General features: G+C 37.4%; 1 protein-coding gene across 1 annotated transcript; it reads left to right on the top strand.

Moving 5' to 3' along the window:
- Positions 1 to 5101: 5101 nt before the first annotated feature.
- Positions 5102 to 99593, top strand: LOC145715174 (uncharacterized). Its single transcript, XM_081794832.1, has 7 exons — positions 5102 to 5120; positions 90939 to 91043; positions 95602 to 95706; positions 96526 to 96579; positions 97694 to 97798; positions 98469 to 98522; positions 99427 to 99593. Exons 1-7 carry the CDS (start codon positions 5102 to 5104, stop codon positions 99591 to 99593), a joined length of 609 nt encoding a protein of 202 aa, XP_081650958.1.
- Positions 99594 to 109210: the final 9617 nt, after the last annotated feature.

The raw sequence follows: 109210 nt of genomic DNA, 5'->3' as shown, positions 1-109210 counted from the left end.
GAAGATTAACTATTGAAACATGTAGGAATATGTTGAAACATACAAGCTTCCTCCATATTTTGTAAGAGGTATTCTTCTCATTATTCCACTGCCTTAGCCATGAGGCATTGAATGTAATCTGGTTTTAATGTGTTCATTTAATTGACATCTCCAACTGTGAGATATCTGTGATATCTGTGGAACTTCTGGGTCTCCTTGGAGCCTTTGTTCTTGAGATTAATTGAAATGGCTTCATTTCCTCTAAATTTTAATTCCCGAGATTGAAACTGAACAAAATTCAGAAGGCCTAATTTAGGTAGCTACAAAAATGAAATTATTCCCTAGATTGTAGGTGTTTAGGATGTAACCAAAATGGTATGTTTTTTCAACTGACAAAATATTTTGTCCTTAATCTCTGGTTTTCTGAATGGGATCTATAAAACTCTCCTAGGTATGTTGTTTATCAGCAAATCTCTTACAGGATTAATGTTTATGATATGATAGTGTTTATCATAATACATTTAAAATTTGTTTTCTTACTTGAACAATTGAACCATGATACTTTCAGAAATGAATGTTACCTTTTTTTTGGTATTGATAGCAGTGCTGATCCTTCCATTATTTGGGGGACTTTTTGTATGTATGTGTTGGATATATCCAAGTATCCATTGAATGAAAAAAATTAAGAATAGTCACATCAAACTATGGCTGGTTATCTAATTTTTGGCAAGAGAATTGCTAGAATTACTTTTATGCTTAGTTATCCTAGCTTTAATGGAATTCCCAGCCTCTGATATGCCAGAGATGAGTATAAGCGGATGTCCTGAGATTCCTTTATATGTAATCATTCCTCAATCTCAAATTAAATATATACAATGCCCTGTTTAGCCTAGCGCCTAAACGTTCTATGAAATCAGATAGCCTGCACTTCACACTTGGCTTTACATTTAATAACTGTGTATGCTTAGACAGACTAGCCTCTCTAAGGCTAGGTTTCCTTATCTGTTAAATAAGGGAAATATTGGTAACAACCTCACAGAATCTTTGTATTAAAATGGGATGGTGGAGGGGTGCCTGGGTGGCTCAGTCAGTTAAGCATCCGACTTCAGCTCAGGTCATGATCTCGCGGTCTGTGGGTTCAAGCCCCGCCTAGCGCTCTGTGCTGACAGCTCAGGGCCTGGAGCCTGCTTTAGATTCTGCGTCTCCTTCTTTCTCAGCCCCTCCCCCACTCTCACTCTGTCTCTGTCTCTCTCAAAAGTAAATAAACATTCTAAAATTTTTTTTAAGTGATAAAATGGGATGGTGTGTATAAAGCACTTAGCATAGTGCTTAGCAAGCACTAAGCTGAATACTTAATAAGTGGTAGAAGTAGCAGTAGTAGTACTACTAGTAGTAATTATTGTCACTCAGGACCCACTGAATATTACATATTTTTTAACTTCGTATATTGCATATTTTTTTGAATATAGAAAAAGAAGGCCCCTTGAAAACTTTGGCCGCCATTAGGAAAAATGAGGTCACTCCTGATGATCTAGACTCCATGATGAAAAATATAGGAGTTCCATTATCCCAAGATGCGATTCAAAGATCCCTGAAGAATGTGGCTATCACGGGTGAGCATTTAACATTTCTAGGTATCCTTTATCTTAGCTGACATGCATGTGTTTGAACTTTTCAAGAATCCTTAAAGGGTTTATCCACTTCATGGATTATCCGAGCTCTTTTCTACCAACTACCCACTTGGGTTCTACTTATTTTAAGTAGCATCATACAGAGGAGGATCTATACGGTAGGAGGGTATGTGTCTGAATGATACGCATGAGTCTGTCTTTTTGATGGAATCTACAAAATATCAAACGTTTTTCAGTATAGCAATTACAGTTGCCAATCTCTGTTCATATTCCTTGTTCTCTGACATGCATTTTTTCTTTCAGAAGATGGGAAAGTGAATTTAGAAGGGTTCATTGGCAATTTAGTCAATTCAGGATTTTCATTTCTACCTGAAAGTAAGAATTTTCAGTTGAATGGAGATAGCTAATGATATGTAGGTTATAGATCTCTTGGGAAAACCCTAGCTAGATTTTGAGATGGTCTTAAACTGATTTACCACTGGCATAATTGTCTAGTATGTTTACTCCACACATGTCAAATGTGTATGTAGCACATGAGAACATGCCCTTTAGAGAGCTCTAGTTACCTCTTCTGCCTAGTCTGAGACCAGAGTCTTAACTGCAGTTATCTTTCCACTGAGGACCTTGTGAAGAAAAAAATCACATTAATTAAAATGACTAAACCAGCACTTAGAATTACACTGTTTGCAAGTTACTCTACTTTAACTCAAGTGTAATTGTGTGAGACATATTAAAATGATAAATAGTGGGTTCCTGATATTGATTTACAATAATTCTTCTTTAAGAAATGAGTGAAAATCTTTGTTACTGTTAGGAAAATTTTTCTTCAGGTTTGTTTTTTTTCTTTTGTTATTTCTTTTTTTTCTCTCTCTTTTTTTTTTTAACGTTTATTTATTTTTGAGACAGAGAGAGACAGAGCATGAACGGGGGAGGATCAGAGAGAGAGGGAGACACAGAATCTGAAACAGGCTCCAGGCTCTGAGCGGTCAGCACAGAGCCCGATGCGGGGCTCGAGCTCACAGACCGCGAGATCATGACCTGAGCTGAAGTCAGCCGCTTAACCCACTGAGCCACCCAGGCGCCCCATCTTTTGTTATTTCAACGTTGTTTTCTTTGGTTATTTCTTTGTATGGGCTCCATGTTTTTGCCCCTAGTTTCTCTTTATACACTAATTCAAAGTTTAATTTTAGCACAATGTTTGTCAATTATAATGTTAAGGACCCTTTTCTTCTTTGGGTTTGCATAGTATTTCTGTAACCTTAGGCCTCTGAATTCTCTGATAAGCTGCCCTTTCTTGCCACGATGGTGCTGAAAAGGAAGGAATGATTTACATTTTGCACGTGTAAGTGAGAAGAATATCTCTGACACCAAGCCAAAATTATACACACATTCAAACCACTTCATATCGTCCATTTTTAAGTGCCCTCTATGGTTGCAGAAATTCAAGGTTTACTTCTTTGACCATGTCCACCTACTTTTGGATAAGCACATATATGTAGCTTTGATAAGCAAAAAAATATTTATGAAGAGATGTTTTGTAGAGATGCCTGGGATCCAGACCTGAGCTGAGATCAAGAGTCGGATGCTTAATTGATTGAGCCACTCTGGCGTCCCTAGAAATGCCTTTTTTGAGACAACTTCCTAATAGTATATATCAACTGCTTTTGGGAACTGGTGTTAAAAATGGCCATATCAAGGGGCGCCTGGGTGGCGCAGTCGGTTGAGCGTCCGACTTCAGCCAGGTCACGATCTCGCGGTCCGTGAGTTCGAGCCCCACGTCAGGCTCTGGGCTGATGGCTCGGAGCCTGGAGCCTGTTTCCGATTCTGTGTCTCCCTCTCTCTCTGCCCCTCCCCCGTTCATGCTCTGTCTCACTCTGTCCCAAAAATAAATAAAAAACGTTGAAAAAAAAAAAATTAAAAAAAAAATGGCCATATCAAGAGTGTCACTATATCTTCAGAAGATGTTGCCCATTAGATTATTTAGTGATGAAAAGTGTCTTGAAATTTAGATGATTGATTGATTTTTTAGAGAGAGACAGGGCAGGTGTGCTCACCAGCAGGGGAGGGGCTGAGGGAGAGGGAGAAAGAATCTTAAGTAGGCTCCATCGTGAAGCCTGATGTGGCTCTCCATCCCACAATTTACCATGAGATCCTGAGCTGAGCTGAAATCAAGAGCTGGATGCTTAACTGACTGAGACACCCAGGCACTCCTTGAAATTTAATATCAGAAAAAAAAAAAAATCTCTCTTCCAAAGACCAGTGTGCTTCTTTGTGTAGGTAATAACCCGAGTTCCCCTTTATGCCTTAGCTTCCAAAAAGTTTCAGATCTAAACTTAATATTTAAGCACTATTAACCATGTTGGCCTTGTTTGTTATTTACTACCTTTTTCTCATGTGTTTTTGATGCTCACATTTCTAATTATGATTGTTATATTTTCTATTTCTCCATGAAATTTTGTCAGTTCTGTTATATACTTTTTAGACTCTCTAATTTTGCTCATCTGCATTTATGATTGTTATATCTTCCTGATGAATTGGCTGGCAGAGAATACCGAATGTATCATTTTGGAAGAGAAATCACTTTTTCCTCTGAGTACAAGCTGAAAATTGATTCCCCATTCTATGGCTACATGACTCCTTATTTACCACATTTTTTTAATGTTTATTTATTTTTTTGAGACAGAGAGAGACAGAGCATGAACGGGGGAGGGTCAGAGAGACAGGGAGACACAGAATCCGAAGCGTGCTCCAGGCTCTGAGCTGTCAGCACAGAGCCCGACACAGGGCTCGAACTTACAGACTGTGAGATCATGGCCTGAGCCGAAGTCGGACCCTCAACCGACTGAGCCACCCAGGTGCCCCTACCACAGTTTACATAGTGGCTCCTAACTGTTCCCTCAACATCAGCCAGTAACACTTCTTGTCTAATATCATATGGGCTGTACTGGGTTAAATGTTCCTGTGCTTATAGCCATATTCTCTTTAAAATGATCAAAAGAACATGTTTCTATTTCTTTTTTTTTTTTTTTTTTTTTTTTTTTTTTTTAATTTTTTTTTTTCAACGTTTTTTATTTTATTTTTGGGACAGAGAGAGACAGAGCATGAATGGGGGAGGGGCAGAGAGAGAGGGAGACACAGAATCGGAAACAGGCTCCAGGCTCCGAGCCATCAGCCCAGAGCCTGACGCGGGGCTCGAACTCACAGACCGCGAGATCGTGACCTGGCTGAAGTCGGACGCTTAACCGACTGCGCCACCCAGGCGCCCCCATGTTTCTATTTCTGATAGAAGAACTGAAAGTGTGCATCTGAATACATGTCAAAAGACTCTTCTTTTCACACTGAAATGGAATATAGCGATGTGAAGATAATAGGAAGTATTTTTCTGAAATTGAAAATTATTAGCATTTCCCATTCTCGTAGCTTTTACCGCTTCTATTTTTCTCCTAGGAAGTAAGGTTGATGACAGCAACTTAGACACTTTTCTAGGAAACATGAAGATGGAGATGTCAGGTAAAGAATTTTGTAAGATTCTGAAGCACCTGTCAGTTGAAGGTGACATTTACATAGACATCGTTCACATGGTTCTATGTTGTGAGAAGTCTTTTTATTAATGTAAACTTCTTAGATATAAAATTCTTATAGAAAGAACCATAGAAAATGATAAAAAATAATAAAAAATTACCTTAAGTGTTATGCTTTAGGCTCTCTTCCTTGAGAATAAATTTTATGGTTTCCAAAAGTTCCATTTGGGAGGTGTGGAAGAAAGATGGAAATGTATTTGTTTTGTTAGTACTTTAGATCCAAACTTACGTTTCTAGGAATACTTTGGCAACCTTTCCTCTGTATCACTGATTCAAAAAGCATCATTAAGATCCCACAATATTCTTTTTATTATTTAAAAAAAATGTTAATGTTTTCTATTTTTGAGAGACAGAGAGACAGAGCATGAACAGGGAAGGAGCAGAAAGAGAGGGAGACACAGAATCCAAAGCAGGCTCCAGGCTCTGAGCTGTCAGCACCGAGCCCGACGAAGGGCTCGAACTTTGGGAGCGGGGTAGCACCCTAAACTGCCACCGTTACCATGTATACCCAGTCCAATCCACCAAGAAAGGCCTGGCACACAACATTCTGTTCTTTAAACTTTTTTTTTTTCAATTTTTCCTCCTTTCTCCTTTTAAAATGCTATTCTGCACTTTGAAAACAGAATCAAGACATGATGAAGAATCAGCTTCTGAAGAAAAGGATTACTATAGAATAAATACAGCTGTATTACACTGCTATTAAATAGCTCAATGCAGGAAAAAATTTACAAGATACAAGTTTGTTTGTGTTTTTTACAATATTAAAAGGCAGGAGTTTCAACTTTATAAATCTAAGAACATTTTATGCATAGGGTAACGTGCATTACTGTTATTTAAGGAAACACTGACAAATCCTTTAACTTGCAAATCTGATTAAAAAATATCAAAATGTTGAAAGTTGTGGAACAACCTACCCATTAAGCAATTTATCTACTATTTTTATATGATTACAAAATGTGAGGGGCACCTGCGTGGCTCAGCCGGTTTAGTGTCTGACTTCAGCTCAGTTCATGACCTGGCGGTCGGTGAGTTTGAGCCCCGCTTCGGGCTCTGTGCTGACAGCTCAGAGCCTGGAGCCTGCTTCAGATTCTGTGTCTCCCTCTCTCTCTGCCCCTCCCCCTCTCACGCTCTGTCTCTCTGTCTCTCAAAAATGAATAAATGTTAAAAAAAATCAAAATGTGATAAAAAGCCCTTATCTTGCCTCCCCCCTTTTGGTGATATGATCATACCTGGGACAGTCATAAGATTGGCCAAGGAGGGTGATGAGCGAGCAATGGGAACCACAGCTAGGACCAGACAGGGCTCCACAGGCAAGGGGAGCATGAAAGAGGAAGGGCCTAACTGATATCGACAGGGAACTGGATGTGAAGGAAACAGGACTAAATGAATCAGTCTGTAAAAATAGAATTATACAGGGAAGATGACTGCTCATGTCCTAGACCCCCTAGTTTGCAGAGAAGTGGGAATAGAGGTGAAGTAGTCCTAACATGGACTTTATAGACCAGGGCAGGTAATAAAAGCATTCTGAATGGAAATACTGGTGTGTGGGGTTATGTACCTGGTGGGGTGGAGCACAGAAAAGAATATGAAGGCATGGGCGGGGGTGGGGGGGAGAGAAATACAGTTGTAGTAAAAATCATGGGAAATTGTTGATTTCTTATGCTGTTTCACAGTTAAGAATTTCATGTGTTTGAACCTCATTATGATCTCTGTAATTTGTACCTCATTTTACAGCTGATGGAAGAGTTGAACCTAATAAACTAATGAATAAAGCTGAAGCTGTTACAGGTAAGAAGTTGATATAAAACTGAGAGAGCGATGCTTTAAACTTTTTTTAATGTTTTATTGATTTGCGAGGGGGGGAGGGGCAGAGAGATGGGGAGACACAGAATCAGAAGCAGGCTCCAAGCTCTGAGCTGTTAGCACAGAGCCAGATGCAGGGCTCACACCCACGAACCATGAGATCATGACCTTAGCTGAAGTCAGACACTTAACCAACTGAGCCACCCAGGCGCACCTGAGATAGTAATGCTTTTAAAACATATTTTTGCAAGAGTATTCTCAGCAATATTTTTTAAAGTATTGAAGTATAGTTGACATACAACGTTATACTAGTTTCAGGTGTGCAATGTAGTGGTTCAATAATTATCTACTTAACTAACTGCTCACCATGGTAAATGTCGTTACCATCTGTCATCATGCAACGTTATTATGATATTACTGACTATATTCCCTATGCTGTACTTTTCATCTTTGTGACTCTGTTCACCTATTTCATGTATCCCCCCCACTCCCCTTTCCTCTGACAACCAACAGTTTGTTCTCTGTATTTATGAATCTATGGTTTAAGAAAGTGCAACTGGGGGGAGAAATAGAGATAAAGATCTCTCTCTCTCTCTCTCTCTCTCTCTCTCTCTCTCAAAAGAAGGTTCAAGTGTTCTTGCTGCCTGCTGCACACCCCCATCATCTCTACCCTCAACCCTTCTTTCTAATCAAACCCTGATAGGAGGTAAGATAGAAGAAAAACTCTAGATGTGTTGATGGGATGGGAGTGAGGGTATAGAAAAAACCAAGGAGACCTTTTGTCGTGCTTCCTATTTGGAACTCTGGGATGTCACCACCTCACTGAGTGTCCAGACAGGATGCCATTTTCACCAGAATAGATATTGCGGTATGGTGTTCTTAGGCAGAGGGAGGGCTGGAAACAGGCCACCGCTTTGCCCCCTTTGGCTTTGTGTGGTATGAAGGATATCCAGTTTTCCCACGTACTCCCAGTAAGCAATGTAGAAGGTTTCTCAGAGATGGGGGTCAGTGGGTCTGCCATGGGACACCAAGTCAAAGGGAGAGGTGATCCCTCCAGAGGCTATGGAGTAGACAGTATGGTCTGGGGACTAACAGAATACTTGACTGAGACACAGAGGACCTCATCACCAGTGAATGCTAGGGCTTAGCCAACCAAGTTAGTGAAGGAAGGACCAAAGAACCTTGACTTTGCTAAAAAACAAAACAACAATGACACAGACCACAACGACACAGACCACAAGTTTCTCAGGCCATCAGCTTCAGCAGGAGATGTCAGGACTCATGAAATGTGGATTTTGTTGAAGAGGCTATCGAGAATCCAGAGGGCAACCCAAGGTCTGGCCGCCCTCCTTCACGGGCAGCAGGACCCCCAAGCTTTCCCTGATACTACGAGGAGGCCTCTCAGAGCGGAAGTGCGGAAAGGTTTGAAAAACTGAGAATTTCCCAAAATAAACTAGGTCAACCAAAAAGGAACTTTTTATTTTAAACCGGAAGAAACTAGGTTAACTCTATTTTTTAAGTTTTTGTTTAAATTCCAGTTAGTTAACATACAGTGTGATACCAGTTTCAGATGTGAAACTGTTTCTCCTCCATCACCTGTTTCTCCTCCCCTCACCCACTCCCTTCAGGTAGTTAACGGACTTTTCCCCTCCTCTTCTTACCAAACAGGCTATGGGAAGAAGGAGGAAAGGGAGCTTCCTTGTGTCATTTTTTTTTTCCCTTTCAACCCTCTGGTTCACAGTAAAATGAAATGTTAGATTTTCAGGTTTGCTTTATAAAAAGTAGCTTTTGAAAATTAAAAACAAAAAAACCCTCTTTCCTCTGAGTTATATAAATTCTATGGCTGAATAGAAAAGTTTTATGGAAGAAAAGGAATATGAAAAAGAAAAATACATGAGTACAATTTACGATGTCATACCTGTACCACATGTTTCAACATGGCAGGATGTCACTCACAGCTGCTTCAAGGGGAAAAGATTTTGACCTAGCTTTTATATTATTATGGAGATAGGTATTCGAGATGTATAAGCCAAATCAGAAAAGTGCTTCTTTATGAAACTTAAGCAGTTTCATGAATTCCATTTCTCTTTCTCTGTGATTTGAATTTTGCCTTGTCTTTAGCTAACAAGAAGCTGTATCATTATGAAATCTTACCTTTCCAAGGTGAGACTGATGATGAATCAACAAACCACTCGCAATGTATCACTTATTGTCTTATTTCCTAATCATGTGATAAAGAATCCTGATACTCTCCAACATATGGATTCAATATAATTGAAATTATTTTATCTTGGTAGGTTGTTTTCTTTGGGGCTTTTATATTGATCTTATTGATATGAATTTTAACAAATTTTCCAAGAGACAGAATTTATTATTGCAGGTTAATTGTGAAACGCAGAATAAGAATGTAATTATTCTGTGATTTTGGTTAGCACAGGCAATGATCTAGTTAGAGCTAAAAAAAAAAAAAAAAAAAAAAAGGAAGCCAATGCTACTTTGGCTTAGATGTAGTTATTAAAATGTATCACGTGGGGCGCCTGGGTGGCTCAGTTGGTTAGGTGACCGACTTCAGCTCAGGTCATGATCTCCCTGTTCGTGGGTTCGAGCCCCACGTTGGGCTCTGTGCTGAATGCTTGCCTGCTTCAGATTCTGTGTCTCCTTCGCTCTCTGCCCCTCCCCCACTTTGCTCTGTCTCGCTCTGTCTCTAAAAAATAAATATATGTAAAAAAAAAAAAATTAAAACAAAACGTATCAAACGTCTGCTACATACCTGACAGAGTTCTAGATCTTTTCATAAGTGTTATTTTATCTTCACAGAAGCTCTGAGAGATAGTCTCATCTTTGTTTCATACAACAGAAAACTAGGACTCAAAGTTAGGTTATTTACCTAAGTTCCAGTAGATAATATATAGTAGAGAACAATATTCAACCCTTGTGTTCTTACTCCAACCATGGTGATTTTCTCATTTCACTGGAACTGCCTATTTATTTTTCTTAAAAATTTTTAACATTTAGTTTCTTTTGAGAGACAGAGACAGAGCATGAGTGGGGGAGGGACAGAGAGAGAGAGAGAGAGAGAGAGAGAGAGAGAGAGAGACATACAGACAGACAGAATCTGAAGCAGGCTCCAGGCTCTGAGCCGTCAGCACAGAACTAGATGTGGGGCTTGAACCCAGGAACTGTGGGATCATGACCTGAGCTGAAGTCGGACACAACTGACGGAGCCACCCAGGCGCCCCCTGCCTGTTTCTATCATAAAAATTATACACTGGAAAGTAATTCTGTTCCTTTAGAAGTTTATGGGGTATATGGTTATTTTTCCAAAAAGGTTTAAGAGAAGTGAGCTTAATTCTAACCATATTGAAGCTCTGCCTTAAACTGAAACATGTTCCATGGATCTTGCATATTTCTGCCAAGTCTATAATGAATGGGTAAAATATATGGAACATTTCAGCATTAGTAGGCATTTTCATATTTTTTTCTCTTTCCCTAAGGAGAGACAGTAGCTGTCAGAGACCTGGACAAGATACTAGGGAACATGGGCTTTGAACTCACCAAAGAAGATTCTGGAGAGATGAAAAGAAAACTTCCACTTTATGGTGACTCATTTTAGATATAAAAAGTCTTTCAGGAAAATTTGGTCTCGAGGGTCTATGTAAGAGTTATTCTGAAACCAGATTAATTTTGTGATGTAAAATCTTAGGGAAAAATGTAGTTCTAGAACAAGAACTAATCCTGTCTTCCATTTTCTGAATGTATATAGAATACAAAGCACTTGACTAGACTGATTCCAAGACCATCTTTCACATCTGGGAATGTTGAGGAAACACAGTTAAACGACGGAAAAGGAAATAAATGCAAGCCCACTGTGTACCCTTCTCACATTCCCCATCATTCCTCTCTTCTGACACAGCCCCATAATACTACTGAAAGTTCTCTCTGGGCACCAGTAACCTGCCATTTGCTAGTTGCATTAGACATTATTGACTTTTTATTGGAGCTTTCTACTGTCTTTTGTATCAGTGATAATTCTCACCTTCTTGAAATTATTCTCCTTTGGCTTCTGTGTTTTTTTCCTCCTAACCTGGATCTTCTCATTTTTTGATTTTCATTTTGCATACTCTACCTGGGTAATCTCATCACTGTCTTTTGTTCAACCTATCATCTACATGCTTATGACTGTAAATCTGTGTTTCTATACAGCTTCAAACTGGTGTATCCAAATGCCTGCTACACATTTCTACTTGGATATTCCGTGGGACGCTTCTTTTTCTCAACTGAACTGAATTTAGAATTTAGAACTGAATTCAGTATTTTCCTGTCCAGTCTCCTAGTCCTGTATTCTCAATCTCATTTGTGCTCTCCCTATCCATCTATTCACCTAAGCTAGATATATGGAATTCATTTTTGATTCCCCCAATTCCTGTCAACCACGATCTGGATTATCTGCCACCTAATTTTGTAAGTTTTACCTTTATATAAACCTAAATTTAAAAATTGCTGCACACAGATGGGTAGATGGATGGATATGTGACAAGCCAAGTATAGTAAAATGTTAAATAGTAGAATCAGATGGTGGGCATATGGGTGTTTATTGCACAGTTCCTTCAACTTTGCTATATGTTGACAAATTTTCATAATAAACCATTGGAAAAAATCCCATATGTAAATCCATCAGTTTCTCTCACTCCCTGCTACCACTGCCCTATTTTAGGTCCTTTCATTCCTGACTTCAGCTACTACAAGGGCTTCCACAAAATATTAGACATTAGAGTGATCCATATAAGATGCAAATCTGATGACATTCTGCACCAATTTAAAATCCTTTAATGGCTTTCAGTTTGGTACTTGGGAATGTCTCAAGTCCTTTTTATGGCAAACAAGTTCTTTCATTATCTGGGTTGGCCTTATCTGTCCAATCTAGTATTTTACCCTCACTAACATTGAACTTTTATTCCAAGCATACATATATCATGCTTTTTGTCGCATCTTTGTTTTGCTTATACTTTCCCCGCTATTCAGAGAGTTTCCCCTTCCCCTTTGTTTGACCTACTCCTCACCATTGCTTATTAGAGTTGAGGGCACTTTTTCTAGTAAGTTCTTTAAATACCCAGGCTCCATTAGATGTCTCTTCTCTGTGTTTCCACAATAACTGCATACATTTTTCATTATAATTGCCACATTGTGTAAATGTATGCTTCTTTGCCTGTCTTGTCACTTTAATGTGACCTTAGAATAGAAAAGGGTATTCTGTATCTAGTACCTAGCAGAGTGTCTGGCCTATAAGTAAGCACCCTATAAATGTTGAGTGAGAGATGATAGAGTAAATGAGCGAAAAAGTGAATGATTCCTAAGGAAAACAAAAACTGCCTTTGGTCGGGCCACTAATACTTACTTCTAATACATTGTACATTGTAATCATTTGCAGCAATTCTGAGCAACAGGGAGAATCAGAGTATATTAGCAGTAAACCAGAGATGAAAATAGACTTTTCTTCACTAGAGACTCATACTTAAGAGTCATAGCATTACCAGAATCGAGGGCCTTTAGAGAATTAACTTGCATGGATGGTATTTTCTATCCTGTTTATAAGGACTAAAATAGCTGAGTAAAAGCATATTTTTCCATGGGCCAGACTTTATGGTTCAAGGGTCAAAGGCCAGCTTACTAAAATAGAATCAATGTCTTGGGGCACCTGGGTGGCTCAGTCGGTTAAGCGTCCGACTTCAGCTCAGGTCATGATCTCACAGTCCGTGAGTTCAAGCCCTGCGTCAGGCTCTGTGCTGACAGCTCAGAACCTGGAGCCTGCTTCGGATTCTGTGTCTCCCTCTCTCTCTCTACCCCTCCCCTGCTCACACTCTGTCTCTCTCTGTCTCAAAGAAAAATAAATTAAGACATTAAAAAAAATTTTAAAAAGTAACATAGAATCAATGTCATAAAACTAAGAATTAAGCAGTTCAAGTGAGCCCAAATGGTGATGTGGAATAATGAAATTCAGCTTATTTCTGGTTTCTTATTTTATAATTTTTTAAAGAACCTGCTTTGTATCTCCATTATGTCTTATTTTTTAGCTAAAGGGAAGACTGATCTAAAAACATTGATAGATTCAGTACAAGTTATTACAGGTCAGTGAGAAATTACTATAAATATGAGATCCCAAGTCTACACTAAATTATATTTTTTCCTGTGATAAATATTTTACTGAAGTATGAAACACGTAATTACTACATTGTATAGTGTGTCCAGCTTAAGAATTATTACAAAGTGGACATACATATTTATCTATCACCTGGATGAAGAAATACATTATCAGTAATACAGAAGATCCACTGTACCACTTCACAGTCATGTCCTCTGGACTCTCTGGAGGTAACTGCATCCTGTATTCTAGGACCACAGATTAGTTTCACCCGCTTTTGGAATTTGTATAAATGCAGTCATCTGATCTGTGTTCCATGATGTCTGACTTCTTTCACGTAACATTGTATTACATCTTATTCTCTGAGATTTGTCCACATTGTTGCATGTAGCGGCAGTTTGTTAGTTTTCATTGCTGCATATTGTACAGTCTACCAAATTACAGTCAAGGAGATCTTTAGAGAATGTGCGGTAGTAGGTAAAATGATTTCTGACTAGCTCGTTGTACCTGAATTGCCGTGCGATATTCCACTGCATCAGTATACCACAAGATATGTATCCAGTCTACCGTCACAGGACATTTCTAGTTTGGAGCAGTTATGAAGAACATATTGCTATGAATATTCTTGTATATGCCTTTTGGTGAACATATGTGCACAATTCTAGGCCATCCACCTAGAAATGAAATTTCTTTGTTGTTAGATGGGATTGTGTGTACTTGATTAGATGTTGTCAATCCATTTTCTAAAGCAGTTGTACCATTTGACACATCAACCATTGCTTTACATCCTTGCTAATACTTGGTATTATCTCTCTTCTCCGTTGTAGCCATTCTGGTGAGCATGCTGTGGTATACCACTGTTATTTTTGGATTTCCCTAATGATTAATGATGTTGAGCATCCATGTTTACTGGTTATTTGGATACCTCTACGATAAAGCTCCTTTCATGTCTGTTGCCTATTTGCTTGGATGTCTGTGTTCTACATACTGAATTTTTAAAACATTTTTTATTTGTTTTTTAAATTCAAGTATATTTATCATAAGGTGTTATATTAGTTTCAGGTGTACATTCTAGTGACAGCTATACATTATTCAACAGCTCTATACATTACTCAGTCCTCATCAGCTAAGTGTACTCTTCAATCCTCATTACCTACTTCACTCATCCCCCAACCCACCCACCCATCTGCCTCCTGGTAACCATCGGTGTGTTCTCTGTACTTCAGAGTCTGTTCCTTAGTTTCTCTCACTCTTTTTTTTTCTCTTTGTTTGTTTTTTTCTTAAATTCCACATATGAGTGAAATCCTTTGATATTTGGCTTTCTCTGATTGACTTATTTCACTTAGCATTATAGTCTCTAGCTCCATCCATGTTGTTGCAAATGGCAAGATTTCATTCTTTTTATGGCTGAATAATATTCCATTACATATATATTCCATTATATATATATTCCATTATATATATTCCATTACATATATATTCCATTATATATATATTCCATTATATATATAGTCCATTATATATATATGTATATGTATATATATATACCATATATCCATTATATATATATATATATACACATATGTATGTGTATGTATGTGTATATATATATATGTATGTGTGTGTGTATGTGTACATATATACACACACACACACACATACATACACACACACACACACACACACACACACACACACACACACACTACATCTTCTTTATCCATTCATCAGCTGATGGACACTTGGGCTGCTTCTATAGTATGGTTATTGTAAATAATGCTGCAATAAACATAGAGGTGCACATATCCTTCTGAATTAGTGTTTTTGTATTCTTTGGATAAATACCCAGTAATGTGATTACTGGATCATAGGATAGTCTATTTTTAGTTTTTTTGAGGACTCTCCATAATGTCTTCCACAGTGGCTGCACCACTTTGCATTCCCACCAACAGTGCACGAGAGTTCCTTTTTTTCCACATCCTCACCAACACTTGTTGTTTCTTGTGTTTTTGATTTTAGCTATCCTGACCGGTGTGAGGTGATATCTCATTGTAGTTTTGATTTGTGTATCCCTGATGATAGGTGATATTGAGCTTGTTTTCACATGTCTGTTGGTCATCTGTATGTCTTCTTTGGAGAAATGTCTGCTTGTGTCTTCTGCCCATTTTTTAATTGGTTTATTTGGGGTTTTGTTGATGTTGACTTGGTGTAAGTTCTTTATACATTTTGATACTAACTCTTTATCAGATACATCATTTGCAAATACCTTCTCCCATTCAATAGGTTGTCTTCTAATTTTGTTGATTATTTCCTTTGCTATGCAGAAGTTTTTATTTTGATGGCATCCCAATAGTTTATTTTTGCTTTTATTCCCCTTGCCTCAGGAGACATATCTAGAAAAAATGTTGCTACAGCCGATGTCAGAGAAATTACTGCCTGTGCTCTTTTCTAGATTTTTATAGTATTAAGTCTCCTATTTAGGTCTTTAATCCGTTTTAGTATACCTTGGTGTGGGGTGTAAAGTGGTCCAGTTTCATTCTGTTATATGTAGCTGTCCAGTTTTCCCGGCACCATTTGTTGAAGAGATTGTCTTTTTTTCCCATTGTATAATCTTTTGTCAAAGATTGATTGACCATATAATTGTGGATTATATGCCTAAATATGCTTTACATGCTTTCTACCCTTTTCTATTGATCTATATGTCTACTTTTATACCAGTACTATATTGTTTTGATTTGTACCGCTTTGTAGTATAACTTGAAATCTGGAATTGTGATACCACCTGCTTTGTTCTTCTTTTTCAAGATTGTTTTGGCTGTTTGGGGTTTCTGAGGTTCCGTATAAATTTTAGGACTATTTGTTATAGTTGTTACTGGTATTTTGATAGAGAATTCATTAAATCTGTAGATTGCTTTGCATACTATGGACATTTTAACAATATTTGTTCTTCTACTTCATGAGCATGGAATATCTTTCCATTTGTTTATGTCATCTTCAAATGTTTTCATCAATATTTTATAGTTTTCAATGAGTGGGTCTTTCACCTCTGTGGTTGAATTTACTCCTAAATATTTTATTATTTTTAGTGCAGTTGAAAATGGGATTGTTTTCTTAATTTCTCTTTCTTCTACTTCATTATTAACGTGTAGAAATGCAACAGATTTCTGTATATTGATTTTGTACCCTGTAACTTGGCTGATTTCATTTATCGGTTCTAGTAGCTTTTGGGGGCTTTTGTAGTTCTTCTTTGTTCCTTTCTTCTCTTGCTTTCTTCCGTTGTGGTTTGATGGCCTTTAGTGATATGCTTCAATATCTTTTTCTTTTGTTTTTTGCATATCTATTACACGTTTTTTTATTTGTGGTTGCCATCAGGTTTATATATAATATCCTATGCGTATAGCAGCCTATATTAGGTACTGGTTGCTTAAGTTTGAACCCATTTTAAAAGCACTAAATTTCACCCCCCCACACACACACATTTTATATGTATGATTTCATATTTTACTTCCTTTTATTTTGTGAATTCCTTGACTGATTTCTATAGCTATAATTGATTTTACTGCTTTTATGCTTTAGCTTCCATACTGGTTTTATAAGTGATTGATCTACCACTTTGGTTATGTTTGTATGCCCCCGTGAATTTTTTTCCTTTCCTAATTTGCTTGCTCCTGATTATGGCCTTTCCTTTCCAAAGAATTCCTCTTAACATTTCTTGTAAGACTGGTTTAATGGTGAGGAATGCCTTTTACTTTTGTTTGTCTATCTCTCCTTCTATTCTGAATGATAGCCTTGCTGGATAGAGTATTCTTGGTTGCAGGTTTTTTTCTTTCAGCACTTTGAATATATCATACCACTCCCTTCTGGACTGCAGAGTTTCTTCTGAAAAATCAGCGGATAGACTTAAGGAGTTTCCCTTGCATATAACTTTTTTCTCTTGCTGCTTTTAAAGTTCTCTCTTTACCACTATTTTTTGCCATTTTAATTATTATGTGTCTTGGTGTAGACTTCCTTGGGTTTATTTTGTTGGGGACTCAGAGTCTTCTGAATCTTGATTTGTCTCCTTCTCCACATTAGGGAATTTTTCAGCTATTATTTCTTCTAACAAATTTTTCTGGCTGCTTTTCTCTCTCTTCTCCTTCTGGGATCCCTATAATGCTAATGTTATTACATTTGATGGTGTCACTGAGTTCTCTCTTCTCATTTTATATTGTTCTTTTACTCTTTCCTTTTCAGCTTAGTTGCTTTCCATTACTGTTCTTTCAGTAATGATCTGTTCTTTTGCTTCCTCTAGTCCACTATTTATTCACTCTAGTGTGTTTTTAATTTTAGTTAATGAGTTCTTCATCTCTGGTTCTTTTTTTATATTTTCTAATATCTTTGTTGAATTTCTCACTATGATCCTCTACTCTTTTCTCACATCCAGTAAGTATGTTCATGACCATTACTTTGAATTCTCTATTGGGTATATTGCTTATCTCTGTTTCATTTAGCTCTTTTGCTGTGCTTTTGACCTGTTCTTTCATTTGGGACATAAGCCGCAGTTTCATTTTGTCTAACTCCCTGTGTCTGTTTCTATGTATTGGGAAAGTCAGCTATGTCCCTGATCTTGAAAAAAGTGGTCTTATGAAGAAGAGGCCCTGTAGTGTCCTGTTGTGTAATGTCCCCTGTTCACCAAAAACTAGCATTTCAGGTGTCTTCTCTGGGTGTTGCATGCCCTAGGGCTGTGATTGTTGAGTCATGTTTGCCATCAGTTGTCATCTGCAATGGCCTTCTTTGCCTGTTGTGGACAAGGTTTGGTCCCTGTGATGTTAAAGGGCCAGTCTGGGGCCACCTTGGGCTTGAGTTGGGTCAGACCAGATGCCTGGCCTCACCCCATTTGCCAGAACTGTGGTTGTACCAAACTTCAGGGTGCTCACTTTCTGCTGCCCGCTGTGAGATCATCGTTGGTGGGTAGAGCTGGCAGTCAGAGGTCTGTACCCATCCCAGAGCTGGGAATATAGTCAAACTGATGTGTGTGATTATATTCCCTCTCCCAGGGCAAGAGTCACTTGGGAGTGGTCCTGGACAGTGTTGGAGCTGCCTGCTGCTTACAAGATGAGAGGCATCTAGTGCTGCTTTGGATGGACTCCTGCCCAGTGGGGATGGTTGGAGGGGGCAGCCTGCAGGAGAATGCAGGAGTGGGTGAAGCGGTGTTAGCAAGCTACATGGCAAGTGTTCCAGCTGGTTCCTGCAGCTGTCTGGGTATCTGGATTAGGGTGGGGGTAGGGGAGAGAAATGGTGCCTGCCAGGTCTTTTATTCTTGGAGAAGTCTCCTAAAAATCCCTGCCCTTCCAGGAGAAGTTCTGAGATTAGTAAATAAATCTCCTTTCTCAATATCCCAGCCACTTTTCAAACTGCCACTTCTATGCTGTATCCCTGCAGGGCTGTTTGTTATGCTGTCTCTTTAAGGATGGAGACTGTTTCCTCTTGCCCTCCAGCTCTCCCAGAGCCAAGCCAAGTGATTTTTAAAATTCTAGGTGTTAAGCTCCAGTGATTGTAAAAGTTAAAAAAAAAAAAAAAAAAAAGTTAAGCCCCTCTGTCTTTCAAAGACAAATATTACGGGGGTTTGTCTTTACAGTGCAGGTCACCCATGTCTGGGGTGCCTGGCAGGAGATCTCTTCCTCTCCCTTTTCCGTGCTTGTGGCATCCCTCACATTTGTGGTTGGTTTTCCTGGGGGTCTGGTTCTAACCACATCTCCATTATTCCTCCCATTCTTTTCATTGTGGCCTCTTCTCTTCAATTAACTGTGGAGGGTCTGTTCTGACCGTCTTCAGGTTGTTTTCTGGGTTGGTTACACTGATACGGGTGTATCGAGGGGTATCCATGAGACAAATGAGCTTAGGATCCTCCTACTTTGCCATCTTTCCCAGAAATTCATATTGCATTTTTCATTTATCTTTTACCTGTTTGTTTTTTTTAATGTACTCTAGATACAAGTCCCTTGCAGGTTATATAAATTATAAATATCTTACTGTATAGTTTAACTTTTCACTTATATTTTATCTTCTTTTTTTTTGATAGGGAAAAATGTTTTTTAATTACACACTCAATCCATTGGATGTATTTCAAAATACCCCCCAAAACACTTTTCTTCATTTATCAGTGAAAGAAGTTAGAAAGTAATGTCAAAAAAATAGCATATGGCAATCAAATTTCCCTGAAAGTCACAGTCACGTATAGAGTACATCCTAGAAAAGAGGAGGGGCCAGACAGGTTCTCCCTACTTTCAGGAATTTCATCAAGTACTGGACCTACTCATGGGTGGAGAGAAAAGGCAACTTTTAACTATGAGTATGTTATTAAATGAGGCGTTTACTATACTCCTTCCTAAGAGTACCAGGTGGGGGACAAGTGTTCTAAACTTGATCTAGGAAATGGAATGTGGAGTCAGTCCATCCTCTTCCCTCTAAGAGCTGTCCAGTGGCTAATGAATTTAAAAAACATGACTAAATAAAAACAAATGCCCCACATACTCTCTCCTCCCCCCCCCCCCCAATAAAGGTAAAAGAAAAAACCTGGATTTCCCAGATTATTCTCCAGAATAATAGTTGCTTTATATATTTGGTATAAGTGGGATGTTAAAGTCCTTTACTGTTAGTTCATTGCTATCAATTTCTTCCTTTACATATCTATTAATAGTTGCTTTATGTATTTGGCTGCTTTCATGTTGGGTACATAAATATTTGCAACTCGAGAGTGGATGGAGCCTGGGAGTAGCTTTAACAACCCAAATTCGTCGATTACAGAGTCATCACAAGCATGCCTTGCTTTTAAACAACAAAAAAAATATTTTTGAAACAACAAGATAAAAACCTAGTACTAATCACTTTCTGACAATACACAATTACTGAATTAACTAATATTGAGAAGGGGAAGGGAATCATACCTATGGGCCTTGTCTCACACAAGTGCATGTTTGTAGGTGCAAGGCACTTGTCATTATTGCAGAAATGAATTTTAATTTTTCATCTTTAGTTTAACATTGCTTTTAGTACAATGCTGACACCAGCAGTGCAGAAAGGACTCTGGAGAGTTGTTCATAGCAGCAGCTCTCCTTTGGTTCTGGAGGCTCCAGGCCAGCCAATATTGCCTCGTCACATACATTCTTTAGGCCTTTCTGTGAGTGCAGAACCCGCCACATATTTGACCACCTTCAGGTCATGGGCCAGCTTTTCACATCATTTCAGCAGTCTCCGGAGGGATAGACTTCTCTTTGTTCTTGGTTTCTCAATCGTAGAGGAGTCATCTTTAAGATCAATTTGGGTCCCAACAAGCAAGAAAGTCTTGGGACAGTGGTAAGTTATCTCAGGCACCCACATTTCCTTCACATTTTCGAGTGAGGAGGCAGAGATCACTGAATAACAGACTGGAATACATTTGTAGAAATGTATTCGTAAATACGTTGAAATACGTTTGTAGAATAACTTGGCAGTTGTAATCTGTCATAGTCCTCTTGCCCCGCAGTATCAGAAAGTCCAAGAGCGTATGGCCCCCTATCGATCATAATGGTGACTGCATAGTTGTCACCAAGAGTCGGTACATATTCAGAAATGTGTTTGTTGTGTAGGATATCAGGAGACACGTTTTACCAACAGCACCGTCACCCACAGCAACGCACTTAATTGTCTGCATTACTGAAACAATTTTGTATCCACTTTAAATATTTCAAATTCGGTGGTGATCTCAGCTTCTCCGCAGGGGCATTGGCAGTGCCGTGTGGTGTCTCCTCTTGTATTTTATCTTCTGATGAACAAAAGTTTCTCTTTGACACGTAGTTGAATTAGTCAACCTTTTTTCTTTTATAGTTAGAATGTTTGGGAGCCTGTTGAAGAAATCCTTCCATACACCGCGGTCATGAAAACGTCTCCTATTTAACTTCTGGGAGCTTTATTATTTTCCTTTCACATTTAGATCTATAATCCACTTAATTGATTTTTCTATATGATGTGGGATAAGGGTCCCTTTTTCTTCTAAATGGATATTCACCATTTATTGACAAGGTGATCCTTTCCCTACTTTAATGTAAGGCTAGCTTTTTCATAAATGAAAGATAATAAATGTGTTGCTATATCTGGACTTTTTATTCTTTTTGTTCTTTGTTCTATTTGCTGGTCCTTGCACCAGTATACCTACTATTTTAATGTAGATTTAATATGTCTTGATATCTGAAGCATAAATCCTCCCAATTTTATTTACTTCTTTAAACTCTTCTTGGCTATTCTTAGTAATGTCCTTTTTGTCATTAGAAATATTTATTCTTTGTGCTTTCTCTCTTTTTTTCCTTTGTCAGTCTTAGTGCAGGTATGTATCACTTTTGTTGGTCTTTCCAAAACCCAACATTTGGTTGTATTGATTTTATTTAAAGTTTGCTTTTCATTTCAGTAGTTTCTGCTTTTGTCCTTAGAACTTTTCTTCTCCTTTTGAGGGGTTTAATTTGCTGTTCTTTCCTAACTTTTTAAGATAGAACCTTGGGTTATTGATCTTTTCATCTTTTCTATTACATGCATTTAAGGCTGTGAATTTCCCTCAGCACGACCTTACCATATCCTACAAGTTTTAATATGTAATATTATTATTTTTACTCAATTCAAAATATTCTAACTTCCAGTATGGTTTATTTTTTTGACACATGATTTATTTAGAGAGGCATTCTTTAGTTTCCAAAGTTAGGGGAGTTTCCTAGTAGCTTTTGCTATTGATTTCTAGCTTAATTTCCATACCCTATGTTAAGTTATTTGTACCGATCATCTTTATTATTCTAATAATTTTTAAATTATATGAACCTTATTCAATTGTGAAATATTACTTTATAACCATTATTATGGGAGCATCTCTTTTACCAGTGTTAAAGAAACACTGTTCATTTTGTGTCTGTAACTGACTGCTTATTTTTTAGCAGGTATCATTATGCTTTATTTCTCTTTAATAATTGGAAATTATGCTATTTTTTAAAATGTCATCTTTCTCTACTTCTTTTGTTCTGCAGGAGGAGAAGTTGACCTCAGTGACCTGGAAAATGTCTTGCAAAATACGGGGATAGAGTCCTCACCAGAGCATTCGGAGCTAAAGAAATTACTTCCAATTAATGGTGGGCATTTCAAATATCAGAATAGTCTTCAAGAGAGTTAATATAGTCATTCAGGGAGTTGTTCAGCCATTGCAAGTATCAGGTAGAATCTTGAGGGAATTAGAATTATAGCCTACAATTTTTTTATAATCCAAATCTCCATGTTTATTCTAGATCACTTAGAAGTTAGAGTTAAAAATATCCATAATTCTAAAGGTAATTATTTTTAATATTTAGGAACACATAAATTACCATTTAAAAATATGTCTAAATCAAGAGGCTCATCAATCATCAGTCTTGCCATTTGGACTAAGGAATATTGATAGTTATTTTTCCTTCCATTGAGATGCCTTGGGTTGGAGAGGAGGACGAGGAGAGATGTAGAACTATACTTACTAGTAGAGGGGGTAAAATGTGGACTCAGAAAAAATACAACATAAGGAAGTGTTTTTTCTTTGGCCTGGTAAATATTAATAATTGTCTCAGGTGCTAAAGAATTGATTTACCATATTAAGAATTTCGTTTACATTTTTTGTTTTATTATTTCTAGAAGATACTAGGTAAATTTTAGGAGCAAATTATTTTATGCTGTATATTTCTGAACTTGGATATTTGATATTGTTTTAGCATGTCTAGATGTTTTCTCTATGACCTAAATTATGTGTTTCTTGCAGCTACAGCTAGTAGAAGAATATATAAGACTAGTTTGCTGAATTGTGCAGATGTAAAAGGTGAGTGAGATTCAAATAAAGATGTCAGATTGAGACTCTTGTGTTTTGCTTTTTTTCTTATTAAATATTGCCCCCTGCCATTCTCATATATATTTCCACGATTAGTTTTAATACACACATATGTTCATACTGATTAAATAATTTTGTCTTGTTTTTAAAAGGTGTTCTAAATATTTAGGTTTACCTAGATTTTTGATGTGGAAATAATAAAATTTAGGCCCAGCTATAAAAATTTAAGATAGTATATCTTGAAATACAGTGACCAAACTGAATCTCCTTGTATAAATGTTTATATAAAAAAAACTATTATGTTTGCAGTTTTGCTGCTAAAATTAACCTGAGTGGTGTCTCAGCCTTATTCTGATGTATTGTGTTATGTAAGCTTATCTTCAGTGTAGGATATTTTGGGTATAAATGAATAGATAATTTTAGTCCATTAGTATTTCTCTTTAAAAATTTAAATGTCCTTAGCCTCTTTTTTTATGATGAAATTGATACCACCATACATTAGGAATTTATATTATATTTTGATTTTTATTTTAATGTCCTCATATCTTTCTCTTTTGTTGGGTTGCAAGATGATGACCATGACCTTGACTCTATTCTTGAAAACATGGCAATCAGACTTACAGCTGAGGAACTTAATGATGTACCAGTTGCTTCAGATGCTTCAGATGTACCAGTTGATGGTGAATGATTTAGATATCATTATGCCTTCATGAAAATTTGGGTTTTGCAGCTGACATTTTTTATAGGACTTATGTAGCTGAAATAAGAATTATTTTTTCTCTCAATATATTAATCTAAAGTTGATACTTATTCGTTTATTTAACAAACATTTACTGAGCACTATATATCATGTATTCTGCTCAGTGCCAGAAATACAGTGACCACGAAATACAGACATAGTCCTTGACCCAAGGAACGTAATGTCTAGTGTATCACAATTCTTAGTATTCTAGTAGAGGCTGAGAATGTTGCTGGGGCCTCAGTCAGGTTAGTAGTTTTCACAGGAACAAGGGCTTTGGTTTCAGCCAATATGAATGACATTTTTGCTACTTCTATGTAGGTATGGATCATCATATCCTTGGACCAGACTTCACGATTCAAGGTCAGTATTGTATGTATTAAATAAAATATAAGGATTGAAGTGTGATGTATCACAAAGTAATCCCCACTTTAAATAAACCAAAAAAGAATATATTTAGCTGAGCACAATCCACTGAGGTCAAGCAATATCACCTAGAAACATTTTACTGAATACTGCCTCTTACCTGGAAAAATATTTTTTTTCACTTGATTCATATACTATTTAGTTATGTCTTTGCCATGGGTTTTATACCCTTCTGATAGGGTGAGTTTTTTTTTCCCCAAAAGATATTTTTATTAAATCATTCCTTAATTTTCAAGTACTACTGTGTACCAATGAAAAACATGTAGTTAGTTTTTTATTTGCTTATTTTCTTTATGCTTTTAAGTTTCCCTGGGACATCTGGAAAAAATAATGAAGTGGGACTATCAACAATTGCCAGAGGTTATTTTTAGCTTCAGAAACTCACTTGTCGATGTCAGATAAAAGGCAGAATAGGAGCCACCGAAAAACTCTCTCCTCCATAAGAGCAATGAGCAAACTGGCAAAAATTGTCAAAATTAACATTTTCAGAACTGGAAATTAACCAAAGGTTTGCTGCAATCTGGGGAGGATTTAAGAGAAAAAAGACTGAATCTCAGTAAGAATAGTGAGCTTTGTGATATTTTAATTTGCCCTATTCCCATCCTCTGTCTCACAGCTCCATAATAGCCTTGAAAAATAACATTTTCTATTTGCAGTGAAAACTAGTAGCCTGGAAACCACTGGAGGGAGCAGAGGGGAACTGGAGCTCTTTCAAAGCCTTATTGCCAAAGAACTGTCATTATTTGGTCTGTTTGGTGGTTCCTTGGAGTGAGGCTTTATATCTGTCTCCCTTTATGTATGAATTGATAAATGAATAATCCATGAGTATGGAAAGATGAATCAACTGAAAAGAGCAGAAAAGAATAAGAAAAAATAATAATTGTTTGGAGTCATAAAGAACTAATAGCAATTACTGCAGTGGTAGAGTAATAATTAGTCAGCAGCCATACTGAAATGGACGCAGTGATTAGAAAGAAGAGGAGAAAGTATGTTAGTAAAAGACATGAGATGAGAATTATGGCCTTTACTTCTTTTACTCTTGGTACCTGCATGAGTCTTGTCCCTGCCAGAACAAAGATGAACACAGAGAGCATGAACTGTCCTGTAGAGTTTATGAACTAGTGTGGCATCATAAAATGTTTTTCCTAGACTCCGAGTCCATTTTGCAAATACAAATTGAACCCCAGAAAGCCTGAAATTAAAAATTAAAAATGGACTCAAATAAAATAGTGGAAATACTGGACTCTGCCTTAAGTTTTTTTACAGTATGGGTACTTTATGTTTTCATTCTAAAGCTCTATCATTTTCTGGATCCCAACTAAGTCTTTTTTTTTTTTTTTTTTTTAACAACTAATGGGAACTTTGATGTTGGTATCTTAATGGATGGAATGGGTGGAATAAAAGCCAAAACAGGTAATAGAATAACAACTAAGAGTAAGATGCTACTAGAAATCTAAGAACCAAATTATTTCCACTAAATTACAATATAATGCTCTTTCCACATCATGATTGCATGGACTTTTAAAATCTGTCTTACACATCTTATAAAAATGTTTATGTATAAATGCCTACAGTTAGATAATAGATTATCAGAACTCTTAGCAATAAAACTTCAGTGCTCTTTGTTGTTTCCCAAGTCATTATCTGAAATCTCTGCCAATAATTAGCATACCTTCTTTTATGGCGGAAAGCTAAATTCCAGTTTAACACAGTAAAAAGTGAAGGAAAGTTTTGGTAAAGTTAGAGGCGATCTCAAAGCAATAAAGGTGCTGATAAAACTATTTAGATCAGCAATCTGTATCATTCTAATGTACTGCAAAGTTTATACTCAAATCGCATGCCCTGTTGCCCTGCCTATCATTCAGAGATTATGCTAGAAATAACGAGAAACCTTCTCTGTAGGCCCAAAGGCCTATTTTTTTAGGCTGGGTCTCTTTTCATTCAGCAGTTAGCTGTAATGCTACAAAGGCAATTTTTTTTTTTTAATTGTGTGGAATCACGACATCATTCACAATAATACCAGAAGTCTCCCTTCTTTTGCTTTGAAGGAGAGGTTGAGGTCAATGACATGAAAAAAGTTCCAGGAAACATGGGGATAGAACTCAAAGATAAGAAACAGGGAGAGTTGGTGAACAATCTGCCAGTCGATGGTGAGAATTTCTCTAATAATTCTATTTCATATCTAAGTGAAAAAGATTGTCCAAAAAAATCTTTTACAAGGTAATGACTGTTTTCTCTTACGAAGAAATACCAACGGTGTCATCTCATTCTTAGTTGGGAATGAGGTGGCTTTAGTCAGAAATCCTGCGACCATGGTTGAGAAATCCTGGCTATTATTCTTGAATACACTGTGATTCTGAAATTTTAAAATGAGAAGAGGAAAAGGAAGGCATTGAAAAGTATGAAATGGAAATAAATGAGAAATTACAAAGAATAAATGGATGGGAGGGGTTCTGCCTGTTAGAGGGCCAGCAATAACTGCCTTAGGTGCCAATGAATGAAGAGTGGCCTTATTTTCTCCATTTCATATATTTTTAAAAATTATTGAGAGTATATTTGTACTGTATGGAAATGTAAAATCTGACTTTGTGAAATGATGGCTTCTCTGTTGCTTAATAACGAATTTTGGTGAGATTTTGATTTGTATGCTTCTTAAAGCTGATACATCTGTCAGGATAGGCTGATGGTTGGCACGGAGGCCTTTTTCATTAATTTATTCTAAACCAAAGGATAACTGACATATAACATTAGTTTCGTGTGTACAACATAGTGATTCAACAATTACACACATTATGAAACACCATGGGAAGTGTAGTTGCCTTCTGTTGTCATAGTTATTACATTATTGACTCTGTTCCCTATGCTATACTTTTCATCCCTCTGACTTATTTTCTTTATAACTAGAAGTTTGCACCTCTTAATCTTCTATTTCACCTAATCCCCCACCCACCTCTACTTTGGCAACCACCTGTTCTCTCTATTTATGAGTCTGTTGTTTGTTTGTTTTACTTTTTAGATTCCACAAGTAAGCAAAATCATACGATATTTGTATTTCTCTGTCTCACTTACTTCATTTATCATAATAGCCTCCAGGTCCATCCATGTTGTCATTAATGGCAAGATTTCATTCTTTTTTACGGCCGAGTAGTATTCCATTATGTGTATGTGCACCACATCTTCTTTATATCCATTCATCTGTTAATGGACACCTAGGTTGCTTCCCCATCTTGGCTATTGTAAGTAATGCTGCAGCAAACAAAATGGCATAGTATCTTGCCAAATTAGCGTTTCCATTTGTTTCTTGTAAATACCCAGAAGTGGAATTACTAGACCACATGGTACTTCTATTTTTAGTTTTTGGAGGAACCTCCCTACTATTTTCCAGAGTGGCTGCACCAATTTACATTCCCACCAATAGTGCACAAGGGCTCCCTTTTCTCCTCACCTTCACCAAGACTTATTATTTATCTTTTTGATACTACCCATTCTGATTGGTGTGAAGTGATATCTCATTGGGTTTTGATTTGCATTTTCCTGATGATTAGTGATACTGAGCATCTTTTCATGTGTCTGTGGGCCATCTACATGTCTTCTTTGGAAAAGTCTATTCATGTGCTCTGCCCATTTTTAAATTGGATTATTTGTCATTTTTCGGTGTTCAGTCATATGAGTTCTTTGCATATTTTGGATTTTAACCCCTTACTGGATATATCATTTGCAAATATCTTCTCCCATTCAGTAGTTGCCTTTTTGTTTTGTTGATGGTTTCCTTTGCTGTGCAATGAAGGCCTTTAAAGATGAAAATATACATAAGATGTTAAATTTTGATACTTGCCACTTTTCAGATATTTTGATAAGATATTTATGCTTCTTTTAATCCGCCCGTGCTTTTGCAGACAATGTATGTTCTATCCTGGGGGATAGAGTTCCATAATTTATTGAAAAGTTTACAATTTGTGGCAAAGAAGAACATAAGTCTAGTCTGAAAAGTGATTATAATAAACAAAAAAATTAGTAATGGTTAAGGAAATTTACTCAGAAAAATAAATTTTTCTCTGGGTATCATCAACAAAAAAATCATGCTTATTGGATGGAAGGATGAAATTTGTTATCCCCACTGGTGTATTTCACTGAGAAGCTCACCGATTACCTTTAAAGCTTTCTGCTCTATGGACTGACCAAAGGAAGATATTTTACTCTAACTCTATTATTGAACATATTTTAAATATTTGAACAATGTATTTAGCTATGTTTTTTGTGCTAGAACTTGTAACTGTATATTATACACGAGTTAATAGTTTTGGTCACATTTAAGAGTGACTACATTTTGGTGTTATTTCTTTCAGTTTCCTAGGGGTGAGGATGATTGATATCAACAATCATGTTGATATAACAACAATCACTGTTCTGGAAAACATGAGGTTGAATCTTACAGAAAAGGAACCTAAAAATATGAGACAGAATCTACAAATTAATGCTGAGCATTTAATATAGCATTGAACCACTTGGGAAGTCTTGGGCGTATGAAGTGATGGAAAGACTCTCGAAAGCCACTAATTTGGCACTAAGAAGACATTTTAAAAACTCACAGAACACATCTCTAAATAGAAATGAATGCTATCCTAAAAACTTATATTAAGTTTATTATATCAACAACTTCTTTCACTGTGAATCATAAGTAATGCTGAGGTTTCCACAGGCCACAAAAGGCCAGAGAAGAGTCAGGGGGACAGGGAGCATGGAAATAAGATGAAAAAAAATCTTAAATTGGAAAATCAAATCTAGGTCTATACCGCAGACACTGAAGTGAAGGACTGGCAATTGTTCAGTGGAAGTGACCTGGGAGTTCAGGAAAATGAGAATGGCTCCTGTTCTTGTCTGCAGCAATGAGATCTGTGGTCTAATAGCCCTAAGGTGCTAAAATATACCTTAGCACCTTTTGCTGTCTCAAGCTGTCCCAAGATAAGGTGAAAGGAGACAGGTTCTGGTTTTACCCATCCTATTAAATTTTTCCAGATAATTAGAAAAGTCAAATGAGTCTTGGTACTACTATTTAAAATGTTAAATGATAATATGAAGACATAAATTACACTTTCTCTCTTTTTTCATATCATTAGCACGGGCTGATTAAGTTAATAATACACAGAAACGAATGCATTTTTAATATTGTGGAAACATTCCATTTTTCTTATTTCCCATCCCTATTGCTTTCCTAAGGTGGGAAGGTTAATGTGAGTAACTTGGACAGCATTCTGGGGGAAATGAGGATTAAGCCCCCAGGAAAGGAACAGAAAAAACTGACAGAAAACCTGCTACTTAATGGTGAGGATTTTAGAAATAACTGTGTCTTTGAAGGGAGTTAGCGCTTGTGAACATGCATACCAGAATTTCTAAAGCACTCAGAAGATATTTGCAGATCTTAAGGAGGGATTAATTCCTAATGTAAAAGTCCTATTTCTTCATTTTTATAAACTCCAGGGAGCAGAATGAAGTTCTGTTTGTAGTTCATTGTTTCATTTAACACTCTCTGAAAAAACTTCCTTTCTCCCATCATCCCTATATCCTCAAAATATTTAGATTTATATCTTCAGATCAATTTTCTCACTCAAATATTGTGTGTTATAAGTTTTATAGGACACTTCTTTCTTTTTAAAGTTTATTTTGAGAGACAGAGACAGAGAGAGTGGGGGAGGGTCAGAGAGCGAGGAGAGAGAGAGAATCCCAAGCAGGCTCTGCACTGTCAGCACAGAGCCCAACGCAGGACTGAATTCCACGAACCATGAGATCATGACCTGAGCTGAGATCAAGAGTCAGACACTTAACCAACCGAGCCACCCAGGTGCTGCGTAGGACATTTCTATGACTGTCCTTCAGACATCATAGATTTTGTCAGAAACTGAATTCATAGTTTTCATTGTGGTATTTGACCAAAGCAGCTACATGGGGCTTTTAGAAATATGTTGGGGGAATATCTGGTTGTTACAAACTGTTGTCACCAAGTGATTGTAAAAGTGGATGCTCTTAGCATCATATTCCCTGAGCGTCAAGGATACTCAGTGCTGTGCAATTCATCGGGCTTTTCAACACAATGAAGAATTATTCCTCAGGAAGATGCCAGTGGCTCTTCCAGTAGCTGAGAAAACTCTGTTTTTATACTCTTTTACAATTGTGGTACTATCGTTATTACCCTAGTAATATAAGCTAAAACACTGAGAGACCTTTCCTCACCTCACTCTGACTTAACTAGTTGTATTACAAATGAGTACCACTCTTGCCTTTTATAAAACGTGAGCTTCTTTTGTCAGAGACCCTGCCTGATCCTTCATTGTAAATCTTTCTCCCCCGACCCAGCAAAGTATCTTTTACATATTCGCTATGTAATAAATATTTGATTAATGAATAGAATAAATGAAAGGAGTTTCTTCCCCAAATGAGAGCAACAAATAAAAAGAATGGCAATCCTAGCGAGTGATAGTACAATATTAACAGATGCCTCAAATATTTGCTGACTTTTGTACTTGAATAAACCCTTTGTAGTAATCTTATACCAACTGTTCTTTGGTACCGAGACGCTCTCCTGGTTATCCCACACAGAATCAATTGTCTTCTGACATTATAAGAAGTACTGCTATTTTGTTTGTGTTTGGGAACTTGTATTCTGAGGGAAGCTTGTTTATTTATTTTGTATTTATTTATTTGGATAGAGAGAGACCGAGCATGCGGGGGAGGGGCAGAGAAAGAGGGAGGGAGAGAACCCCAAGCAGGTTCCACACTGTCAGCCCACAGCCTAACGTGGAGCTCGATCCCACAACCCTGAGATCATGACCTGAGCCAAAATCGAGTCAGATGCTTAAGTGACTGAGCTACCCACGTGCTCCGCTCAAGGAACCTTGTAACCTATTGCAGTCTCTTCAATTCTCAATGACATGGTAAAAAGGTGGTTTCATAGACAATACAGAGATAGAGACCGAAACTTCTCTTCTTATTTTCTTCCAATTTCTTCTTTGTCATCTCCCCATTCTACCCCATGTCCTTCTAGTCTGAGTCACTGAATGTCCCTTTTTGGGTTATCATTTACTTTATTGGGACTAATTACAATTTCATTATAGTTAGTAGCTTTATCAAAGGACTTTGTGAATACCCAGAACACCCCAAAAGGAAACCCTATATCCTTTAGCTATCACCCTTTTATTCTCTCCCCACCACCCTACAAGCCCTAGGCAACTTACTAATCTATTTTCTGTCCCTATAGATTTACCTATTCTGGACATTTCATATAAGTGGGATAGTATGTAGTCTTTATGATTAGCTTCTTTCACTTAGTATGATGGTTTCAGGTTCATCTATATTGTAGCATGTATCAATATTCGATTCTTCCTTTTTTCCAATTTATTTATGGTGGTAAAAGGCACATAACATAAAGTTTATTACCTTAACCATTTTTAAGTGTCCAGTTCAGTGTTATTAAGCACCTTCACATTTTTTGTGCAATGACTACCACCATCCGTCTCCAGAATTCTTTTCATTTTGTAAAATTAAAACTCTGTATCCATTAGGGATGCCTGGGTGGCTTGGTCAGTTAGGCGTCCGACTTCGGCTCAGGTCATGATCTCACGGTCCGTGAGTTCGAGCCCCGCGTCGGGCTTTGTGCTGACAGCTCAGAGCCTGGAGCCTGTTTCAGATTCTGTGTCTCCCTCTCTCTCTGCCCCTCCCCTGTTCATGCTTTGTCTCTCTCTGTCTCAAAAATCAATAAACGTTAAAAAAAATTAAAAAAAAAAAAACCTCTATATCCATTAAACAAACACTTCCCATTCTCCCCTACCACGAGCCCCTGACAAGCACCATTCTACTTTCTGTCTGTATGGTTTTGACTAATCTAAATACTTTATATAAGTGGAATCATGCAGTGTCTATTTTCGTGACTAGTTTATTTTACTTACCCTAATGTCCTCATGTTTCATCCAGGTTGTAACATATGTCAAAATTTCCTTCCTTCTTAAGACTGAATAATATTCTACTATATGTATATATGTTCATTCATCCATCAGTGGATACTTGAGTTGGTTCCACATTTTAGTGATTGTGAATATGTTCTGTGAACATGGGTATACAATTTCATTCCTTTTTGTTGCCTAATAACACATTCTGTTGTATGTGTATATGTTTTGTTTATTCACTCATCCTTTGATGGGCATCTGGGTTCTTTCTGCCTTTTGGCTATAATGAGCATTTCCAAATGTATACAAAGTAGGAAGAATAATATAATGAATGATAAAGAATAAAGAATAATAGAATGAACCTAGATTCAACAGTTATGAAGATTCATCTCACTTGCTTCTTATTTATTTATTTATTTTTTAAATTTTAACGTTTATTCATTTTTGAGAGACAGACAGAGACAGAGCATGAGCGGGGAAGGGGCAGAGAGAAGCAGACACAGAATCCAAAGCAGGCTCCAGGCTCTGAGCTGTCAGCACAGAGCCTGACGTGGGGCTTGAATTCACAAACCGCGAGATCCTGACCTGAGCCGAAGTCCAATGCTCAACTGACTGAGCCACCCAGGCTCCCCTCTGATTTATTTTTTATATTTCTGACTGAAATATTTCAAAGCAAATTTTCATTTAGTCCTTATATACTTCAGTATACATCTTCTTAAAAGTATGGATTTTTTTACATGACTGCAATACCATTATACAGCTTATTTTTAAATTTCCCTTCTTTAAAATATTTTTTACAGTGAGCTTATTCAAATAAAGAACCAAACAAGCTTTACACACTGCATCTATTATGACACTTAAATCTCATGTACTCTACAGCTATTCCTCTACCTTCTTCGTCTTTTCTTTTTAGGCACTGATTTTTTTTTAAGAAACTGGGTTGCCAATTGTCTTGTAGCATTTCTATATACTAAAAAAAGAAAAATTTCCCATATACTAAATTTACCCGTTTTTGTCTGTTTTCTCATCTCTCTTGTTTCTCTGTTGTCCGTATTCCTCATAAACCAGGAGTCAGCTCTGATGGCTTAGTTATTTTCATCTTCAACATTTTTTCACAAGAATACTTCATAAGTAATACCGTTTATTTCACATTGCATTCCATCGGGAAATACAGATCTAGTTTATCTTTTTGAAAACGGCTCTACAGTTGTCCCAAATCATTTATTTAAAAGTCTGTCACCACATCCTTGAATTTGAGATGCCATCCTAACTATATACTTGATTTCCACGTGCACTTGTCTATTTTGAGAATTTCCATTCTGTTCTATTGGTCTGCTTATTCATGCTCTAAATTGTGTTGAGTATAACAGCTTTATAATCTTTTGCTATGAGTAGATCTAACCCCTCACTCCTCAGCCCTTGTACGCACACACACACACGCACACACACACGCTCCCTTGTCCACCCCGCCCAGTTCTGGCTGTTCTTTATAGAAACATCTTTTTTGTGTGACTTTTAGTAGGAGTGTATTTGTCTTGGTTTTTTTTCTTTCATTTTCCACTTGCTGTGTGACATATTTCCTGGTGAGAAGATTGATTTCTTAGGGTTTGAAAACCACTTATATTATGAGAGGACTTATCACATGTACGTGTTTACTGTTGTGCCAAGTTTAAATCCCAACATAGGGGCGCCTGGGTGGCTCAGTCGGTTGAGCGCCGACTTCGGCTCAGGTCACGATCTCGCGGTCTGTGAGTTCGAGCCCCGCATCGGGCCCCTGTGCTGACAGCTCAGAGCCCGGAGCCTGTTTCAATTCTGTGTCTCCCTCTCTCTGACCCTCCCCCATTCATGCTCTGTCTCTCTCTGTCTCAAAAATAAATAAACGTTAAAAAAAAAAATTAAAAAAAATAAAAAAATAAATCCCAACATAATGAAGAAATATGAAAGCATATCATGCACCCTTATTTCTTGTTTTCTGTGGTATAGAAATACTGACTAGCCTTTCAACTTTAACATCGAAATCTTCCACATTCAATACAGATCCGCGTTATTGTGAGTCAAGATTTAACCACGTGGTGATGTACCCACTTGGCTGTAGCTCCGGCCTCCATGGGTGCAGACAATGCCATATGCACGGTGTGCACCAGTAAGAGTGCCCCGTAGACACCGTGAGCTGCCCACTAGGAAGCTCGGGAAAGACACACCACCTCTACTTGGCACTAAACCGAGGATTGTCCCAAAGGACTTTCCCACAGCCCTAGATTCACTAGTGGGTAGAGGATGAGTTCCACGTGGTTCAAGGTCCCCTTCATGTTCCCATACAGCTGTCTTGTTTCCTTCCTCCCTCCTTCCTCCTCTTTCCCCCTTCTTTTCATTTCTAAACATTTTTTTTTCTCTTTTTCGGCTATCCTGGGTCATTTTGTATTGTTTCCTATCTCCTGCAGATGCAGATACTTTTAGCTTGTTTTCCATTGCTTTACACATAGGAAGCACAATAGTTTTGTAATTTGTGCCTGATAACTTCTAAATCTAAAGTTTTTATGAGCATGTTGCTGCTGCCCGTTATTTCTGCTTATTGTCTCTCAGGTAACTTGTTTCGTTCTGTGTTTGGTTCTTTTGAGTGTGAGCTATTTTCCTTGGAAAATTATAGAAAGAAACCTTTGAGGCTAAGGATGGAAGCATGTTCCTAAGGAATACTTGCCTTTGCTGCTGCTGGGCACTTGGACAGAATCACCCACACTCCATGAGGTCATCAACATGACAGTTCAAAGCCAGATGGAGCAAGTATCATTAGAACAGAAACAGTAACAGGGCTCTGCTTACCTCCCTAGGTTCCTACTTTTGATGAGACTTTGCACTAGTAACTTACTCTCTTATCAGCTCTTTAGTACTTTTGAGGAGATGCTTTTTACATTTTATCCAAGATTTCAGTTTCCAGAGGAAGGTTGGTCTGAATAACATCGTCCTCCACATAAATGGAAACAGAACTTGATTATAGATTTTTGTCGGGAGTTGAGGCATCTAATCTGGGAGTTCAGGAAAAAAAAAAAAAAAACCCTCATTGTCAGCCACAGTTTGATTTTACCATTTGCTGTGAAAGATTTGAAAATTGCTCATTCACCTGGAAGATTTCTATTCGAAGTCTAACATCCTTATTGACCCCCTTGATATATGTGAATAGACTATATTACATCTTGTTTTCCTCATGAGACTGATAATCATTAATGCACTGTGAGTAATGCGAGTGGTCACATTTTGGAATCAGTGAGTTTTCCCCATATTCTTTACTTTTTCACAAGGAGAGATTATTGATGTCGATAAAATGGATTCTCCTTTGCAAACTATGGGGATGAACCTTTCAGAAGAGGAAATTAATGATCTGACACGTGATCTACCAGCTGACGGTGAGTATTTAAGATATGTTTGAATTGGTTAGAATTGGTTAATCTGAGCTTCTATAAAAGAATCTCTGAAAACTCTACTTTGGCATTAAGAAGACGGAAAACATGAAAGATGACTCAGACTGAAAGTAAACATGTTTTGCCCCTTGACATTTTCAATAACTTCATTTCCACTTGGAGTATGGCCAAGGCCAAGGCCACTATTAGAACTGAACAAAATTAGAGAGAGACCCTGCTGTGGAGGGAAGGGAGTGGGGTGCATTAAATAGAAGAAGCTTTAACACAGAAAAAATTTTTAAAAATTATAGAGAAAAGAGAGCAGAGCCCAAAGTGGGAAATTATTTTTAATTTCTTTTAAGTAAGCTCTAGGCCCAGGGTGGAGCTCAGTTCACAACCTGAGATCAAGAGTTGCATGCTTTACCACCTGAGCCAGCCAGGTACCCCTAAGTGGGAGGTTATTAAAATAGCATTTCTGTCTTCGCCTCACCATTTTCAAGGACATGTAGAAAGCCAGAATAAGGGCGTTTGGGTGGTTCAGTCTGTTGAGCGTCCAACTCTTGATTTCGGCCCATGTCATGGTCCCAGGGATGTGGGATCGAGCCCTGCATCCAACTCTGTGCAGAGTGTGGCCTGCTTTGGACTGTCTCTCTCTCTCTCTCTCTCTCTCTCTCTCTGTCTCTCTCGTGCACACGCGCGCTCACTCTCTCTCTCTTAAAAGAAAAAAAAAAGCGTGATAAAGGAGGAATATGAAGTGTAGGACCTATTTCCTGCACCAAAGGAATAGGACCAAGTTTTCCAGATACCCTTGAGGGGAAAAGGAACAGTAACCACTCAGGCCTGAATGTGTGGAATGCCTGAATGCTCAGTGGCCCCCACCTATGCCTCTGCTTACATCCCCTCATTCTGAGCTGGATTCCATGGTTCAAGGACTGACTGTTCCCAAAGCTCTAATCTCCCTTGATGGGCTAGAGACAAAGTCTAAAGTTTAGTACATTCTGAATTGGGGCTAAAAGAATTCTCAAGCTAAATAAGCAAATGTTAAATATCAGCCTGAGAACGTTATAGTAGGGCTAAGAAGTATCTGTCTGGAACATTCCTTAACTATCATATAACCTTAGATGAATCAATACTTGCTCATCTTATTAAGGCGCATTTATTCACATCATTGTGTAAGATAAGCACTGTACCCTTAAAAATATTTTTGTTAATTCATTTAATTTATTCTCTAATTTTTACCACTAGTAGTATACAAGAAGGACCATGCAAGTGGTCTTCATTGTCTTGTTTTCTTTGCTTGCAATGGTGTATCCATGAATGAGACTAGATATGGAACAATCAGCTTTCATAATAGAAAACTATTTTTTGTCTATTTGAGATTATGGTGGAATTTTTTTTAATATTGCTAAAAAAAGCAGAATTATGGGTGGAAATATAGCTATTATTTGAAACTATCCTCTGGTATTGCCATTGATTTCTGTTCCTTATTTTAAAATAATAATTTCAGATCAACCAACATAATGAAAATCATTGTGAGATTAAAAAGTACACATGAAATAAAATGGACATGTGGAATGATTAATCCTTTTTTCTTTAAGTCAGAGTTAGAATTTTTTTAAAGTTAATTTATTTATTTTGAAAGACACGAAGAGAGCGTAAGCGGGGGCTGGGACAAAGAGGGGGGTGGACAGAGGATCCAAAGTGGGCTCTGTGCTGACAGCAGCAAGCCTGATGCAGGCTTGAACTCATGAACCGTGAGATTATGACCTGAACTGAAGTCAGATGCGTAACCGACCGAGCCACCCAGGCACCCCCAGAGTTAAAATTTTTAAGTTATTGCTTATTGGTGATCTGCTCATCTGAAGAGTTACCATCAGTATTGAGCTTAAAAAGAAGTTTTGTGAAAGATTAAGGCTCAAGCATAGAGCCCCAATTATATCATTTGGGACAGAAAGACCCCATTTAGGGCAAAGCTTTTCTCATACTGTGTCTGTCAGGACGGAGATATGAATTTACTGGAGAGGGCAAGATTCAGTTGAAGTAGGACCCAAGTTAAATAGCAAGTTTTACACCCAATAGGTGTTATCATCTTTGTTTCTGAGAATTTCCAGTGGCCCCATAAAACTGACATGTATCTTCATGCTTTCCTGACCTCACTAAATGGTTTTACTACAGAAATAACTTTTGGAGTATTCTGCCTCAAAAGATCCAGAAGAAAAACAAGGAAGATTCTCGTTAGCCTAGATTTAGCAACCAATGAATACATGTATATTTATCCTGCTCCCTGTTCTAATACTTGTTATTGTGTACATGTAAGTGTCACACAGCTTCTGCTAAGAGTCACTGTGTACTTCTAATACTTCAGTAAATATTTTTGAGTTATCCAGGACCTTCATTTGTAAATTTTCCACCGTATAGGGGTTTTTAGATATTGTATACTATAATTTATTACTTACAATCTAAAATCAGGAATTTTTCAAGTAACTTACCAACAGTGACAGTTTTTTAGGTCGTTTTTCTTTCTTGGCAAAATATAGATCTCAAAAATCATCTATTTGTGAGATATTTCTGTTCTTTAACATATTAATGTCTTTTTAAATATTAATTTGTATGAAATTCAATTGGGTGTCTACTATGAAAACTATGCACATCATTAGAGTTGGGAAGTTAAGCTCAAAATGAATATTGCCCTCAAGCAAATCATACGTCATGCAAATCAAGAGTAAACTGGTCTGCCTGGGTCAGTGAACATGAAAGGAAATAGTAATTAGAATCTCAGTAAAGAAAGAGATAATTTCAAAAGTCCAGTTGAAACAGTGGTGAATAAGATCCCAGTTTTAAATTTTGTTTTCCCTGGTGTGGCCCAAATCATCTTTGGTTTTCCAAAGTCTAAAGCTAAAAATAAAGTCTGATGAGAAAAGGTGACTTTTGAATCTCACACCTTTAGAGTTTTGCCATATGACAATGGATGAAAGCAGTTGTTAAAACAGGCACCTTTGTAACAAGTAGAATGATTATTTTCCATGTCCTTTTGTGCTCCTTGGGATAGGTGGGGGATAAAATTCAGTAGCCAATGAATGCCATTGTGCTTCCTGTTTTGCATTTCTCCGTGAATACCACTGTGTATTTGATTTCCATTTTCTTACAGTTCATGGGAAGGTTGAAATGAGAACGCATATGGATGGAATGAAACCTTTTACAGGTAAATAAGAGACTGTCACTTTTGTCCTGGAAAATATTTTGCTCACAGGGATGGATGATCAAAAACAGTTTGGGGAAGGGGGTCAAAATGCCACAAAGCTCTCTTACTATAAGTCACCTTTTTCTCAATTCTGCTTTCACTTGGTTGATGTACCAAACTTGGACTCTTTTCCAGAGTTCTAATCAGTTCTAATCAGTTCCAGAATCAACTGATTCTGGTAGTTCTTTCTCACTCATTTAGTGTTTCGGTGGAAGGATAGTTTCATGAAGCAACCCACTCACTGCTCAGCTGTTTTTGCCAATGTCGCTCAATCTTTCAATAAGAAATTACTTTTAAGTAGATCTAGAGGGTACAATGCTAAGTGAAATAAATCAGTCAGAAAAAGACAAATGCCGTTTGATTTCACTCATGTGGAATTTAAGAAACAAACGAATGGGGCGCCTGGGTGGCTCAGTCAATTAAGCATCCGACTTCGACTCAGGTCATGATCTCATGGTTCGTGAGTTTGAGCCCCTCATTGGGCTCTGTGCTGACAGCTCTGAGCCTGGAGCTGCTTCAGCTTCTGTGTCTCCCTCTCTTTCTCTGCCCCTCCCCCACTCACGCTTTGTATTTCTCTCTTTCTACACAAATGAATAAACATTAAAAAAAAATTTAAAAAAACAAAACAAAACAAAACAGAAACACAAGCCAAAAAAAAAACTAGACTCTTAACTATAGAGACCACATTGTTGCCAGAAGGGAGGCGGTGAGGGGATGAGTGAAATAAGTTGATGGGATTAAGAGTTCATTTGTTATCATGAGCACCGATTAATGTCTAGAGTTGTGGAATCATTATATTGTGCATTGTACACTTATTCCAGTTACACTGTAAAGCTTTGACAGGATCAAATTATTGTCATTATGTAGAAAAAAGCCACATTATTCAGAGACAAGAATAAATACAATAAATGATAGCTGAATTTATATGTTTTCCATCTAGTATCTTAATTTGCTGGCCAATTGTAAAACAAATTTGTTCTCAGCAGGGCAGACTTGTTCCCAGAAATAAAAGACCTTCCTTTTGTAAACACTAAGGGGTTATGTTCTATTATGTGACTTCCCCATAATTCTGTGTAAACGTGTTTCCTTTTCCCCTTCCATTTCCTCAGATGGGGGGGATGCATTATAATGAGAATGAATTTTTCACCATTTCATGGAATGATTATTCTCAGACATTAATGTTCTTGTATTTTCAAAGGAAAAATGTCAGTTCATGTCAGTGATCTGGAGAAAGTTCTGGGAAGCATGGGGATCGAGCTCACAGCTGAGGAGCTTAAAAAGCTGCAGGAAACTCTGCCAATGGATGGTGAGCTATACAGAAGCCACAAAGACTTTCCAGGGAACTTGGTTTTGTGGCCCGTGTGAACAATTTAAAATTTTTACCTGTCGAGGGCTTTCTGAAAAATCCTGAAATTGATTAGGAAAAGGCATTGTCATTTGGATTTAGTCTGCAGTTTACCAAACCCTTCAGCCATAGCTTTGCCATCTGAGTGTCAGGTAGTTGATCAGCCTATATCCTAAGGAAGAAAAGGAAGGAAACTGGAGGGGACTAGGAAAAGAAATAAAAGGGGAAGTCAACCGAAAAAGGAAAGATGTGTGATTGTTCCAACATAATAGTGTTTCCCTCAGCTGTCAGTCGCCTACTTGCCAGAAAATACATATATTTGTCACACTGAGACAGTTTTCTTTTCCATAACTTCTTTTTAAATTTAATACCGAGACAGAACACATTTCCCACTCAATTACAGTTGTTTTACTGAAGTTGTAAGTAAGTGAATGTTCATACCATTTCCCTTCTGACATGAATTGTTCCTTTTCCTCTAGCTGCTGGAAACGTATTTCAGAATGCAATGTTGGATGGGGTGAAATCCACTAAGGGTAGGTTAAAAGCCTGATAAGAAAGGCAGAGACATCTGAAATCTTCAAGGTTCACATTTATCATTTAGATGCGAGTCCCGTCTAGCTTCCTATGTATAGATTACTTAGTTACTTTCTTTTATTTTAAGTTTATTTATTTACTTTGAGAGAGAAAGATAGTAAGTGGGGGAGTGCAGAGAGAAAGAGAGAGAAGGGGAATCCCAAGCAGGCCCTGCACTGACAGTGCAGAGCCAGACGCAGGGCTTGAACTCACCATCCCTGAGATCATGACCTGAGCTGAAATCAAGAGTCAGATGCTTAACTGACTGAGCCACCTAGGCACCCCAGTTACTTAGTTACTTTCATCATCATAATATTTTATGCTATAATGTCTCAATACATCTTTCTAGGAATCCATACTCACAACCCAAAAAATCTAATCATACACAGCAAATTATGAAGAAAAGGATTACCAAATTTTTAGGGAGTTGTGTAAGGAAAACTTGTTATGAAGGAAGATCGAAGGCAAATCCATAGAAACAAAAAGTAGATTAGGGTTGCGGGGGGCTGGGTGGAGAGGGAAGTAGGGAGTGACTACTTAATATGTATGGGCTCTCCTTTGGGGATGATGAAAATGTTTTGGAACTAGAAGTGATATCTGTACAACATTGTGACTATGTACCAAATTCCACTAAAGTGTTCACTTTAAAATGATTAATTTTATCTAAAAAAGTGCTAAGATTCTGCTTGTTTTTAAGGTTACCTTATGATCTTCACTCTGTTTTAATATTAGCTAGTTAATAAATTAATGAGGTCCTATCATCAAAGCTCATTCCTATTCTCTCTAATATTGGTTATAATCAAATCATGTAGCCTATCCCTTCATGAGCTGTTTATAATACAGGCTTCTATTCAAGGTTTAAAGGAAGAATTACTAATTCTGATTTTTCTGTTGATTATTTAATGCTCTTAGACATGTTAAATGGGAGTTCATACAGAAAAGTAATAATCACATAAGTACATTTTCTCTTTTGTTTTTTATTGTAATAATGACAAAGTCTATATATTCAGATAACAATTCACATTCAAAAATATATTTCTAATATTTTAAACTCATTTTTTTTCATGTTTCATTCCTGTATGTTTCCTAAGGAGGCAAAGTCAAGGTGAATAACCTGGACACTGTCCTGGAAAACTTGGGAATCAAGCTCACACAAAAGGAACACGAAGATGTGACAGAAAATCTACCACTTACCGGTGCGTGTTTCACATACTACTGTATCTTACAGGAGACTTTCTGCACTTGTACATGAGTGTGTCCATAATTAGTTTTACCTAGTATCGAAATGACATTTTTGCAAAGCTTAGAGAAGAAACTAGCCTTCTCTTCATTTCTATAAGCCCCATATCTTTAACCTCTTCTCTTTTGGATTCCAAGCATCACACACAGAACTATTATAACTACTTTCTGACCCAGTAATGAATTTACAAGAAGCAAAATGAATCTCATAGGCTATAGAATAGAAAGGAAGGAAGAAAAATATGACTAATTTCCCTATTATTAGTATCCCTCAAATAGTTGTGTCCTAAGCCCCATTAATCACTCTAACTTTTACAATTCCGTGTTACAATTTTCAGTGGACAGTATTATCCACACTCCTATTTCCAACTGTCATTATATGCTGAAAACTTCTAGATGTTTTTCTGCAGCCCAAATTCCTCCCCAAATATGGGTTGGGTAAAACCACATCCAGATTCCTGTTGGGTTGTATCTGCCAAATTCATTCTTGCTCAGCAAAGCCTCAGATCTTAAATTCACTATATTTAAAAATACCTACCAAAAACTATCTCCTAATTATACATTCCCTTTCTCAGCTGGTGGCACCATCATGTTCTCAGTAAAACAAATTTAAAAATTGACATTTTTCAGGGCACCTGGGTGGCTCAGTCGGTTAAGCCTCCAACTTTGGTTTAGGTCATGATCTCGCTGTCCATGAGTTCGAGTCCCGTGCTGGGCTCTGTGCTGACAGCTCAGAGCCTACAGCCTGCTTCAGATTCTGTGTGTGTGTCTCTCTCTGCCCCTCCCCCAATTGTTCGTTTTCTCTTTCTCTCTCTCTCTCTCTCTCTCTCTCTCTCTCTCTCAAAAAATAAATAAATATTTTTTAGAAAACCCGAATTGGTATTTTTCACTGCAACTTTTTCTTAGTGCCACATCTCATTGAATACCAAGTCCTACCAATTAGGAGTGCTGACTATTTCATACGTCTGTGATCTGACCCTTGCTTTCCTTTTAGCTTTATCTTATATTATTTCCTGCTTCCACATTGCCCTATAACACCTCAGTGTCTGAACCATAGTATTGGATATAGGCAGGGTTCGAGATTCTTATATAGTCGGCTCTCCACCCTGTTGCAAAGCAGTAGCTATAAATGGATGAATTTTAGCGGGAGCATCTCCTGATTTTATCATTTGCTGTACGTCAACCCAACTGCTCTATTACAGTATGTTTACTTGTCCGTCTCACCCCAGAAACTGACTTGTTCAGAAATTATATTAAATTTATTATTAAATATATTTTAATTTTTAGTGCCTCATATGGTGCCTGAAATTTAGTAGATAATTCATGAAATTTTCTTCAGTTAATATACAGATCTTCTTTGTTATTTAATGCTTGTACCATGGCATCTGATTTGATTATCCAATTGTCCTTTTCCACATACTCTCCAACTCCTAGAACAAAAATACTTAGGCATATTTCACCAGGCCAATTCTTGTCTATAAAATTAATCTCAAAGTTTACCTTTTCCAGAGCTCCCTGATCCCTGGAATTCACTTTATTTACTCTTCCTCTTAGTTTAAAATTCATCCTATTCACACATATATTATTATATACTCAGCATATTGTATAAAAAGTGAGTGTCTTTATGTCACTCTTCTTTGTTTATGAACTGTGATTTTCTTGTAAGTAGAAACCATACCTACATCATTTTATATTTAGAGGCAATAAATATTGAAGAATGAATGGAATGATGGAATAATTAGACTAAACAAATGAAAAACAGTGAAAAATACAAATAATTCAAAGTGACAGAAAGTCTTCAAGAGGAACGTCAAATATAGGCTGGCCTTCTAACACTTCATTTGAGCAGTACATAACCAAAGGGCTCCAAATCATTGGTATAAATGTTATCAAAGCAAAAAGACAATTGCCTAATCATCAGTCATGCAGTTTTCTGCTTTCCAAAGAAGGTTTGGCAGAAATTATACTCATTTTGAAACAACCAGCAACATCCTGGCCAATTTCATTGGTATACAAGGGAATACTTGTTCATACTTAGCACACGGGTGCAAACTTGGCCTTCTCTTGAAACCCCCCCTCAGAACCATCCTACTTCCAAGTTATTACCAATAAGGCATAATATTCTTCTAAAGTTTATTGCTTTTTTTATGACTCATGACCCTTTTTTAAAAAAAAAATAATTACTAGTGTTACACAAGGACTTCATGAAGCCTTAGGACATAGGAGAGCAAGTCTGCACATTCGACTCATCACGTAGAATTTTTATTAACCCATTAGCTTTCAGTGAACTGTTGAATCCCCTTTGTAACTAGTTATTATGTTACCACAAGTCCTTTCAGTTTGGAGACTCTCTGAAATATCTACCCATCTTTTAGGGTTAAAGAGAAATACATACGTATCTTTACACACAAGTGTATATAGTGTTAATCGAAGAAACAGGTCACCAATTTATGTGATCAAAAATCCCAAGACAGTTGTGATAGACAAAGAAACTAGAGAAAGACAAATTGGGAAAAGGTAAGAAGACAAGAAAGGTGGTCCCCAAAGACTCCTCTGACAAATGTGGCTGAACCAAAGCTGATAAATTGCTACACAGCCAAATAAGTCACTGGGACCTCTCACCCTGCCAGTAAGATGGAGAGCAGCCTTCAAATTCAAGAGGTTCATTCAAGACTCCATTTTGTCCAAGAGATAAAGACTCTCCCTCAACTAATGTGGAGTTAATTCTTTAAATCCAGGGTTTATATCCTTATAGTTGAGTCAGATAAAGCAGTGGAGCTAATGAACTTCGATCTCTTATTTCCCAATTTACCCTATTTTTTGTCTGTTTATATATGGCTCTCTGGCCTTATTACCTTATTTTGGCTTTCCTTGTAGCTAATGGGAAGGTTGAGCTCAGCACATTGATGGATGCAGTGGCCACTGTTACAGGTTAGTGAACAATTACTGTGACTCTAAGCTCCTAATTCGTACATTAAGTTATATTTTAATGCTCTATTCCAACTCTCCCTCACTACCTTTTTACTCTGCCATTTTACCATTTTATTGGGGAAGTGTTTCTACTTTAATTGTCTAAACTACGGGTTGGCAAACTCTGACCCTTGGGCCAAATCTGCTTCCGTTTGTGTAAACAATTTCATTGGAACACATCCAGCCCATTAGTTTGTGCATTATTTATGGCTGCTTTTACCATACAAAGGTGGAGCTGAGTAGTTGTGACAGAGATCATAAGTCCTACAAAACCTAGAATATTTCCTATTGTTTATAAACTTTTATAGAAAAGTTGGCTGACTCCTAGCCTAGAGTTTAACTTCAGAGTGATCTTACATCCTCGATTGTTATGGTTTACCACGGAGGGAGATTAATTTTAACGAATTATTTTTAATACCCTCTTTTACTCCAAGTAGTCCTTGTATATGTGATAAATTGTATGGAATTTTAACTTTTGATATTTACACTATATACTGAAGTGCAATGCTTGATAAAAAATTCTTTATCCTCTGAGGTTTCTTCCAAACAGTACTTCGATATGCATAATCTGAGTGTCATGAAGGGAAACTGACTTTCTGCAAACGTAGCCTCAAAGTACTAGCCCAGAGTGCGCAGGACAGAAAGGCTCATGGACCCAGTTAAAATGTTTGAGTCACACAGTATTACATCATTTAAAAACACACAGCAAAACAAAACAAAACAAAATAAAATAAAAACACACAGCAAAAATGGGGCAGAAATATGGAATACATTAACAAATTCAGGGTAGAGTGAATGGAAGGACTACACTACTTGAATCTAAGGTGTGTGATGTGCATAATAAGTTTTGTGTCTCTCTCTGTTCAGCAGCATTAGTTTTCCCTGCTGCTGATGTGGTTATAAGGACCAGAATTGAGATTCAAGCAGATGGACCACAGATGGAAAGTGCTCTAGCCTGTGACACAAACTCTTTCAGAAAGACTCAGGGTTAGGGGCACCTGGGTGGCTCAGTCAGTTGAGCATCTGACTCTTGACTTTGTATCAGGTCATGATCTCACAGTTCGTGAGATCAAGCCCCATGTCAGGCTCTGCACTGACAGCACAGAGCCTGCATTATGGGATATTCTCTCTCTCTCTCTCTCTCTCTCTCTCTCTCAATCTCTCTGCCCCTCTCCCCACTCTATCTCAAAGTAAATAAACTTAAAAAAAAAACAAAAACAAAAAAAGAAAGACACAAGGACAAGTACCTGTAGCTAATAGTTGTAGCTTGCCATTAAGGCCATCAAAGAGCCATAGGTTTTGTGTTCCTTGAGCAGAGGACACAGAAGACCTAAAAATGGTGTCACCAATGGATTGCCAAATTAGAGTCATTTGAACAAGTGTCATAAATATTTTCCACATCTTGAATATTTGGTGCCTCAAGCAATTTTAGAGTATCGCAAATATTTAACGCTTCTTATACATTTAGCCTAGCATATATTTAGTGAACAGGTTCTCCATGTGCATGTAATGCCTCGTGAGTATTAAATATTGCTCAGTTCTTTCATTCCCTTCTATCTCACTTACATACCCTTTACTTAACTACTTGTCTGTACTGCAAAACATCTTAAAAGATGTAGCCCGTGTTTTGTAAACTACAAACTTGAACTAATGTACTTACTTCACTTGTGTAATAGAATTAAATGTTCTCAAAGGCAAATGCACATTATGCTGAATTAACATATTAAGTAGTGAAGTAAAACCAGACACAACACTCATAATTAAGGTAATAACAGAGACACTGAATTTTAAATATCTGTGATATTTTAAATAACTTGGAATCCCCCAAGCCACTTATATCTTGCTTAAATTGCTTTACTCAAAAAAAATTGCTTTACTCCATAATTATAGATATTGAATTTTTTGAGTAAAGGGAACAATTCTGTTTCCATGATGTCTGATGGCGCAAAGGTCTCATGCTACTTTGTTCATAGCTGTTGCATGATCTGCTAAATAGATAAATGACTTCTTTTTTTCATATTTTGGAGATTTTAGGTCATATCCAAACTTTTCATCTACTTACATTTCTTTCTTTGAAGGAGGAGAAGTTAATGTCAGTGATATTCAAAGTATTCTGGAAAAAATGGGGATAGAGCTCACAGATAAGGAGTGCTCAAAACTAAAGAAATATCTGCCAGTCAATGGTGAGTATTTAAAAAAAAACAATGTAGCCTTTAAGGAACTTAGACTTGTGTTTATTTTTTGAGAAGTTCTAGAATTATTTCCATTTGATAAGAACAGGATTTAGAAGGAATTATGCAGTTCCAGTTTAAGAAGTAACCCCAGCAGTGCCACTTTATTTATAGAATCATTGGCCCCTTCAGTCACTAACCTGGTATTAAGTCAAGGAAGTGTCTATTCTAACTTTTGATTCTAGTCAGAAGGCATCCTCAAGAATAAACAGGGACATACAGGAAAGTAAAAAGAGTGAGAAAATACCAGAAAGGGAAAATGGGGAAATTAAAGGGAGGCCTAGGGAATTAAGATGTGTGTGTTTCAGCATAGTAGAGTGCCCATAATAACTCCCTCAGAAGCCAGGGAGCCATATTGAAAATTTTTTCTACTTGTTAATTGTTTTCTTGGTTATTTACAATTAAATTAGGCCTTTTCTGGGGGTAAATTATGATGTCTGTCTTTCCTAAATGCCTAACTTAATCTCTCATGGGTGTGGTCTGATTTCTTTCTTTCTTACAGCTGTTGGAAAGGTGTACCAAAATAGGTTGATGGATGGTGTAAAAACCCTTAAAGGTGAGTGACAGGTATAGCAAAAAAGCAGATGAATCTGAATCTGAAAAGCAGATGAGAAGCCTTTACCACTGTGTGTGTATGTGTGTGTAAAACTACATTCATGTTTTTTCCAAAGATCTTTTCTGTATTTATTTTACGAAATGGCCTCCTGTACCATTCTTTTACCTTAAGATGGAAGCAAAAATCCACATAAAAGTAGAACTCTTGAATAACTTCACCCTTAAGGAAATGGTAAACTAGAAAAATGTCTAATCAGCACAAGTAGGTAAAAGGAAGTTTATGTGTATAGTCATGGATTCTAAGATCATGAAGAAATGTCTTCTTTGAAAATTCATGACTATGGACCTATGTTCATGTTGGTTCCAATTCATATCTGCACTCCCTGCATGGCCCAGGAACTCACAAAAATTTAACAAAAAGTGAGGCACCTGGGTGGCTCTGTCAGTTGAGTGTGTGACTTTGGCTCAGGTCATGATCTCATGGTTTGTGGGTTTGAGCCCCATGATACGCTCTGTGCTGAGAGTGCAGAGCCTGCTTTGGGTTCTCTGTCTCAGTCTCTCTCCGCACCTCCCCCACTCACATGCACGTGCGTTCTCTCTCTCTCTCAACAGAAATAAATATTAAAAGAAAATTTTTTTAAAGTTTGCACCAGCATTGTAGTAACTCTAGTATTCAAGAAATTCATCCTCACATCATGGTCAGAAGAATTTTCCCTATAAAACTTTTCTTAAAATGAACTTGAAACAGAAAATTACAAAAGATGAAAAAATTTTGCCAAAAGGGAATTAAAAGCAAAAATGAACTATTGGGACCTCATCAAGATAAAAGGCTTCTGCACTACAAAGGAAACAATCAACAAAACTAAAAGGCAACCGTCGGAATGGGAGAAGATATTTGCAAACGACATATTGGATAAAGGGCTAGTATCCGAAACCTATAAAGAACTCGCAAACTCCACACCTGAAAAACAAATAACCCCGTGAAGAAATGGGCAGAAGACACGAACAGGCACTTTTCCAAAGAAGACATCCAGATGGCCAACAGACACATGAAACGATGCTCAACATCCCTCATCATCAGGGAAATACAAATCAAAGCCACACTGAGATACCACCTCACGCTGAGTGGTCAGAGTGGCTAAAATGAACAAATCAGGTGATTATAGATGCTGGCCAGGATGTGAAGAAATGGGAACCCTCTTGCACTGTTGGTGGGAATGCAAACTGGTAGAGCTGCTCTGGAAAACAGTGTGGAGGTTCCTCAAAAAATTAAAAATAGATCTACCCTATGACCCAGCAATAGCACTGTTAGGAATTTACCCAAGGGATACAGGAGTGCTGATGCATTGGGGCACATGTACCCCAATGTTGATAGCAGTGCTTTCAACAATAGCCAAATTATGGAAAGAGCCTAACTGTCCATCAACTGATGAATGGATAAAGAAGATGTGGTTTATATATGCAATGGAATACTACATTGGCAATGAGAAAGAATGAAATCTGGCCTTTTGTAGCAACGTGGGTGGAACTGGAGGGTATTATGCTAAGTGAAATAAGTCAGGCAGAGAAAGACAGATACCATATGCTTTCACTCTTATGTGGATCCTGAGAAACTTAACAGAAGACCATGGGGGAGAGGAAGAGGAAAAAAAAAAGTTAGAGAGGGAAGGAGGCAAACCAGAAGAGACTCTTAAAAACTGAGAACAAACTGAGGGTTGATGGGCGTTGGGGGAGAGGGGAAAGTGGGTGATGGGCAGTGAGGAGGGCACTTGTTGGGATGAGCACCGGGTGTTGTATGGAAACAAATTTGACAATAAAGTATATTTAAAAAAAATTTGCCAATATATACGATAAAAAATGGAACCCCCAAAGACTTCATATGATACAAATATTTTAGATAGTCCATAAAATAAGTATGCTTTAAATGACTAAATTCACAAAAGGAAAATGGAAATACTCTTAAAAACTAGCACAGGAAAAAATGGATTTGAAAGGAGTCAAAATTTCTAGAAATGAAACGTCTAGCCTGAAAAATTTAAAAACATAATGGTTTTATTAGCAGATGTAAATGAAGAATTAATTGGATTACTGGAATAGAACTCTGAAAAAATTACCAAGATTCCAGCATAGAGACAAAAACGTTACAAACAGGAAGGAGGAGTAAGAGGCCTGAGGGTCAGAGTGAAAAATCTGCCAATTTATCCAACAGCATACAAAAGAGCTAACAGAGACAAAGAAAGAAAATGCTAATTTGAAGACCTAACAGTTGGTAATTTTTTGTGATTGTTCAAAGACATGGGTCCTAAAACACAGGGCACGTAATGAGTCCTAAAATGTTGCTTAAGAGGTCTCTGGTTAATCATATCGTAAGGAAGTCACAGAACACCAAAACAGAACAAAACAAAAAACCCTACGGGCAACCACAGTGCATTCTGACTACCTACAAATGAACAATTAGACTTATAGTGGACTACAATGAGATGCCACCTTACACCCCATAGGATGGCGATTTTATAAAAAGGGACAGAAGCGCCTGCATGGCTCAGTCAGTCAGTTAAGCATCCAACTTCAGCTCAGGTCATGATCTCACAGTTCGTGAGTTTGAGACCCACATCACGCTGTGCTTTGGATCCTCTATCCTTGCTCTGCCCCCCCCCACTACACCCCGCTCATGCTTTCTCCACTCCCCCCACTCAAAAATAAACATTTAAAAAAATAAAATTTTTCAAAAAGGAACAGAAAATAACAAGTGTTGGTGAGAATGTGGAGAAGTTGGAACACTTGTGCGCTGGTGGTGGAAGCGTGAAATGGTGCAGCCACTATGAAAACCAGTATGGCAGTTCCTCAAAAACTTAAAATTACTACATGATTCAGCAATTCCATTTCTGGGCATGTGTCTTAGTTCATTCAGGCTGCTATAATAAATTTCCAGGGACTGGATGGCTTATAAACAACAGAAGTTCATTTCTCACAGTTCTGGGGACTAGAGTCCAAGATCAGGATGCCAGCATGGGCCCTCCTTTGGGTTGTATTTGTACAGTGACTTCGCATTGTATCATTTCAAGGTGGGAGGGGCAAGGGATCTCTGCAGGTTATCCTTTATAAAGACACTAATCTCATTCATAAGGGCTCTGCCCTCATGACCTAATAACCTCCCAAAGGACCCATCTCTTTTTTTTTTTTTTTAATTTTTTTTTTTTTTAACATTTATTTATTTTTGAGACAGAGAGAGACAGAGCATGAACGGGGGAGGGTCAGAGAGAGGGGGAGACACAGAATCGGAAGCAGGCTCCAGGCTCTGAGCTGTCAGCACAGAGCCCGACGCGGGGCTCGAACCCACAGACCGGGAGATCATGACCTGAGCCGAAGTCGGCCGCTTAACCGACTGAGCCACCCAGGCGCCCCTAGGACCCATCTCTTAATACCATCAATTTGAGAATTAGGCTTTCAATATATGAATGGCAGGGGGTAGGGGGGCACACAGACATTCAGACTTTTGTAGTACGTATCCAAATTTGTATATCCAGCACTATTCAAAGAGCCAAGAGATGGGCTCAGTCTGTGTGTTCATCAACCTTAAAATGGAAAGAAATTGTGACACAGGCTACAACATGGTGAACATTGAAGACATTTTGCTAAGTGAAATAAGCCAATCACAAAAAGACAGATACTGTATGATTCTATTAACGTAAGATAACCTGGAGCAGTCAGATTCGTAGAGACAGAGGCTGGGTGTAGGGAGGAATGAGGAGTATTGTTTGAGGAGTACGGACTTTTAATTTGGGAAGGTAAAAGCTTCTGGGATGGATAGTGGGTGATGGTTCTAAAACAAGGTGAGTATATTCCATGCCACTGAACTCTATCCTGAAAAATGGTTAAAATGGTAAATGTATGTCATGCATATTCTACTATATATATATTTCAGTCTCACAAAATGAGAGAAATTATTAGACATTTTTGGGAAAATTTATTCAGAGGAAAGAACCATGTAAACTGTTCAGCAAACAAAAATAATACTTTCCTACTGGCAGAAGCATATGAATTTTGTTTTCTGTATTTCTGTAAATCATCTTGAAGTTCTGCCACAGTCTTTAAAAGCTAATTATATGAATGGATTCCCACAATTACTCATTGGAGGAAATTCTAATTCCACCTTTATTACTGACACTCTTAGATACAACCGAATATACATTCGACCTTTTTCTTTAAGGTGAAACCAATATCTATAACACACAGTAATTCATAGCTATTGTCACATTCTAAGGTTATTCAATGTTGCTTACATTCTTCTCTTTCTTCCAAGGAGGGATTGTTGATGTTGCTAACCTAGACACTGCTTTGCAAAACATGGGAATGAATCTCACAGGAATGGAAAATAGCGATTTGATAAAGAACCTACCTGTTGATGGTGAGTAAGCATATAAATTTTTGCATCACTGAATATAACTTGAGTTGTGAGCTTCTATAAAATCATCTCTGAAGAAGTTTGTTTGCCAGTAAGAAGATATTTGTAAAAACTTAAAAATGAGCTCAGAAAGAAAATAAAGTAATATTCTTTCTTGTCATTTTATTAACATATTTCATCAATCTTTTTAATTCTGGATCCAAAGGAATGCTAAAAACATAGTTGTTTGATTAGGACTACAAAAAGTGAGGGAATAGATAAATAATTAGGGGTGAAAATAACATGAAAAACGGTCTAGAGGAGATACAGAAAAAAATAGGAAAATAAAAGAGAAAATGTGGGAGATTAAACATGAGAGGCACATTCCAAAGCCGTATGATAGCACTCATTCATTTTCTCAGAGCGGTCTGCAAACACTCAGGCTATAACATACGGAATTTTGCCTTTTTCTGAAGCTACATAATATCCCACTCCTATTTCAAATTCCATGATCTAAATAAAGGCCACATTCTCAGGCAGCTCCCTTGGAGAACTAGAAACACTGAAATACAATTGAAGCTGAATTAGGGCTGAAATGCAGTGGTTCAATGAAAATATTATGCTAAGTGAAAGAAGCCAGTCACAAAAGAGCGCGTATTGTATGATTCCATTTATAGGAAATGTCCAGAATAAGCAGATCTGTATGTACTACATATTAATGTTTCCATTTGGATTTTTAGAAATCTTTTCCTCATATAATATACTGACACTTAGTCCTGACACTTTCCCTGACACAGATAGATTAGTGATTGTCTAGGACTGCGGTTGGGGCTATAGATGGGAACTGCAAATTAATGGTATGAGGTTTCTTTTTTGATAATGAGGTTTCTTTTGTGGAATATGAAAATGTTCCAAAATTAGATTACAGTGATAGTTGCAGAATTCAGTCTATATCCTAAAACTGTTCACTTGTATACTTGAAATGGATGAATTTGTTTGGTATGCAAATTATATCTCAATAAATTGTTTAAAAATGAGTATTGGCCTGCTCTGTACTTTTAGAGCCAGAAGATAATAAAGAACAAAAATGACATGAAGCTTCTATTTACATATTTGTCATCTACAAATTAGACAAAAAATAATAATTTGTGCAAATGCAATGTCTTAGTTGTTTTTGGTCTAGTAAGGAAAAATGAATCTGAGATCCTATAGAATCCCAAATTTCTATCTTTGTAATATGCTTTCATGTTAATGTCTTTAAATATTGATTTAAAAATATACAGAATCTCTCCTTTTAAAATTATCTCAAGCCAATCACTGAAGTGATCATTAATTTACTCATAGGGAATAAAGGAGTAAGAAACTCTGTGTCAAAAAAAAAAAAAACAAAAAAGTCAGGAACTACTAAGTACCAGCCTATTACATAAGGAGATCAATTGTAAGAGCCAGATACAAACATTAATATGTAGCACACAAAAATTGTAAATTCTGTTCCTTGTGCATGATGTAAACAGTGGAGAGTTTCCCAACGTATAGGAGTCATGAAGCAGACTCTGTGGGAAACGGTGACTTAATTTTATATCTCATCCTTAACTACCAGAGGTTTAATTTTCTGTAGTTCAATGACTCAAAGCTCTAGTAATATTTTAGAACTTCTGGCTCAAGATGAATATAGGATAAAATATTAGAGTATACATATATTGCTTTCTTTTTTAAATTCCATATTGCTAATGAGTGCCGGTGTTATATTTGTATTTGATTTACATGGCTCTCTTAACAGATAATGGGAAGGTTAAAGTGAAAAAGTTAATGGATGCATTGAAAATGTTTTCTGGTGAGTGGCAAGTTACTATAAAATTGTACTATTTTTAAAATATCTCCTCGACTTCCCCAAACTGTTTATATGTCTTTATATTATGTCTCATTGAATACTTGTTTTCAGAATCTTATGCTGTATTTATTTGTACAACTTAAATTTTAAAAATACAATGAAAATTCTGTGTCTTGGTAAGAAATCTGGCCCAAATGTTTTTAATAAAGCAATAATATCACTTACCTCACTAATATTCAAATAATCCCATACCTTGATAGGCATATATGAAGAGAAAAATCACATAATTTAGGATCTCCCCAGAATTCTAAGTTCCCCTGCCAAAATTATAAATTTCCATGATTTCCATCATTCTAATTTGCTGGCCAATCTTAAAAGCAAATCTACCCTCTGCTGCATTAGATGCACACAGATCCATCACTAAGAGAGTATGCCTTTTAGGAGATTAAGGACCTGTGTTCTATTTGTGGCCTCCCTGTGATTCTGTGTAGTTGTATGTGTTTCCTTTTACTCGCTCGCTACTTCCGAGCTGAAGGTGATCATTTTTTCATTATCTGGAATCATTAGATTCCAAATTGTCACGCACTGATGTTCCTGTCTTTTGAAAGGAAAAAAGATTGATGCCAACGATCTGCTAAAGGTCCTGGGAGCCCTGGGGATCGAGCTCCCTGAAAAGGAACTAGTGAGGCTGAGACAGACGGTGCCTATCGACGGTGAGCCATATAAGTCTCAGAACAGCCTTTCCGGGGACATTGGTTTTGGGGGTCATTGTCAGCAGTTCTAAATTGTTGTCTCTTTGTATCTCCTAAAAAGTACTGAAAATAATTTTTAAAACAAATTAAGTTTGCTGACGTACAGATTCAACCTGTCAACCCAGCTCTTTAACCATAACCATATTGCCATCAGAGTTGATGCAGGTTGTAATAACACTACCCAGTCACGCCCCTGAGAGGCCTGCATGATAGGAAGGAAACTGAGGGAAGTGAGACACAGGTTAAAAAAAAAAGGGGGGAGGGGACATAAAGAAGTAGTGATTTTTTTTTTTTTCCTGCACAGTATAGTCTTCCCAGCAGTCTTCTTTGTTGCTGAACACTGGGTACATTTTTGTCACAATTTTTTTCCTAAAATAATTTTTATTTGATGAGGAGATAGAACAGATTTCCTAGGGAAAGAGTAAAAAAGATTGCTCCTAGAATTACCCAGTTGCCCAAAAACTGTGTGTCCATGTTCTTTTCCTTTGGATATAAATTATGGTTTTTCTTTTTTAATAGCTACTGGAAAGGTGTATAAGAACAGATTGTTGGATGGTGTGAAGTCTGTAAAAGGTATTTAAGAACCATGATTAGCAGAAAAGTCTGCTAAATGTCAACACAAATATCAACACAAACATCTTACCCCCAGGTTTTGAGTCATGTCTACATTCCTGTATTTAGATTTTTTTTATTTCATTATGTTAAGTACTTTTGCATAATCACCCATGGTATAGTATTGCAAGGGATCCATTCACTCTTGGAGAATATTTCTAAATAGCACCCCCAAAGAATCATTTGAAATCTAATTTATACAACACATAATATACAGAATATCATAGGCAGTTTTTCTGAGTGTTTGCCCAACAACAATACAAAGGATTTTGGAGTGATCTTTAATAATTTTATGGCACAAATCAAGTTATTTTATTTTTTATTTTTTTAATTTATTTTTTTATTTTATTTATTTTTAAGGCAAAGAGAGACAGAGCATGAGTGGGGATGGGGCAGAGAGAGAGAGGGAGACACAGAACTGGAAGCAGGCTCCAGGCTCTGAGCTGTGAGCACAGAGCCCGACGCGGGGCTCGAACTCACAAACTGTGAGATCATGACCTGAGCCGAAGTCGGACGCCCAACCAACTGAGCCACCCAGGCGCCCCTCAAGTTATTTTCTATAAAACATTCTTTCCTAAAGACCAGTTAACAACAATAGCAGCAACAGCAAATGTGGAAAAGAAGCATGGTATTGTGGCCAAAATGCTTTTTTACTTCCTCTTCCTGTAGGTCCTTAGAAAAAGAGACCAGAAGGGGAAGTAGGAAGGGAAAGAGGAAAAGGGTAGAAGGTTTGCTGCTATTTAATGAGAGAAGCCTCTTGCAGGTGGCAGTTGGCCTCCTGACATGCCAGATACTTGGAATAATTCCAGTCAGCAACATTCCTTGGAGAATTTTGTGGTGAATGTGTTATTCGTGACACTTCTCTTTGAGAGCATTGAGTCCATTTTTATAGTCTTTTCATCTTTAATATACTTTTTGTATATTGCAATAGCAGAACATTGATGATCTGAATCTTGAACTATCCCTCTCAGCTGATACCTTGGCTTTGTTTTGGGGACAGACCTGCACAGTATTCTCTCTGTATTCCCCATGGGGACAGTCCTATCATTGCTATTCTTTTGGCCCCTCTTTTAACAGATGAGTATTACTTAATACTACAAATAGTAACTTTAAACACATAATCACAGCCTGTCACCCAGTAATGCTTCAACCTCAGAATATTTTTTAAGTAGGCTAAATGCCCAATGTGGGGCCTGAACTCACGACGCCAAGATCAAGAGTCACACATTCTACTGACTAAGCCAGCCAGGCACCCCCAACCTCAGAACATTTTATCTAAGTTGTTCTTGACATCATTTTAGGTGATTTACTGAGTCAACCTTATATGCCTGTTCACTAATACAAATAAATTGTACCTTTTCCTTTGTTTTTTTTATCATACTAAAATGCATGTGAGAAAAAAAATTATATATAATCTTTGGAAATCACGTAATATTTTTTTTTATGATTACTTCCTGTTTGTTTCTTAGGAATGGTTAAAGCCAATAACCTAGACAATGTTCTGGAAAATCTGGGAATTGAACTCACTGAAAAGGAACGTGAAGCTCTGGCAGAAAATCTGCCACTTAGTGGTAAGCATTGTAGATAATAATGAGCCTTAGGAGTTTACATTTATGGGCTTGTGTAAGAGAATGTATATTAACTAGTGATATTTGGTATACCAAAAGAAATTAGAAGCATTTGCAAAGATAGGGATGAACAGTCTTCATTTAAGAACAGATCACGTATTATTTAGGGTAAACTACATTTTTATTTAAAAACAAACCTGAAATTATGTCCCGGTTAAATGCAGCAGAAGTTAAATTCTTTCCCCCGTGAAAGTCCAAGGCGAGAGTATCTTTGGGTAACGGACAGTGGCTCTTCTCCATTCAGCGATACAGGGATCCAGGTTCCTTGCCTGTTGGATTCCTTTTTAAGGCCTTGTCATCGTTTCTATCGAATAATGGAATGGAAAGGAGAGCATGAAGGAGAGAGAGTGCACACGTTATTTCCTTAGCCATCCCTTTGTGGAGAACCGGTCACGTGGCTGCACCTAAATAAATGTGAGGCGGAGGTGGGGCGGTAGAGATGTAGTATCTGTCTGGGCATCCACTTCCATTTATGATTCTACGCTCTGAGAGGAAATCAGAGTATCGGTAGGTAGTTGGCTGCTTTTTGTGTTTTGTTTTGTATTCATTGACAGTTGCCTCAAATATACATGCACCATGTGATTTGAAGCCCAGGAGGCCTTCCCTAAAAAGTCTCCGTGAGACTAGAACTGAAGAAGATAAAATAAAACTAAATCAAATCAAAATAAATCAATAAAGGAACACTGTTTCCTAGTCATCTTCATTGAGGTTAACAGTATATATTTCCAGGTAACAAGCCCAACACCAGATTGCAGCAGATAGTTTTGCTTTGTCCCCAGCTGAGGACTGTTAATGCCTAAAGGAGCCTGCAACCAACCACAACTTAGACAAGCCTTAAGTTCCGCAATGGGGAAACTGGCTCATTAATAGAAAAAAGGTGTAGTCGGGGCGCCTGGGTGGCGCAGTCGGTTAAGCGTCCGACTTCAGCCAGGTCACGATCTCACGGTCCGTGAGTTCGAGCCCCGCGTCGGGCTCTGGGCTGATGGCTCGGAGCCTGGAGCCTGTTTCCGATTCTGTGTCTCCCTCTCTCTCTGTCCCTCCCCCGTTCATGCTCTGTCTCTCTCTGTCCCAAAAATAAAAAAATAAACGTTGAAAAAAAAAATTTTAAAAAAAAAAAAAAAAGAAAAGAAAAAAGGTGTAGTCTTAGGCTTCTTTGCTTCTCTTGCACACGCTTGGCTTCTCTGTCACCTGCCCATTCCAGCTTCATGTTCTTCAAGTCGAATCACTTACCTTCTCATTATGCTTTAAAACATCACTCAGAAATGTTAGAAAGACCTAAGGAACAGGGGTTATGGTTTATGCAGTCAGCTATCCTCTTGAGGCTTTTGGTTTATAGATTTGTGAAATTGTAGGCCTTCCTTTATTTTGCTTTGAGGAATGGTGGTGTGCAACCAGTGAGGTTAGTTGGACAGAGCCGTGATCTCAAGAGTGCCATGCTTGGGGTTTAGTGCTCTGATTTGGCCATCAAGAGAGTCTTCATAATTTGCTTTTAAATTTTTTAATGTTTATTTATTTTGGAGACTGAGAGAGAGCGTGAGCAGGGGAGGGGCAGAGAGAGAGGGAGACCCAGAATCTGAAGTAGGCTCCAGGCTCCGAGCTGTCAGCACAGAGCCCGACGCGGGGCTCGAACCCACGGGTGGTGAGATCGTGACCTGAGCCGAAGTCGGCCGCCCAACCGACTGAGCTGCCCAAGTGCCACAAGAGAGTCTTCACAATTTTATCTTTGAATTTGTGTTTCCTAATTGAAGTCTGATGGGAAACTAGAGCATGGCTGGGGCTTGGCACCCTGGTTCAGGCATGTTACTGCCCCTGCCATTTAGTCCCCAGGATGTATTCTGGATCAACCACTCCACAGCCTCTGGTATGGCCAACCTCCCTTTCACCACCATGCCTGGCAACATCTGCATCCCGTGACCCCAGCAGGGACCTGGGCATGGTTGCAGGGAGGGCTGGCATTGGCAACCTGTACCTGAAGGCATCTTGTGACAAGACATGGCAGCAGCAGTCCCCACTCTGGGCTGGCAGGGTCAAGCCTGTTCCTCATCCCCTTCCAGGTATCTAGTGTGTCCCCATGTCAAGGCTGCATTACTCTTGGGAGTCGCCTGTCCATAGTGAGTTGAGGCAACCAGTGCATAGGAAAGTGAGACACGTGACTCAATTTTCAGATGTGTGGTTCTGGCGGCAGGAGGAAGGAAGGAAGTCTGCTGCTAGTGAGCCTCGTGCGTGCTGAGTAATGGGACCACCCAGGGTGCCTGTGAGGTTCTGCACTCAACCCTAGAAGATGCCATGCCTGTGACAGTGCAACATTTACCAGCTGACTTATAAACAAAAACTAAAACAAAAACACCACCATGACAGTTTGGGAACAAGACTGTGGAAGAAAAAAAAAAAGCAAAGCTTTTTTTCCTGATTTTTGAACAAGGGGTCCCACGTTTTCATTTTGTACTTGGCCCAGTAAATAAAGTAGCTGGTCTTAGGGGGTTGATCAATCCTTCCTGATATTGGAACAATGCCATATTGCTATAACTCTCTAGCTTTAGCTAATGATTTCTTTTTTCCCAAACATAGAAAGGTAGAAACATTTACCCAAACTTTATGCATGTGCTGGTAACAAAAGATTGAGAACACATAACCAGCCATTCCAAGTTAATAGTTGAAATAACTAAAGAAAAGTATTAGTAAAAGATAGAACATGAAAAATGTTTTCAACATCAACCATGGGAAGAAGCTTGCGTTTGCATCAGAAGGGCTATCAGAGACCAAACAACATACTTAGCCTACTGTAACATTCCTGCAAGCATAAGACAGAGAAAGCTTTCTTGGGTTAACCCTCTATCTACCATAGAATGAATTCTTTGCAATCAATCCATTGCATAGAAGTTTTTGGCTGGTGAGATTAAATTGTGGGGAGAATCTCTATTTCTTAATTTAGCTCCTTTATCTTTTTATAATATTGCCAAATTATGATATTTCTTACAGCTAATGGGAAGACGGAGCTCAAAAAATTGATGGAAGCAGTGGAAACTATTACAGGTTAATTAGAAGTTTCTATAAATCTAATGTCTTTATTCTTTAGCTAATTTATATTTTTATAGAGAACCATCATTTTCACATTCCCTTTTTTATTCTATTCTACCCATTTTTCTTCTATATTGATGAATATCTGCATACAGTTGCCCAGAATTACACATTAGAACATTTGCATTTTAGCACTAATTTTTCAGTGTGAATTTATAGTAGCAAATTTCTTAGTTTCTGGAATATTTGCCAAGAATAGTCACTATTCTTGATTTTGAAAGCCTAAATTTGAATTAGCATAGCTAATGATACAGCAAACTTTCACAGAGATAAAATTCCGTTATCGTTAAGAGATTAGGGGAGAGATGATATCCTTACAAAATAAATGGATCTTATGCCTACAGTGTCCTAATTTGTATTATATAAACTGCATCAGTATGTCTATTACTTTACTAAGCGTAAGAGAGAAATTCTATTTCTACCCCCAATTAATGACAGTGGCGAACAGTTAACATATTGTGTGTGTTTGCTCATTCAGCTATTGTAGCTGAAGCTGCAAAGGGTCAACAGGTTTGGGGGGGGCTGTGGTTAGGCCCTTCTCTCTACTAATCTGTGACCATTTTGTTATGTTGAAGGGGGAGAGGTTGATGTCAGTGATGTAGGAGATGTTCTGGAAAACATGGGAGTAACTGTCACAGATAAGGAATGTGTAGAGCTCGTAAAAAACCTGCCAGTTAATGGTAAGCATTTAAAATATTAATATGGTCTTGAAGGAAGCACGCATTTCTTATTTTGTTTATGGGAACTTCTATATACTTTCTGATAGCATAGAAAAAATGCTTTCAAAAACTACTTAGTATGAATGATTTCACTCATGTAATTATGTATCTTCACATACTGATAGATAATATGTAGGTATATTCTAGGTTGTTAACATGAATCATCTAGGGACTTGTGGCTGCACCATAGACTCCGAAGGAAGAAATAGAAAAAGGCACTTAAACAAAAACAAAGACCGAAAAAGTACAGCCATTGTGATATGGTTCAATTTATACACTTATGTACGCAAATAATTTTTTTAAAAAAATGAATGGTACGTTTTCACCTTAAAAGGATGCTATCTAATGGTAGAACATCAGTAACTGTAAGCTGAGTGTATGTGGGGATTCATTGTTTCTATTCTACTTTTGTATATATTTAAAATTCTTTACAATAAAAACATTTCAAGAGAAGATTTTTAAGAAGGAATTCCATTAATTTTTAGTTGGAAATCAGTTGCTGCTTTATTCACAACCTGCCATCAGGGCTAAGAAGTACCTTTTGTAGTTGTGGTTCTATAGATGGGGAATTGTAAAAGTTATACTGGGTACTAACTAGGTGAGAGAACAGAAAAGGACATTAGAGAGCTGAAAAGGAATTTTAAAAAAAAGCACTAAGATTACAAGATTAACATGCTTAAGTGTCAATAATTGAATAGAGTGGATACATTGGTGGCTATATCATTTTTAAAAATTTGAAAGTAAATTGGAAATTTTCTAGAGAAAATTACAAATCCTCCTTACATTAAATAATGACTTGCTGCCTTGGTGAATCTCCACATCACTTACTTGTGTATGACCTGATTTATGTTTCCACGTAGCTAAAGGAAAAGTCTACAAGAATAGGTTACTGGATGGTTTGAAGTCTCTTAATGGTAAGTGAGAAGCATAATACAAAGCCAGTTGATTCTAAGAGACACATTATACCATGTCCTAGATATCCAATTGTGAACTTCACTAACCTCCTTAAATACTGATATCATTCCTAGCTTCTGATATAGACCTGTGAGCAAATCATCTCCATATAGAAATTTAAATAATATTTTACATAAGAGAAAATAAAGTCTGTGTCAGAACAGTAAAATTAAAGGGAAAATATTTGGGGAATTTGGTTAGGCGTTGAGACAATCAATAAAATAAACAAAAATGAGCCCACTTATTAGTGAGAAGATAAAATAATGTTTTTCATTACTATGAATTATTAAATAGTAATGCAGGCCCTTTTAAAGCTTATGCTTTGTAAACCTGTCCCCATGATCCCACTAAAGAAAGAGGTTCTTTTTAAAGAGCTATTATCTATTATTATCTATTATTGACCCTCTTTGTACTATAGACACTTGATGTTCCTGCTGAAAATAACATTAGTATATGTCAACAATTTGATGTATTTGTTAAAACAAGTCAACTGTCATGCTATATATGAGCCTATTTAAGTTATTTAAATCCAAAAACTATACAGCATGCTAATTGACTATAATAAAATGCATTCTGGACAATTAGTTCAAGATTTCAGTTTTGTTTTTTTTTTTTTCTGCAGACGGAAATTTCTAAGAACTAAAATCCCCCAAACAAAAATTTTAGAAAAAGATCCCTTGCCTGCAAAAGAAAAATATTTCTGACAGGGGACACCCTTTATATTTCCACCTACACTACAGCCATGTGGGCCCATAGGTTATTTAAATATAGAAACTGTATTTTTCTTTCCTTTGGCTATTTCTTGACCATTTTGCTTTTCTAAGGAGGGATTGTTAATGCCAATAAACTTGATTCAGTTTTGAAAACCATGGGATGGAAACTCACAGAAGATGAAATTAAGGATCTCAAATGCAACCTGCCCACTGATGGTGAGCATTGAAAATATTTTTAAGTTCTTTGGGAAAAATCTTACCATGATGATTAGATTCCCAGCTCATTGTTCTCTATGGATCTTGGTTATGGGATTGAAGAAGTTCTACCCTTTTCCATTATTCTTCTTCTCACATCTGAAGAAGGCATTGAAGAATAACCCCTTCTTGGGGGCTGGGGCAACTTTCTTAGTGTACTTCCTATTTGTAGAGGGCAGGAACCCCACTTTAAGTCATGAACAGAGTACCTTTTAGTTTAAGTTTTACACTAAAATAGGGTTGACTTTTTATCTGATTGATTACGACTTGCTTAATGTGCCAGTAGTTACATCTACAATTCTTTTTGAGATGTGCTTCTCATTAGATTTAATTGTAGACCCCTTGAGTTTTATCAGACCACCCTGAGGAGAAGCACAACCTAAGATGCTTGTTCCTGAATTATTTTTTCAAATTTGGAGGATTTACTAGGCACCATGTTAATCAAATCAGAGGTTTCAACAAAAGGAATGATGATCACACTCTTCATATTGTCTTTGCCAGAAGCCTTAGTTTTGAATGCCCTTGGTCACTAAAAGAAATTCCAGGTGTTATCTTCTACTTGTAGAAGATGAGAACTAGTTCATTTTTTGTGCCATGTCACACCCAGACTCTCTGGATTCTCTCTGTTCTCCTTTATCCTTGCTTGCTAGCCAGCCAGTTGTTTTCTGGGTTCATTTCTTTTTGTAGTAACTTGTCCGTTGCTGCCAATATCAACCAGATACTCTAGTAACACTGTATTTCCTAGCTTCTTCTTCTTTTTTTTAAAGTTTATTTATTTATTTTTGAGAGAAAGAGAGAGAGGGAGTGGAGGAGGGATGCAGAGAGGGGGAGAGAAAGAGAGAATCCCAAGCAGGCTTCAGCATGGAGCCCGATGTGGGGCTCGAACCCACAAACTGTGCGATCATGACCTGAGCCAAAACCAAGAATTGGAGGCTTACATGACTGAGTTACTCAGGCGCCCCACCCAGCTTCTTCTTTTAAAGTACAAGCATATTCAGTACATTATCTGCCTTCTAAGTTGTTGAAATTGATAAACTCACCAACACCATTGCAAGGCATGGGTTCATTCCAGGCTCCAGTAACAATTTCTTCACCAAACACTTCCAGGACCAGAGCCAATGCCACATAGTTTTGGTGTTTTTGCTACTACTTTTGTTGTTGCTAAGACAGCAACACACTTGTGGTTCCAGTTCCTTTTTTTTAAGTTTCTTTATTTTGAGAGAGACAGAGATGGCCTAAGCAGGGGAGGGGCAGAGTAAGAGGGAGAGAGAGAGAGACAGAGAAACCCAAGGAGGCTCCTCAGTGTCAGTGCAGAGCCCAGCATTGTGCTCGAACTCATGAACTGTGAGATCATGACCTGAGCTGAAACCAAGAGTCAGACGCTCAACCGACTGAGCCACCCAGGCGCCCTGTGGTTCCAGTTCCTATTATCAGCTAGCTATGCCGCAGTAGCAACAAACAACCCCCAAATCTCAGTGGCAACAGAGTTTTTTTGCATGACACTCAATATTAGATACTGCCCATAGGTTGGCTGTCCATCTGTTCTCTACTATAGGGCATAGGATGCAAGAACAGTCCCTGTCTGGACAGTGTCACTTTTGTAACAGGAAAAAGAGAGATGATGGAGCCATGTGATAGTTCTTAAAGTTTCTACTCAGAAGAGACTCAAATATTTCATTTGACAAAGCAAATTGCATGGTATCATTGGGAACAGAAATATAATCCTCCCATAAGACAGACTTGATACAGAGGGGAAGAGAATATTTGAACAAACAAGATATATTCTCTTAAAACAATGGTATCTGAAAATGCAAGGAAAAGCAATTTATACCCATTTTGATGCATTTTAAAATTGATTCCATAATTACAGAACATCTAGTCAATTTAATATATGGAGCCATCAAAAGAACCAGTCAGCTCTATTCTTATATACAAACATATGCATAGAATATCTCTAAAAAAGATACACAAAAAATGTCAATGTTTGTTCCTTAGAAGGAAGAGAATTCTGACAATGGAGATGTTTATAAAGGAGATATATTTTTCACTGTATTCTTATTGGTAACATTTGAGTTATGTAATTTATGCTTATGCTGCCTAGTAAGAATACATTGATTTAGAAACATATTATGCGAAAAGCATGATTCACAAAAGGAAAAAATTGATAAATTGTACTTCATTAAAATTAAAAGCTTTCACTCTGGAAAGCTGTGTGGAGATGGTGGAAGACAACCTACAGTCTGGGAGAAAATATTTGCAAATGATACATCTGACAAAGAAGCAGCATCTATGGCAAAACTCAGCAATATAGGGGCATCTGGTGGTTCAGTCAGTTGAGCGTCTGACTTTGGCTGAGCCTCGTCTTGGGCTCTATGCTGACAGCTCAGAGCCCGGAGCCTGCTTCAGATTCTGTGTCTTCCTCTCTCTCTGCCCCTCCCCCTCTCGTGCTCTGTCTTTCTCTCTCTCTCTCAAAAATAAATAAACATTAAAAGGGTTTTTTTTTTTTTGATTTGAGAAAACCTCAGCAATATAAAATACAGACAAACCAATAAGAAGATGGGGAAAATATATGAAACTATATGAATGAAAATACATTGCACCAAAGAGGATATACAGGTATCAGATAAACACATGAAGAGATGCTTGACGTCATTAGGTATTAAGGAAGTGCAATTTGAAACTGCAGTGAGATATCACTGCATACCTATCAGAATAGCTAAAATAAAAAATAATGACAACACCAAATGTTGATGAGGATGCTAGAGAAACCGGACCACTCATACTTGGTAGTGGGGATGTAGTGATACAATCACTATAGAAAAAGTACCAGTTTCTTACAAAACTAAGCATAGAGCTACCGTAGCAATTACACATTTGAAACTTATGTTCGCACAAAATCTGTACATGAACGTAAGAGCCAAAAACTGGAATCAGCCCAAGTCTCCTTCAACAGGTAAATGACTAAACAAACTTGTGGTACATACATATTATGGAATACTATTATTCATCAGTAAAAGTACACTATCTGATTCATGCAACATCTTGGACAAATTTCCAGATAATTATCCAGAGCTAAAAAAAGCCAACCTCAGAGCTTACATACTGTAAGATCTTTACATATCATTTTTGAAATAACAAAATTTTAGAAATGGAGGACAGATTAGAGCTTGCCTGGATTTAGAGATAGGGGATTGGTGGAGGCAGAAGGAGGTGGATGTGGTTATAATAGGGTCCTTGTGGGACTGGAACTGTTCAGTATCTTGACTGTGGCAGTGCATACATGAACCTACACAGGTAATAAAATTGTCTGGAATTTAATAATACAGAGACATACACATGAGTACAAGTAACACTAACGAAATCTAAATAACATCGGTGGATTGTCTCAATGCCAGTATTCTGTTTTTGGTATTATTCTATGGCTTTGTAAGTCTTATCATTAAGGGAAGCTGGGCAAAAATGTACAAGGCATCTCTCTCTATTTTTTTCTACTAACTTCATATGCATCTACAATTACCCAAATAAAATTTTCAAAAAAAATATTAAATTGGAAATAAAATCTGTTAGTCTATCAGTGTGATAACTGCCCCCCCCCCCAATTGCTAATATAAAGGATTTGTCTTCAAAGTGCTTAATAATTTATCTTGTAATCCAAATGGAGGAAATAAATCTTTCTGGGTCTGTTAAAACATCAGGGAATATTGAATGAGAACACATTACCTGAGAAAATCACTGCTGAAACCCAAGTTTAAACATTTTTGAATAGCATGTACCAAACATAAACCCGTTGTCATGGCCTGATAGAAATAAGAAAGTTCTTCAAAGTCTTAGAGCTAAAAAGTAGACCCTGGACAGCAAATGGCTTTTGAATCTTATCCCTTGACTATTGTAGGTTTGATTTTTTATAGAAGGATTAAGTCATAGTTGTACTGTTGACGTTATATTTTTCATATTCAACTTCTTTACACTCATTCTCAAGAAGAGGGTAAAAGTAGAGAATATTGTTAGTACGGAAGTGTTGCTGGAATATTTTCCTCTCCTATTACTTGTGTGTTTCACTGTCTCTTCTTATTATTTGCATTTCTTCTTACAGTATATGGGAGAGCTACAATGAAAAAGTTGTGTAGTGGATTAAACGCTTTTACAGGTCAGTGGGAAGTTATATAAAACCAAGATCTGCAGACTTTATATAGTAGTATAGTTTTAAATCATATTTTTTACCATTCTATTGCTGGTTTGTAAATTGTAGCTTTCAACCTTTTCTAATGAAACATTTGCTCCTAATGTCCCCCAGTTTACCTTTATATATAGTAATTAAAAGCCTATAATTTACTAATAACTTCTGAACTTTCTGGAGTTTTTATACTAATAATACTCACTTCAACATTATTAATAGATTCCCAAGTCAGAGTATATCAAGCAACAGCAAAATAAAGCTTTTTTTTCCCATTCTTGGAACTGGAAAGAATTATGCTGAGTGAAATAAGTCAGAGGAGGACAGATATCATATGTTTTCACTCATATGTGGATCTTGAGAAATTGAACAGAAGATGATGGAGGGAGGGAAGGGAAGAAAATAGTTACAAACAGAGAGAGAGGGAGGCAAACCACAAGAGCCTCTTAAATACAGAGAGCAAACTAAGGGTGGATGGAGGGGTGGGGGAGAGGGGAAAATGGGTGATGGGCATTGAGGAGGGCACTTGTTGGGATGAGCACTGGGTGTTGTATGTAAGCCAATTTGACAATAGATTATATTCATTTAAAAAAGCTTATTTGTTGTCAGTATCAAGAGCAAATAACATATTTCAGAAAAAAAAATTTAAATATATAGTATTCTCTGGTAAGATGTATAAATGAATTGATGTTGATATTTCATTAATCAGACAGTTATTTAGGTAAAATCTATTCTCTTCGACTTTGACTTCTTGTCAGATTAAGAAATCATACTTTTCAGTATTTTTAAGCAAATTTGATATATGACCCTTCTCAATTCTGTATGGATGTATATATCTTATTATATCTTTGAACTTCCTCAAGTTAGGAAGAAACATGCTTAACAGTATTAAATTATTACTTGAAATAATTCTATAAAATTCTTGAATGATCACGTTTCATATTTTCAAAGGAAAAAACATTAATGTGCAACATCTATCAGATTTTGTGAGGAACATGGGTATTGAGCTAACAGATAAAGAACAAAAGAGGCTGCTAAAGAAGCTTCCAGTTGATGGTGAGCCATAAAGATACTTTAGTAGCTTTCTAGAATACTTAGCTTTATGATACCATGGGAGAAGTTTTAAAAGTTCTCTTTTAGGGGCGCCTGGGTGGCTCAGTCGGTTGAGCGTCCAACTCTCGATTTTGGCTCAGGTCATGATCTCACAGTTCGTGAGACTGAGCCCTGCTCCAGGCTCTGTGCTGGCAGCATGGAGCCTGCTTGAGATTCTTTCTCTCTTTCTCCCTAGCTCTCTCCGCCCATCTCCCACTCACTCTCTCTCTCTCTAAATATATAAACTTAATTTTTTTTTATTTCTCTTTTAGCATTTAAAAATATATATATATATTTAAAGTAATTAGAAAAGGCAGATTTTAAGTTATATCTATCAATCTATATATCTCTATCTCTCTATATAACCCAGGCCACCAGGGGCAAAATAAATGCTGTCATGCCATGCCCTCTAGCCAATGACAAAACTATAAGAAAAAAAATGAAGGAATGTGATTAGGGGAGAGAATTTTAGAAGAATTGGACAAGAGAAATCAAAGGATAAAGAAACCAGCATAGGGAGACTGTCAAGTGTTCTGTCAGGGGTTTAGAATGGCATAATTGTCACTATTGTATCCCGTCTCATTTTTTTGTTGTTATTAGAGGATGAATAAGAACATATTTACTCAGTAAATGAAAACCCTCCCTGAAATTCTGAAGTATATGTATTATGTTTCTGAGCATCTATATAATGCTTTGTCTGACATAGAGTGTGATTTGCATTGTAGCTTCTGGGAAGATCTATCAAAATAGATTGTTGGATGGTCTGAAGTCTTTCAAAGGTGAGTTAATGAGCAGTTTGAGATTTAACATTTTAATTTATATCATTAGAGCTTTACCCAAGCCATCCTTTTATGAGCTGATTTTTAAATGTAGTTTCTTTATTTTAAAAGAGGTATTTTGTGATGAGTTTTTTTAAATCTTTGTAGGTCCCACATTTTCTTGTATTTTTCATAACTTAATCTTGAAAGTGTAAATTGAATTCTAGGTAGATAAAACAAAACATGAAGAGAATGGTAGGTAGTCTGAAAATTAGTTAAGCAAAGAAAATAAAAATAGTTTCTATTGTTAGAAATATTGGACATTGTTTCCTGATAGAATCCAAATCATAAATTAATGTTCATTATAATTCCCCTAAAAAGAATGTGTTTTTAGTGTGAGATTCAGTTAAGACAAAAAAAAAAAATGTAGGCAAAGGTACCAACTTGTGCCTAGGATTTGTTTTGGTTTTGCTTTCCCTCCTAGTGCTTAGTCCAAAAGAAGAGAAGAACATAAAGAGAATGAAGAAATGACTTAAAAGCTCTGCCACTTGGTACCTATTGAGAGGAGTCACCTGTCAAAAGAAGAGTGCCTCTTTGCACTCCTAGGCCCTCCAGAAGAGTGGGAGCAGGATTATTTTTTAATTTAATGTGGAAGTTGTCCACCATGCTGCCCATTTGATAGCATCTTGCTATGTGTCTTTATCAACTAAATCGTCACCTTAACAATGAGACAATGATAGCCAGATACTTGTCGGCCTCCCTGTAGTTCTCTTTCCCTATCTATCTAGTTTTTCTAGTCTCTAGGCCTCCTGTTTTACAATTTTAATAATAAATTTTCCTTTCCATGCACTCTGAGCCTCAGCTCCTGCTTCAGCTTCAGAACATTTTTAACTAAATTTTTAACATTTTAACTAAAGCCCTCTGTAAACTACCATGCTAGGTAGTTTACAAGATAATTATCTATTCTTTTTAACTAATACAAATAGTTTTCTATCTTAAAATATTCACCAAAAACTCGGTGTTCATAAACTGTTTCACAGTATGGATAAACCAGGCATAAAGTAATTGTCAGGTTCCAGTGGAAAGCAGTACAAGTTTTTTGGCAACTGAGAGTTTTTTTTCAAAATCCTTCTCTACTGCAAATTCAATTAGTTGTCTTTAGCTTAAGTTGCAAAATCCCTTCATAAATTATTTCTTGTCCATAGTTTCATCAAGGTAAAGCTTAAGGCTCTTTAACACAATGTTAAAATAGAGTTTGGTACTCATGTTTCAAAGCAATATTAATAGTACTGAAAAGGATTCTATTTTTCCTTATTCCTAGTTTTTTCATATTAATAGTAAAAACATTTTCAATATAATAGTAACAGAGCACTGATAGATTTCTAGTATTTAATGTTCTTTCATATTTTAATATTTTTTGTCATTCTTTGTGTCTCTTTCCTAAGGAGGGAAGGTTGAAAGAAGTAAGGTCAATACTGTTCTAGAAAACATGGGAATCGTGCTCACAGGAGAGGAGCTTCAAAGTCTAACAGATAACCTACCAGTTAACGGTAAGCACTGTGGTTATTACTCTGTGTTTCTGCAGAGCTTTGCCTGTGAATGTGCATATGAGAATTTTTGAAATTAGGATTATTTGATGCTGAAAGGAAATGTATCTTAGAGTAGAACCCATTCTAAAGTAAAAAGAAATCCTGCCTCATTTTTAAAATGTAAAGTTATCAACATGTTTTCATATAGAAACCAGAGAAGCCAGAATGTTTATCTGAGGAATAGTCAGAATGTAGAATAAAACTTCTACGGATTAAATTTAAAAGTGATCATACGCTTGCTAACGCTTCATTTCTTAGTTCTTCCAATCTGAACCATTTGCTTTTTTGCTTTATGTGTTCTCCCTGAGTGATTTTATGAACCCCTACTTTTAACCATCTGTTTGAACCATCAGTTATATTCTTTCCAGTCTTCTCCCCAGTCTTCAAACTATTTTATTCTAAATCTTCTGAGACATTTCTATTTAGTCCACCCCAAATAGCTGTTCAAGGATAAAATTCGTAATCTAATATATTCCATATCTTTTTAAACTGATCATCCTTTTTTCTCCTTCACTGACCCTGCCAGAAATCTCTGTCCACTTAATTACTTGCTGCTGCCTATTTAAACTCCTAAATATTTTTAAAATCCATTCCTACTCTTTAGCCCTGTATCACTACCCTTATTTCTATTTCTTTTTATCTCTTCTTAGACTGCTAGATAACTCTCTCTCTCTCTGCCTATAATTTTGTTACTTTTAAATCCACTCTACACACAGTGGGCAGAATGATCCATTTCTATGAAACTAGTTGGGGTTTTTTTCTCCCCATCTTATCTTCCCCTCTTCTACTTTTCTGTACCTTCTTTCAAAACGTTGAAATAACTCAAGGCTCTGATGGGTTCTCTAAGTGATCTTACCTACTTTTTGAGCTCTGAATTCTATCTGTATGGTAATGAATCACTGATAGATATTCCTAACCTAAAACACTCCTTGGATCTCTATTTGGCTTATTTACTACCTATTTGCAATCTCCACTTGGATAGCTCAAATAACTTGTAACTTAACTTGTCTTAGTCTGAGCTCTTGATTTTTCTACTAAAACTCATTCCTTCCCAGTATCATTACAAGGCATCACCACTGGAGTTTGTCTTGTGATGTCTTTGTCTAGCTTTCATATTAAGGTAGCACTAGCCTCATAGAATGAATTGGTGTTTTTTCCCACTTCTGTTTTCTGAAATAATTTATGTAGGACTGATATTATTTCTTTAATTATTTGTAATAATTTACCAAAGAAGCCATCTGGACATAGTCCCTTCTCTCTGAGAAAATTTCCAATGCTTAATTTTCTTGTGTGTTACAACACTATTCAGATTTTCTGTTTCTTTTTTATTCCATTTTGGCAGCTTGTGTCCATTTTGGAATCTATTTCATGTAAGTTGTTTAATTTCTGGCATAAAGTTGTTCACAGTATTCCCTCTTTAGCCTTTAAATTACTGTTAAGTTCAATAGGTTAATCCTTTCTTTCATTACTAATTTTAGTCATCTGTGTCCTCTCTCTTTTTTTCTTGGCTAGTCAATTTTGATGATGTTTTCGAAGACTAAATGTTTGGTTGCATTGAGTTTCTCTGTCATTGTTCTCATATCCACTCTAATCTTCATTATTTTCTTCCTTCTGCTTGTCTTTGGTTTGGCTTGCTCTTACTTCCCTAGATGAAGATAAAGACTTAATTATGGATTTGAGATCTCTCTTCTTCTCTAACATAGTTATTTAAGGCTATAAATTTTACTTTAAGCGCCACCTTCACTGTGTCTCATGTATTTAATTTTTATTCAGATAAAAATACATTCTAATTTCTCTTGTAATTTCTTCTTTGACTCATGGATTACTTTGAAATGTGTTGTTTGATTTCAAAATATTTGAATTTCTCGGATTTCCTTTGGTTGTTCATTTCTAATTTAACTCTGTTGTGGTCAGCGAGCATACTTTGCATGATTTCAGTACTTTGAATTTTGTTAACACTTGTTTTACGATTTAGCATACAAGACAATCAGACGCTCTTTGGAGTCTCCAAAAACTTCTAACAGCGTAAAGGGATTCTGTGACCAAAATATTTGTTTTAGAGCCTTTTTTTTTTTTTTTTTTTTTTGATAATTCTAACACTTGAGTCATCCAAGGATTGGCATGTGTTGATTGCCTTTTCACTTGATAATTGATCTCATTTTCCTAACTTTTTGTATGTTAAATAATTCTGAATTGTATCCTCAACTTTGTCAACTATTTTGTTGTGTAGACTCTGGGTCCTTTTAAAATTCATTGAACAATGCTGGTGGGTTTTGTTTTAGCAGGTAATCAACTCTGAGATTCAGAACACAAATTCCATCTCCCATTTCTCTGGATGGTTCCAGTCTCAGTTCATTCTACAAAGCTTTGTTTTACTGCTGTGGGTCTGTCTGCATGTGCCACTTGGGTTAGTCTGAGACTTGGGCCCTGGTTTAAATCTTAATTCAGTTCTCAAAGCCGTTGCAAGAATGCTTTCTTTGTATCTGTCTCATGCATGCACAACTCAAAAGTGAGCCCAAGACTTTTACAGATTCATACACAGAATTAGGGGATCCCTTTCTCCATTGTTCTCTCCTCTCTGGAATTACGCCATATTTTCCAACCTGAAGGGGCCTCTTTTCCAGGTTTCCCTGGTCAAAGAGATGGAGTTTTTATCAATCTTAGCTTCCTGCTCTGCCTCGCAGTTCTGTGATTGGGGCCCCACCCTCAGGACAAAGACATTAGGGAAAAGAGAAAACAAAAACAGAAGGCTCACTCCCCTTGCCAGTCACTTCTGCAAGTTTTGGTTCTCTTCTACAGTCTAGTGTTGTTGCTTTTTGTGTTTTCTTTAGACTTTTAGTCTAATCATCAGGAAAAATAGATTGTAGAGAGCTGATACGGCCATGGCAGAATCAGAATCAGCCTCATATTTCATTATTTAAAAAATATATATTCTTTAAAATTAAAAAAAATTAAAAAATATATATATGTAAATAATACTTTCACATTTTAGCATGTGAATCAGGATGCATCTTATAATTGTTACCAATCACATAGTAGAGTTATTACATTCTTGTCATTGAGTCTGCATTTGTGAATTTGGTTTTAGCCTGTCACTGTGGCACGTTACCACTTTAAGTTGTGTATTGTTGGTACCCCATGTGTTGAGTTTAATTGCTGTTTAAAAACTTCTCCAAAAAAATTGCGCTGTCATTAAGAATTGAAGGGAAAGTTGTGTCTACAGGAAAAGCATGGAAACAGTGGCAAAGTATAAATTTATGATTAGTGAAGAAAACATCTCACCATTGGAGGAAAGACCACAATTCTGTTTTTCAAAATTTTATTGCAAAGCTACAACAAAATGCTTTTTGGACCTAAGAAAGAAAGAAACCCACAAGTAGAAAATCTATACTACCTGTTGTTAATGATGCATACACAAAAGAATTGCCTATGATACACCATACAGTGTAAGTGAAGGCAAAAGAAACTGCCAAATCCCTCACAAAGGTAAAATAAAGTTCAAAGCAATGAGGATGGACATCAGACATCAACTTGTCAAAATTTCTTGTTAACTTTAATTGCACCAAAAAGAATGAAATGGGAATAAATTTAACCAAAGAGGGAAAAAAATCTGTGCTCTGAAAACTATAACACATTGGTGAAAGAATTTGAAGATGACACAACAAACAAATAGAAAGATATTCCATGCTTAGGGATTGGAAGAACAAATATTGTTAAAATGCCCATACTATCCAAAGCAACCTACAATTCAGTGCAATTTACCAAAAGCGCGTTCTACAAAACTAGAAAAAATAATCCTAAAATTTGTTTGGAACTGCAAAAGACCCCAAATAGCCAAAGTAATCTTGAGAAAGAAAAACAAAGTTGGAGATATCACAATTCCATATTTCAAGATCTACTTCAAAGCCATACTAATCAAAACAGTATGATGCTGGCATAAAAATAGACACATGGATCAAAGGAACAGAATAGAGAGCCCAGAAATAAACCCGTGATGACATGGTCAATTAATCTATGACAAAAGAGGCAAGAATATACAATAGAGAATAGACAGTTTCTTCAACAAATGGTATTGTTGGACCATTTGTCCGGAAAACTAGACAGCTACATATAAAATAATGAAACTGGACCACTCTTTAATACCATACACAAAAATAAATTCAAAATGTATTAAAAACCTAAATGTGAGACCTGAAACCATAAAAGTCCTAGAAGAGAACACAAGCAGTAATTTCTTTGATATCAGCTGTAGCAACATTTTTCTAGATATGTCTTCTAACACAAGGGAAACAAAAGCAAAAGTAAACTATTGGGACTACCTCAAAATAAAAGTCTTTTTGCACAGTGGTGGAAACTATCAACAAAACAAAAAGGCAACCTACTGAATGGGAGAAGATATTTGCAAATGATATATCCAATAAGGGGTTAATATCCAAAAAATATAAAGAACTTATACAACTCAACACCAAAAACAAAATCTGATTTTTAAAATGAGCATAGGATCTGAATAGACACTTTTCCAAAGAAGTCATACAGATGGCCAAAAGACACATGAAAAGATGCTCAGTATCGCTCATTATCAGAGAAGTGCAAATAAAAACCACAATGAGATATCAACTCAGACCTGTCAGACTGGCTAAAATCAAAACAATGAGAATAATAAGTGTTGGTGAGGATAACAATTGTTGGTGAGGATGTAGAGGAAAAGAACTCTTGTGCACTACTGATGGGAATGTAAATTGGTACAGCTACTATGGAAAACAGTATGGAGGTTCCTCAAGAAATTAAAACTAGAAATACCATATAATCCAATAATTCCACTACTGAGTATTTACCCAAAGAAAACAAAAATACTGATTCAAAAAGATAGATGCACTCTATGTTTATTGCAGCATTATTTATAATAGCCACAATATGGAAGCATCCTAAGTGCCTATCAATAGATGAATGGACAAAGAAGACACACACACTGGAATATTACTCAGCCATATTTGTCAAGAAAGATGAAATCTTGCCATTTGGGACAACACGGATGGACCTAGAGGGTATTATGCTAAGTGAAGTAAGTCAGAGAAAGACAAATATATCAATTCACTCACACGTAGAATCTAAAAAAAAGTCAATAAACGAACAAAAAAACAATCAGACCTGTAAATACAGAGAACAAACTGATTGCCAGAGAGGTGGGGATGTGAGTATTAGCAAAATGGATGCAGAGGAGTAGGAGATACAGGCTTCCAGTAATGGAATGAATAAGTCGTGGGAATAAAAGACACTGTATAAGGAATATAGCCAATGATATTGTAATAGCGTTGTATGGTGACAGATGGTAGCTAGACCTGTGGTGCTATGGCATCACGTGTAAAAACCTATCAGATGACTGCGTTGTACACCTAAAACCAATGTAGCCTTATGTGTCAACTACTCTCAAAAAACATTTTTAATTTCTTGTTAGCTTTAAATAAAAAACTCTAGTGGAGCCCTCATCTAAGAAATGCTGTGTCACCAGTGCTGTTGATAGCACACTGGACAATATTTTGGAGACAAAAGCAGACACCAGTGATTCTGAGTTGAAGAGCTGAATGGCAATTTAAAAGAATTAGATTCTAAATATGAAATTATAGTAATTGCAAGTTTATCTCGCATATTTTTATGTTTACATAAGCATGACATTTTAATTTTTTTTAATTTTTAATTTTTTTTAATGTTTCTTATTTATTTTTGAGAGAGAGAGAGAGACTACAAGGAGGGAAGGGGCAGAGAGAGAGGGAGACACAGAATCGGAAGCAGGCTCCAGGCTCTGAGCCGTCAGCATAGAGCCCGAGGTGGGGGGCTTGACCTCACAGACTGCGAGATCATGACCTGAGCCGAAGTCGGACGCTCAACCAACTGAGCCACCCAGGCGCCCCTGCATAAGAGTGATATTTTAAAAATCGGTTTAACTCTTGGGGCGCCTGGGTGGCTCAGCCGGTTAAGCGTCCGACTTCAGCTCAGGTCATGATCTCGCGGTCCGTGAGTTCGAGCCCCGCGTCGGGCTCTGGGCTGATGGCTCAGAGCCTGGAGCCTGCTTCCGATTCTGTGTCTCCCTCTCTCTCTCTCTGCCCCTGCCCCGTTCATGCTCTGTCTCTCTCTGTCTCAAAAATAAATAAAACGTTAAAAAAAAAAATTAAAAAAAAAATCGGTTTAACTCTAAACATTCAATGATATAAAATAAATATTCTAAATTATAAGGAAAAAAAAGCAAGTTAGCCGATTTCCAGGCCTAGATGATTTTCATATTCTTCTTACAGTTTGTAATCTATCTTTTACAATAGGACATATGTATATTTAAAATACTTTCCTTAAAGGCAACAACCTCTTTGACCTCAGCCACAGCAATTTCTTGCTCGACACCTCTCCAAAGGCAAGGAAATTAAAAGCAAAAATGAACTATTGGGACCTCATCAAGTTAAAAAGCTTCTGCACTACAAAGGAAACAATCAACAAAACTAAAAGGCAACCGATGGAACGGAACGGGAGAAGATATTTGCAAATGACACATCGGATAAAGGGCTAGTATCCAAAATCTATAAAGAACTTGCAAACTCCACACCTGAAAAACAAATAATCCAGTGAAGAAATGGGCAGAAGACATGAATAGACACTTTTCCAAAGAAGACATCCAGATGGCCAATGGACACATGAAACGATGCTCGATATCACTCATCATCAGGGAAATACAAATCAAAGCCACACTCACGCTGAGATACCATGTCACACCAAGTGATCAGAGTGGTCAGAGTGGCTAAAATGAACAAATCAGGTGATTATAGATGCTGGCCAGGATGTGAAGAAATGGGAACCCTCTTGCACTGTTGGTGGGAATGCAAACTGGTAGAGCCGCTCTGGAAAACAATGTGGAGGTTCCTCAGAAAACTAAAAATAGAACTATCCTCTGACCCAGCAATAGCACTGCTAGGAATTTACCCAAGGGATACAGGAGTGCTGATGCATAGGGGCTCATGTACCCCAATATTTATAGCAGCACTTTCAACAATAGCCAAATTATGGAAAGAGCCAAAATGTCCATCAACTGATGAATGGATAGAGCAAATATGGTTTATATATACAATGGAATACTACTTGGCAATGAGAAAGAATAAAATCATGCCATTTGCAGCAACGTGGATGGAACCAGAAGGTATTATGCTAAGTGAAATAAGTAAGTCAGAGAAAGACAGATACATGTTTTTACTCATGTGGATCTTGAGAAACTTAACAGAAGACCATGGGAGATGGGAAGGGGAAAAAAAAGAAATAGTTAAAAACAGAGAGGGAGGGAGGCAAACCACAACAGATACTTAAATACAGAGAACAAACTGAGGGTTGATGGAGGGTGGGGGAGAGGGGAAAGAGGGTGATGGGCATTGAGGAGGGCACTTGTTGGGATGAGTATTGAGTGTTGTATGTAAGCCAATTTGACAGTATATTATATTAAAAATATATATAAATAAATAAAATACTTGGCTCGACAATAATAGATAATAATCTCCTAATTTAACTTGTTATTTATGGAAAAGGAAAATTACTATGTGGTGTATATGGGAAAATTTCAGGCAATTTGATCAGAGTCTTCCATAAAAGTACACTATCTCTGAATTTTGTTTACTCAGCATACCAGTTTTTCCAAACTCCGAAGTCCTTGAAAGTAGAAAGTGTACTTTAATTATCTTTGTACCCTTAAGACCTAGCATATTTCAAATATTAGATATGTAATTTGAGGGAAATGGTTCTTCTCTAACAACTTTGCACATCTCCACCTAGGCCACATAAATATATCTTGACCACAGTCTTACCAAAGTCTTTCTTGAAAGCGTCACAGTTCCTCCTGGAACAAGGGGAAGTAGACAGCCTTGTGAAGAGCTGCCACCAAGCAGTATCTCCATCTGTTTCCCTATCTACAGGAGACGGTCACAGGGTCATTTCTCATTCATCTCCCTAGTTTCAGTTGAACACAACTTTCCGCCTCCCTCCCTTAGGATACAGCTGCAGATTTCTGTATAAGTCTATAAAACTTGCTGCGTACCATTTGAGTGAGCTCCCCAGCAGCAGAACAACTCATCGTATGTCCCACCAGTCCACTGTCCAGCTGGTTCCGTGTTGTACTCTGGGACTAAAGTGGCAGAGATCCAACACCATGCTGATCTTACTTCTTGGGTATAAGTAATAAACTATCTTAATCCATTTGGGCTCATTGTCTCATTACCATCAAAATCTGTGGAAATGTGACGAGCCAACCTAGCAGTTTGAGTGGCAATCTTTGTGATCCTGTTAAATACCATACCTCTTCTTAGGAACTTCTTGACCACTTGTCAGTAACTAATGTATGATGACTAAGTAAATAAAAGTAGTGGAAAATAGAAAAAAAAAAGGGAAATTTGCCTATAATGAGATGAATGAAGTTTTTTAACAATTGCTTCAAAAATACACCGGTCATATGTCACTAGCCATTCCATGATTATCATAGTAATTGAAAAGGCTTTTTAAAAAAATTATATTGGGAATATATGAAAGATTACTTCATTTTTCCTTTTATTATACAATGATAGGTAGGCTTTATGGATATACCATAATTGAGCAGGGTCATAGAACATGGCCAACATCAATAATAGTTTCTTCCAGGTTTATAAAGTAGGGTGAATCTAAACAATTCAGGAGTATAAATTGCCTCTGAGTGGACTCTATCTTCTAGGGCAGGGTCAGCAATGTTTCTATAAAGGGCAAATAATAAATATTTCAGGCTTTGTGGATGATGTCATACTTCTCAATTATGTTGTTGTAGTACAAAAGCAGCTATAAACAATGTGTAAACAAATCAGTGTGGCTGTGTTCCAATAAAATTTTATTTATGGACACTAAAATTTTAAATTTGTGTAAGTTTTATGTGTCACAAATAATATCCTTTTGGGTTTTACAATCATTTGAAAATGTAAAAATGATTCTTAGCTCATGGGCCATATAAAAATAGGTGGTGAAAAAATAAAAAGATACGTGGCAGTGGGCTGGATTTGGCCAATGGACGATAGTTGGCTCACCTCTGACAGGGAATAGGGCACGTCTTCTATCATAGAATTTCTGAAGAAATGGATTTATAAGTTGAGGATTGACATAGAGCACAACGAAGAGAAGTCGACTTTCACAATATAAGGTTTTCATACTCTGTTTTTCTGAGTCTGCATCATTTTATTATTTTTATCTTTACCTTTTTTTTTATAGATAATGGGAAGGTTGATCTTGATAAATTGATGGATGGAGTGAAAACTCTTACAGGTGAGAAGTTAATATAATCTAAGAATATAAGTTTTACTCAAATTTATATTTCAAAGACTTTTATTTCTTTGCTTATTCTACCATTTTATCCTTCATTTGATAGATCGCTTTTTATCTAATTTCTTAGAGTTAGACTTTTAAATCTCTACATGTTAGTAATAAAATTTAAATTCTGGGGTGCCTGGGTGGCTCAGTTGGTTAACCAGCCGACTTTTGATTTTGCCTCGGGTCATGGTCTGAGGTTCATGAGATCAAGCACCACATGGGGCTCTGCCCTGAAAACATGGAGCCTGCTTGGGATTTCTGTCCCTCTCTTTATCTCTGCCCCTCCCTCACTCATTCTCTCTCTCTCTCTCTCTCTGTCTCTCTTTCTCTTTCAAAATAATAAATAAGAATAAATAATTTCAATTCTGTGTCTTGGTAGCAAATTCTTTTTTTTTTAATTTGACATTAATGTATGACACCTCTTCTATGTTGGGGAAAAATATTCTGTATTAAATCAGTGAATAGTAGAGTTAGGACGGAGAGGAAGATGGCGGTGTAGGAGGATGCTGGGCTCACCGTGTCCTGCTGATCACTTAGATTCCACCTACACCTGCCTAAATAACCCAGAAAACTGCCAGAAGACTAGCAGAATGGAGTCTCCGGAGCCAAGCGCAGACGAGAGGCCCACAGAAGAGGGTAGGAAGGGCAGAGAGGCGGTGCGTGCTACGGACTGGCGGGAGGGAGTCGGGGCGGAGGGGCAGCCCGCCGGCCACGCAGAGCCCCCCCCCCGAGTCTGGCTGGCAGAAGCGGAAGGGCCAGACGGAGTGTGTTCCGACAGCAAGCGGGACTTGACATCTGGAAGGTTATAAGCTAACAGCTCTGCTCAGAGAGTGGGAGGGCTGGAGGACAATGGGAGGGAGAGTTGCTGAGCCCCGGAACGACAGAGCTCAGTTTGGCAGGGAAGAAAGGCACTCGCCAGCGCCATCTCCCTCGCCCACCCCCCAGCCAAAATCCCAAAGGGAACCAGTTCCTGCCAGGGAACTTGCTTGCACCACGCAAACACCCAACGCTGTGCTTCTGCGGACCCACACCTCCGGCGGCGCACCTGACTCCCTCCAGCTGCCGCAGGGCCCCTCCCAAAGCGGATCACAGAAGGAGAAGCGAGCTAAGCCTGCCCCTCCCGCCCCCATGCACCTTGCCTATCTACCCCAGCTAATAAGCCAGATCCCCAGCACCACAAGCCAGGCAGTGTGCAAGTAGCCCAGACGGGCCACGCCACCCCACAGTGAATCCTGCCCCTAGGAGAGCGAAAGAGAAGGCACACACCAGTCTGACTGTGGGCTGGGGGCAGACATCAGGTCTGACTGCAGCCCCACCCGCCAACGCGAGTTATTCAAGACAGCACAGGGGAAGTGCCCTGCAGTTCCGCACCACTCCAGGAACTATCCAAAATGACCAAACGGAAGAATTCCCCTCAAAAGAATCTCCAGGAAATAACGACAGCTAACGAACTGATCAAAAAGGTTTAAACTGATCATTTAAACAATATAACAGAAAGTGAATTTACAATAATAGTCATAAAATTAATCGCTGGGCTTGAAAACAGTATAGAGTACAGCAGAGAATCTATTGCTACAGAGATCAAGGGACTAAGGAATAGTCAGGAGGAGCTAAAAAATGCGATAAATCAGCTGCAAAATAAAATGGAAATGACCATGCTTCAGATTGAAGAGGCAGAGAAGAGAATAGGTGAACTACAAGATAAAATTATGGAAAAAGAAGAAACTGAGAAAAAGATAAAAAAAATCCAGGAGTATGAGGGAAAAATTAGAGAACTAAGTGATGCACTAAAGAGAAATAATCTACGCATAATTGGTATTCCAGAGGAGGAAGAGAGAGGGAAAGGTGCTGAAGGTGTACTTGAATAAATCATAGCTGAGAACTTCCCTGATCTGGGGAAGGAAAAAGGCATAGAAATCCAAGAGGCACAGAAAACTCCCTTCAGACGTAACTTGAATCGATCTTCTGCATGACATATCATAGTGAAACTGGCAAAATACAAGAATAAAGAGAAAATTCTGAAAGCAGCGAGGGATAAACATGCTCTAACATATAGAGGGAGACCTATAAGACTCGTGATCGATCTCTCTTCTGAAACTTGGCAGGCCAGAAAGGAATGGCAGGATATCTTCAATGTGATGAACAGGAAAAATATGCAGCCGAGAATTCTTTATCCAGCAAGTCTGTCATTTAGAATAGAAGGAGAGATAAAGGTCTTCCCAAACAAACAAAAACTGAAGGAATTCGTCACCACTAAACCAGCCCTACAAGAGATCCTAAGGGGGATCCTGTGAGACAAAGTACCAGAGACATCGCTACAAGCATGAAACCTACAGACATCACAATGACTCTAAACCCATATCTTTCTATAATAACACTGAATGTAAATGGACTAAATGTGCCAACCAAAAGACATAGGGTATCAGAATGGATAAAAAAAACAAGACCCATCTATTTGCTGTCTACAAGAGACTCATTTTAGACCTGAGGACACCTTCAGATTGAGAGTGAGGGGATGGAGAACTATTTATCATGCTACTGGAAGCCAAAAGAAAGCTGGAGTAGCCATACTTATATCAGACAAACTAGACTGTAAATTAAAGGCTGTAACAAGAGATGAAGAAGGGCATGATATAATAATTACAGGGTCTATCCATCAGGAAGAGCTAACAATTATAAATGTCTATGCGCTGAATACAGGAGCCCCCAAATATATAAAACAAATACTCACAAACATAAGCAACCTTATTGATAAGAATGTGGTAATTGCAGGGGACTTTAACACTCCACTCACAGAAATGGATAGATCTTCTAGACACACGCACGGTCAATAAAGAAACAAGGGTCCTGAATGACACATTGGATCAGATGGACTTGACAGATATATTTAGAACTCTGCATCCCAAAGCAACAGAATATACTTTCTTCTCGAGTGCACATGGAACATTCTCCAAGATAGATCACACACTGGGTCACAAAACAGCCCTTCATAAGTTTACAAGAATTGAAATCATACCATGCATACTTTCAGACCACAATGCTATGAAGCTTGAAATCAGCCACAGGAAAAAGTCTGGAAAACCTCCAAAAGCATGCAGGTTAAAGAACACCCTACTAAAGAATGAATGGGTCAACCAGGCAATTAGAGAAGAAATTAAAAAATATATGGAAACAAACGAAAATGAAAATACAACAATCCAAACGCTTTGGGATGCAGCGAAGGCAGTCCTGAGAGGAAAATACATTGCAATCCAGGCCTATCTCAAGAAACAAGAAAAATCCCAAATACAAAATCTAACAGCACACCTAAAGGAAATAGAAGCAGAACAGCAAAGACAGCCTAAACCCAGCAGAAGAAGAGAAATAATTAAGATCAGAGCAGACAGTCGGTTAAGCGTCCGACTTCGGCTCAGGTCACGATCTTGCGGTCCGTGAGTTCGAGCCCCGCGTCAGGCTCTGGGCAGATGGCTCAGAGCCTGGAGCCTGTTTCCAATTCTGTGTCTCCCTCTCTCTCTGCCCCTCCCCCGTTCATGCTCTGTCTCTCTCTGTCTCAAAAATAAATGTTAAAAAAATTAAAAAAAAAAAAGATCAGAGCAGAAATAAACAATATAGAATCTAAAAAAAACTGTAGAGCAGATCAACGAAACCAAGAGTTGGTTTTTTGAAAAAATAAACAAAATTGATAAACCTCTAGCCAGGCTTCTCAAAAAGAAAAGGGAGAGGACCCAAATAGATAAAATCATGAATGAAAATGGAATTATTACAACCAATCCCTCAGAGATACAAGCAATTATCAGGGAATACTATGAAAAATTATATGCCAGCAAACTGGACAACCTGGAAGAAATGGACAAATTCCTAAACACCCACACGCTTCCAAAACTCATTCCCATTGTATACATACCCCATATATACCCTCATATCCCATTGTATATATACCCCACATTTTCTTTATGTATTCCTCCATCAATGGATGCTTAGGTTTTTTCCATGTCTTTGCTATTATAAATTATGCTATAATGGATGTGAAGATGCAGTTATCTCTTCAAGACATAGATTTTGTTTACTTTGGATATATACCCAAGTCATAATTTCTGGATCATATGTAGTTCCATTTTTAATTTTTTGAGGAACCTTCATACTCTTCACGTTGGCTGCACCAATTTACACCTTCACCAGCAGTGCACGAGGCTTCCCTTTCCCCCACATCCTTACCAGTACTTTCTATCTCTTGTCTTTTTGATGATAGCCATTCTAACAGGTGTGGGGTGATACCTCATTGTGGTTTTGATTTACATTTCCCTGATGATTAGTGAGGATAGGCCACCTTTTAATGGACCTGTTGGCCATTTGAATATCTTCTTTGGAAAAATGTCTTTTCAGATATTTCACCCATTTTTAAATTGTGTTATTTGGTTTCTTTGTTATTGAGGTATATGAGTTCCTTATATAGTTTGGATATTAACCTCTTATAAGATATATGGTTTGTAAATATTTTCTTCCATTACATAGGCTGTCTTTTCATTTTGTTGATTCTTTTTTTAGTTATTATTATTCTCAAGTTAGTTAACATACAGTGTAGTCTTACCTTCAAGAGTAGAACCCAGAGATTCATCTCTTACATATGACACCCAGTGCTCATCCTGAAAAGTGCCCTCCTTAGTGCCTGTCACCCATTTACCTCCCCTCCAAACCTCATCAACCTCAGTTTGTTCTCTGTGTTTAAGGGTCTCTTATGGTTATTTTGCCATGCAGAGAAGCTTTTCAGTTTGATGTAGCCCTACTTATTTGTTTATTTTTTATGTTGTTGCTTGTGCTTTATAGGAGTCACATCCAAAAAATCATTGCCAAGAGCAACATCAAAGAGCTTTTTTCTACGTTTCCCTTGAGAGTTTTATGTATGATTTCAGGCCTTACATTTAATTCTTTAATTCATTTTGAGTTGATTTTTTGTGAACAGTATAAGACAGTGGTCTAATCTCACTCTTTGTCATGTAAATATCCAATTTTCCTAACACCATTTAATGAAGACACTCTTTTCTCCATTGAGTATTCTAGGCTTGCTTGAATATTGTTGGCTTCTGTGTCAAATAGAAGTTGGCCATATATGTATGAGTTTGTATCTAAGCCCTTGATTCTCTTTCATTGGTCCAAGTGTGTGTTTTTATGCCAGTGCCATACTGTTTTGATTACTATAGCTTTATAATATAGTTTGAAGTAAAAAATTGTGATCGTCCAGCTTTACCCTTCTTTTGAGGATTGGTTTAGCTTTTGTGGTTCCAAATGAATTTTAGGATTATATTTTATGCATGTGTAAAAAATGCCATTGGAATCTTAAGAATTACATTGAATCTATAGATGGCATTGCCTTAGTGTGGACATTTTAATGTTAATAATTCTTCTAATCTATGAACACAGGATATCTTTCTATTTGTGTCTCTTCCAAATTTACTCCTAAGTACTTTATAGTTTGTGATGCTGTTGTAAGTGAGATTATTTTCTTCATTTCTTTTTCTGATAATTCATTGTTAGTATATAGAAACACCATTGATTTTTGTATGTTGATTTTGTATCCTCGATCTTTACTGAATTCATTCATTAAATTTAACAAGTTATTATTTTTTTTTTTTTTTTGGTTGAGTCTTTAGGATTTTCTATACTTAAAATAATGTCATCTGCAAATAGACACACTTTTACTTCCTTCTTTCTTTCTTTCTTTCTTTCTTTCTTTCTTTCTTTCTGATTCTGGTGACTTTTATTTCTTTTCTTGCCTAATTGTTCTAGCTAACACTTCTAGTACTATACTGAATAGGAGTGGTAAGAGTGAGCACTTGTCTTATTTCTGATTATAGAGGAAAAGCTTTCAACCTTTCACTGTTACAGTATGATGTTAAGTATTGAGTATTGTCATACATGGCCTTTATTATGTTGAGATTCTTTCCTTCTCTACCTAATTTAGTGACAGCTTTTATCATGAATGGATGTTGAATTTTGTCATATGCTTTTTCTGCATCAATTGAGATGATCATGTGATTTTTATCTTTCATTCTATTAATGCAGTATGTCACATTTATTGATTCGCACATGTTGAAATACCTTTGCATCCTAGGCATGAATCCCACTTAATCATGCTATATTATCCTTTTAATGTGCTATTGAATTGGTTTGCTAGAATTTTGTTGAGAATTTTTGCATTTATATTCATCAGGGACATTGGCCTATAGTTTTAATTTTTTTGTAGTATCTTTGTCTGGCTTTGGTATCAGGGTAAATGCTACCTTGTAAATGAGTTTGGCAGTGTTCCCTTCTCTTAAATTTTTTGGGAAGAATTTGAGAAGGATTGGTATTAATTCTTCATTAAATGGTAAAAATTCAGCAATAAAACCATTTGTCCTGGACTTTTGGGGAAGAAGATTTTGATTATTGACTCAATATCCTTACTTGTTTTTGGTCTCTTCAGATTTTCTGTTTCTTCATGATTCAATCTCAGTAAGTTGTATGTTTCTAGGAATAATTTATCCATTTCTTCTAGGTTGTCAATTTTGGGGTCTCTGCTCAGGCACCATTATAACCAGATCTGTAGGATGGACTATGCAACTTCCCAGGTGTTCTGGTTAGGCTTCTTGGTCAGATAAGGCTGGAAGCTATATTCATCCCTGGTCAGGACTTTGAATTTCCTTCCCAGCCCAGTCTCTATATCATAGGCTCCTTTGCTGATAAGTCTTATTGGCTGGGTACCTGAGTCAGGCAGGAGTATCCGTCAATATCCCTGGCCAGATAGTGCCACTAGCTCAGTTCTGCAGAGAGGCAGAGCCAATGAGTGGGCTCTTCACTCAGGCACTGCTGTAAGAGGGGCTGTAGGGTAATCTACACAGTCTCTGGGATGCTCTCAATAGGTTTTCTGGTCAGGCAGGACAGAGGACTATCTATACTCAGCAATAGGCAGGAGCCATGAATTTGCTTCCTCATCTGGATGGGGTGATAGAAGAGGCTCCAAGGTCAGAAAGGCTTATTGGCTCGGGACCCAACTCAAGCAGAATGGTTCCCTGGCCAGAGGGACCACCATCTTGGCTCTGCAGATGGGCAAAACCACTGTGTCAGATATCTACTCAGGCACTGCTGCTAGGAGAAACAATCTGCCAAGATCCACGTGCTGGTTAATGTAAGCCATGTTTCCCTTCTCCATCTCATTCTGATCTCAAATGGTTAAGACCCACGGATACCTCCCCCCCCTCCCCAATACCTATGGGACAGGACCCAGGTGGGCCTTCCAGGAAGCAACCCCCAACTCTGGAGGAGCTGGATGTCTACCTTGGGCTCTCTTTTTCCCACCAGAGAAACCATAGCTCTGGGAAGCCCTCTCAGTGCAGCACTATACTAGCCTGGGAGAGGGGCAGTGCAGCCAGAGCATAGCTGATTGTCTTACCCTTCTAATGTGGTCCTTCTCAGTCTCTGTGGTTCAGGGAGATTCATCAGCCTCACAACCATATCCTGGGATTTTCACAATGGTGTCTTGTCTGTGGATACTTGCAAGATGGTCTTTTTGTGAGGGGGACTGAAGTCAGGAAAAACTTATGTCACCGTCTTGATGACATCACTCTCTATATATTTCAATATAAATGTAATTTTGTAATAATAAAATTAATTATAATTTAAAGTTAAAGAAAATTAAAATAAAATGCAAATTGGTCCATATCATTCCTGAACTTATAACCACTCAATGATTCTATATAACCTAGTAGATAAAGGCTAAGCTTCTTAAAATTACTTACAAATCCCTTAATAATCTGAGTCCAACCTACCTCTCTTGTATGAACTTTCCTTTCCCAAATCCATACTTTATTCTTCTGCAGTGCTGAACCGACTATAGTTCTCCATGCACTGCATATGTATATGTTGTATATGTTGTACCCAGGTGTGGTTTTACTTTATATTTCTCAGCCCCTCTTCCATGTAGAAGACTCTTTCTATGCATTCCCCTTTCCTTTAGTTAAAATCTGATATTTTAACTTGTCCAGGCACTACATACTCTATGATGTATACATTTAACAGTCTAGTTTGAATTAGTGGTTCCTATATGAGCTATGGCACTCATGGCTCACAGCAGTACCTGAAGTGCTACCAGAGAGCTGATAAATACCAATGATCCAGAAACACTGGAAAAATAGATCAGCTTAAATCCTTGAAATTCACAGATTTAATATAAGTATGTATAAAATTATGATATTAATGGAATTTATGTGGAATTTTCCATCAACATATATCCTTTGTATATGTTTTTTGGAGCTCATGACATTGATTACATGTCTCAATTGTCCCTTCTCTTCATAGCTAATGGAAAAGTTGATCTGAATAAAGTGATGGATGGCGTGAAAGCTGTCACAGGTGATTGAGAAGTTAATGTAAACATAGGATCCTAATTTTTACAGTACTGTTTTTCTTCATGCCTTAATTGCTAGGCTAATTCTATCATTTTTACCTCCTATTTGTTTAAGGTTTTCATAGCCAGTAGCCCAGAAATTGGAGAATTTTCTGATGTATTCTTCACGAATACGCTTCATTTTCCTTATTTTAAGACAGCCAAAACGTACAATAAAGGGTGAAATGAATCTTTGGAAAAGACCCTGGTAATTACTTAAAGGAGAGGTGATACATTCTTCATGTCAATAGAATTATGAAGATAAGCCATCTGCAGCTTGAAAATTGACAAAAGAGATCTATAATACCCACTTTGTGTCATTGTCATTTTGAGTATGTTAGTCCAAGCCTCCCAAGAAGCAAAAGCCGGGGCAGGGTTAAACATGCCAGGACATTATTAGGGGAAATGCCTGCGTAAGAGAAAATAAGGAGGATGCCTGAAAGGCTGGGAGGCTGTCAGACTGCAGGGCAAATCTGGCACCAGGTGAAGGAAAGAGGAAGAAATGTTTGGGCGGAAGCATCCTAGATTGTCATGCAGTCTGAGGAGGGCCTGGCAAAAGTGCTTTCAAGAATCCTCTGGTTAGAATCACCATTCTGTATCTTCCAGGAACAGGGCTCCCCTAGTATCTTGGCTGCACTTGTGATTGGCCAGTGCCAATGATACATATGGCATTAGTGCAAAAAAACACAGGTTAATTTCAAAGCAGAAGGTGGGGCCCTTGGTTAATTATGTTCTCCATAGTTGGAACTCCTGTGGATACATTCTCATGACCGCCGTTGAGAGTGCCATCTCTCTCTCTCTTGTTTTTTTATTAAGTATAATTTATTGTCAAATTGGTTTCCATACAACACCCAGTGCTCATCCCAACAGGTGCCCTCCTTGATGCCCATCACCCACTTTCCCCTCTCCCCTACCCCCGATCACCCCTCAGTATTGTTCTCAGTATTTAAGAGTGAGAGTGCCATCTCTTATTAGCCTTTAGAAAGCTGGGGCACCTGGGTGGCTCAATCGGTTAAGCGTCTGACTTCAGCTCAGGTCACGATCTCATGGTCCGTGAGTTCAAGCCCTGCGTCGGGCTCTGGGCTGATGGCTCAGAGCCTGGAGCCTGCTTCTGATTCTGTGTCTCCCTCTCTCTCTGCCCCTCCCCCATTTATGCTCTGTCTCTCTCTGTCTCAAAAATAAATAAACTTATTTTAAAAAAAGGCAATTATGTTTCCATAAATGACATTATCTCCATGTATTTGGGCAGAGCTCAGTGATCATTACTTTCCCCAGCTCATAATCCTATTGTTTTAGCATCATAATTTAGTTTAATTATTTGCAATAATTTGATTGTACTTAAATTCCATGTATGTCATTGTTTTGATCTTTTTGTTAAGGAGAAAATGTTGATGTCAGTAGCGTTAAAGCTGTTCTGGGAAACATGGGGATCGAGCTCAAAGGTAAAGAATGCTTGGAGCTGGTGAAAACTCTTCCTTTTAAGGGTAAGCATTTTAAATATTGATGTATTCAAAGAGTGGTTTTTTTTAAGTTTATTTATTCATATTGAGAAGGTGAGAGCATGTGTGAGTTGGGGAGGAGCAGAGAGAGAGGGAGAGCGAGAGAATCCCAAGCAGGCTCCGCACTGTCAGCACGGAGCTGGACTCGGAGCTTGATCTCACAACCCGTGAGATATGACCTGAGCCAAAACCAAGAGTTGGATGCTTAATTAACTGCGCCACCCAGCTGTCCCCAAAAAGAAGTTTTAGATTTCTGCGTCTGCGAGAAGCTCTAAAATTACCTCCATTTCCTAAGTTCTAGGATATAGAAAATCCATTTCAAAAAAAAAAAAATGTTTTTTTAGAAAGTCCACTTATACCTGAAATGAATCCCTAGGTGGTTTTACTTTTAGATTAGGAAGCAGCATTTCCATTATGATGAGTCTTTTTATCAATAGGGAAAAACAAAAAAGGAAAAAACAAAGGTTAAACTGGGATTTGTGAAAGAAGAAAGGATTAATAATTGGAAGTGAATAAAGGCAGGATTGGGAAGAAGAACAGAGGTGTGCATGATGTGCTAAATTTCACCCAATTTTCTCTCAAATTTTATTAAAATAAGAGAAAACTCTCGAAAAGTCATTTTTCCTAATTTCTCTGTGATTTTCCACATTTCTCTGTGACTTAAATTCTGCCTTTTCTTACAGATGATGACAAGATCTTTCAAAACAGGTTGCTAGAAGTTGTGATGTCTCTAAAAGGTACGTGAGCGGCATAATGAGAGTGTAGACCAATATGGGATCCTTGCTTTTATACTGTTTCCAAGGTATTAGTGGTTGCTGCTATACTGATCGTATATACTGATTGCAAATTTATGCTCCCACTGAAGATCAAGCTTCACGGTAGCTGCTGATCTTTTACTTTATATCTAGGAAGAAAGCCTTCTACTTTCTCAAGATTCTTCCAAACTTTTCAAGAGAAAAAATACCAGATTTCAAGTTTGCATAGCAAAATGTGACAGACAAGAATTAGTACTGATTCAGGGAATTTAATCAGCTGCAGATAAATACTAAACTGGGAATTCAGTCATCAAAACCTATTGTTTAGAAGTAAAAAATGTTTGCCTCCAGAACTAGAATTCACTTAGCATTTATTCAATGATATTTAAAACTTTGTATTTTGTAGTCTGATCCCCAAGACAAATCTCACGAGAAGTGACCTTCGTTCTAATGTCATAGTTGACTTTCTCTATAGGCATAATAAGGTCCTTAGTCTCTTGTTCTAAAATTGCTGTGGTTTTTTTTTCTCCACATTTTAGAACAAGGATTATTAACCTTACTACTAAGGGGGGTCTGTGAATAGGCTTTAGAGAATATATGACCCCCCCTGAAATGATATGTAATCTTTGTGAACACTAGCATATAGCTCATGAAATTCACAACAGGGCATGTGTCTCTAAAAGGTTTATGAACCTCTTTTTTGAAGTTACATAATTTTCTTCATGGACTCTCTTTCCTTAGATGGGAAAGTCAATGTCAACGACTTGAACGCAATACTGGATAATATGGGAATCAAGCTCTCAGATAAGGAACTTGAGGCTCTGACTCAAAATCTCCCTGGTGATGGTGAGCAAGTTTCCAGATACCATAGTTCCATGTTGGGAGAGCTTGGACAATAAAGGTTGAGGGGAAAGGGCCCTTAGGAATGGTAATCTACACTGATAGTAAGAAGCTATAAATATGGGCAAAGCATGTAAAGAGCATATAAGCAGCCAGCTACCAAGTCACCGTGAAAACATTGCCCTTTGTATGAATGTCTTTTATGTTCTTTACCCATATTATGGTCACTAGAAGACAGTCTTCCACATTTTAAAAAGAAAAATGCAGGCCACTTAGATGACAGTACTTCTGAATTTCTTCCCATTACTAATGCATATAGCTTTGAAATAGTATAGAACTATAAGTAAAATTAATATTTTTGAAATGGCATGTTGTTATGTTTAGGCTTTTCTTTCTAGTATTAATGAAGCCAATGAAAACTGAATAAATTAATAGCCTAGAAAGATATTCTTCAGTAAATAGTTCTTAAGTAAGCATATATAAAGTACTTAAGATAATGCCTGGCACATAGTAAGTTAGGATTTATTATATTTACTCCAACATTGTCTTTCACAATATTTCATGAGTCTTTTATATCTCATTATGACTTTAATTTTCTTCTACAGTTGATAGGAGGACTTCTCCTAAAACACCGATGAAGGAACTGCAAACTTTTACAGGTAAATGAGAAGTTGATGTAAATCTAGGGTTTCAGTCCTTTATAATAGTTTTTTTCAGTGGTATTTCTGGTATCTTATAAATTCTGATGTTTTATTTTTAAATATATGAATCATGGATTGACATTAGGAAAGTTTCTACACTAGGATACAAGACTATATGTCAATTTTAAATCCTAAGTTTTCTGTTACTTGTGCAAGTAATATGCTTCGGGTCACAAATGTTTAAATGAAAAATATCTAGAAATGTATAGAAAATGGCATGGTGAAGCTTAGAAATGATCAAGATAATGTATTCCTGATATCATCAATAATTCTTACCAAAGCAAATGTTTTTGAAGAATAATTTATATAAGAATCTGCGTTATCTTAATTCACTCATCAGATTTTATTCTGAAAGTTGTTTTTTTCCAGCTTTAGGAAAAATGGTCTTCAATTTATAATAAATGTGGTATTTTATTACCATAAGATACCATAAGATACGCTCATAAAGATATGCTTTATTACCATAAGATATGCTCAAGGGTTCTGCAATTGAGAATATCTTCGCCTAACACCTCATCTTGAAATTAGGATATCATTAAACTTCATAGTACATATTTTACAACTTGATATAATACCAGAGTTCCGAAAGCTTATATGTCTATTGTTCCCTCTCTTAAAAGATGAGAAGGTTGATTCTAATAACCTGAAAATTTTCCTGGGAAGCCTGGGGATTGAGCTCACAGATCAGGAAAAAGAGAAGCTACTGAAAACACTGCCAATTGATGGTGAGATTGATAGAGGTGTCATGGAGGTCTTTTGTTGGTCTTTAGGTCTGTGCAAATATTTTCAACTTTGTTTCTATTTATTTTTCCCCAAAAGTATAAAAGAAAAAATATTAAATTGAGTTATAAGTATATAGCAACCTGTCACTGTCGCTTAGAATTTATATTGGAAGTTAAATAACCCTTTAGACAAGAGTTGACATTAACAGATAAACATATTGTTACCTATCAAGCTACTAATTTGTTCATATCATGAGAAGAGAAAAAAAAAGAAAGATTGGAGATCCATGAAAAAAAAATAAAGATGGGAAGCAGAAATTTAAAAGCAAAGGGAAGCTATACTCATGTTTGAGCAAGGAGACTTCCTCAGGTACTGGAATAAAGAGGTTTGTCACAAGGAGAGAGGTTTCTGTTTCCAACCTTCATTATATTAGATGAAATAAACTAAAAATTAGAGACAACTCTTCTTAAAATGTTATTTTTGAAATTGTTTATTTAAATTATTATTTATTTCACACCATTTTTGCGATTTCATGTTAATTTCCCCATTGCATGAATTATGGCTTTTCTTACAGCTGCTGGAAAGGTATATCACAACAGGTTGCTAAAGGGTGTGAAATCTCTCAATGGTGAGTAAGACCTAATTAAAAGTCATACTGTCTGACATTCCCCAACTTGACAATTTTATTCCAATTATGAATCCTGGCTCCTCACTTTGGTATCATTCCTTATTTATGATTCTTGCAGTCTACCCACATTTTAACTGATAACAGCGTATATTTTATCTTGTAGGAAGTTCCATATGGAACTTGCATTTTTTTTCAACTCTGTACACCCCTTCTCTATGCACGAAAAAATCACTTCACCTTAAACAAACAAACATAATAAATAAATAAATAGAAAGTTGATATGCATGCAGAATTTTGGCATAATACACTTTTTTTTCATGTTCCTACCTTCTATCTTTCCTAAGGGGGAAAGGTTCATGTAAATAACCTGGACAACACCCTTAAAAAATTGGGACTTGAGCTCACGGAAGAGGAACTTGCAAAGCTGTCAAAAAATCTACAAGTTGATGGTGAACACTACAGATGACCTCAGGCCGTTTTTTAATTTTTCCTTTATATCTGATATGTTTGAAAATAGATTTAATTGACAGATACATGTTAGAAAGCTTGGAGGAGAGCCCAATTTTATTTTTTTTACTGAAGTCTTTAATTTTAATTCCAATGTAGTTAACATAGAAAATTATATTATTTCAGGTATATAATATATTAACAATTCTATATATATGTGATAAGTATACTCTTTAGTCCCCATCACCTGTTTCACCCATTCCCGCACCCACCTCCCCTCTGGTAACTACCAGTTTGTTCTCTATAGTTAAGAGTCTACTTCTTGGTTTGTCTCTCTCTTCTTTTTTTTTTCTTTGTTTACTCATTTTGTTTCTTAAATTTCACATATGAGTGAAATCATATAGTATTTGTCTTTAACATTTCTCTTAGCATTATACTCTTTAGCTCCATCCATGTTGTTGCAAATGGCAAGATTCCATTCTTTTTTAAGGCTGAATAATACTCCATCATACACACACACACACACACACACACACACACACACACACACACACACATGTTCTACGTCTTTATCCATTCATCTATTGATGGACACTTGGAGGAGAGCCCAATTTTAAAGTCAGAATAAATCTTGGATCTTCATTACAATTAACCTAAAACAGCATCACCTCTCCGTAAATATACCAAAAACTGCAGAGGGTGCTGTCAGGACTCTAATAGTCTAAACAATAAGAAAGCAAAATAATAGGGATCTGAAAATCTATTTATAGAGAAGTCAACAAGCCATTCTTCTATCTATCCTCCTGTCTAATGAAATCTTCATTCGAAAACGTGTTCAAAGATTTTTATCATAGTGCATGAGACCTTCAAGCTCCATCTGCCTGTGTGGACATATCTTCTCTCATTTTTCTACTGTTCCAGCCATGTTGAGCTGCTTGTAGTTTTACCCACATAGCATGATGTCCCTGGACATTTTTCTCAACTTCTCCTCCATGTGAAGGCTCTTCCATCCTTCCATATTTCGTATCAACTGCTCTGATACATTAATGTAGTTCACACACATCTCCTGCAGGAAGCAATCTTAGAACATACCAAGCTGGATTAGTGGTCCCTTCCTCAGCTGTTTGTGGGTACATGAAGTAAAGTTACCAGAATACCTGGCCAACTCCAATAGTATCTTCAGCTATGGCTTATAATGGCATCCAAAATACTAGGAAGAGCACACTTTTCCTGACCCAGTTTCTAGTATACAAGAGACCTTTGTATTGATGGAGATCATCTTAACTCCCTGAGATCCAGGCATTTTCTAAATGGTCTCAGGTAAAATGAAGATGTAAGGAATTTTTAATGGAATTGTTTCCTTAAAATATATGTCTTAAATTTGTCTTCTGGGCTTCTGACATTATTTTCATTGTGCCTTTTCTTGTAGCTAATGGAATGGTTGGTCTGAAAGAGGTGATGGATGGAGTAAAAGCTACTACAGGTAAGAGAGAAATTATGAATCTAAAACATTTAGTATTTATAATAATTACATTTCATCATTATTCCTCAATTGCCATATTAGTTATGGCATTTATTTCTTGGTTCATTAAATTACTAGCAACTCATTTGTTTTCTGGTATATTTTTTATTTGTATATTTTGTTCTTCTCTTTTTTAGAATGGCCAAACTCTGTACTAGTGAAATAATATATGAAGTAAAATTTTGATAAAGACTACAGATAACTGACAAAAAATGAGACTAACAGATCTTACCTTATTTTATACATTTATTTGAATAAGTAATTTATAATATTCCAATTGAATAGCAGATACATAATGTAAATCTCACAGGGTTCAGAGTTGCCTTGCCATTGTCATTGTGACTGTGACTTCTTTTATTAGCACTTAGAGATCAAATTCTTTTTCTGTGAAAGTCATCGTCAGTATATTTGGAGAGGTCTCATTGGCCTATGCTCTTTATTCTGTACCGATTCAATCTATATAGCCATAGATTAATTTTCCCTGTTTGGAGTCATTAGATGATCCTTTAAATTCGTATATGTAATGATGTCTATTTTTTTAAGGAGGGGAGGTTGATGTCAAAGATGTGAAAGCTATTCTGAAAAACATGGGAATAGAGTTCACAGATAAGGAACGTTTGAAGCTGCTGAAAAATCTGCCTTTCAATGGTAGGCATTTATATACTGATGTGACCTTAAAGTGTTCTTTGAAGCTTTTAAAGATTTTTTAATTTAAATTCCAGTTAGTTAACATACAGTGTAATACTAGTTTCAGGTGTACAATTTGGTGATTCAACACATCCACACATCACCCTGTGCTCATCACAAGTGCCCTCCTTCATCCCCATCACCCGTGTCACCCTTCCCTCACCATCTTCCCCTCTGGTGACCATCAGTTTGTTCCCTATAGTTAGGAGTCTGTTTCTTGGTTTGCCTTTCTTTTTTACCCCGTGTTTGTTTTGTCCCCTCTTAAGCTTTTTTTTTTTTTTTTTTAGAAACTCAAACTATCCCCATTTGCTAAGATGCAACAGTAAATAAACAAGCAAATGCCAAACAAAATAATTTAAATGTTCACTTATTGTAGAGGGAAATTTCCATCTATGCAGTTTAACTCTCTGTTTTGGAATAATCATCCCCATGATGCTGACTCATGCCATCAAGGGGACTACATTTCTGAGGCTACCCTTACCTTTTTAGATACCTATAGGCAGTTGTGGGAAGCAACCAAGGGAAAGAAGTGGTGTTAGACCGGAAGGGGATAAAAGGTCAGAGGTGATATTTTCCAAAAAAGCTGTGCATGTTATAGAGTGCCTTGTATGCTAAATTTTAGATAGACTTACCATATTATAAACTTTCCCTAATTTTCTCTCAAACTTTATTTTAATGAGGGAAGTTTCTAGGGCAAATCATGAAAATCTCAGTTTTACTAGAGTTTTAGTGAATAGCCACATCATTTCTCTATGACCTTAATTGTGTTCTTTATTATAGATGATAACAAGGTCTTTAAAAACAGGTTGCTAGATGGTGTGAAGTCCCTTAAAGGTGAGTGAGAAACATAATAAGAATACAAATGAATATGAGATCTTCATTTTATACTGTTTCCAAGATATGAATTTGAATGCTGCCATCTGTCATATGTACTGATTGCAAATGTATGCTTTTTTGGACCTCAATCTTTATTTTAGCAGTTGAATCTGATGTTCTATCTTGGAAGTAAAGCACCACACTTTCTTGTCATATTCGAAATTTTCAGGAAGAGAAATATCAAATTTCATGTTTACATGGGAAAAAATATAAATGATTAGCAGTGATTCAGAGAACTTAATAAATAGAAAAAACTAAATTGGAAGTTCATTCATCAAAAGTCAACCTACTATTGTTTAGAACTACATAATGTTTGCCTCCAGTACCAGAATTCCCTAAGCATTCATTGAACATCATTTTTTTCAACCAGATTTTTTTTAATTCATTAAGAAAATTGAGGCTGGCAAGAGTGATAGCCCTCAGCTTTACATCTTCAATCCCTCCCTATTCAGGTATCTTTAAGCACACCCATGTTAGTATAAAGGATGAGTGAGAAGTCCCTCTTCCTCCTCAAAGCTTACCAGGATGCCCTTGACTCCACTGTCTCCCATATCTTTTAAGACCTTGCCCCACTGGCCATTTTCAACCTCTTCAGCCCATTTACATGTTCAACATACACCATCCTATAAAATAAGCAAACTAGAACTCTCCACACCCCTTTTTGGCCACAACTCAATCTCTTTCTTCCCTTTTTCATCCATTTCTTGAGAGACTTTTCTGTACTCTGAGCCCATATTTCTGTACCTAATTCTCAAACTAATTTCAGTATTAAATGCCATTTAAAACCTTGTGTTTCTGTAGGCTGGTCCCCAAGACAAGTCTCAAGGGAAGTAGCCATAGTTCTAAATTTGTAATTGACTGCTTAAAATATTTTGTCTCTGTGCTAAAATTGTTGAACATTAATTTATTTTTTTCACTTTAGAGCAAACATTTTCTGTTTGGTCCGAAGCAAATTTTGTGAATAATGATCTACTGCTTAAGAAATTCACAATGGGATATGTGTATCAAAAAAGTGTAAGAACTTCTCTTTTGAAGTCATTTAATATTCTTTATGGACTGTCACTTTTCTTAGGTGGGAAGGTCAATATGAACAACCTGGGCACTGTTCTGAACAACCTGGGGATAAAGCTTGCAGATACGGAACTTAAAGATCTGGCTGAAAACATGCATGTTGGTGGTAAGCATATTATCATATATACTAGTTAACCCTAGAGAGAGGTTAATTACAAGAAACTTGGGTGGGGGGGGGGGAATGCCCTTTTTCATAGGGAAAAGGGAAGGCCCAAGAGCAGTGTGAGACACCATATCAATGACTAAAACACAGAGAATGTCATTTGAGGTTATGAGTATCCAGTTAACAAAGTCAAAATTAAACCAGTTTTTTATATGTGTGATATGTATGACTTTTATGTTCTCTGTAAGTATCATGTTTAGTAGTTGAGTCTTTCCAGTTTTGAATACAAGAATGCAGATTCTTTAGACACATTCACTTCTAAGTAACTTCCCCTTACTAACACAAATAAATTTGAGATATTATAGGCCAAACCGCACCATTGCGATAGCGTGGTTTTCATGTTTAGAATTTTCTTGTTATTCATGCTTGTCTTAGAATAAAAGTTGAGTAGAATAATAATCTAAAAAGTGTGTTCAAAAATATTTGTTTAAATAAATATTAGCAATTATGATGGGGCCTGACACATAGTTAAGTGCAACTGTTATAGTTCTTCCCATGTTTTCCCACAAACTTTTGTATTATATCTAGAATGTAATATTTGAAGTCTATATAATATATGAGATCCATAATATATGGGATCTATAATATACTGCGATTTTATCTTCTCTTATAGTTGATGAGAAAATTCCTCTAGAAACACTGATGGAAAACATCACAGATTTTACAGGTGACTGAAAAGTTACTATAAAATTAGGATTCCAATTATCTACATTAAATTTTGGTTTTTGCTAATATTTCCTGGTACTTCATCACTGACTTGTAAATTCTGGCATTTCTCTATATTTATTAATGAAATATTTGCTTCTAGTGTTACATGTATTGATATAAAATTATCTGATTTTGCAATGAAATTACCATACGATTTCTTGCTTTCAAATTCTACAATCTCTGTTGTTTATGCCAATAATGTAATTCACTTCGCCAGTGTTTAATAACCACAGTATAGAATGGCACAGCAAATTAGAGAGTGAAGCCTAAAATTGATGGAAGTAATGAATTTATTGTATTTATCATATAATTCTTATTTTTTAAATTAAAATACTTTTTCAAAGAAAAATTCATATAAGCATCTATTTTTTTAATTAATAGATCAAATTTCAATCTGAAAGTAGTCTGTCCTGATTTTAGAAGACTCTCTTGTTCACATTAAGAAAATAAATTTGACCTATCATCTACATTGATTCTGTAGTTGAAAATGTTTGTTTGTTTTTATTACTGTAGTTTTCAGTCTGAAAACAAGGAGATGGTATTAATTATCCTAAAATAACTTTTTTCATTAGAAATAATTACTATTATCTGGAGGCGCCTGGGTGGCTCAGTCGGTTAATCGTCCGACTTCAGCTCAGGTCATGATCTCGCAGCTTGTGAGTTCAAGCCCCGCATCAGGCTCTGTGCTGACAGCTCAGGGCCTGGAGCCTGCTTCAGATTCTGTGTCTCCCTCTCTCTCTGCCCCTTGCCCACTTGCTCTCTCTCTCAAAAATAAGTGATAAAACATTTAAAAACTTTAAAAAAAAAGAAATGATTACCGCTATCTGAAATGAAGATGTATACCAAATTTCTTATTTTCAAAGGTGAGAAGATTGAATCTAGTGAGCTAAAAAATGTTCTGGGAAATCTCGGAATTGAGCTCACAGATAAGGAACTAGAGAAGCTGCTGAAAATCCTGCCAATTGATGGTGAGTCATACAAGTGTCTGTGGGAGCTTCCAGGGAAATTAGATTTTTACAGATCTGCATGAAAAGTTTCACTTCTTCTCAAACATGATGGAACATTTTTAAAAAACTAAAATGTAAGCTACATCTTAAAACAGTAAGTGTCGTTTAGAGTTTATTTTAGAAGCCAAGCAACTCCTCAGATGTAAGTTGCCATCAGAGCCAACAAATGTCTACTGTCACCCTTCGGGGCTTATACCATAAGAAGGAAAAAGAGAGGGATAAGCGGGCAATGGAAGAAATTAAAAATAAAAGAATTAAAAAGAAAGGAAAGAGATATTTGTACAGTACAGTAGGCCCACTCAAGGGGACCAGCTTATCATATTGAAAAAGCCTTCTCTTCCTTAATTTCACTGTTCTATAAAGATGAAAATTTTAGGTGAAACATTTTTTAAAAAATTTTTAATGTTTTTTTTTTTTGAGAGACACAGAGTGATAGAGCACGAGCAGGGGAGGGGCAGAGAGAGAGAGGGAGACACAGAATCCGAAGCAGGCTCCAGACTCTGAGTTGTCAGCACAGAGCCTGACGCGAGGCTCAAACTCACAAACTGCGAGATCACGACCTGAGCCGAAGTCAGACGCTTAGCCACCTGAGTCATCCAGGCACCCCATAAGTGAAATATTTATAATGGTACTACTGAGTTATCATCCACATATTGTACAAGTAACCCAATATAGCATACAATTAAGTGAATTCTGATGTATTCACCACATTCATCACAACAATCAATTTTAGAACATTTTTATTATCCCAGAAAGATATTCCATACCTATTAACAGTCACCTCCCAATTTCTCCATCTCCCTCAGCCCTGGGCAACCACTAATCTATTTTCTGTCTCCATCAGTTTCCCTATTCTGGATATTCCACATAAATAGAATCATATAATATGTGGTCCGTAGTGACTAGTTTCACTTAACATAATGTTTTCCAGGTTTATCTCTGTCCTGTTATGTATTAATACAGTTGATGCTTGAACAACACAGGGGTAAAGAGCGCTGACTCCCTGTGCAGTCAAAAATCTGTGTATAACTTTTGACTCTCCAAAAACTTAACTGCTAATTGCTTACTGATGACCAGAAGAAGCCTAACTGATAACATAAAGTCAATTAACATACATTTTGTTGTTATATGTATTATATACCCTATTCTTACAATAGGTAAGCCAGAGAAAATAAAATGCTAATAAGAAAATCATAAGGTGGGGCACCTGGGTGGCTCAGTCAGTTAAGCGTCTGACTTGAGCTCAGGTCATGATCTCATGGTTTGTGGGTTCGAGCCCTGCATCAGGATCTGTGCTGACAGCTCTCTCTCAAAACTAAATCAACATTAAAAAAATAATTTAAGAAAATCCTAAGGAAGAGGAAATACATTTACAGTGCTATACTATAAAAAAAAAAACCACGTATAAATGGACCTGCACAGTTCAAACCTCTGTTTTTCTAAAGTCAACTGTACTTTGTTTCTTTTCACTGCTGAAAAATAGGCTATTCTATGGATATAACACATTTTATTTATCCATTCATCGGTTGATACGCATTTGGATTGTTTCCACATTTTAGCTATTATGAATAATTCTCCTATGAACGTTCATGTACAAGTTTTTACATGGGTATATATTTTCATTTGTCTTGGGTATATACCTAAGAGAGAAATTGTTGGGTCATATGGTAATTCTGTGTTTCACCTTTTGAGGAAGTGCAGGCTGTTTTCCAAAGAGGCTGCATTACTTTCCATTTCCACCAGCGGTGCATCAGAGTCCCAGTTCCTCCACATCCTGGTCAACACTTGTTACTTCTGTCCTTTGATAATATCTTAGTGGGTATGAGGTGGTATCTTATCTGGTTTCGACTTGCATTACCCTGATTGCTAATGATGTTAAGCATCTTTTCATGTGAATATTGGCTAAACGTATACCTCCTTTGGAGAAAAATCCACTCATAACCCTCATCCGTTTTTAAATTTGGTTATCTTCTTATTATTGAATCGTAGAAGTTCTTTATACATTCTAGATACAAGTCCCTTATATTTTCTAGATATAAGTTCCTTATCAGATACATGATTGCAAAAGTTTTCTCCTGTCCTGTGAATTATCTTTTTACTTTCTTGACAGTGTTCCTTGATGCACAAAAGATTTTTAACTTTGATGATGTCCAGGGTATAACTTTTTCTTTTGTTGCTTGTGTTTGGGTGTCATATATTAAAAAAACGTCTAATCTAAGGTTAAGAAAATTTACAGTTATGTTTTCTTTCAACATTTTTATAGTTTTAACACTTATAATTAGGTCTTTGATCCATTTTGAGTTACTTTTTGTATAAAATGTGAGATAGGGATCCAAAAGAATATTCTCTTTGCATGTGACTGTCCAGTTGTCCCAGCACCATTTATTAAAAACACTGTTCTTTCTTCATTGAATGTGCAAGTACCTTTGTCAAAAATCAGCTGACCAAACATTGGAAGGTTTATTTCTGGATTGTAAATTCTATTCCATTAATCTATATATCTAGTTTTATGCCAGTACCTCACTGTCTTGATTACTGTCACTTTGTAGTTTAAACTGAAAAGTGTGAGTCCCCTACTTCTTTTTCCTTTTTAAGATTATTTTTGCTTTTTGGAGCCTGAGCTTTACCATATGAATATTAGGACCACCTCATCAGTTTCTGCAAACAAACCAGCTGGAATTTTTTATAAGAATGTATTGACTCCATGGATCAGTTTAGGGAATATTGTCACATTCACAGTATTAAGTCTTCCAATCCATAAACATAGGATGTCTTTTCATTTATTTAGGTCTTATTTAATTTCTTTCTATAATGGTTTATAGTCTCCAGAGTATAAGTTTTGTACTTCTTTTGTTAAAATTATTCTTTTTTTTTTTTTTACATAGTTCTTTTTTTTTATTTTTTTTATTTTTTAATATATGAAATTTACTGTCAAATTGGTTTCCATACAACACCCAGTGCTCATCCCAAAAGGTGCCCTCCTCAATACCCATCACCCACCCTGCCCTCCCTCCCACCCCCCATCAACCCTCAGTTTGTTCTCAGTTTTTAACAGTCTCTTATGCTTTGGCTCTCTCCCACTCTAACCTCTTTTTTTTTTTTTTTTTTTTTTTTCCCTTCCCCTCCCCCGTGGGTTTCTGTGATGTTTCTCAGGATCCACATAAGAGTGAAACCATATGGTATCTGTCTTTCTCTGTATGGCTTATTTCACTTAGCATCACACTCTCCAGTTCCATCCATGTTGCTACAAAAGGCCATATTTCATTTTTTCTCATTGCCACGTAGTATTCCATTGTGTATATAAACCACAATTTCTTTCTCCATTCATCAGTTGATGGACATTTAGGCTCTTTCCATAATTTGGCTATTGTTGAGAGTGCCGCTATAAACATTGGGGTACAGGTGCCCCTATGCATCAGTACTCCTGTATCCCTTGGATAAATGCCTAGCAGTGCTATTGCTGGGTCATAGGGTAGGTCTATTTTTAATTTTCTGAGGAACCTCCACACTGCTTTCCAGAGCGGCTGCACCAATTTGCATTCCCACCAACAGTGCAAGAGGGTTCCTGTTTCTCCACATCCTCTCCAGCATCTATAGTCTCCTGATTTCTTCATTTTGGCCAGTCTGACTGGCGTGAGGTGGTATCTCAGTGTGGTTTTGATTTGTATTTCCCTGATAAGGAGCGACGTTGAACATCTTTTCATGTGCCTGTTGGCCATCCGGATGTCTTTTTTAGAGAAGTGTCTATTCATGTTTTCTGCCCATTTCTTCACTGGGTTATTTGTTTTTCGGGTGTGGAGTTTGATGAGCTCTTTATAGATTTTGGATACTAGCCCTTTGTCCGATGTGTCATTTGCAAATATCTTTTCCCATTCCGTTGGTTGCCTTTTAGTTTTGTTGGTTGTTTCCTTTGCTGTGCAGAAGCTTTTTATCTTCATAAGGTCCCAGTAATTCACTTTTGCTTTTAATTCCCTTGCCTTTGGGGATGTGCCGAGTAAGAGATTGCTACGGCTGAGGTCAGAGAGGTCTTTTCCTGCTTTCTCCTCTAAGGTTTTGATGGTTTCCTGTCTCACATTCAGGTCCTTTATCCATTTTGAGTTTATTTTTGTGAATGGTGTGAGAAAGTGGTCTAGTTTCAACCTTCTGCATGTTGCTGTCCAGTTCTCCCAGCACCATTTGTTAAAGAGACTGTCTTTTTTCCATTGGATGTTCTTTCCTGCTTTGTCAAAGATGAGTTGGCCATACGTTTGTGGGTCTAGTTCTGGGGTTTCTATTCTATTCCATTGGTCTATGTGTCTGTTTTTATGCCAATACTATGCTGTCTTGATGATGACAGCTTTGTAGTAGAGGCTAAAGTCTGGGATTGTGATGCCTCCTGCTTTGGTCTTCTTCTTTAAAATCACTTTGGCTATTCGGGGCCTTTTGTGGTTCCATATGAATTTTAGGATTGCTTGTTCTAGTTTCGAGAAGAATGCTGGTGCAATTTTGATTGGGATTGCATTGAATGTGTAGATAGCTTTGGGTAGTATTGACATTTTGACAATATTTATTCTTCCAATCCATGAGCAGGGAATGTCTTTCCATTTCTTTATATCTTCTTCAATTACCTGCATAAGCTTTCTATAGTTTTCAGCATACAGATCTTTTACATCTTTGGTTAGATTTATTCCTAGGTATTTTATGCTTCTTGGTGCAATTGTGAATGGGATCAGTTTCTTCATTTGTCTTTCTGTTGCTTCGTTGTTAGTGTATAAGAATGCAACTGATTTCTGCACATTGATTTTGTATCCTGCAACTTTGCTGAATTCATGTATCAGTTCTAGCAGACTTTTGGTGGAGTCTATCGGATTTTCCATGTATAATATCATGTCATCTGCAAAAAGCGAAAGCTTGACTTCATCTTTGCCAATTTTGATGCCTTTGATTTCCTTTGTTGTCTGATTGCTGATGCTAGAACTTCCAGCACTATGTTAAACAACAGCGGTGACAGTGGGCATCCCTGTCGTGTTCCTGATCTCAGGGAAAAAGCTCTCAGTTTTTCCCCGTTGAGGATGATGTTAGCTGTGGGCTTTTCATAAATGGCCTTTATGATCTTTAAGTATGTTCCTTCTATCCCGACTTTCTCGAGGGTTTTTATTAAGAAAGGGTGCTGGATTTTGTCAAAGGCCTTTTCTGCATCGATTGACAGGATCATATGGTTCTTCTCTTTTTTTTTGTTAATGTGATGTATCACGTTGATCGATTTGCGAATGTTGAACCAGCCCTGCATCCCAGGAATGAATCCCACTTGATCATGGTGAATAATTCTTTTTATATGCTGTTGAATTCGATTTGCTAGTATCTTATTAAGAATTTTTGCATCCATATTCATCAGGGATATTGGCCTGTAGTTCTCTTTTTTTACTGGGTCTCTGTCTGGTTTAGGAATCAAAGTAATACTGGCTTCATAGAATGAGTCTGGAAGTTTTCCTTCTCTTTCTATTTCTTGGAATAGCTTGAGAAGGATAGGTATTATCTCTGCTTTAAATGTCTGGTAGAACTCCACTGGGAAGCCATCTGGTCCTGGACTCTTATTTGTTGGGAGATTTTTGATAACCGATTCGATTTCTTCGCTGGTTATGGGTCTGTTCAAGCTTTCTATTTCCTCCTGATTGAGTTTTGGAAGAGTGTGGGTGTTTAGGAATTTGTCCATTTCTTCCAGGTTGTCCAATTTGCTGGCATATAATTTTTCATAGTATTCCCTGATAATTGTTTGTATCTCTGAGGGATTGGTTGTAATCATTCCATTTTCATTCATGATTTTATCTATTTGGGTCATCTCCCTTTTCTTTTTGAGAAGCCTGGCTAGAGGTTTGTCAATTTTGTTTATTTTTTCAAAAAACCAACTCTTGGTTTCGTTGATCTGCTCTACAGTTTTTTTAGATTCTATATTGTTTATTTCTGCTCTGATCTTTATGATTTCTCTTCTTCTGCTGGGTTTAGGCTGCCTTTGCTGTTCTGCTTCTATTTCCTTTAGGTGTGCTGTTAGATTTTGTATTTGGGATTTTTCTTGTTTCTTGAGATAGGCCTGGATTGCAATGTATTTTCCTCTCAGGACTGCCTTCGCTGCGTCCCAAAGCGTTTGGATTGTTGTATTTTCATTTTCGCTTGTTTCCATATATATTTTAATTTCTTCTCTAATTGCCTGGTTGACCCACTCATTCGTTAGTAGGGTGTTCTTTAACCTCCATGCTTTTGGAGGTTTTCCAGACTTTTTCCTGTGGTTGATTTCAAGCTTCATAGCATTGTGGTCTGAAAGTATGCATGGTATAATTTCAATTCTTGTAAACTTATGAAGGGCTGTTTTGTGACCCAGTATATGATCTATCTTGGAGAATGTTCCATGTGCACTCGAGAAGAAAGTATATTCTGTTGCTTTGGGATGCAGAGTTCTAAATAGATCTGTCAAGTCCATCTGATCCAATGTATCATTCAGGGCCCTTGTTTCTTTATTGACTGTGTGTCTAGATGATCTATCCATTTCTGTAAGTGGGGTGTTAAAGTCCCCTGCAATGACCACATTCTTATCAATAAGGTTGCTTATGTTTATGAGTAATTGTTTTATATATCTGGGGGCTCGGGTATTTGGCGCATAGACATTTATAATAGTTAGCTCTTCCTGGTGGATAGACCCTGTGATTATTATATAATGCCCTTCTTCATCTCTTGTTACAGCCTTTAATTTAAAGTCTAGTTTGTCTGATATAAGTATGGCTACTCCAGCTTTCTTTTGGCTTCCAGGAGCATGATAAATAGTTCTCCATCCCCTCACTCTCAATCTAAAGGTGTCCTCAGCTCTAAAATGAGTCTCTTGTAGACAGCAAATAGATGGGTCTTGCTTTTTTATCCATTCTGATACCCTATGTCTTTTAGTTGGCGCATTTAATCCATTTACATTCAGTGTTATTATAGAAAGATATGGGTTTAGAGTCATTGTGATGTCTGTATGTTTTATGCTTGTAGTGATGTCTCTGGTACTTTGTCTCACAGGATCCCCCTTAGGATCTCTTGTAGGGCTGGTTTCGTGGTGACAAATTCCTTCAGTTTTTGTTTGTTTGGGAAGACCTTTATCTCTCCTTCTATTCTAAATGACAGACTTGCTGGATAAAGGATTCTCGGCTGCATATTTTTTCTGTTTAGCACACTGTAGATATCGTGCCAAGCCTTTCTGGCCTGCCAAGTTTCAAAGGAGAGATCAGTCACGAGTCTTATAGGTCTCCCTTTATATGTGAGGGCACGTTTATCCCTTGCTGCTTTCAGAATTTTCTCTTTATCCTTGTATTTTGCCAGTTTCACTATGATATGTCGTGCAGAAGATCGATTCAAGTTACGTCTGAAGGGAGTTCTCTGTGCCTCTTGGATTTCAATGCCTTTTTCCTTCCCCAGTTCAGGGAAGTTCTCAGCTATAATTTGTTCAAGTACCCCTTCAGCACCTTTCCCTCTCTCTTCCTCCTCTGGGATACCAATTATGCGTATATTATTTTTTTTTAGTGTATCACTTAGTTCTCTAATTTTCCCCTCATACTCCTGGATTTTTTAATCTCTCTTTCTTTCAGCTTCCTCTTTCTCCATAACTTTATCTTCTAGTTCACCTATTCTCTCCTCTGCCTCTTCAAGCCGAGCCATCGTGGTTTCCATTTTGTTTTGCATTTCGTTTAAAGCGTTTTTCAACTCCTCGTGACTGTTCCTTAGTCCCTCGATCTTTGTGGCAAGAGATTCTCTGCTGTCCTGTATACTGTTTTCAAGCCCAGCGATTAATTTTATGACTATTATTCTAAATTCACTTTCTGTTATATTATTTAAATCCTTTTTGATCAGTTCATTAGCTGTTGTTATTTCCTGGAGATTCTTCTGAGGGGAATTCTTCCGTTTGGTCATTTTGGAGAGTCCCTTGCGTGGTGAGGACCTGCAGTGCACTTCCCCTGTGCTGTGGTGTATAACTGGAGTTAGTGGGCGGGGCCGCAGTCCGACCCGATGTCTGCCCCCAGCCCACCGCTGGGGCCACAGTCAGACTGGTGTGTGCCTTCTCTTCCCCTCTCCTAGGGGCGGGATTCACTGTGGGGTGGCGTGTCCCGTCTGGGCTACTTGCACACTGCCAGGCTTGTGTTGCTGGGGATCTGGCGTATTAGCTGGGGTGGGTAGGCAAGGTGCACGGGGGCTGGAGGGGCAGGCTTAGCTCGCTTCTCCTTAGGTGATCCACTTCAGGAGGAGCCCTGTGGCAGCGGGAGGGAGTCAGATCCGCTGCCGGAGGTTTGTCTCCGCAGAAGCACAGAGTTGGGTGTTTGCGTGGAGCGAGCAAGTTCCCTGGCAGGAACTGGTTCCCTTTGGGATTTTGGCTGGGGGATGGGCGGGGGAGATGGCGCTGGCGAGCGCCTTTGTTCCCCGCCAAGCTGAGCTCTGCCGTCCGGGGGCTCAGCAGCTCTCCTTCCCTTTGTCCTCCAGCCTTCCCGCTTTCCGAGCAGAGCTGTTAACTTCTGACCTCCCAGACGCTAAGTCGCGCTTGCTGTCGGAACACAGTCTGTCCGGCCCCTCCGCTTTTGCCAGCCAGACTCGGGGGCTCCGCTTGGCCGGCGAGCCGCCCCTCCGCCCCGGCTCCCTCCCGCCAGTCCGTGGAGCGCGCACCGCCTCGCCGCCCTTCCTACCCTCTTCCGTGGGCCTCTCGTCTGCGCTTGACTCCGGAGACTCCCTTCTGCTAATCCTCTGGCGGTTTTCTGGGTTCTTTAGGCAGGTGTAGGTGGAATCTAAGTGATCGGCAGGACGCGCTGTGAGCCCCGCGTCCTCCTACGCCGCCATCTTCCGGAACCTCTCTCCTTCCTTTGTTTTATACAAATAGCATTGTGCTTGTTATTGTGAGAAATAATTCAAAGAATGATAAGATACCAATCCATTCTTTCAGTCCATCCATGAAATATAAGTTATAGTTGATATAGGAGATGTATATGTGGCAAATAAAAATACAAGGCAAATGATTAATGCCAGTTGAATAGTGAAGACAGTAACAATGGTGGAGACCATACTATACCAAATAGTTGCTAAGTAAAGATTGAGCTCATGAGAGAAGACCTCGAAGAGGTTACATCGAGTGGGTTGCTGGGGAAATCTGCATAGCCACCTAATGTCTTCTGAGATGGCTATTTGTCACAAGGTTTCATTTGATTTTTAACATGGTTTGAATTCCAGGAATGTTGGACATACCACATTCAGCAGTAATTAGTATAACATTTCAGAAGTAAGTGATTTTAAAGTACTATCTCTGTTAAGAATATTAATACTTGCAGTAAAACTTCATGGTATGCAAATGACCCTGAAAATTGTAACAATGTAATATAACTAGCAATGTAATAAATAGCACATCCACTGTAACTCAGATATAAGTAAAAAAAACCTGTGAAAATGCAAGGAATTTTGAAAATTGGTTGGTATGTGATGTGGAAATCTTTGATTTAAAACAGGCTAAGGCATCTTTTGTTTACAATAGTATTTTTTTGAGAGGCGATGTTATAGGGTGCTGAAGACCATGGCTCTTGAGTTAGGCTGTCTGACTTCAAATTCTGACTCCGCTATTTGTTGGCGGTATAATCTTGGACAACTTGATCTGAGT

The sequence above is a fragment of the Panthera onca genome (genome assembly GCF_046562875.1).
Source record: "Panthera onca isolate mPanOnc1 chromosome E1 unlocalized genomic scaffold, mPanOnc1 haplotype 2 h2.Chr16_ul_6, whole genome shotgun sequence".
NCBI lineage: Eukaryota > Metazoa > Chordata > Mammalia > Carnivora > Felidae > Panthera > Panthera onca.
This window is presented reverse-complemented; position numbering and strand designations above follow the sequence as displayed.

What these genes read in the sequence shown, in the direction of transcription:
- LOC145715174 (XM_081794832.1), top strand. An exon ending in GAAAAATCTGCCTTTCAATG is followed by an intron (nt 95,707 to 96,525) that starts GTAGGCATTTAT and finishes TCTTTATTATAG; the next exon opens with ATGATAACAAGGTCTTTAAA. An exon ending in TGGTGTGAAGTCCCTTAAAG is followed by an intron (nt 96,580 to 97,693) that starts GTGAGTGAGAAA and finishes CACTTTTCTTAG; the next exon opens with GTGGGAAGGTCAATATGAAC.